We start from the raw sequence: 144,179 nt of genomic DNA, 5'->3' as shown, positions 1-144,179 counted from the left end.
AATTTCTGCCATCACCTTCGTGATCACGCGTGATGCCGTGGAGAGGCCAAAGGGCAAGGCCCGAAACTGGAAGTGAGTATCCTGCAGTGCAAACCTGAGGTAAGCCTGATGAGGTGGCCTTATTGGGATGTGAAGGTACGCATCCTTGATATCCAGGGATACCAGGAATTCCCCCTCCTCCAGGCCTGAAATCACCGCTCTCAGTGATTCCATTTTGAATTTGAACACCTGTAAGTATGGGTTCAGAGATGTGAGGTACAATCCGTCCGGTTTCGGTCCCACAAACAGGCTGGAACAAAAGCCCTTGTTTCTGAGTAGAGGGGGAACTAGAACAATAACTTGTGTTTGCTGTAGTCGCTGGATGGCCTCCAGCAAGGTAACTCTTGACACAGGTGAAGCTGGTAAGCCTGACTTGAACAATCTGTGAGGAGGGAGCTGTTGAAACTCTAACCGGTATCCTTGGTAGATTAGGTCTCTGCGCAAGCAAAAAGAAAAAGGCGATCTGTTAGTGGTGCACTGGGTTTTAAAATGTAACTTTTATTTGCTGTCCTAAAATTGATCTATCATACTAGATCGAAAACACTATGCGAAATATTAGAAACATATATGTGAAAAGATTATGACACTGTGAGACGATACAAAGAAGAATAAATATGAAAAAGAATTAAAACAGCCTGGGTGTCTTTACTGTGTCAGTGTATTATATATTTATTGTATCCTTTTATTGGTAATTTGTTGAATAATAATACTGAATGTGTTACTAAGTATGTTCAAAGAGATTTTTGAAACTAATGTTTCTTATCTAGGCTCAGCTCTAGTTCTTGGCAGTCAGCCAGATCACATTATGAAACAATGTTTGCTACAGCCGAATGATGCTTTTACTGATAGCATCTAAGTTAGAAAGGGAGCATGCATTGATTATGTTGCGCACTGTGTCTTTCAGTGTGCAACTTCTCTGATTTAATATAAGTGCTATTAACATGCAGCAATCATGGAATGTAATTCAATACTGATAGCTTGCTTGTATCGGCCGTGGTGTCTGCGGTTAGACAGCCTTCATTTTCACTGATTCTCTCCAGTGGCCTGTAAAGTGTCAGTTTATATTATTGCCTTATAGCATACCTGGGGATATTAGCGCTTTTAATCCCTTGTCTGCTACTATGATGTGTGTGCACGTTATATATATATATATATATATATATATATATATATATATATAATCAGGTAGACGTTGAGGATCTTTCTATATGCCATTAATACAATAATATTAATCAGAGGTACTTTATTGTAAGTCCGTGTTGAAATAAATCAATTTATACGGCTACCAATGGTGTTTCAATACACTGTAATTATAATGCATTAATTGCCCCCGTGTCGATCTAGCTTACTAATAATTCCGTCAGGAGTGCACAACTGGTTAATATATCCAAAAGTTTTTCACTTTATTATTACCCAGATCTTATGAATATATATTATCTGGTGATGTAATACTATATGCAGCACCACTATATACGGGTTCTATATAAACAGGTAGTTTCACTTCTTAATATGACTTCCACTGAGCAGTAATATACATTCTAGTTTGATTATACTGAATTGAACCATGTGATCTATTGTTCCAATGCCGTGCTTTCTGCCTATAGTGTACACTAATTCTGGCTGAGCATTACTGGTACCAAATTTAGAAGTAACACATTCAATTTAAATAAAGCACAGTAGGACACCAGGCTGGAGTCCTACGTACGTTTCGCATACAGGCTTTGACGAGGTTATTATTCAACAAATTACCAATAAAAGGATACAATAAAATAAGAATTTACTTACCAATAATTCTATTTCTCATAGTCCGTAGTGGATGCTGGGAACTCCGTAAGGACCATGGGGAATAGCGGCTCCGCAGGAGACTGGGCACAAAAGTAAAAGCTTTAGGACTACCTGGTGTGCACTGGCTCCTCCCCCTATGACCCTCCTCCAAGCCTCAGTTAGGATACTGTGCCCGGACGAGCGTACACAATAAGGAAGGATTTATGAATCCCGGGTAAGACTCATACCAGCCACACCAATCACACCATACAACCTGTGATCTGAACCCAGTTAACAGCATGATAACAGAGGAGCCTCTGGAAAGATGGCTCACAACCACAATAACCCGATTTTTGTAACAATAACTATGTACAAGTATTGCAGGCAATCCGCACTTGGGATGGGCGCCCAGCATCCACTACGGACTATGAGAAATAGAATTATCGGTAAGTAAATTCTTATTTTCTCTGACGTCCTAGTGGATGCTGGGAACTCCGTAAGGACCATGGGGATTATACCAAAGCTCCCAAACGGGCGGGAAAGTGCGGATGACTCTGCAGCACCGAATGAGAGACTCCAGGTCCTCCTCAGCCAGGGTATCAAATTTGTAGAATTTAGCAAACGTGTTTGCCCCTGACCAAGTAGCTGCTCGGCAAAGTTGTAAAGCCGAGACCCCTCGGGCAGCCGCCCAAGATGAGCCCACTTTCCGTGTGGAATGGGCTTTTACAGATTTTGGCTGTGGCAGGCCTGCCACAGAATGTGCAAGCTGAATTGTGCTACAAATCCAACGAGCAATAGTCTGCTTAGAAGCAGGAGCACCCAGCTTGTTGGGTGCATACAGGATAAACAGCGAGTCAGATTTTCTGACTCCAGCCGTCCTGGAAACATATACTTTCAGGGCCCTGACTACGTCCAGCAACTTGGAGTCCTCCAAGTCCCTAGTAGCCGCAGGTACCACACTAGGCTGGTTCAAGTTAACGCTGAAACCACCTTAGGGAGAAATTGAGGATGAGTCCTCAATTCCGCCCTGTCTGAATGGAAGATCAGATAAGGGTCTTTACAGGATAAAGCCCGCCAATTCTGACACGCGCCTGGCCGAGGCGAGGGCCAACAACATGACCACTTTCCATGTGAGATATTTTAACTCCACAGATTCAAGTGGTTCAAACCAATGTGACTTTAGGAACCCCAAAACTACATTGAGATCCCAAGGTGCCACTGGAGGCACAAAAGGAGGCTGTATATGCAGTACCCCTTTTACAAACGTCTTAACTTCAGGAACTGAAGCTGGTTCTTTCTGGAAGAAAATTGACAGGGCCGAAATTTGAACCTTAATGGACCCCAATTTTAGGCACATAGACACTCCTGTTTACAGGAAATGCAGGAATCGACCTAGTTGAAAATTCCTCCATCGGGGCCTTACTGGCCTCACACCCCGCAACATATTTTCGCCAAATGCGGTGATAAAGCTAAATATTTATCGTATATAAAACACTTTAAGAGGTCTAAGAACACTGTACGCTATCTACGTAAGAAGTACCGTAAGGGTACGCAAGTTGCGTAACGATCGCTCAACCGTAGTCGAGACGCTCAAGCGTCACGTTCGCTTACGGCCCAGAGATCACAGGCAGGCACGCTATTGGCTGCCGACTAACGTAATGATTCGCTATAGCGTAGCGGACGCTCGGGACCACGAGGAGATCACCAGCGGTGCAGACGCTTACAACGTTAAACCTTTATATCTATACCTTTAACAACGAAATATACAGTAAACCTTAGTGTGGTGATAACGTGTAAATGCAACCTGGTGTAACCTGATTAACTCACAAGCTGTTTGAGCGTCACCGACGCTCTGAGATTACTTAACACTATAAGGAATACACAGATACCTGGGCTTAGGGTCCAAAACCTATTATATGTATTATAACTATTATACTTGCAAAAGGAATCACAGTACAAATGATACACTACAATATAACATAGACTACCTAACCAGATAACTACACGGGAAATACAATACAATACAATTACGTTTAAGGGAAAATAAGAGAGGAAAAGGAGAAGAGAGAGAGAGAAAGAAATGGCTTACAATAACAAGAAGATCAATATGATTGCAGAGAAAGCTTACACATGTGAGGAACAATCGCTGCGCAGTCAGTCAATGCTGAGAATCTTTGTTTAGAAAGTACTTGAGCTTACCCATGCTGCCTGTCCCTATATACACAACACCCAGCAACACAATTGTCCCTACAATGCCGCATGGGGCAGAAGCTAGACTCCATTTTGGGAAAACTCCACTTGATTCCAAAGACTACACCACATGGCTGAAAGGGGGAGGGGAAAATACCCGGCAGCAGCCATTTTAGATTTGCAGGCCCAAACACATGGCACTCTCTACTACACCACAATCACATAGCAGAAAACACAAGACTCCATTTATTCCAAAATGTCCAAGCCTCAAAACAATGCATATGTTCTGATTTTACAATTCCAAACAATCTAAATCACCTTTCACAATTTCAATCCAACTTCCTAGAACCATCTTATTAAATCTCCATAGGCAAACAAATACCACAAATGCTATGCTACAGGTTGTCTAATGTTCCACTTCATCACAGACTTCACAGGGCACAAACAAGTTACATTCACACAGCTGCGCAAGCCTCACCATCCCCAAGCCATTTGTTTCTCCAAACCAACCACTCTATGCTTACCCATCATTCCACAACTACCCCACCACAAAACACACATTTAAAACTACTCTATGCCAATAAGCCATGAGATATTGAGATTATGATACTTAGCCTTTTATGCCTGGCGATGATCCAGCCATGCTTCTGAGACCTCTGTTCTGAGTGCACCCACATCACATCTGCTCTCTGTGGCAACCAGCAACACTGACCCCAACCCCCCCCAGACAGGAACTATCCTCCTGTGTGTCTGTTCCTAGGGGAGGGGTCTCTCTCTCTCCTTTGTATATGCTAATCAGGTTCAGCCCTGAAAATCTTAGTAAAGGATTTGCTTGATCATCCATTGTTCCCAACAAAGTGATTTTAGCTTTTATACATTCAATCATATCTATCCGCTACAATGTCCCACAACTTAATAACAAGTATCAAATTAATCTACGCATTGAGCTGGTTGTTTTAATACCAAACATGATGTCTGGTGCTTGATATTATTATAATTATGTACTGTATGAAATAAGTGTCGAATCCATCTCCGTGCCATGTCCGAGCAAATGCGTGTGTTTCCATATATTGCTGTCCTCGCTGCGCATATTTGCAAGTATAGCGACTTAAATGTGTGTGGTTTGTATGCTCTCTCTATGTAATATTTTTTTGACTTTGACAGTCCACCCTTTGGCAGTCACCAATAACTGCCACTTCCTAAAACATTTCAAAAAGAGAAAAATATATGTCATATGTAAATACATTTCTATGATTGGGTAAGGGAGGAGAGAAGAAGGTGGGAAAAAGGCATGACCTAGTGAGATAGCAGAAGTATGTATGTATGAATCCATGTTTGGGGGGTCATGTATCATCGTGCCGTACGTGTTTTAAATCAAGCTTCGAGGTATTGCGAAGTATACATTTGAATTCCTTCTTATCCCGTATTAAGGGGAAAAAAAAAGCTCGTTTCGGCTTTTGGTTGCAACAAAATGGGGGAGCACATTTTAGTTGATGATACATGAATGGGGGAGGTATGTGGTTGCTGATATCTGTGCCTGTGTTCCCTATCGACTATGTGTGTCATTACCTGAGGGTTGTAGAGATGAAGATAAAGAACACTTATGGAAAATGCAGTGGTATTCTATGTCAGGTTAATGTACATCTGTCGGTTGAAGTTTTGTTCGGTATCAGTTGAAAGTCGTCTTCTTTGCGCTGTTTTGCCCATTAGGTGCGAGCAAAAAGCTTTGTCAATGCCAATAGATTTACAAAAAATGTTGGGCTAGCGTAAGTTTAAGAATTCTAGGGAAACTGGGGATCCATGGCAAAGTTCATCAAATGTCCGTATCTAAAGTGGTCAAAACTTCTTCTTTGGTCAATCCGTTGTCTGTATATCGTCTCGTCAAATTCCTCGTCCAAGTGGGTCTTGTTACCTTGGAGCAAACGGAAAAACAGGTGAAAGAAACGGACCGTATAATCGCATTTTCATTACATCATTGTTTCTATCGTTGGGTCATAGATCAAATCCAGGTTAATTACAGTTTCCTCACTCCTCAAACTCATCACTCTTGTACTTTGTTTGCACTTCATTAAAGCCTGACCGCATCTAAATATCAAGCCAATTGATATGACAACACCTAAGATACATAGGAGAAACTTCCCAACATCCATTATGACTCCTTGAGCCCAGTCTCCTAAACCGGAGAACCAATTTCGCGGGTTCAACCATGACACCCAACCAGTCAGCTCATTACCTACAGCAGCAAGAGTGAGATTGTGTTTTCGGCGAAATTCCCACTTCAATTGGAGAATATCGTCCATCTTTTGGTCTATGACCTCGACCGGATCCTCGGTGCTATTCGTAATATATGTGCAACATTTCACGCCGTATTGTGTTGCCAGTGTGACACAATATCCGCCTGTCACTGCTGTGAGGTAATTGAGAACCATTCTATGCTGTACCAGTTCTGTTTTGTAAGCCTGAAGTTCTCTTCCAGTATACCTAAACGTATCATCATACATTTCAGTGATATTATCTAACAAATTTGCGAGCGCCGATATGTATTTATAATTCAGCACTCCTCTAGCGGTGCGGGTGAAATCTAACGCGATTAAGAATTGAATCCCGGTGGATTCACTTATCAGATCAGAGGCCGGATGCTCTGTCTTCTCTATCAGGTGCCTTTTAACAACGTGCTCGTAATGGGTGTGAGTATAAGGAGCTTGGGCACCACGGTGTATGTCTTTCATTTTGTCATGTGATACAGTCATTACTTCAGGCAGTACTTTTCCAATATAACACAATCCTTCAGAGTTTGGGGCAAGCCACTTGTACGCCTTTCTCCCGCATATGAAATATGCATCATCGGGGAGAACATATGGGACGGAGTAGGACATAACCATATTACACACCTTCCATGTGAAATCTCCTAACCCTAATTCTTCCATCTGCTTAGTACACGTATCAGGTTGTACGATATGTGCACAGTATCCTGGTGATACCTCTCCAACTCTAGTAATCCTATTTCCTAAGGTATACCTATACCGGAAAGATTTTCCTCTACCGGCTATGTGGCGTACAAGCTCTGTATCTGTAGGCATTCTATCTGCTCTATGCGAAAAGGTCATGGTTTGGTTACTCCATGACACTTCCCAATTTCCCGGCTTTCGGGGATTGGAGATGTTGAAACATAATAGGGACCTATCCACATGGTATTGGTGGAGCTTCAAACTAGGAGGGCTGGAGATATTAAACCTCCGGTCCACCGGTCTCCCACCATTTAACTCAAGTACCTCCCCTAACGTTAAAGGAAATGGTACTAGCCCTGATTTTCTGTGACCTTGAGGTACTTGAGAGCATACCCAACAATCTGTTTTATTAAGCACACTACCCACTAAAGAGTGATAGTCACTCAAGGGATGCCGGTCCATATGGATATTAAAACTGGATTGGCATTTCTTAATACACCCATCCTCAATGACATTATCACAGAGCCTACAGATACAGTTTTCTTCAGCTAATAATCCTTAAAAGAAAAATGTTTACAAATAACATGGCTGCTAGATCGTTTCCGGTACTCGCCTTTGCTTGGTGATTGGGTTGCTATTGGAAATTTACACCTCCATCTTTATCATCAGGACCTTTCTGGATCCTTTCACGACCTCACTGATACTCTCACCGGAACAGACTGCTCTGGTCAACATCATGGTCAACAGGAAAATCCAGATCACAGTCTCTTGGGGCAAGTCCATCTTACAGGAGGAGAAAAGAAGAAATTTGTAATGGGGGTACAGAAAATCAGTTTGAGGGGGAGAGAAACTTGTTACGATAATTAGTTCTCTCGTCTTGTTGTTCTTCTTGTTCTGCTGTCTTCTCAAAGGTGCTGTCTCTCAGTCTTCCAAACGAACATTCTGGTGATGCAATATTCCCTCCAAACCAGCGATCTTTCTGTAAGGAGCAAAAATCTTGCATTACCATTTGTCTAACTGATGGGTGACATACCATCTTTAAAACATGAAAGCATGAGTGAGAAGAGAGAGAAAACAACAACAGCAAAAAAAACAAAGAGAGAGAACAATTTATGTGCATGTGTATATTACTTAAATCAACAATAGCCATCAATAGGAAAAGAGAAAAAAAAAAAAACCATTTTTCAAACATTTCAAAACACTGTCAGATCATCAGGCTGTCATATCTACATGTCCAATGGTTTCCTTGCGCAGTCCCTCCCCCCAGCACTTCCATATTCCATTGTCTGTATCTGGCCAGAATACATTGGTGCGGATAGGTCATGCTGGGGTTTGGTAGACTTCTGCAAAGACCAAGTATGTATGCAATGTTTGAATCCTACCAATAATCGTCAGAGATGGGGAGAGAGAAAACGAAACATTTCACAGATACATTTACAACGTTTCACCCGGTCATTCCTGTGTTTTCAGGGAATGACCTCCCAATTTATTAACTATAACCTCAGGCTTACCATCAGTCCTAATGATCACCTTTCCTGACTGCACATTATGGGTGTGGGCCAAAATTTTTCCTATATGATCCCTGATTATAATTTTGTGTGTTATAACTTTGCTCATTTCTTGGTCTAGGGGGTCTGACTTTATGTGGGTTATTACAGTTGCTGGCATAATGCCCTTCTCTTCTACAATTATAACAAATCCTTGGTTTCCTCCAAGTGTCAATGACCTGAGGTCTTGGTTGATTTGATGCCTCCTCAAACGCTCGGATGCTCATCGCCATCAACCGTTCTCCCTGCGCTTCCCTGGTTCTTTGGATATTGCGGTCATGCTCGATAGCGGACTCTCTTAATGCAGCCACCGAGATGCCTCTCCAGTGAGGTATGGAGGTTTGTACCCTGATTTTTAGTGTGTCTTTTAAGCTGTCCATTAATACAGACACAGCTACCTCTCTGTGGTGTACGTTAGTGTCAATGTCATCTATACCCGTGTACCTAGCCATATCCTGCAGAGCCCGGTGAAAATACTCTGATGCGGATTCACCTTCTTTTTGTTTTATTGTAAAGATTTTATTCCATTTTACTACTGTGGGAAAATATTCTTTCAACTGTAGATTGATTCTTTTTACATTATCTTGGTTATACTCGTTTGTTAGTGGCACTTCCTCATCTAGCTTACAATCAGCGATAAATTTCAATGAATCAACATCGGGGGGTAAACATGCCCTCAAAACTGTCCTCCAATCTTTGTTATTTGGCTCTGCAGTATGTCCTAGCACTCTAATGTATCTTTGACAAGCAACTAAGTCTTTCCTGGGATCAGGAAATTCAGACAGAATTGTTCTTAATTCTGTTCGGGAAAAGGGGCAGTACATGGCGATGTTCCTGACGGGGGTGACTCCTGAAGAGTCAGTTTTCCCATTTGGTACTGCAATTACCCTGACAGGATTAAGTCCAGTAACGTCATTCTGAATTGATTCTACAATATGAGGTACATTTGTTTGTGCGTAATGTATAATACCATACGTACCTGTGGACACGACCTCACCTGACCCTCCATTAGGGGTTTGATTACAGTCTTTACCGATTGGGTCGCGTCCACCTGGATGTCTTGTGTGATGGCTTCTGGAAGAGGTGCCGACATCGTTCTGGGCTCACTTTCTTGTTGGTGTTCCTGAGGAAAGTTTGACATGGGGTGCGACTTGCATGGGTTAATAGTTGTACATTCAACAGTATTACAATTATCTTTGTTACATTTATTACACTTATTCTTATCATCTATACTACAGTTGCTAAGAGCGTTTTTATTGTTCACCCTTGTGCTTTTCTCCGCAAACATAATCCCCTCCATTGCCATGTCTCTCCTCTCAAGATGAAAGTTAGGTATGTAAGTTACATTTCTCTGCATGTCACTTTCCTGTAGCCATATCTGCAAACAATCATCATTTTTAACTCGTTGTTTCCAGGATTTTATGAGACCGATCCTCCGCCTTAAATTATGCAACACCTCTAAGTCAAAACTACCTATCCCGGGAAATGGTGCCTTATCCCCCGCAGTCATTCGTGTCCATTCATCACAAAAGGTCTCAGTGTGGGGACCATACCTCCTCCACATTACTAACCGAGCAGACCCTCGGGGTCTGCAAGCCTCTGGAGTCTGAATCCTGACCTCCGACCGTTTCTGTATTGTGCACTTGGCTGCCATTGTGGACCTTTCTAACACAGAAAAACTTCCTAAAATGCACCAAACACAGAACTTCGTTGGAAATCCTTAAAGCTCTTCCACTGAACTTCTTCTGCTCCGGGTATCTCCGGTCCGCCTTCTAGCAGACACGTGTAGCCGTTGCAGGCCCTATCTTTAGAGATTTTCCTGAGAAAATTCCCTTCCTTTTTCTTTACACAAATCACGCTTGCATGTGCTCCCTACAACACGTATGAGGGCAAGATTTACGCATGGATATACGACCTCATATCACGTTGCGTTATTGGTCACACATACAACCGTGCGGTCCAATCGTACCACTTATAGACACTTGTTGCCCATAAATGGTAGGATCATTGGTCAGAGCGTAATACAACGAAAACTTTATCACACTCTGTTGCACGTTTTCACTTCAGGCCGTGCTCATAGATCACACAGATCACAAAGTCCACAAAGCGGGATTCAATACCGTTTTATCACATAGATCACAAAGTCCACAAAGCGGGATTCAATACACTCATACCGTTTTCAACCCACTATCATTCTTATAGTTTTCTGATCAGAAAAAAATCATTTCCCGTAGTCTGATAGCTCTCCCCAGAGGTGTTGCAGTAAAGTAAGGTATTTAAACTAAGTTTTGGAAAGCTGAAATCAATTTGTGCTATTTATCGCTTTGCGTTATTTACCGCGTTGCGCTACTTATCGCCTGTTGTTTGAGTTACGTGGGCGTACCCAGACGCTCCGTTGCGTAATATACGCTGCGTGCGTCGGCCTTTGGATTGCGTACGCAAGTCTTTGTTAGAGACACGTGTACGCAAAGCAAAGATCCACCGTAACACAATTTATACTTTTATCAATGTAGATGATCCTTGATCATCTACCACACACCACACTGACTTCGCCTTATCTCCCAGGCAAAAACTGTGTGTTTGTCTACACTTTAACTATATTACCTTTACTCAAACTATTGAAATAGCGGCAAATCTCTCTCAGCACGTTTATCAACTATAAACTGGCAAACAGGAGAGTGACATACGAAAATACACAAATGAAAAGGAAATGCAGATATATATGTGTGCGTGCAAGACAGAAAAATAAACAGTTTTAAAAGACACTAGCGTTTTGCTCTTACCTCCGGTTCCCGGATTCCTTCAGCACCCTTTACCTAAGCGAAGCAGACGCTTATCCCGTCAGCACTACGAGGGATACAACCTCCCGCCCTTTGCTGATGGATAATGTCTGCTGATATTACCTAGTGCAGATATGTGAAGGACTGGACGGCCCCCAATTGATAAAGCTAAATATTTATCGTATATAAAACACTTTAAGAGGTCTAAGAACACTGTACGCTATCTACGTAAGAAGTACCGTAAGGGTACGCAAGTTGCGTAACGATCGCTCAACCGTAGTCGAGACGCTCAAGCGTCACGTTCGCTTACGGCCCAGAGATCACAGGCAGGCACGCTATTGGCTGCCGACTAACGTAATGATTCGCTATAGCGTAGCGGACGCTCGGGACCACGAGGAGATCATCAGCGGTGCAGACGCTTACAACGTTAAACCTTTATATCTATACCTTTAACAACGAAATATACAGTAAACCTTAGTGTGGTGATAACGTGTAAATGCAACCTGGTGTAACCTGATTAACTCACAAGCTGTTTGAGCGTCACCGACGCTCTGAGATTACTTAACACTATAAGGAATACACAGATACCTGGGCTTAGGGTCCAAAACCTATTATATGTATTATAACTATTATACTTGCAAAAGGAATCACAGTACAAATGATACACTACAATATAACATAGACTACCTAACCAGATAACTACACGGGAAATACAATACAATTACGTTTAAGGGAAAATAAGAGAGGAAAAGGAGAAGAGAGAGAGAGAAAGAAATGGCTTACAATAACAAGAAGATCAATATGATTGCAGAGAAAGCTTACACATGTGAGGAACAATCGCTGCGCAGTCAGTCAATGCTGAGAATCTTTGTTTAGAAAGTACTTGAGCTTACCCATGCTGCCTGTCCCTATATACACAACACCCAGCAACACAATTGTCCCTACAATGCCGCATGGGGCAGAAGCTAGACTCCATTTTGGGAAAACTCCACTTGATTCCAAAGACTACACCACATGGCTGAAAGGGGGAGGGGAAAATACCCGGCAGCAGCCATTTTAGATTTGCAGGCCCAAACACATGGCACTCTCTACTACACCACAATCACATAGCAGAAAACACAAGACTCCATTTATTCCAAAATGTCCAAGCCTCAAAACAATGCATATGTTCTGATTTTACAATTCCAAACAATCTAAATCACCTTTCACAATTTCAATCCAACTTCCTAGAACCATCTTATTAAATCTCCATAGGCAAACAAATACCACAAATGCTATGCTACAGGTTGTCTAATGTTCCACTTCATCACAGACTTCACAGGGCACAAACAAGTTACATTCACACAGCTGCGCAAGCCTCACCATCCCCAAGCCATTTGTTTCTCCAAACCAACCACTCTATGCTTACCCATCATTCCACAACTACCCCACCACAAAACACACATTTAAAACTACTCTATGCCAATAAGCCATGAGATATTGAGATTATGATACTTAGCCTTTTATGCCTGGCGATGATCCAGCCATGCTTCTGAGACCTCTGTTCTGAGTGCACCCACATCACATCTGCTCTCTGTGGCAACCAGCAACACTGACCCCAACCCCCCCCAGACAGGAACTATCCTCCTGTGTGTCTGTTCCTAGGGGAGGGGTCTCTCTCTCTCCTTTGTATATGCTAATCAGGTTCAGCCCTGAAAATCTTAGTAAAGGATTTGCTTGATCATCCATTGTTCCCAACAAAGTGATTTTAGCTTTTATACATTCAATCATATCTATCCGCTACAATGTCCCACAACTTAATAACAAGTATCAAATTAATCTACGCATTGAGCTGGTTGTTTTAATACCAAACATGATGTCTGGTGCTTGATATTATTATAATTATGTACTGTATGAAATAAGTGTCGAATCCATCTCCGTGCCATGTCCGAGCAAATGCGTGTGTTTCCATATATTGCTGTCCTCGCTGCGCATATTTGCAAGTATAGCGACTTAAATGTGTGTGGTTTGTATGCTCTCTCTATGTAATATTTTTTTGACTTTGACAGCGGTGATAATGCTTTGCGGTTACATCCTTCCTGGCTTGATCAGGGTAGGGATGACTTCATCTGGAATGCCTTTTTCCTTCAGGATCCGGCGTTCAACCGCCCTGCCGTTAAACGCAGCCACGGTAAGTCTTGGAATAGACAGGGTCCTTGCTGGAGCAGGTCCCTTCTTAGAGGTAGAGGCCACGGGTCCTCCGTGAGCATCTCTTGAAGTTCCGGGTACCAAGTCCTTCTTGGCCAATCCGGAGCCACGAGTATAGTTCTTACTCCCCTCCGTCTTATAATTCTCAGTACTTTTGGTATGAGAGGAAGAGGAGGGAACACATACACTGACTGGTACACCCACGGTGTTACCAGAGCGTCCACAGCTATTGCCTGAGGGTCCCTTGACCTGGCACAATACCTGTCCAATTTTTTTGTTTAGGCGGGACGCCAACATGTCCACCTTTGGTTTTTCCCAATGGTTTACAAGCATGTGGAAGACTTCTGGGTGAAGTCCCCACTCTCCCGGGTGGAGGCCGTGCCTGCTGAGGAAGTCTGCTTCCCAGTTGTCCACTCCCGGAATGAATACTGCTGACAGTGCTATCACATGATTTTCCGCCCAGCGAAGAATCCTTGCAGCTTCTGCCATTGACTGCTTCTTGTGCCACCCTGTCTGTTTACGTGGGTGACTGCCGTGATGTTGTCCGACTGGATCAACACCGGCTGACCTTGAAGCAGAGGTCTTGCTAAGCTGAGAGCATTGTAAATGGCCCTTAGCTCCAGAATATTTATGTGAAATGATGTCTCCAGGCTTGACCATAAGCCCTGGAAATTTCTTCCCTGTGTGACTGCTCGGCAGGCTGGCATCCGTGGTCACCAGGACCCAGTCCTGAATGCCGAATCTGCGGCCCTCTAGAAGATGAGCACTCTGCAACCACCACAGGAGGGACACCCTTGTCCTTGGTGACCGGGTTATCCGCTGATGCATCTTAAGATGCGACCCGGACCATTTGTCCAGCAGGTCCCACTGGAAAGTTCTTGCGTGGAATCTGCCGAATGGCTTTGCTTCGTAGGAAGCTACCATTTTTCCCAGAACCCTTGTGCATTGATGCACTGAGACTTGGCTCAGTTTTAGGAGGTTCCTGACTAGCTCGGATAACTCCCTGGCTCTCTCCTCCGGGAGAAACACCTTTTTCTGAACTGTGTCCAGAATCATCCCTAGGAACAGAAGACGAGTCGTCGGAACCAGCTGCGATTTTGGAATATTGAGAATCTAACCGTGCTGTCGCAACACTACCTGAGATAGTGCTACACCGACCTCCAACTGTTCCCAGGATCTTACCCTTATCAGGAGATCGTCCAAGTAAGGGATAACTAAAACTCCCTTCCATCGAAGGAGTTTCATCATTTCGGCCATTACCTTGGTAAAGACCCGGGGTGCCGTGGACCATCCAAACGGCAGCGTCTGAAACTGATAGTGACAGTTCTGTACCACAAACCTGAGGTACCCTTGGTGAGAAGGGTAAATTTGGACATGAAGGTAAGCATCCTTGATGTCCAGAGACACCATGTAGTCCCCTTCTCTTGAATTTGAACCTCTGTATGTAAGTGTTCAAAGATTTTAGATTTAAAATCGGTCTCACCGAGCCGTCCGGCTTCGGTACCACAACAGTGTGGAGTAATACCCCTTTCCCTGTTGCAGGAGGGGTACCTTGATTATCACCTGCTGGGAATACAGCTTGTGAATGGCTTCCAAAACTGCCTCCCTGTCTGCTTGTAAAGCCCCAGCGTCATGCTGAGGGCTTGGCAGAGGCGGGAGAGGGCTTCTGTTCCTGGCTGATTTCTGCAGCCGTTTCCCTCTCCCTCTGTCACGGGGCAAAAATGAGGAACCTTTTGCCCACGTGCCCTTATGGGAACGAAAGGACTGCGCCTGATAATACGGCGTCTTCTTATGTTGAGAGGCGACCTGGGGTAAAAACGTGGATTTCCCAGCTGTTGCCGTGGCCACCAGGTCTGAAAGACCGACCCCAAATAACTCCTCCCCTTTATAAGGCAATACTTCCATATGCCATTTGGAATCCGCATCACCTGACCACTGTCGTGTCCATAACCCTCTTCTGGCAGAAATGGACAGCGCACTTACTCTTGATGCCAGTCGGCAAATATCCCGCTGTGCATCACACATATATAGAAATGCATCTTTTAAATGCTCTACAGGCAATAATATACTGTCCCTATCTAGGGTATCAATATTTTCAGACAGGGAATCCGACCACGCCAACCCAGCACTGCACATCCAGGCTGAGGCGATTGCTGGTCGCAGTATAACACCAGTATGTGTGTAAATACATTTTAGGATACCCTCCTGCTTTCTATCAGCAGGATCCTTAAGGGCGGCCATCTCAGGAGAGGGTAGAGCCCTTGTTTTGACAAGCGTGTGAGCGCTTTATCCACCCTAGGGGGTGTTTCCCAACGCACCCTAACCTCTGGCGGGAAAGGATATAATGCCAATAACTTTTTAGAAATTATCAGTTTTTTATCGGGGGAAACCCACGCTTCATCACACACCTCATTTAATTTCTCAGATTCAGGAAAACTACAGGTAGTTTTTCCTCACCGAACATAATACCCCTATTGGTGGTACTCGTATTATCAGAAATGTGTAAAACATTTTTCATTGCCTCAATCATGTAACGTGTGGCCCTACTGGAAGTCATATTTGTCTCTTCACCGTCGACACTGGAGTCAGTATCCGTGTCGGCGTCTGTATTTGCCATCTGAGGTAACGGGCGCTTTAGAGCCCCTGACGGCCTATGAGACGTCTGGACAGGCACAAGCTGAGTAGCCGGCTGTCTCATGTCAATCACTGACACTCACATGTCAAAGAGCTGACACGGTCATGTAATTCCTTCCAGCAGTTCATCCACTCAGGTGTCGACCCCCTAGGGGGTGACATCCCTATTACAGGCAATTTGCTCCGCCTCCACATCATTTTCCTCCTCATACATGTCGACACAAACGTACCGACACACAGCACACACACAGGGAATGCTCTGATAGAGGACAGGACCCCACTAGCCCTTTGGGGAGACAGAGGGAGAGTTTGCCAGCACACACCAGAGCGCTATATATATATATATATATACAGGGATAACCTTATATAAGTGTTTTTCCCCTTATAGCTGCTGTATTGTTTATACTGCGCCTAATTAGTGCCCCCCTCTCTTTTTTAACCCTTTCTGTAGTGTAGTGACTGCAGGGGAGAGCCAGGGAGCTTCCCTCCAACGGAGCTGTGAGGGAAAATGGCGCCAGTGTGCTGAGGAGATAGGCTCCGCCCCTTTCTCTGCGGCCTTTTCTCCCGTTTTTCAGTGTAATCTGGCAGGGGTTAAAATTCATCCATATAGCCCTGGGGGCTATATGTGATGTATTTTCGCCAGCCAAGGTGTTTTTATTGCTGCTCAGGGCGCCCCCCCCTAGCGCCCTGCACCCTCAGTGACCGAAGTGTGAAGTGTGCTGAGGAGCAATGGCGCACAGCTGCAGTGCTGTGCGCTACCTTGGTGAAGACAGGATGTCTTCTGCCGCCGATTTTCCGGACCTCTTCTTGCTTCTGGCTCTGTAAGGGGGCCGGCGGCGCGGCTCTGGGACCGGACTCCACGGCTGGGCCTGTGTTCGATCCCTCTGGAGCTAATGGTGTCCAGTAGCCTAAGAAGCCCAATCCACTCTGCACGAAGGTGAGTTCGCTTCTTCTCCCCTTAGTCCCTCGATGCAGTGAGCCTGTTGCCAGCAGGTCTCACTGAAAATAAAAAACCTAAAACTAAACTTTTCACTAAGCAGCTCAGGAGAGCCCCTAGTGTGCACCCTTCTCGTTCGGGCACAAAAATCTAACTGAGGCTTGGAGGAGGGTCATAGGGGGAGGAGCCAGTGCACACCAGGTAGTCCTAAAGCTTTTACTTTTGTGCCCAGTCTCCTGCGGAGCCGCTATTCCCCATGGTCCTTACGGAGTTCCCAGCATCCACTAGGACGTCAGAGAAATATATAATACACTGACACAGTAAAGACACCCAGGCTGTTTTAATTCTTTTTCATATTTATTCTTCTTTGTATCGTCTCACAGTGTCAATCTTTTCACATATATGTTTCTAATATTTCGCATAGTGTTTTCGATCTAGTATGATAGATCAATTTTAGGACAGCAAATAAAAGTTAAATTTTAAAACCCAGTGCACCACTAACAGATCGCCTTTTTCTTTTTGCTTGCGCTTGTACCATATACGATCTGTGGTCGCACCCCCACTTGAGATTTAGAAAATTATATTTCCATTAAAAAAAAGGTATCACTTTTCCAGTGCAACAGAAAATTCCCTTCCCCTTTACCCCCTTTCTTGAATACTAGATTAGGTCTCTCACACAAGGATCCCGGCAGGATCCTGCCCAAATATGTCTGAAATACTTGAGGCGAGCACCCACCTGAAATTCACCTTGAAGCCGGGGCCAACCATCATGCGGAGGGATTGACAGAGGCAGAACCTGAACTCTGTTCCAGGGAACCAGCGGCAGCTGGTCTGCGTGGTTCACCTCGATTCCCATGAAAAAGACACGTGTAGCCGTGACCAAACGCGTCAGGACTCCTCCACTATCTTTGGAAGAGCGTTAGATTGTGGACACTGCATTAACGGACGACGAGCCCCATACATCCCTGTTACAAGCATTTGTATAGGAAACGGGAAGCCAATCCCTCTCCAGCTCGTTTCCGACCGGAACACACAGTCAGTTACATCCATTTACTGCATAGACTTCAAGGCCTCCCCATACTAGGAATCCCTGCTGTCATCGTGCTGCTTGATTGGTGGCCCCGCTGTCAGTGTTCGTGGCGGTTTCACTGATGGCGGCGGGTATCTGGTCATTGTGTGGACCCGGTGCCCTGGGACTCCCCGCTTTCGCCGTGGTGCCGGCGCTGGTGGCATCACTTCCATCTGCAGTTCTACATCCATCTATCACCTGGACTCGGAAAGCATCGTTGCCGTCACTCATTCATTCTAGCCATTCCACCCACTGGGTGTAGTACGGGTGACCGTCGGTCTCCTGACCGCCGGTCACCTTACCGACGCCGGGATCCCGGCAGCATACCGACGCCGGGATCCCGGCGGGGAGGGGCGAGTGCAGCAAGCCCCTTGCGGGCTCGGTGGCGACCTGCGGTCGCCACGGGTTCTATTCCCACTCTATGGGTGTCGTGGACACCCACGAGTGGAAATAGTCCCTGTTGGTCGGCATGCCGACCATCGGGATAGTGAGCCGTCGGGCTCACGGAGGAGGTCATGTGACTGTTGGTCAGCCGACCGGCGGTCACATGACTACCACCCCCACCCACTCAACTATGCTCCAACCCACAGCAGCTACAAACGGCTTTTAAGTAACTGAAGCCAGGGACGCCCGGACTTTCAATCAGTATTAAACGTTATTCATTCACATTGCCTTACAGCAATTTTTCCTGGCTGCTGCATTCATTCACTTATAAATCAACGAATTGTTACATTCAGACATTTCTGTCCTCGATACCAATATTCATTGCTACAGAATGTTACAGAGTATTTCAACCTGGTCTGTGTAACAACGGAATAGTATCCAATGGGACTACTCATACCCAATGTCACAAACTAATATAATGTTTTTCGTATGTACTATCGTCATTTAATGTTATACAAAACCTTTCAGAATTTATTTTTAATGTATGTGTATTGTTTTTATATTAAATTGCATTTGCATTATATTTTATTTTATTTATCTGACACCTTGGCTGACCATTCTTTATTGGTTCCGTGAGCGCTTCTATATTTTACTCTTTTTTTACATTTTAATAATGGAGGAATATATACGTTATGGTAAGAACTTACCGTTGATAACGGTATTTCTCCTATGTCCACAGGTTTCCACAGGATAACATTGGGATATGATGGAGCGACAGCGGATTGGCACCAAACGATCACAAGCTTTCAGTCTTCCCAGGATGAAACGGGCTCGACCATAGCATTTAGGCAGGAGCATTATGTAGAGCCCTATTCAGGTGAGAAGAACACACAAACGGGATCCGGTCTGAAGATCGACAGTGTCTAGGTCGACAATGTTTAGGTCGACCACTATAGGTCGACATGGTTGGAAGGTCGACAGGGTTTCTAGGTCGACAGGGTTTCTAGGTCGACATGAGTTTTTCACATTTTTTCTTCTTCATACTTAACGATCCACGTGGACTACGATTGGAACGGTAAAGTGTGCCGAGCGAAGCGGTAGCGGAGCGAAGGCACCATGCGAGGGGACGCGGTGCACTAATTTGGGATCCCGGTCACTTTACGAAGAAAACGACACAACCCCCCCCCCAACACCTCATGTCGACCTTTAGACCTGTCGACCTAGCACATGTCGACCTAGAAACCCTGTCGACCTTCCATCTATGTCGACCTAGTGACTGTCGACCTATAGTGGTCAACCTAAACATTGTCGACCTAGATACTGTCGATAAAACGAACCACACCCCACACAAACATACCCTTCCATGCAAGAGGGAAGAGGTTAGCGAGTATAAAGATTCTCAAATCAGGTGCGTCAGGGTGGGATTCCTGTGGAAACAAGAGAAATACCGTTATCAACGGTAAGTTCTTACCATAACGTATATTTCTCCGGCAGGGTCCACATGTTATCCACAGGATAACATTGGGACTTCCCAAAGCAATTTTTAGTGGTGGAGACGCTCCTGATTAATAGGAGAACCTTACGCCCGAATTGAGCATCATGAGAGGCAAAGATATCCCAGGCATAATGTCTGACTGAATGTGTTTATTGGAAGCCATGTGGCTGCCTTACATATCTGCTCTGCTCAAGCACAAAATTGTGCTAACCATGAAAGACCTTCCTTACATGTGGAGTGAGCAGAGACATTAGCCAGGACAGGGAGATCAGTTTAAGAATATGCTTCTGAAACCGTAATTCGAAGCTATCTTGGTAGCGTCTGTTTAGTAGCAGTCTTGTGAAAACCGTAGAGGATGAAAAGAGAATTTGTCTTTCTATTGGCACTGGTACGAACCATTTAAAATCCACTTCTCTTAGTGGTTTTAACAGAGCAACTTGACGGGCTTTGAGGTCTAGATTTAGCTTCCCTGACCCTGTAGTAGGAAAAAGGGAAGGTTGAATGCGCAGCTTTCCCTGGGAAAAAGTGCGCACATCCTGCAATTTGGCATTTTTCTTTCGGAACCATACAGTCATTGCTGACACTTGTATTTCCAAGGAAGCCACCGCTAAACCTTTATCTATTCCTGTTTAAAGGAATGCTAAAACCCTGGAAACTATGCAAGATTTCGGGTCCATACCTCTTACATTGCACCAATGAATATAGGCTTGCCATATTTGGTGATAAATACGAGTCAAGGAAGTTTTTCCTTGCGCTGAGCATTTGTGAAAATCCTCTGGACCTCAGTATATAGATTTCAAAAGCCACGCCATCAAAACAGTTGATCCAGATATCTGTGATAATCAAGGACCCTGTCTTAGTCTGGGCGTAGAGGAATCAGAAAAGGTATTCAACATTTTCTGCGGATCCGTGTACCAACGCCTTATGGGCCAAGCCGGGGCTTTTTAGAATCCTGGCATCTTTGTTGTATTTTCCTCACTATCCTGAGTAGCAGGATGATTTGAGAAACACATAAGAGAAATAAAAATAAGATTTTACACTTACCGGTAAATCTATTTCTCGTAGTCCGTAGAGGATGCTGGGACTCCGTAAGGACCATGGGGAATAGACAGGCTCCGCAGGAGACATGGGCACTTTAAGAAAGACTTTAGACTCTGGGTGTGCACTGGCTCCTCCCTCTATGCCCCTCCTCCAGAGCTCAGTTAGAGAAACTGTGCCCAGAGGAGATGGACAGTACGAGGAAAGGATTTTTGTTAATCCAAGGGCAAGATTCATACCAGCCACACCAATCACACCGTCTAACTTGTGATAAACTACCCAGTTAACAGTATGAACAAACAACATAGTCCCGGTCCAAACCGATGAACTATAAGAAAACCCTTATGTAAGCAATAACTATATACAAGTCTTGCAGAAGAATTCCGCACTTGGGACGAGCGCCCAGCATCCTCTACGGACTACGAGAAATAGATTTACCAGTAAGTGTAAAATCTTATTTTCTCTAACGTCCTAGAGGATGCTGGGACTCCGTAAGGACTATGGGGATTATACCAAAGCTCCCAAACAGGCGGGAGAGTGCGGATGACTCTGCAGCACCGATTGAGCAAACCGGAGGTCCTCCTCCGCTAGGGTATCAAACTTATAGAACTGTGCAAAGGTGTTTGATCCCGACCAAGTAGCTGCTCGGCACAACTGTAATGCCGAGACCCCTCGGGCAGCCGCCCAAGAAGAGCCCACCTTCTTAGTGGAATGGGCCTTAACCGATTTTCGCAATGGCAATCCTGCCGAAGAATGTGCTTGCTGAATCGTGTTACAGATCCAGCGAGCAATAGTCTGCTTTGAAGCCGGTGCGCCAACCTTATTGGCTGCATACAGGATAAACAGCGCCTCGGTCTTCCTGACCCTAGCTGTTCTGGCCACATAAATCTTCAAAGCCCTGACCACATCAAGTGACTCGGAATCCTCCAAATCACGCGTAGCCACAGGCACGACAATAGGTTGGTTCATATGAAAAGATGAGACCACTTTAGGCAGGAATTGAGGACGAGTCCTCAATTCTGCCCTATCCACGTGAAAAACCAGATAGGGACTTTTATATGACAAAGCCGCTAATTCCGAAACACGCCTTGCAGAAGCTAAGGCCAACAACATGACCACCTTCCAAGTGAGATATTTCAACTCCACTGTTTTGAGTGGTTCAAACCAAAGGTGACTTGAGGAAACTTAATACCACGTTAAGATCCCAAGGCGCCACCGGAGGTACAAAAGGAGGCTGAATATGCAGCACTCCCTTCACAAATGTCTGTACTTCAGGAAGAGAAGCCAATTCTTTTTGAAAGAAAATGGACAAGGCCGAAATTTGAACCTTTATGGATCCTAATTTTAGGCCCAAATTCACTCCTGTTTGAAGGAAGTGAAGTAGACGGCCCAAATGGAACTTCTCCGTAGGAGCAGTCCTGGCCTCACACCAAGAAACATATTTTCGCCATATGCGGTGATAATGTTTTGCTGTCACTTCCTTCCTAGCCTTAATCAGGGTAGGAATGACCTCCTCCGGAATACCTTTTTCCGCTAGGATCTGGCGTTCAACCGCCATGCCGTCAAACGCAGCCGCGGTAAGTCTTGGAACAGACAGGGCCCCTGTTGCAGCAGGTCCTGCCTTAGAGGAAGAGGCCACGGATCGTCTGTGAGCAACTCTTGCAGATCTGGATACCAAGTCCTTCGTGGCCAATCTGGAACAATGAGGATTGTTCTCACTCTTCTTTGTCTTATTATTCTCAACACCTTGGGTATGAGAGGCAAAGGAGGGAACACACAGACCGATCTGAACACCCATGGTGTCACCAGAGCGTCTACAGCTACCGCCTGTGGATCTCTTGATCTGGCGCAATATCGCTTCAGCTTTTTGTTGAGACGGGACTCCATCATGTCTATCTGAGGCAGTCCCCACCGACCCGCGATCTGTGCGAAGACTTCCTGTTGAAGTCCCCACTCTTCCGGATGCAGGTCGTGTCTGCTGAGGAAGTCGCTTCCCAGTTGTCCACCCCCGGGATAAACACTGCCGACAGTGCGCTTACATGATTCTCCGCCCAGCGAAGAATCCTGGTGGCTTCTGCCATGGCCTCTCTGCTCCTTGTGCCGCCTTGGCGGTTTACATGAGCCACTGCTGTGACCTTGTTCGACTGAATCAGAACCGGTTTGCCCCGAAGTAATGCCTCCGCTTGACGTAGGCCGTTGTACATGGCCCTCAACTCCAGTACGTTGATGTGGAGACAAGTCTCTAGACTTGACCAGAGACCTTGGAAATTTCTTCCCAGTGTGACTGCTCCCCAACCTCGGAGGCTTGCGTCCGTGGTCACCAGGATCCAGTCCTGAATGCCGAACCTGCGGCCTTCTAGGAGGTGAGCACTGTGCAGCCACCACAGGAGAGATATCCTGGCTCTGGGAGACAGGGTGATCCTTCGATGCATTTGTAAATGAGACCCGGACCATTTGTCCAGCAGGTCCCATTGAAAGGTCCTCGCATGGAACCTGCTGAAGGGGATGGCCTCGTACGATGCCACAATCTACCCCAGGACACGTGTGCAGTGAAGCACTGAAACCTTTTTTGGCTTTAATAGGTTCCTGACCAGAGCGATGAGCTCCTGAGCCTTTTCCATCGGAAGAAAAACCTTTTTCTGGTCTGTGTCCAGAATCAGGCCCAAAAAGGTCAGACGCATTGTAGGAACCAGCTGGGACTTCGGAATATTGAGAATCCAGCCGTGCTGTTGCAACGTCCTCACAGCCAGTGACGCGCTGTCCAGTAACTTCTCTCGAGATCTCGCCTTTCTGAGGAGATCGTCCAAGTATGGGATAATTGTGACACCCTGCCTGCGCAGGAGCACCATCATTTCTGCCGTCACCTTGGTGAAAATTCTCGGGGCCATGGAAAGCCCAAACGGCAACGTCTGAAATTGGTAATGACAGTCCTGTACCGCAAATCTCAGGAACGCCTGGTGAGGAAGAAAAATCGGAACATGAAGGTAAGCATCCTTTATGTCCAGGGAAACCATCCAATCCCCCCCCCTCCAGGCTAGCGATGACCACCCTGAGCGATTCCATCTTGAACTTTTTCAAGTACAGGTTCAGGGATTTCAGATTCAAAATGGGTCTGACCGAACCGTCCGGTTTCGGGACCACAAACAGGGTTGAGTAATACCTCTTCCCTTGATGGAGAAGAGGAACCTTGACTATCACCTGTTGCAGATACAATTTTTGAATTGCAGGTAACACTAACTCCCTTTCTGAGGGAGAAGGTGGGAGAGCCGATTTGAAAAACCGGCGAGGAGGCATCTCTTCGAATTCCAGCCTGTATCCCTGAGGAACACTCTCTATTGCCCAGGGATCCACCTGAGTGAACCCAGACGTGGCTGAAAAATCGAAGACGTGCCCCCACTTGAGCTGACCCCCCCCCAGGGAATCCCCAGCGTCATGCGGTGGATTTTGCAGATGTAGGGGAGGACTTCTGCTCATGGGAACTAGCTGTGTGCAGCTTTTTTCCCTTGCCTTTACCTCTGGCAAGAAAGGACAATCCCCATACCTTTTTGCTTTTATTTGAACGAAAGGACTGCATTTGGTAATGAGGTGCCTTCTTAGTATGTTGCGGGGGAACATAAGGTAAAAAAATAAGATTTTACTTACCGATAAATCTATTTCTCGTAGTCCGTAGTGGATGCTGGGACTCCGTAAGGACCATGGGGAATAGCGGCTCCGCAGGAGACAGGGCACAAGAATAAAAGCTTTAGGATCAGGTGGTGTGCACTGGCTCCTCCCCCTATGACCCTCCTCCAAGCCTCAGTTAGGATACTGTGCCCGGACGAGCGTACATAATCAGGAAGGATATTGAATCCCGGGTAAGACTCATACCAGCCACACCAATCACACCGTACAACTTGTGATCTGAACCCAGTTAACAGTATGATAACAACGAAGGAGCCTCTGAAAAGATGGCTCACAACAACAATAACCCGATTTAGTTAACAATAACTATGTACAAGTATTGCAGACAATCCGCACTTGGGATGGGCGCCCAGCATCCACTACGGACTACGAGAAATAGATTTATCGGTAAGTAAAATCTTATTTTCTCTGACGTCCTAGTGGATGCTGGGACTCCGTAAGGACCATGGGGATTATACCAAAGCTCCCAAACGGGCGGGAGAGTGCGGATGACTCTGCAGCACCGAATGAGAGAACTCCAGGTCCTCCTCAGCCAGGGTATCAAATTTGTAGAATTTAGCAAACGTGTTTGCCCCTGACCAAGTAGCTGCTCGGCAAAGTTGTAAAGCCGAGACCCCTCGGGCAGCCGCCCAAGATGAGCCCACTTTCCTTGTGGAATGGGCTTTTACAGATTTTGGCTGTGGCAGGCCTGCCACAGAATGTGCAAGCTGAATTGTACTACAAATCCAACGAGCAATAGTCTGCTTAGAAGCAGGAGCACCCAGCTTGTTGGGTGCATACAGGATAAACAGCGAGTCAGACTTTCTGACTCCAGCCGTCCTGGAAACATATATTTTCAGGGCCCTGACAACGTCAAGTAACTTGGAGTCCTCCAAGTCCCTAGTAGCCGCAGGCACCACAATAGGTTGGTTCATGTGAAAAGCAGAAACCACCTTAGGGAGAAATTGAGGACGAGTCCTCAATTCTGCCCTGTCAGAATGAAAAATTAGGTAAGGGCTTTTATATGATAAAGCCGCCAATTCTGACACACGCCTGGCTGAAGCCAGGGCTAACAGCATCGTCACCTTCCATGTGAGATATTTTAAGTCCACAATGGTGAGTGGTTCAAACCAATGTGACTTAAGGAACCTCAAAACAACATTGAGATCCCAAGGTGCCACTGGAGGCACAAAAGGAGGTTGTATATGCAGTACCCCTTTTACAAATGTCTGAACTTCAGGTACTGAAGCCAGTTCTTTCTGGAAGAAAATCGACAGGGCCGAAATTTGAACCTTAATGGACCCTAATTTTAGGCCCATAGACAGTCCTGTTTGCAGGAAATGGAGGAAACGACCCAGTTGAAATTCCTCTGTAGGGGCCTTCTTGGCCTCACACCACGCAACATATTTTCGCCAAATGCGGTGATAATGTTTTGCGGTTACATCCTTCCTGGCTTTGACCAGGGTAGGGATGACTTCATCTGGAATGCCTTTTTCCTTCAGGATCCGGCGTTCAACCGCCATGCCGTCAAACGCAGCCGCGGTAAGTCTTGGAACAGACAAGGCCCCTGCTGGAGCAGGTCCTTTCTTAGAGGTAGAGGCCACGGGTCTTCCGTGAGCATCTCTTGAAGTTCCGGGTACCAAGTCCTTCTTGGTCAATCCGGAACCACGAGTATCGTTCTTACTCCTCTCCTTCTTATGATTCTCAGTACTTTTGGTATGAGAGGCAGAGGAGGGAACACATACACTGACTGGTACACCCACGGTGTCACCAGAGCGTCCACCGCTATTGCCTGAGGGTCCCTTGACCTGGCGCAATATCTGTCTAGTTTTTTGTTTAGACGTGACGCCATCATGTCCACCTTTGGTTTTTCCCAACGGTTTACAATCAGGTGGAAGACTTCTGGGTGAAGTCCCCACTCTCCCGGGTGAAGGTCGTGTCTGCTGAGGAAGTCTGCTTCCCAGTTGTCCACTCCCGGAATGAACACTGCTGACAGAGCTATCACATGATTTTCCGCCCAGCGAAGAATCCTTGCAGCTTCTGCCATTGCCCTCCTGCTTCTCGTGCCGCCCTGTCTGTTTACGTGGGCGACTGACGTGATGTTGTCCGATTGGATCAATACCGCCTGACCCTGAAGCAGGGGTTTCGCTTGACTTAGGGCATTGTAAATGGCCCTTAGTTCCAGAATGTTTATATGAAGAGATGTTTCCATGCTTGACCACAAGCCCTGGAAATTTTTTCCCTGTGTGACTGCCCCCCAGCCTCTCAGGCTGGCGTCCGTGGTCACCAGGACCCAATCCTGAATGCCAAATCTGCGGCCCTCTAGTAGATGAGCACTCTGCAGCCACCACAGAAGAGACACCCTTGTCCTTGTCGACAGGGTTATCCGCTGATGCATCTGAAGATGCGATCCGGACCATTTGTCCAGTAGATCCCACTGAAACGTTCTTGCATGGAATCTTCCGAATGGAATTGCTTCGTAAGAAGCCACTATTTTTCCCAGGACCCTCGTGCACTGATGCACTGACACCTGGCCTGGTTTTAGGAGGTTCCTGACTAGCTCGGATAACTCCCTGGCCTTCTCCTCCGGGAGAAACACCTTTTTCTGGACTGTGTCCAGAATCATTCCTAGGAACAGTAGACGTGTCGTTGGAATCAGCTGCGATTTTGGAATATTTAGGATCCACCCGTGCTGACGTAACACTACCTGAGATAGTGCTACTCCGACTTCTAACTGTTCCCTGGACCTTGCCCTTATCAGGAGATCGTCCAAGTAAGGGATAATTAAGATGCCTTTTCTTCGAAGAAGAATCATCATTTCGGCCATTACCTTGGTAAAGACCCGAGGTGCCGTGGACAACCCAAACGGCAGCGTCTGAAACTGATAATGACAGTTTTGTACTACAAACCTGAGGTACCCTTGGTGAGACGGGTAGATTGGGACGTGGAGATAAGCATCCTTGATGTCCAGAGACACCATATAGTCCCCTTCTTCCAGGTTTGCTATCACCGCTCTGAGTGATTCCATCTTGAATTTGAACCTCTTTATGTAAGCGTTCAGGGATTTCAGAGTTAAAATTGGTCTCACCGAGCCGTCCGGCTTCGGTACCACAAACAGCGTGGAATAATACCCCTTTCCCTGTTGTAAGAGGGGTACCTTGATTATCACCTGCTGGGAATACAGCTTGTGAATGGCTTCCAAAACTGCCTCCCTGTCGGAGGGAGACTTTGGTAGAGCAGACTTCAGGAACCGGCGAGGGGGAAACGCCTCGAATTCCAGTTTGTACCCCTGCGATACCACCTGTAGAATCCAGGGGTCCACTTGCGAGTGAGCCCACTGCGCGTTGAAATTCTTGAGACGGGCCCCCACCATGTCTGAGTCTGCTTGTAAAGCCCCAGCGTCATGCTGAAGACTTGGCAGAAGCAGGGGAGGGCTTCTGCTCCTGGGAAGCGGTTGCATGGTGCAGTCTTTTTCCCCTTCCTCTGCCCCGGGGCAGGAAGGAATGGCCTTTAGCTCGCTTGTACTTATGGGAACGAAAGGACTGAGTTTGAAAAGACGGTGTCTTTTTCTGCTGATGTGAAGTGACCTGGGGTAAAAAGGTGGATTTTCCAGCCGTTGCCGTGGCCACCAGGTCCGATAGACCAGCCCCAAATAACTCCTCCCCTTTATACGGCAATACTTCCATATGTCGTTTGGAATCCGCATCTCCTGACCACTGTCGCGTCCATAACGCTCTTCTGGCAGAAATGGACATAGCACTTACTCTTGATGCCAGGGTGCAAATATCCCTCTGTGCATCACGCATATATAGTAATGCATCCTTCAAATGCTCTATAGTTAACAGTATATTGTCCCTATCCAGGGTATCAATATTTTCAGTCAGGGAATCCGACCACGCGACGCCAGCACTGCACATCCAGGCTGAAGCGATTGCTGGTCGCAGTATAACACCAGTATGTGTGTATATACTTTTAAGAATATTTTCCAGCCTTCTATCTGCTGGTTCTTTGAGGGTGGCCGTATCAGGAGACGGTAACGCTACTTGTTTTGATAAACGTGTGAGCGCCTTATCTACCCTAGGGGGTGTTTCCCAACGTGTCCTAACCTCTAACGGGAAAGGATATAGTGCCAATAATTTTTTAGAAATTAGCAGTTTTTTGTCGGGGGAAACCCACGCTTTATCACACACCTCATTTAACTCATCTGACTCAGGGAAAACTATTGGTAGTTTTTGCACACCCCACATAATACCCTTCTTTGTGGTACTTGTAGTGTCAGAAATGTTCAATGCTTCCTTCATTGCCGTGATCATGTAACGTGTGGCCCTACTGGACATTACGTTTGTCTCCTCACCGTCGACACTAGACTCAGTATCTGTGTCTGGGTCTGTGTCGACCCACTGAGGTAACGGGCGTTTTAGGGCCCCTGACGGTGTCTGAGACGACTGGACAGGCACTAATTGATTTGCCGGCTGTCTCATGTCATCAACCGTTCTTTGCAAAGTGCTGACATTATCACTTAATTCTTTAAATACGATCATCCAGTCAGGTGTCGACTCCCTAGGAGGTGACATCACTAACCCAGGCAATTGCTCCGCCTCCACATAATTTTCCTCCTCATACATGTCGACACACACGTACCGACACACAGCACACACCGGGAATGCTCTGATAGAGGACAGGACCCCACAAGCCCTTTGGAGAGACAGAGGGAGAGTCTGCCAGCACACACCAAGCGCTATATATATATACAGGGATAACCTTATATAAGTGTTATTCCCTTATAGCTGCTGTATAGTTTTTAGCTGCCAATAGTGCCCCCCCCCTTCTCTTTTTTACCCTGATTCAGTAGCAAGTCTGCAGGGGAGAGTCAGGGAGCCGTCCTTCCAGCGGAGCTGTGAGGGAAAATGGCGCTTGTGTGCTGAGGAGATAGGCTCCGCCCCTTCACGACGTCCTTATCTCCCGCTTTTTCTGTAAAAAATGGCAGGGGTTAAAATACATCCATATAGCCCAAGAGCTATATGTGATGTATTCTTTAGCCAATCTAAGGTATTATCTGTTATATTGCGTCTCAGGGCGCTCCCCCCCAGCGCCCTGCACCCTCAGTGACCGGAGTGTGAAGTGTGCCGAGAGCAATGGCGCACAGCTGCGGTGCTGTGCGCTACCTTAGTCTGAAGACAGGATCGTCTTCTGCCGCCGATTTCACCGGACCTCTTCGCTCTTCTGGCTCTGTAAGGGGGCCGGCGGCGCGGCTCCGGGACCCATCCAGGCTGAACCTGTGATCGTCCCTCTGGAGCTAATGTCCAGTAGCCTAAGAAACCCGATCCACTCTGCACGCAGGTGAGTCCGTTTCTTCTCCCCTTAGTCCCACGATGCAGTGAGCCTGTTGCCAGCAGGACTCACTGAAAATAAAAAAACCTAAAATATACTTTTATTCTAAGCAGCTCAGGAGAGCCACCTAGCCTGCACCCTTCTCGTTCGGGCACAAAAATCTAACTAAGGCTTGGAGGAGGGTCATAGGGGGAGGAGCCAGTGCACACCACCTGATCCTAAAGCTTTTATTCTTGTGCCCTGTCTCCTGCGGAGCCGCTATTCCCCATGGTCCTTACGGAGTCCCAGCATCCACTAGGACGTCAGAGAAATTAGATTTACCAGCCGTAGCAGTAGAGACGAGGTCCGAGAGGCCTTCTCCAAACAACTCCTCCCCCTTGTAAGGCAACGACTCCATATGCTGTTTTGAGTCGGCATCCCCCGTCCACTGTCGGGTCCACAAGAGTAGCCTAGCAGAAACAGACATAGCATTCATTCTGGAGCTTAGTAAACAAATGTCTCTTTGAGCATCCCTCATATAGAACGCTGCATCCTTGATATGCTCTAGGGTCATTAGAATGGTATCCTTATCCAGGGTCTCAATCTCCGTAGATAAGGAATCTGTCCATGCTGCGACAGCACTACAAACCCAGGCCGATGCCATAGCCGGCCTAACAATAGTACCAGAATGTGTGTAAATGTACTTCATGGTAACTTCTTGCTTACGATCCGCATGATCCTTGAGGGTAGCAGTATCCTGGGAAGGCAGTGCCACCTTCTTGGATAAGCGTGTCAACGCCTTGTCTACTTTAGGCGAAGATTCCCATCGTATCCTGTCCTTTTGTGGGAAGGGATACGCCATAAGAATCCTTTTGGGAACTTGTAGTCTCCTGTCTGGAGATTCCCAAGCCTTTTCGCACAATTCGCTTAGCTCAAATGAGGACGGAAAGGTGATCTCAGGCTTTTTCTCTTTATACATGTGTACCCTCGTGTCAGGGACAGTGGGTTCCTCAGTAATATGCAAAACCTCTTTAATAGCAATGATCATGTAACGAATACCTTTAGCCACTTTTGGCTGTAATTTTGCATCCTCATAGTCGACACTGGAATCTGAATCCATGTCGGTATCTGTGTCAGTGATCTGGGATAATGTGCGTTTCTGAGACCCAGAAGGTTCCTGTGCCACTGGGACAGGCATGGTCTAACTACCTGACTGATCCCTAGCCTCAGTCTTGTCCAATCTCTTATGCAATAAATTTACATTAGCATTCAAGACATTCCACATATCCATCCAGTCCGGTGTCGGCGTTGCCGACCTGACATTCATGCCCTCCCTCCTCCTTAGGCGAGCCTTCATCGTCAAACATGTCAACACACGCGTACCGACACACTTCACACACACAGGGAAACTCTCTCTGTCTCTCCAAAGGGCCTAAGGGGGGACCTGTCTTCAGAAAAGAGAGTATGCCAGCACACACCCCAGTGCTATATGACCCAGGAGAAAAACACAGAATGTTTACCCAGTAGCGCTGCTGTAATGTATAATCGCCAATTATGTGCCCCCCCTCTACTTTAAAACCCTCTTTCACCGTGTGTCAAGCAGGGGAGAGTCCGTGGAGCTTCCTCTCAGCGGTGCTGTGGAGAGAAAATGGCGCTGGTGAGTGCTGAGGGAGAAGCCCCGCCCACTCGGCGGCGGGCTTCTGTCCCGCTCAAACTTTGTAAAACATGGCGGGGGCTCTTTTATATACATGTACAGTGCCCACCTGTACATGTATATAGGTCATTTTGCCATAGGAGAGGTTTATTGCTGCCCAGGGTACCCCCCCCTGCGCCCTGCACCCTTACAGTGACCGGAGTGTGTGAGGTGTATGGGAGCAATGGCGTACAGCTGCCGTGCTGTGCGTTACCTCAGTGAAGCACCCGAAAGGCTTCTGCCGCCTCAGAATCTTCTTTCTTCGTTTCTTCCGGCTTTGTGAGAACGGCGGCGCGGCTCTGGGATGAACGCCCAGGACGAACCTGTGTTCCACTCCCTCTGGAGCTAATGGTGTCCAGTAGCCGAGAAGCAGAGCCTATCATTTAAGTAGGTCTGCTCCTCTCTCCTCAGTCCCTCGATGCAGGGAGTCTGTTGCCAGCAGTGCTCCCTGAAAATAAGAAAAAAACCTAACAAATATGCTTTCTTAGCAGGAAACTCAGGAGAGTTCCCTGCAGTGCACCCATCTCTTCTGGGCACAGTCTAAAACTGAGGTCTGGAGGAGGGGCATAGAGGGAGGAGCCAGTGCACACCCAGAGTCTAAAGCCTTTCTTAAAGTGCCCATGTCTCCTGCGGAGCCCGTCTATTCCCCATGGTCCTTACGGAGTCCCAGCATCCTCTAGGACGTTAGAGAAATTCCCATTAAAAATACATCCTTCCTTTGTTCCTGACCCGATTATGGCTTTTGTTGTTCAGATGGGCGCACCATGAGAATTATCTCTGGCCAAGCCCATTTGTCTACCAGAGTCTGAAAACGACTTTTAGGGTGCAAAGCCCATTCATTTACCTGAATGGCGTGTCGACTGAGAAATCAGCTCTTCAGTTTAGGACTTCTGGAACAAACCCTGCGGACGAGGCTGGAAGATGGAGTTCTGCACACTTTAGTATGCGATTTACCTCCTTTCTTGTGTGTTCCTCTCTGAAAGTTGAGGTACACTACTGCCATTTCCTTATCCTTGCGTATCTGGACCGATCTTCCTTTAGGAATGTCCCTTGCCTGAATCAGGACCCAGTATATGTCCCGAAATGCTAACATATTTATTAGCAGGCACCTTTCTTCTGTGGTCCATAATCCCCGGAATCATAATTTTCCGGACAATGGCCCCCACAGCCCTGAAGACTGGCATTTGTTCTCAGGATTTCACCACCTGATATCCAAAAGAAAAAGGTATCCTCTGATCTAGATGGAATGTCTGTAGCCCCCAGGCTACTCGCTTTCTTGCCAGTACCACGTACTTGTTTGTGTACTGTCCATCTGGCCCACCTATACCACCTGCTATTCACAGATGGTCTTGCTCTCAGAGAATTTAACCCTGTACAACACTGCTTAAACTTCCAACATCATTGAGATTGGACATATCCAGTGTGATGCTGCCATAGATGGAGGAGATGCTGGGAAAGTCTTGAGTGGAATTATGCCCACTCCGCCATGTGTATTGTTAACACCATCAAACCAATTCACGCAGCAATGCGAATAATGGATTTTGATATTGTAACCACTCTCCTAGCTTTGCCTTGGATATCTTGTTCTGAGGTAACTACTTTCTGCAAACTTGAATTCAGTATAGCCCTACCGTGAGTTATGTTACGGAACCAGAGATGATCCCATTTACGAACCACCCGTGCCTCTGCAGACAAGTTATTTGTATGTTGTAGATGACACAGAACCTTTCCTGTATTTGTGTCAGGATAAGAAGGTGGTCAAGGTATGGCAATTTTGTTAACCTCTACTAACGGAGATAAATTGCCATAATCATTTTGGTAATCACTCTGGGGCTGTGGCTAACCCAAAGGGTAAGGCCTAACTGAATTTTTGCTGAAGGATGGTAAACCTTGAGATAAACACTGATGGATAGTGTTATAGGAGCCTGAAGGTAAAATTTCCTGCCTTATCCAGGGATACCATGTATTGTATTGGCTCCTCACCCAACTATGGAGTTGCCTCCACGTGAACAGTGTTACCCAAATTTCTCTGTTTTAAAAATTGATAATGTGGCGAGGAATTGTTTTTGACCCAGGTGGGAATAAACCCCCCATTGTGCATGGGTTACTGGAATGACTATTCCTGACAAAGCATTTTCTGAATTGCATCATGCAAATCCCTCGCCTACGTCTCTACCCGAGACGGGCTGAAACTGTATACCTTTTAGGAGAATGGTTCCAGAAGGGAAAGTATAACCTTAGAGATACCGCTTCTTGCACCCAGGCATCTATTTGTAGACTGCTATCAAATCTGTGCAAACTGAAGAAGTCGGCCACTTGTCCTTCTGGAATCCGCTAGAAGGAGACCCGCACCATCATACTGATGGTCTCTGGTTTGGAAGCTGGCCTCTGGTTGCCTCTGCTTCTTTGCCTTACCAAACTTATTGTATTAAGGCTGTTCCGTTTCTTTATGACCAACAAGGCCGGACCGGACCCCTAGATTTGGGGTTATATGTGGAAGGAAACATGACCTTCTTGGAGTCTGTTTCTGACTCCGGAATAACTGTTAACTCCTTCCCAAACAGAAACCTCCAGCCAAGGCAAAATTTCCAGAACCTTCTTAGATTCTGAATCAACTTCCCATATAAACCAAGCTGTTCTCGAACAACTATTGTTATGCTGATGTCATAGAACATTAGTGTCCATATGAGCTATATGGGCTTCTTATTCCCTTGCAGGCACTGAAAACTTGTCTTCCAGTACCTCCGCCCAATGTACCTACAGCACCTGTTATTTCAAGGTGGTCTCCACACCAAGAACTAACCAGGCCCAACACTGCCTAGCTTCCAAAATCTAGTGAGATTGGGCCTATGCAGTGTGGTGTAGCTGTAGATTGCAAGGTTAAGTCATGGCTGCCTTATGCTTGCCCCAGACAAAGACAATATGGTCTTATTCTTTTGACGACAGAGGCCCTATAGATTTTTGCATTATCAGTGACATGCATATCTATTTTGGGAGGCACTTCCTATTTTAAACAGTCCCTAGCTGGAAAAAGATATTGGAATCCCATTTACCGGGCATTCTATTTTATTGGGTGTAACCCAAACCTTTTTCCTGAATTCTGCCCTCGTGAAGAGGCCCTTTTGGACGTTTAAACCCAAGTGCCTTATTTTTTACCCCAGGCTCTGCTGCCTCTATTGACAGACTAGCCTTTTTTGCTCTTATTTATTCAGCTTATTTATTTAGTTGATATCTTTTACCTGTTCTTCTTATGCTGAAGTAGAATATATAGAGCTTTCATCGTCTGATGATCATCATGTGTAGCCTGTGGAATCGATGATTTATTTACATTCAGTTCATCAGCTTGTCTTATTGGAGACGCTGTTGGGGATATACCACAAGTAGTGAGCTGCATGTGTTAATATTGTAAGAATTAACATTTCGGCTAAACTGTACAAGGTCTGTGCAAACATCGCCTCAATGGGTCTAACTATAGATGTAGATCAGGAATGTATTATGCTAAACAGCAAATCATTTTTACACATTACCATCCTGTACCAGATCATAGAGCAGGCTTTTTCAACCAGTGTGCCTAGGCACACTAGTGTGCCGCGACCAGTTGCAAGGTGTGCCGCGGAGCCGGAGCAGCTTCCTGCACATTCAGAGTGAACTGTTGGCCCGGGCTCTTCTTAGAGGATCAGTCGTGCTCTGGCCATGACCTATGCCTTGAAAATGGTGTGATATCATAGGTCATGGCCGCCGCGTCTCACCACCCAGCCAGCCCACTCGCCTGTATACACATCTTCCAGTTCCCGCCTGCATACACAGCTTTCCTTGCCCACCCACATCCCCACCTACCCGACCGCCCACTGCTTAATATTTGCAGAACTCCACTATGAACAACCCCCACCACTGAGGGACAGGGAGGACAGCTGATCATAATATTTGTTATTTTATTTTTCCTGTGGGGAACAATAGGATTTCAATAGGATTTTTGTGGGGAGAATAAGAATTTATGGATTTATGGGGGGAACAATGTGAATAATTCATGTGGAGAGCAATAGGATTTATGTGGGGAGAAATGTGATTGATTTATGTGTGGAGCAATAGGATGTATGTAGGGAGCAACATGATTTATGTGGGGAGCAATGTGATTGTTTTTTCTGTGTAGGCCAATGTATGTATAGATTTCTTTTTTACTGTGAGGGCCAATGTGTGTGTTTTGTTTTTATCTGTGGGGAACTGATGGTGTACCTTGGCAATTTTAAAATATTGTTTGGTGTGCCGCGAGTAAAAAAAGGTTTGTAAATCACTGTCATAGAGGATAATACAGTTTTTTCCAAACAGCAACATATGAGTGTTTCTGTCAGTGTATGCCGCTCTTAGACATGATAAATCTCAGCACTTTCACAGTGTACTACACAATTTGTGACTCTAACCACTTTTTCCTAAAGTGATGTGTGTGACTCTTCTGCATTGAGGATCAGAAGATCAACCGACAATCATTTATATTAATTCAGCATCACACTAGCAGTCAGTCACATGTTATACATATATATTTATATATCATATGAGCATATTATCAACTACAAACACATCTCAAGCATGTAGGAGTACATATTACTGAATTCTGTTCTATAGATTTTTTACGTATTCCGACGCATTGCAAAGAAAACCAAAGTAATGTACACAGACTCATATGCAATAGGCACTAAACTTAACTATTCATACTAACAAGAGTAGATAGAATTTTAGTGCTGTATAACCTGTACTCAGTAGAGTGGGATACAGGGAGACTCACCTCACTTACAAGATCGATCAATACGTTAGCGAACGCTGAGTGGATCCAGACGCTACTAGTGTACACTGCTACTCCGGTATTTTTAGTGGACACAGACGCTCGGTGAACGTTAGTGCATGCAGATGCTCATTTCTGCGACCCAGTCTCTTAGCGGTAAATCTTAGTGTATACAGACGCAGCGGCCTATGCTGCGACCGAGTCCCCTCGTGGTAGCGTCTGAGACGGAAGTGAGGCAATCCGTTCATGGCGGGAGATGCACGGTAACTGGTCATAAACTGGGGGGAGGGGCGACCAGGAGAGCGTCTGACTCCCCATTGATGACATCAACCCTAGGGATCGCAACCTCAAACTAATCCTGGCGCCTTATGATCCCTAAGGCATAGCGCTGGAGCACCCGTGGTGGCGGCGCGCCAGCTACTGTTTGGTAGTCTCCTCCCAAAACAGTGCGGCTGTGTCCATATTCCCCTTCTAAGCGGAACCCATGCCCTACCTTCTCCCCGTGCACCGGCCACAGCCTGGTAACGTCTGCTGGACCTGCTAGTAACATCCGACACAGACGCCCGTCAAGACAGCACTTGTACCGTGGGTAAGTGTTGTTGCGACCCGGCTGAGAGTCGTTGGAGCGACTCTTTCCAAGGAAAGATCACTCAGAAAACATAGTAAGACTATAAAAATAAATCAAATAAAGCTTAGGGCTGCCAAACACAGCAGCCCTGTGACCATGGTCCGGCTCCTGCCGCACCAAACAAAAAACTGATTTGCCTGAGTCAGTAGGCGGGGATATATGGACGAGCCTGTTGCATCCTGGGAGGACTGAAAGCTTGTGATCGTTTGTTGCCAATCCGCTGTCGCTCTATCATTTCCCAATGTTATCCTGTGGATAACCTGTGGATCCTGCCGGAGAAATAACACAATTCCTTTTTAGAGGCGAACGCGGGCCTGACATTGCACCTCATAATTTTGAAAAATACAGCATTTGTACCTATTATTGTTAGACATAGGCGCTTCAATGGTTAGTCTGTTTCTCGATTCCCTTGAGCTGCATTAGAAGTACCTCTGGCTCTGCCACTAAATCTGGCCACAAAAAAGGACTGGAGAGAGGAGCCGGGATAAGCACGTCTAGCCGGAGGAGCCGCGGACGGCAGATATGTGGACTTACCGGCAGTTACTTGAGAAATACACTTGTCTAGTTCCTCACCAAACAAGGCCTCCCCCGTAAAGGAAAGGTTCTCAACACTCTTTTTGGAATCAGCGTCCGCCGTCCACTGTCGCAGCCAGAGCCCTGCGCGCCAACACAGCCATAGCCGTAGAGTGCAAGTTGATTATGCCAATCTCCTTAATTGCCTCACTCATGAAGTTAGCAGAATCCTGAATATGTTGCAGGAGTGTTAGAAGCTCATCCCGAGGCATGGTTTCAAAACACTCTATTACATTACCGGTCCATTTAACAACGGTCCTTGTGATCCAACCACAAGCAATTGTGGGCCGCTGAGCGACACCCACTGCAGTGTAAATGGATTTGAACGTAGTTTTGATCCACAGGATCTTTTAAGGAGATAGCTCCAGGTACAGGCATTACAATTTTACGTGACAGACTGGACACTGAAGTATCCACCGCAGGAGGAGTCTACCACACATTCCTGTCCTCAGGGAGAAATGGGATGGAAGTCAACCACCTTTTTGGGGTTTGAAACTTTTTGTCAGGATTAACCCACAATTCTTTAAAAAGCGTGTTTAATTCTTTGAAGACAGGAAAGGTAGCATGAGATTTAGGTTTTACAAAGAAAAACAATTCCTCATCAGGTTTCTGCCTCCTTATCAGGGATATTCAGGACCTCTCTAATAGAATAGATAAGATCTTCCACTCCTTGAGACAGTGCACTGGAGCAGTGTGCATTTCTGTGGAACCAGCAGAGGGGTTTGGGTAGCAGGTCTGTGGTCTACAGTGTGAACTAGAAAATAATCCATAGAATTTTTTTAAACTCCTGCCTTTCTTGCTTGGCAGTAGCTAGTTCAGAAGTTATATCAATAATCATCCCCTTAATGGAGTGCAGCCATGCTGGCTCCTAAGAGCAGTTACCCTGAGAAGGCTGCACTGAGTACACAATAGAGACCCCCCTGGAGTAGGGGAAAACTTTGTGTTAAAGGACTAACATATAACCTTTTTGCAAGACATACTGTACAGCAGAACAATCACACAGGAACGGGATAAATAACACAGAAACCCAGACAGTCCTGCAAGGATGGAGACAGAGGTAGAAGCCAGCAGAACTTGCCTCTAAGCTAAAGCAGTGTTTTGCCGGGCCGTAGCTATAACTTTAGATAAGGTAAATAACTGTATTACATTTATAATTCCACCCCCCCACCCCCCTTCTACAAACTCCCTTGGTATCAATTGCAGGTGCAGTGGAGGGTCCTTGGGAAAAGTAGCACTTTCCGCATGCAGCCAGTAGCGTGATACAGCAGGAAATGGCAACGAGGACTGCTAGTTTCACTCTCCAGGAAGCCCAGCCCCCTCAATGGCGCACGGTATTCCTCTAGATTTTTATACTACAAACATAGTATCTAAGGTTGAAAAAAAGACAATTGTCCGTCGGGTTCAACCTATTTGTGGTCTCCTATGCACGATTTGTTTGTATAAAATTTTGACTGAAGTTACTGACTGCCTTTCCGATTAACCCCTCTCTTTTTTTATAATAACCATAGTGCGTGACTATGTCCCGTAACCCTGGATATCCTTATCCATTAGGAATTTATCTAACCCATTCTTAAAGGTGTTGACTGAGTTGGCCATTACAACTCCCTCAGACAGGGAATTCCAAACAGGTATCGTCCTTACCGTAAAAAAGCCTTTACGCCGTATTGTGTGGAATCTCCTCTCCTCTAACCTGAGCGAGTGTCCACGAGTTCTGTGTTGATCTAAACAAAAACAGGTCTTGCGCAAGATCTGTATATTGTCCCCTTATATATTTGTAAATGTTGATCATGTCCCCTCTTAATCTCCTCTTTTCCAGTGTAAACATGCCTAGTCTTGCAAGCCTTTCCTCGTATTCCAGCGTCTCCATAATGATAGAGCGTCATGCCAAGCGTCTCCAAATGATAGAAAATGGGGTTAAAACCCCTTTTCAATGCAAGCGCCAGTGTGGGTGTATACCGCAGGCAGCGCAGACCCAGCAGTGCCCTTGTGCAGTCATTTGGACCGGGGACCCGCTAACCGGGACCCCGGTTTAGTACTCACCACTCTAGCGTCTTCAGCTCTGTTAGGGGTGGCGGCATGCTGTCGGAGTGCGCGCACACCCTGGGGCGAGCAAAACACCACCTCAGGAGCTTGTTTCCTGTCAGCGGGGATCGGCTCACTAACCCTTTAAGAGGTTGGTACCGGTCCCCCCTAAGTCTCACGACGCAGGCAGACTGGTTGCCAACTAGTGCTGCCTGAAACTTATAAACTAAAATAAAGTTTGAAGAAAAACTCTCTTGAGCTCCAGAGAATGCACCCGGCTCCTTTTTTATTTTTTTTAAGTGCTATGGCTCCAATCTATATTCCATGGTACTAAGGTCATCCCAGGATTCCCTTGGACGTTAGAGAAAAAGCATGACACAAACACAAGGCAAGAGTAACATCTAAGAGACAATCCCCTTATAAAGATAATAAATTAGCAGGAACCTTTGATGGACGTATTAGAGATGTACTGGATTCACAACTTGAGATCTTATGACCCTATACATGCACACATAAAACACCTCTTATTGCTCATAAATACACTCTGAGGTTTTAAGGAAAATAATAAAACGCCATGTTTGCAAGAACAAAAAGGCACTTATATCCTTGAATAATACTGTAACTCTGGTCCGGTAAACACGAGGAGCTGCATTTCAGGCCTATTTAGTAACACATTAATACAAGCAAGCGCTGGATGTTTCATAACACAGTGAAAATAGTGGATAGCACCAGTTCAACCAAATGAGATATTAGATAGCACACTTATATTTTCATGAAATATAGGAATCCTAGTTTCCTACTGGGATTATCACATAGTCCACTTCATGTGGGACATGCCCTCTCCCCTCATGTGCTTTTCCTTCACTGACCCACTTATACCATCATATCCTCCCCACTGCCTACTACGGCACCAAACCCTTCTGCCACACTGCTGCTTATTAGGGTATTATACTGCAATGTGTATAAACCACATGTCCTAGAACAGGGGTGGCCAGACTTTTGGAGACGGTGATCTACTTTGAAAGCTGAAAAGCTTTTGTGATCTACTCATGTGGGATAATTTTGCGCGCCGCAGGTGCGCTCCACCAAAAGGGGTGTGGTATAACAAAAAGGGGTGTGGTATAAAAGGGGCGTATCCTTGCTGCACTGGGTGTTATGACTGTCTCGCACAAAATCACTCATTGGCCCCCCCACAGGTAAAAACCTCAAACACATATGCCCCCACAGTGCCAGATATGCCCCCACCTTGCCAGATACACATATGCCCCCACGATGCCAGATATGCCCCCACCATGCCAGATACACATGTGCCCCCACCGTGCCACATATGTGCCCCCACCGTGCCACATATGTGTCCCCACCGTGCCACATATGTGTCCCCACCGTGCCACATGTGTCCCCACAGTGCCACATGTGTCCCCACAGTGTTAGATATACCCCCACAGTACCACATATGACCCCACAGTGCCATGTGCCCACAGTGCCACATATGCCCCCCCCAGTGCCGTGTGCCCACAGTGCCACATATGCCCCCACAGTGCCAGATATACTTACTTTAGCTGGCTGTCTCCCCGCTGGCTGGATCCTGCTCCCGCTTCTTGCCGCTGCTGCTGTCCTGCTGCCACTGGCGCTGACTGGATCAACCCAGATCCAGCAGGCGCACAGGCTCCTCACATTGCGTTCCCAATTGCGCGGGTGTGCGGCTAACGTCATGACGTCACCTGCGCAATGCATCATTGGGACCGCTCCGGGCAGAGGCAGCAGGTTACACTTGGAACGTAATCTACCGGTGAGAGCTCCGCGATCTACCGGTAGATCGCAATCTACGTTTTGACCGCCTCTGTCCTAGAACAATCTGTAGTTTAAGACTTTCTGCTGCAGACCTTTGTGGTGCCATATAAAGTATAATAATAATAATATACAGTCATTTATTTAAATTGGACGTGCTCAGTGTCTGCCACACAAGTGGTTCACTCAGCGCTGATGACGCGCGTTTCCAGGGTGTTGCTCCAGGTACTGTGCAAGGAGCAGTGCTGAGGCACCAGGTAAGATCTGTGACCATGTGCCATTAATTGTCAAAACGCTAGAGGAATTTCCAACATAGCTGGAACCAGTTTCTACAGCGGTTTCCTAATACATCCTGTCTTGCTTATTGCCAGTAGAGTATATTTCCTAACTTACCTACGTACCTCTGCTCCAGCATTGTCTTTTCCTTCCAATAGTTGCCCACAAGTAATAAGTGTAAAATTTTATTAATAGAAAGGACATATTTACAACTGGTGTTGCACACCATACATCATCTCTGGGTGCACAGCGTAATAAAAGATGGACCGAGATGCAGTTTTTGACTCGCTAGTTACGGGGACGTTGTTCAGGTCATCAATAGTAGAAAGGATGGGAGCAGGCATAGACTCGCACTCCATGTTCTTCTTCTGAGGATGATGATGATCAGGAGTACGTGTGTGGCATCTTTCGCCACAGTCCGCCACATAGACAGGTTTTGATCCACCTCTGCTCCCACTGTTTCACAGCAGTTGCCTTATTAGGGGACTTCAGCATTGTTACACAGCCACACCTGGGGACCAGAAACAAGAGATTGGTTTCCAACAGTAAGTGTCCAATTATAAGAATACTAGATAAGTAACTGCACAACTCCCGAAAGAAGAAACCAGCACCATACTCATAAAGGGAAATACTGCATCTAAAAAGGTAACTTCTCTCCTTTCCCTGGTTCCTCCTTAACATATTATAGTTTTTGTAGCTTCAGGTATTAAAACGTTGACCGTTTCTTGCATATGATTTGCTGCCATAGATTTGGATGGATTTTGCCCAGATCCTGGGCACTCCCTGCACAATGGTGAATAATACAGTTTACAGCTTTGCTATCAGAGGTTGAAAAGTACTACAAACATTTCCAGGCCCCTGAAACCACGCGAGCAGATAATACTACTTCATCTGTGCTTTGATTACATTATACAGTACTAATTCTAGCTTCTTAACATATAACTCAGACAACCGGGATTTGGTATATCCTGGTAAGCTTTTGTTTGAGCAGTGATTTGTGGGACCTCCGGCAGGGGGTGATAGTGTGGAAGTTGATATCTGCAGGATTAAAGGGTGCAAATTCTGTTTTACTGTCAATAGTATCTGTTTCCTGCCCTACTAGGCACTAAAATCGGATATATTAATCATCCCTGGCAAATTGTAGTGTACACCACCATTCCACAATGGGAATGAAAGAATTACGGACAATTGCCTGAGAGAGGTCAGAAACACTGACCATCTGAATTAGATTTATAGAATGAGCATAATGCCTTATTGTCAACACTTGAGCTTTTATTATGCGAAATGTCAGAGCCATTCACTACCTCTACATATTATCAGAGTCTATATCTGTATAGTAGCACTACACCCAGCTCTAATGTGCATAATTTATTATTACAGTTTTCGTTATATTTTCTGTTGGATAACATTTTTAAAACAGACATAAATCTTATTGCTATCGAGATTATAAAAAAAATGTTGCATGAGGCAAGATACCCAAATGATGTATACATATCAAAAGTCTGATCTACAAATGTAGTGTGTCCAAAAGCACTACGCTATATAAACAGGGATCAGTCTGCTACTCACCGTGTGCAGGACTTGCAGGGCTCAGTGGGAAAGGTGCTCAAATGGAGTCTTCTAAGATGATCAATTTTTGGCTGTGTAGGTGACCTGGGTGAACGGAGACGGATAATGTCAGACATAAAAAAGCAAATTATACTTACCGATAATTTCATTTCTCCGAGGTACTTCATGGCAGCCCTTACTCTTGGGATTGTATCCCATTCCTAGACTTAGACAGGGAATCCTCTCAACACTTTAGGACCACCCACCTTGGGTATATAGCCCTGCTCCTCCCCTTCCTCCATTAGTCTTTTGAGTGTCTCCTGTGACCAGACTATATTTAAACTTCACTAAGGGAGGGTATATTGTAGGCTGCCATGAAGTACCTCGGAGAAATGAAATTATCGGTAAGTATAATTTGCTTTTTTCTCCTACACTACTTCATGGCAGCCCTTACTCTTGGGATATACCAACACTCAATATAGGGAGGGCAATAAAAAATACCACAGACATCTTGTCAATGCTGAAACTATAATTTGTTTAATTCAATGCTGCATCAAAGACACGTTTCCCAAAGTGTGCCTCCATAACATCCACCGCATAATGACTGGAGAATGTATGAATAGAAGACCATGTGGCTGCTGCACATATATCCTTCGCCGAAAGCCTTGCCTTCTTAGCCCAGGAAGCTGCCATGGCCCTGGTAGAGTGTGCCTTTAGCTGCTCCGGAACCTCTTGACCATTCTGTTTGTAAATAAACGCCAGGAGTTCTGTGATCCATCTGGAGATGGTCTGTTTCGTAGGTTTCTCACCCTTCCTTGCACCTGAATATAACACAAACAGGTGTTTCGTCTTACGGAACTCTTTCACTCTATTCAGATACACTGAAATTGCTCTGATTAGATCCAAACTATGCATTCTCTTTTCCTCCTCATTCTGCGGCTGTGGGTAGAATGATGGCAACACGATGTCTTGATTCAAATGGAAATCTGACACCACCTTAGGCAAAAATTCTGGATTAGTCCTTAAAACAAGTCTATCCGGAAGGAAATTAAGGTAGGGCTCCTCTGACCACAGGGCCTGTAGCTCTCCAACTCTTCTGGCTGACGTAATGGCTACCAGGAACACTACTTTCCAAGTTAGAAATTTAACTGAGACGTCCTGCAATGGCTCAAACGGAGACAACATTAATGAATTTAAAACTAAATTCAGATCCCACGGAGCGACCACCGACCTGAAGCGAGGTCTTATCCTTTTAATTGCCTGACAGAACTTCCTCACTAAGCTTTCATCAGATAATCTTCTCTCCAATAGAACACTCAGTGCTGCTATCTGGACCTTGATGGTAGATACCGCCAGCCCCTTCTCAAATCCATCAAACAAGAATTGAAGGACCTGCGATGTCTCTGCTTCCTGCGGGTTAAATCTTGAGCCCGACCAGGAAATGAAAGTTTTCCAGACTCTATAGTAGATCTTAGAGGATACCTTCTTTCTCGACTGAATCAACAAATTAACAACTTGCTCAGACAACCCTTTATCTCTCAATAATTGCCGTTCAATTTCCATGCCGTCAAATGCAGTTGTCGCAAATTCGGGTGCAGCAATGGACCCTGATGCAATAGATCCGTTATTAGCGGCAACGTCAAAGGTTCCCCTGCTGCCATCCTCAGTACTGAAGGAAACCACGCTCTCTTTGGCCAATATGGAAGAACTATTATGACCTGCGCCCTCTCTTCTCTGATCTTCCTTAGAATACGTGCAATCATTGGAAACGGAGGAAAAACATATGCTAGTCTGAACCCCCATGGGAGAGAGAAGACATCCACCCCGCTTGATCCTGGGAGATGATATCGGGAGAAGAACAGAGGAACTTTCGTATTGACGTGTGTGGCCATCAGATCCACCTGTGGCTGGCCGAACCTTTGTACAATCTGATTGAACACTGCGTCGTTCAATTCCCACTCTCCCGGTAACACCTCTCGTCTGCTGAGGAAATCTGCCACATAATTGTCTACTCCGGGAACATGTAGTGCCGATAGGGATTCTAGATGACGTTCCGCCCAATGAAGTATGTTTGACACCTCTTCCATTAATACATGACTTCTGGTGCCTCCTTGCCGATTGAGATAGGCTACCACTGCCATATTGTCTGAAAATATCCTGAGATGTTTCCCCTGTAACTGCTTCTGGAAATATTCCATCGCATTCCACACAGCTCTCATTTTCCTGTGGTTTGAGGATAATCTTCTCTCCTGGTGGTTCCACCTTCCTTGGCAGTTCTGTTGCAACAAGTGCGCCCCCCAACCGACTGCACTCGCATCTGTTGTTAGAATGAGGAAGTGACGATCCGACAGAGTCGTCTTCCTGTCGACCAGTTCTGTTTCCATCCACCAGTCTAGAGAACGTTTTGCCCCTTGACTTAACCCTATGCGATGATTCAGGGAATAACGTCTCCGACAATAGCCTAGTATCTCTAGCTGAAGGCCCCTCATCCGCCATCTCGCCCACGGGACCACGTCTATGGAGGAGGCCATCATACCCAAAAGACTCATCCCCTGACGCAGAGTCACACTGTTGCATTCCCTTAGTAAGGAAGCCAGACTCCGAATCTTCGAGCATCTTTCTTCTGACAGACCTATTGTATAATTGGCAGTATCCACCTGTACTCCGAGAAACTGAATTTCTTGTCTTGGTTCTAGTTGACTTTTCTTCCAATTTATTAACCAGCCATGTTCTTGTAGGATCTGCAGCGTCACTTCTAACGCCATCTTTACTTCCTGTTTTGACTCTCCGCACACTAGTAGATCGTCTAGATATGCCCAAATTGCAATTCTTTGACCTCTTATTACAGTTACCAGTGCTGACAGCACCTTGGTAAATATCCTTGGAGACGACTTCAGACCGAAAGGGAGGCATGTAAACTGAAAATGCTTGCCCATGACCGAAAACCTCAGGTATCTTCTGTGCCGTGTGTGTACCGGCACATGAAAGTAAGCATCCTCTAGGTCTATGGACGCTAGGAAATCCTCCTTCCTTACCCCTGACAGAATGGATTTCATCGTCTCCATACGAAATTTTATCGTCTTCACATAATCGTTGAGTTGTCTGAGATCTAGTATGGTTCTGAAATCTCCCGACGCCTTTCTTATCAGAAAAATTCTGGAATAAAATCCCCTCTTTCTTTCTGAAGGCGGAACAGGCTCTACCGCATTCACCTGGATCAATTTTTCCAAACTGTCTTCCAGAGCCTTTAGTTCCAGACTCGCAGCTGGGCTTCTTGAACTCACAAATTTGTCCCTCTTTGGAACTTCGGAAAACTCTATCCGGTACCCCTGAGATATCACATCCAGTACCCAAGTGTCCTGAATTGAATACTGCCAGAGACTGGCAAACTTCTGGAGCCTGGCTCCCACCGGAAAGGATACCAGAACTCCGCGACAGTCATGGTCTCCGTCCACCTCTCCTATAGGCCTGGCGAAAGGACTGCCTATTCGTCCCTGAGGAATACCTTCCCATATAAGCTCGCCCCGGCCTATAACTTCTCGCTTCCTTAAATTGTTGTTTAGAAGAAGGAAACGGAAATTTATTCCTCTTGTCCTGAGGCAGCCTCGCTGACTTACCCCCTGACATCTTTTGTATAATAGCCTCAAGCTTATTTCCAAATACTAGGGAACCCTCATACGGTAATGACACCAACCGGTTCTTGGAATGCATATCCGCCGACCATGATCTAAGCCACAAAGCTCTTCTAGCCATAACGCCTGCCGCCATGGATTTCGCTGCGAAATCTAACACATCCAAAGAAGCTTCGCACAGATACTCTATGCCCTTGAGCATAATACCCAGGCTTCTCTGCAAATATTGCCTTGAGATTTACTCTTCAATATCTGTGGACAACACTGATCCCCAAACTCTCAAAGCTCTGGAAACAGATGCCACAGCCACACCGGACCTTAAGGATACTGCCGAGGACATATGTAATTTCTTTAGCGCACTCTCCATACGCTTATCCATGCCATCCTTAAGGACAGCTCCGTCCTCTAACAGAATCATAGTTTTAGACACCATTTCTGCTACTGCCGCATCTATCTTAGGCACCGTGCACCAGCCCAGAAATTGCTCATCTTCTACTGGAAACATCCGATCCACTCGTTTAATACTTCCAAGTCTCTTATCTATGTTTTGCCACTCCTTAGACACTACATCCTTCAATGCTCTGTGAACCGGAAAGTATCTGCTCCTTTTGGACTTATCTCCAAACAAGACATCCTTATCTTCATCTCCTTTATCCTTTTGCCTATAGTTCATGGTCTTAAATATATTCTTTAAGAGACTGTCAACGAGATCCAAATTAAACTCTCTGACTTCCTCCTTCTCTTCCGACCCAGAACTAGAGGAAACTTGATAATCAGCATACAAAGAGGCTGACTCGTCCTGAGAGTCAATACTAGCAAGGGATCTAGACCTCTTATTTCCCTGCAAATCAGCCAGCTGTTCTCTCGTAACAAAAGACCTCTTCATCCAGTCCTTCAATTGCTGAATCTGACTGGTTTGACTGGCCTGCTGAATGTCACTCTGTATACAGTCCTCACAGAACTTCACGTTCTCAGTAGAAGAAAAGATCTTATCACATGCTGCACACTGTATATCCATATGCCTCTTCTTGCATAGCCTCTTCTTAGGAGGAGACACACTAAAAAATGAACAGCAGTAGTACTACATTAAAAACCTAACCACGCAGAAAATCAAAAAACCATATCCTCTATGAGGACTTACCTCTTCCGGGCACTCATCGGCTTATGGGGAGAAGGCTCTCTATCCATCCTGCTGGTAAGCATACACCTGCCCAGCTCATAGGAGACTCTCACTCCTAGTGTGCAGCGCCATATTTAAGCTCCAAAAGATCATAGAGAGCGGCGCTGAGCAGACCGTCCCAGCTACAGGACGGCCGCCCCAGCACTTCCGCCCGCCAACCGCCGCACGCTGTCTCTCACAGCGCTTCCGCCCGCCAGCCGCACTTCCCCTTCGCCTCGCTGCCCTTCCGGCCACCCGCACTTCCGGTCTCGCTGGAGATACAGGCGCTGCGGCTAGCGGAGCAAAGCACCCGGGGAGACGGCTTCAGACAGCGGCACTAGGGAGAGGGACCAGCAGCAAAACAGCGGGCGGACACCTTAAGCTGAACAGCGGGGACTTACAATCGCCCCAAGCACACTCTGCCTTCTCCAGGGAGCCACCCTCTTCCAGTACGGCTACACAGAGGCGTATTACTGGGAATAGAGGTAAACAGTTCTCAAAAATCAAACACATAATCCCCTGTCAAGCTAGGAGACAGGAAAAAGACTAATGGAGGAAGGGGAGGAGCAGGGCTATATACCCAAGGTGGGTGGTCCTAAAGTGTTGAGAGGATTCCCTGTCTAAGTCTAGGAATGGGATACAATCCCAAGAGTAAGGGCTGCCATGAAGTAGTGTAGGAGAAAAATAAGGATTTTAATTACCTACTGGGAAATCCTTTTCTAGTAGTCCGTAGAGGATGCTGGGGTCCACATTAGTACTATGGGGTATAGACGGGTCCACTAGGAGCCATGCGCACTTTAAGAGTTTAATAGTGTGGGCTGGCTCCTCCCTCTATGCCCCTCTTACCAGATTCAGTCTAGAAACTGTGCCCTAGGAGACCGACAACTTTGAGAAGGAATTTACACAGATAGTGGCAAGATTCACACCAGCTCACACATGCAAGGCAAACCAAGCTATCCAGCTTGACAACTCAGCAACTGCTGAATAAAAATATACTAATACCATTACTTAACCAAGTAAAAACAGTACTAAACCAGGAACAAAGCAGTACTGATTTAACCACAGCATGATAACAAAGCGCTGGGTGGGCGCCCAGCATCCTCTACGGACTACGAGAAAAGGATTTACCGGTAGGTAATTAAAATCCTATTTTCGCTTACGTCCTAGAGGATGCTGGGGTCCACATTAGTACCATGGGGATGTACCAAAGCTCCCAGTACCCGGAGGGAGAGCGCGGAAGCTCCTGCAGAACTGATTGGCCTCTGAGGACCTAAAGTTTGGTCAAAGTATCAAACTTGTAGAACTTAGCAAACGTGTTCAACCCTGACCAAGTAGCCGCTCGGCAAAGTTGTAAAGCCAAGACACCCCGGGCAGCCGCCCACCTTACGAGTAGAGAGTGCCTTAACAGATTTTGGACACGGCAAGCCTGCTGTAGAATAAGCATGCTGGATAGTGAACCTGATCCAGCGAGAAATAGTCTACTTAGAAGCAGGACACCCAATCTTGTTGGGATCATAAAAGAGAAACAAGAGAGTTCGACCTTCTGTAACGTGAAGTCCTTTTCACATAAATCTTCAAAGCCCTCACAACATCCAAGGACTTTGAGGAGTCAGTAGCCACTAGCACCACAATAGGTTGGTTGATGTGAAAAGCAGACACAACCTTTGGAAGAAATTGCTGGCGCCTCCTGAGCTCAGCTCTAAGTTCATGGAAAATTAAAGTAGGGGCTCTTGCAGGACAATGCCCCCAATTCAGACACACGCCTAGCTGAAGCTAACGCCAACAAGTGAGAAACTTAACCTCAACCTCCTGTAGAGGCTCGAACCAATCTGATTGCAGGAACTGCAACACCACGTTAAGATCCCAAGGTGCCGTGGGAGGCACAAAGGGTGGCTGGATGTGCAACACCCCTTTCAATAAAGTCAGGGAGGGAACCTCAGGGAGGGAAGCCAATTGTTTCTGGAAGAAAATGGACAAGGCCGAAATCTGGACCTTTATGGAGCCCAAACGTAGGCCCACATCCACACCTGCTTGCAGGAAGAGGAGAAACTGCCCAAGTTGAAACTCCAACGTAGGAAACTTCTTGGACTCACACCAAGACACATACCTTTTCCAAATGCGATGGTAGTGCTTAGACGTTAATCCTCTAGCCTGTATCAGGGTAGGAATAACCTTGTTCGGAATGCCCTTCCGAGCTAAGATCTGGCGTTCAACCTCCATGCCGTCAAACGTAGCCGTGGTAAGTCTTGATAAGCGAACTGCCCCTGTTGAAGAAGGTCCCCTCGAAGAGGACTCGGATCTTCCAGTAGTAAATCCAGAAGAACCGCGTATCAAGCCCTTCTTGGCCAGTCTGGAGCAATGAGGATCGCCTGAACTCTTGTTCTCTTAATCAATTTGAGAATCCTTGGAATGAGCGGAAGTGGAGGGAACACATACACTGACTGGAACACCCACGGAGTTACCAGGGCATCCACCGCCACTGCCTGGGGGTCCCTCGAACTGGAACAATACCTCTGAAGCTTCTTGTTGAGGCCATCATGTCTATTTGAGGTACGCCCCAAAGACTTGTCACCTCTGCAAACAGCTCTGGGTGGAGGCTCCACTCTCCAGGATGGAGATCATGTCTGCTGAGGAAGTCCGCTTCCCAGCTGTCTACTCCCAGAATGAAGATTGCAGACGAAGCCACTGCATGCTTTTTAGCCCAGAGGATGATTCTTGTTACCTCTGACATTGCAGCTCTGTTTTTTCGTTTCGCATTGTCTGTTTATGTAGGCCAATGTCGTTACATTGTCCGACTGAACTTGCATAGTCCGATCTTTTAGCAGATGAGCCGTCTGTAGAAGACCGTTGTATACGGCTCTTACTTCCAGAATATTTATTGGAAAGCTGGATTCCAGGCCTGACCACCTTACTTGGAAGGTTACCCCCAGGGTGACCGCTCCCCAACCCCTGAGACTAGCATCCGTGGTTAGAAGGATACAATTCTGAATCCCGAACCTGCGGCCCTCCAGGGGGTGAGAAGTTTGCAGCCACCAGAGGAGCGAAATTCGGGCTTTCGTGACAGACGTATCCTCTGGTGCATGTGAAGATGAGATCCTGACCATTTTTCCAGGAGATCCAGCTGGAAAGACCGTGCATGAAATCTTCTGTACTGTAGAGCCTCATAGGAGGCAACCATCTTCCCCAGAAGGCGAATGCACTGATGAACAGATACTCGGGCTGGCTTCAGGACATCCCGTACCATTGATTGGATCACCAATGCTTTCTCCACCGGCAGAAACACCTTCTGCACTTCCGTGTCGAGAATCATTCCCAGGAAGGACAGTCTTCTCGTCGGCTCCAGATGTGACTTTGGAAGATTCAGGATCCAACCATGATCCCGGAGCAATGGAGTTGTGAGAGCAATGGACTGCAACAACTTCTCCCTGGACGATGCTTTTATCAACAGATCGTCCAGATATGGGATTATGATCACACCCTGTTTTCGTAGCAGAAGCATCATCTCCACCATTACCTTGGTGAACACCCTCAGAGCCGTGGATAAGCCAAATGGCAACGCCTGGAACGGATAGTGACAGTCCAACAATGCAAACCTGAGGTAAGCCTGGTGTGGCGGCCAAATAGCAATGTGAAGGTAAGCATCCTTGATGTCCAAGTATACCAGGAATTCCCCCTCCTCTAGACCTGAGATTACCACTCTCAGAGATTCCATCTTGAACTTGAATTCCCTCAAATATGGATTTAATGATTTGAGGTTCAGTATTGGCCTGACCGAACCGTCCGGCTTCGGTACCACAAAAAGGTTTGAATAGTAACCATTTTTTCCAGCTGAGATGGAACTGGAACAATGACATTTGCCCTTTCCAATTATTGAATGGCATCTTGTAAGATAGCCCTTTCTGTCAGCAAAGCTGGTAAGCCTGATTTGAAAAATCTGTGAGGTGGGGGAGCTCTTGAAACCCCAGTATGTACCCCTGAGATACAATATCCAGTACCCAAGGGTCCAGGCCTGAGGACGCCCAGACCTGACTGAAATTTCGCAGACGTGCTCCCACCTGCCCGACCTCCAGGCTGGGAGGTCCACCGTCATGCTGAGGATTTTGAGGAAACAGTGCTTGGCTTCTGTTCCTAGGAACCTGTCGGTGCAGGTTTTCTGGATTGTCCCCGACCACCTCTGAAGTAGGTGGTCGGGGATTTGGACTTCTTAACCTTTGCAGTCCGAAAGGACTGCATGGTAGACTCAGAAAAGGATTTCTTTGGCGTCGGAGTGGCTGAGGGAAGAAAGGTCGACTTACGCGCGGTTGCCGTGGAGATCCACACATCCAAAGCCTCCCCAAATAGAGCCTGACCTGTGTAGGGTAGGTTCCCCACACTCTTCTTGGATTCTGCATCCACAGACCATTGGGGTAGCCAGAGTCCTCTAGGTGCAGACACAGCCATGGAAGACGTCCGTGCAGTCAGATTACCAAGGTCCTTTCATGGCCTCCACCATGAAACCCACAGAATCCTGTATGCGATGTAAAAACAATTCAATGTCCCTTCTACCCATAATATCTAAATACTCTAGTAACGTGCCTGACCACTTTACTATGGCTTTAGAGATCCATGCACAAGCAATAGTGGGCCTAAGCGCCACGCCTGAAGCAGTGTACATGGATTTGAGCGTAGTCTCAATTTTGCGGTCTGCCGGTTCTTTCAAAGCGGTAGACCCAGGGACAGGTAAAACCACCTTTTCAGACACTCTAGAAACAGAAGCATCTACTATAGGAGGGTTTTCACACTTTTTCCTATCCTCTTCAGGGAAAGAAAAAGCAACCAGAATTCTCTTTGGGATCTGGAATTTTTTCTCTGGGTTTCCCAGGATTTTTCAAATAAGATTTTAAACCTACCGGTAAATCTTTTTCTCCTAGTCCGTAGAGGATGCTGGGGACTCCGTAAGGACCATGGGGAATAGATGGGCTCCGCAGGAGACATGGGCACTAAAAAAGAACTTTAGGTATGGGTGTGCACTGGCTCCTCCCTCGATGCCCCTCCTCCAGACCTCAGTTAGAGAAACTGTGCCCAGAGGAGACGTACAGTACGAGGAAAGGATTTTGGAAATCCAAGGGCAAGATTCATACCAGCCACACCGTATAACATGGAACATACGAACCAGTCAACAGTATGAAACAAAACAGTATCAGTCCGAGACTGATCCAAACTGAAACATAACTCTTATGTAAGCAACAACTATATACAAGTCTTGCAGAATGTTGTCCGCACTGGGACGGGCGCCCAGCATCCTCTACGGACTTGGAGAAAAAGATTTACCGGTAGGTTTAAAATCTTATTTTCTCTTACGTCCTAGAGGATGCTGGGGACTCCGTAAGGACCATGGGGATTATACCAAAGCTCCAAAACGGGCGGGAGAGTGCGGATGACTCTGCAGCACCGAATGAGCAAACATGAGGTCCTCCTCAGCCAGGGTATCAAACTTGTAGAATTTTGCAAAAGTGTTTGAACCCGACCAAGTCGCTGCTCAGCAAAGCTGTAATACAGAGACGCCTCGGGCAGCCGCCCAAGAAGAGCCCACCTTCCTAGTGGAATGGGCCTTTACCGAATTTGGTAACGGTAATCCAGCCGTAGAATGAGCCTGCTGAATCGTGTTACCGATCGAGCGAGCAATAGCCTGCTTAGAAGCATGAGCGCCAACCTTGTTGGCTGCATACAGGATAAACAGGGCCTCTGTTTTCCTAACCCGAGCCGTTCTGGCCACAAATTTTCAATGCCCTGACCACATGTCTGGGACTCTGAATCCTCCACGTCCCTCATAGCCACAGGCACCACAATAGGTTGGTTCATATGAAAGGAAGAAACCACGAGTCCGCAACTCAGCTCTATCCACATGGAAAGTCAGATAAGGGCTTTTGTGAGACAAAGCCGCCAACTCAGACACTCGCCGCGCCAAAGCCAAGGCCAATAACATGACCACTTTCCAAGTGAGATACTTCAATGCAACTGTTTGAAGAGGTTCAAACCAGTGAGACTTAAGAAACCGTAACACCACGTTAAGGTCCCCCAGTACCTTCAGAGAGACGCAGAGTTATGGAGCCATCCCACACAGCGCCCCAATAGACCGATATATAATAAATGCCTGGCGCTGACTGTGTAACTTTAATAAACTAAACTACACAGTAATGTGAATAACACTCTCCCCCTCTTCTATAACCCCCTGGTACTGCACAGTTATGGAGGAGGGTCAGCGCTCCCGGTCAGCGTCTCTGTAGTGTGATCTGCAGGGAGAAAATGGCGCTGGTGAGTGCTGGATCCGCTCTGAGGAGAAGATCCGCCCCATAAAATAGCGCGTATTCCAGCACTTGCAGAGATTATACTGGAATTAGGTAAATGATGCTAGCAGAAGCCCAGAGTGCCTGATAGCTGCTGTGACCAGTTTTAAGGGTGCCTGCGCCGGCCCAGGGCGCCCTCCACATCGCTGCACTTTCTACCTCTGAGCCTTCTGGAGCGCAGCGCTGCGCTCCCACCCTGATGCTGCCATTCTCACCGGATCCCCGCTTGTCAGGTCACCGGCGTTCATCCCACCACCAACGTTTTCCGTCTCTGTTAGGGGGTGGCGGCAGTGCTGCGGGAGCTAGTGTCCTGCCAGCGGAGCTAGTGGCCATTAACCTCTGAGGGTTGGACACTACTCCGCCCCCCCCCCCCCCCCCCCTAAGTCCCACGAAACCGGGAGGCTGTCGCCAGCAGCCTCCCTGTGCATAACTAAGAAAAAAAAATAAGATTTTAAACCTACCGGTAAATCTATTTCTCCTAGTCCGTAGAGGATGCTGGGGACTCCGTATGGACCATGGGGTATAGATGGGCTCCGCAGGAGATAGGGCACCTAAAAATAACTGACTATGGGTGTGCACTGGCTCCTCCCTCTATGCCCCTCCTCCAGACCTCAGTTGGAGAACTGTGCCCAGAGGAGATGGACAATACAAGGCAGGATTTAGCAATCCAAGGGCAAGATTCATACCAGCCCACACCAATCATAACATGTAACCTGGAACATACATAACCAGTTAACAGTATGAACAAACTACAGTAACAGTCCAAGACCGATGTCAACTGTAACATAACCCTTATGTAAGCAACAACTATATACAAGTCTTGCAGAGTTTCCGCACTGGGACGGGCGCCCAGCATCCTCTACGGACTAGGAGAAATAGATTCGCAGATAGGTTTAAAATCTTATTTTCTCTTACGTCCTATAGGATGCTGGGGACTCCGTAAGGACCATGGGGTTTATACCACAGCATCCAATCGGGCGGGAGAGTGCGTATGACTCTGCAGCACCGACTGAGCAAACGCTAGGTCCTCATCAGCCAGGGTATCAAACTTGTAGAATTTAGCAAAAGTGTTTCACCCCGACCAAGTCACCGCTTAGCAAAGTTGTACAGCCGAGACGCCTCGGGCAGCCACCCAAGAAGAGCCCACCTTCCTAGTGGAATGGGCCTTAACCGAATTTGATACCGGCAATCCAGCCGTAGAGTGAGCCTGCTGAATCGTATTACAGATCCAGCGGGCAATAGTCTGCTTCGAAGCAGGAGCGCCAATCTTATTGGCCGCATACAGGATAAACAGAGCCTCTGTTTTCCTAATTCTAGCCGTCCTGGTTACATAAATTTTTAAGGCCCTGACTACGTCCAGGGATCTGGAATCCTCCAGGTCACTTGTAGCCACAGGCACCACAATAGGTTGTTTCATATGAAACGAAGAAACCACTTTAGGCAAAAATTGCGGACGTGTCCTCAATTCAGCTCGATCCACATGATAAATCAAGTAGGGGCTCTTGTGTGACAACGCCGCCAATTCTGACACTCACCTTGCTGATGCTAAGGCCAACAACATGACCACCTTCCAGGTAAGAAATTTCAACTCAACCTTGTTAAGCGGTTCAAACCAGTGTGATTTTAGGAACTGCAACACCACATTAGGGACCCATGGTGCCACTGGAGGCACAAAAGGGGGCTGGATGTGCAGCACTCCCTTTACAAACGTCTGGACTTCTGGAAGAGAGGCCAATTCCTTCTGAAAGAAAATCGAGAGGGCCGAAATCTGTACCTTAACAGAGCCTAATTTCAGGCCCATATCTACTCCTGTCTGTAGGAAGTGGAGAAGACGACCCAGATGAAAATCTTCCGTAGGTGCATTCTTGGTCTCACACCAAGACACATACTTTCGCCAGATACGGTGATAATGTTTTATCGTCACCTCCTTCCTAGCCTTTATTAACGTAGGGATGACCTCTTCCGGAATCCCCTTTTCGCTAGGATTCGGCGTTCAACCGCCATGCAATCAAACGTAACCGCGGTAAGTCTTGAAATACACAGGGCCCTTGCTGCAACAGGTCTTCCCTCAGAGGAAGAGGCCAGTGATCTCCTGTGAGCATCTCTTGTAGATCAGAGTACCAGGCCCTTCGAGGCCAATCTGGGACAACGAGTATCGTTCGTACTCTTCTTCGTCTTATGATTCTCAACACTTTTGTGATGAGAGAAAGAGGAGGAAACACGTAGACCGATTTGAACACCCACGGTGTTACCAGAGCGCCCACTGCTATTGCCTAAGGGTCCCGAGACCTGGTGCAGTACCTCTGAAGTTTTTTGTTCAGGCGTGAAGCCATCATGTCTATTTGAGGAGTTCCCAAAAGACGTGTTACTTCTGTAAAGACTTCTTGATGAAGTCCCCACTCTCCTGGATGAAGATCGTGTCTGCTGAGGAAGTCTGCTTCCCCGTTGTCAACTCCCGGAATGAAGACAGCTGACAGAGCGCTTACATGATTTTCCGCCATCACGACTCTGCGTTTTGTCCCGCCTTGGCGGTTCACATTAGCCACTGCTGTGACATTGTCTGATTGAATCAGAACCAGTAGGTTTAGAAGAAAACTCTCCGCTTGTCGAAGGGCGTTGTAAATGGCCCTGAGTTCCAACACATTGATGTGTAGACAGGACTCCTGGTCTGACCAAAGACCCTGAAAATGTTTTCCCTGTGTGACCGCTCCCCATCCTCAGATGCTCGCGTCCGTGGTAACCAGGATCCAATCCTGAATTCCAAACCTGCGACCCTCCAGGAGGTGAGCACTTTGCAACCACCACAGGAGGGACACTGAGTTATTTTCAGATGGGACCCGGACCACTTGTCCAAAAGGTCCCACTGAAAAGTCCTTGCATGGAACCTGCCGAAGGGAATGGCCTCGTAGGCCGCCACCATTTTACCCAGAACTCGAGTGCATTGGTGAACTGACACCCTTTTCGGTTTTAGCAGGTCTCTGACCATGTTCTGTATGTCTTGGGCTCTCTCTATTGGGAGGAAGACCTTCATTTGTTCCGTATCCAGTATCATACCTAGGAACGGTAGTCGAGTTGTCGGAATCAACTGTGACTTTGGTAGATTTAGAATCCAACAGTGTTGCTGGAGCACTCTCAGAGAGAGCGCCACACTGCTCAGCAATTTCTCCCTTGATCTCGTTTTTATCAGGAGATCGTCCAAGTATGGGATAATTGTGACTCCATGTTTGCGCAGGACAACCATAATTTCCGCCATGATCTTGGTGAAAATCCTCGGGGCCGTGGAGAGTCCAAATGGCAACGTCTGAAATTGGTAATGATAATCCTGTACAGCGAATCTCAGGTATTCCTGATGGGGGGCATATACCATAAACTCCCCCTCCTCCATGTTGGCTATTATCGCTCTGAGAGATTCCATTTTGAATTTGAATCTTCTTATGTACAGGTTTAGGGATTTCAGATTCAAAATAGGTCTGACCGAACAGTCCGGTTTCGGGACCACAAATAGGGTTGAATAGTAACCTCTTCCCTGCTGGTGCAGGGGGACCTTAATTATCACTTGCTGTATACACAGCGTTTGAATTGCAGCTAACACTACATCCCTTTCCGATGTGGAAGCTGGTAGGGCCGATTTGAAAAATCGGCGCGGGGGCACCTCCTCGAATTCCAATTTGTAACCCTGGGAAACTATTTCCAACACCCAGGGATTCAGGTCCGAACTGACCCAGGCCTGACTGAAAAGTCGAAGACGTGCCCCCACCAGTGCGGACTCCCTCAGGGGAGCCCCAGCGTCATGCTGTGGGTTTTGGAGCAGCCGGGAGGACTTTTGTTCCTGGGCACGTGCCGAAGCAGGTGCTCTCTTGCCTCTGCCCTTACCTCTGGTGAGGAAAGAGGATTCCCGACCTCTTTTGGGCTTGTGCGACCGAAAGGACTGCTTCTGATAGGGTGTTACTTTCTTTTGCTGTTGGGGAATATATGGTAAAACATTTGATTAACCTGCTGTAGCTGTGGAAACCAGGTCCGTCAGCCCATCCCCAAACAATACATCACCCTTATAGGGAAGTACTTCCATATGTTTCTTGGAATCCGCATCACCCGTCCACTGGCGAGTCCATAAGGATCTTCTCGCCGAGACAGACATGGCATTGGCCCTAGAAGCTAGCAATCCAATGTCCCTTTGAGCATCCCTCATAAATAAGACTGCGTCTTTAATATGGGCTAGAGTTAGAAATATAGTATCCTTATCCATATTTTCAAATTGATCTGTCAGCTCATCTGTCCAAGCTGCAATTGCGCTACACACCCATGCCGACGCAATTGTTGGTCTTAGCACAGCACCCGTATGAGAATAAATACACTTTAAGGTAGTTTCTTGCCTGCGATCTGCAGGGTCCTTAAGGGCTGCTGTGTCAGGAGACGGTAGGCTGCTGTGTCAGGAGACGGTAGCGCCACTTTCTTAGACAAGCGCAGCAGGGCCTTGTCCACAGTGGGGGGTGATTCCCAAATCTCCCTGTCCTGCTTAGGGAAAGGGTATGCCACAAATTCTTTTGGGGATCTGCGGTCTCTTATCCGGAGTCTACCAAGCTTTTCCAAAGAATTCATTTAATTCATGAGTTGTGGGAAAGTTAATAATCCGTTTCTTTTCCTTAAACATGTGTTACCCTTGTGTCGGGGACCGAGGGTTCATCCACAATATGCAACACATCCCTTATTGCCACAATCATACACTGAATGGTTTTAGTCACCCTAGGGTGCAATTTTGCTTCGTTATAGTCGACACTGGAATCAGAATCTGTGTCGGTAGTAGCGTCTTGTGTTAAGGGACGCTTTTGAGACCCCGATGGGCCCTGTGAGTCGGTCCAATCTGAGGATTGACCCCCTGATGTCCCCCCCTAAATCAGCCTTATCAAGCCTTTTATGTAAAGATGCCACACTTGCATTCAACATATGCCACATGTCCATCCAATCTGGAGTCGGCACAACCGACGGGGACACACCACTCATTTGCTCCACCTCCTCCTTGGAGAAGCCTTCCGCCCCAGACATGTCGACACACATGTACCGACACCCCACACACAGGGATTAACCTATAAGGGGACAAAACCCCACCCAGGCCCTTAGGAGAGACAGAGAGAGTATGCCAGTACACACCCAGCGCTTAATTACACTGGAAAAATATGACCAGATATTTTATATATATATATATATATATATACATACATATACACACACATACATATATACATATATATATATATATATATATATATATATATATATATATATATATACACACACATACACACACACACACACACACACACACACACACACACACACACACACACACACCAGATTCCCACTCACTGCGCTCAAAATGCCCCCCTCCTCTTTTTCCAGCCTGAATGTTCAGCAGGGGAGAGACCAGGGAGCCAGCGTTTTCCTCATGCAGCTTCTGTGGAGAAAATGGCGCTGGTTAGTGCTGGGGATCAAGCTCCACCCACCCGACGGCGGGCTTCGGTCCCGGTGATTTTTTTTTTATAGAAAATGGCGGGGGATCTTAGAATTACTGCCCAGCAGCCTAATCTACCTTGTTAGTGCCCAAATGTGAGGTTACTTGCTGCCCAGGGCGCCCCCCCTGCGCCCTGCACCCTTCAGTGCTGCTCTGTGTGTAAATGGGAGCAATGGCGCGCTCATGAAGATCTGATGTCTTCTGCCGCCTATGATGTCTTCTGCCTTCTCACCCGGTTTCTATCTTCGGCATCTGTGAGGAGGACGGAGGCGTGGCTCCGGGACGAACCCCAGGTGAGACCTGTGTTCCGACTCCCTCTAGAGCTAATGGTGTCCAGTAGCCTTAGAAACAGAGCCCAACTTGATAAGCCAGCTCTGCTTCTCTCTCCTCGGTCCCACGATGCAGGGAGCCTGTTGCCAACAGGACTCCCTGAAAATAAAAAACCTAACAAAATTCTTTCCACAGAAAACTCTGGAGAGCTTTCCGCAGTGCACCCATTCTCCTCCGGGCACAAAATCTAGCTGAGGTCTGGAGGAGGGGCATAGAGGGAGGAGCCAGTGCACACCCATAGTCATAGTTCTTTTTAGGTGCCCTTCCTCCTGCGGAGCCCGTCTATACCGCATGGTCCTTACGGAGTCCCCAGCATCCTCTAGGACATAAGAGAAAAACAAGAAAATAGGAAAACTCCTATGGAGCTCCCCTAGCTGTGTCAGGCTCCCCTGGGCACATTTTCTAAACGGAGTCTGGTAGGTGGGGCATAGAGGGAGGAGCCAGCCCACACTATTAAACTCTTAAAGTGCCCATGGCTCCTAGTGGACCAGTCTATACCCCATGGTACTAATGTGGACCCCAGCATCCACTAGGACGTAAGAGAAAAGAGGATTTTGGTACTTACCGATAAATCCATTTCTCTGAATCCTCTAGGGGACACTGGAGTTCCACTTAGACATTAGGGGTGTGAAGTCTGCAACCGGAGGTGTGACACAATCTTAAAAATTTGCATTGTCTGCACAGCCGGCTCCTCCCCCTTCACGCCCCTCATGCCTCCGTTTTGAAAATTTGACTGAGAGACGAGGACACGTATGAGGGCCTATGGAGAGGAACCGAACCGTGCAACATGCTAAACAGCATCCAAGAACATCTTTAAACGAAAAGCAACGCAGTTTGTACGAACTGTATGAACCAGAACTATAAACACAGCAGTATTGACAGCACCGAGGCGGGCGTCCAGTGTCCCCTAGAGGATTCAGAGAAATGGATTTATCGGTAAGTACCAAAATCCTCTTTTCTCTTTCATCCACTAGGGGACACTGGAGTTCCACTTAGACATTAGGGGACGTCCCAAAGTTATCCCCCAGGGAGGGAGTGCTGTCCGTTGCCTGCAAAACCAAACGTCCGAAGTTAGAATCTTCAGACGCAAAGGTATTGAACTTATAAAATTTTGCGAACGTGTGGGCTGAGGACCATGTCGCCGCTCTGCAAAGTTGAGTAGTGGAAACCCCTCTGGCAGCCCTACAGGAGGCACCCACTGGATCTAGTGGTATGTGCACTGGTCCGCAATGGAACCTGTTTACCACTGGAAATATACGCTTGTCTAATGGTAAATCTAATCCATCTAGACAGGTACTGCTTCGAAGCCGGCCAACCCTTCTTTGGCCCATCATAAAGTACGAACAAATGATCTGACTTCCGAAAGGACGATGTAACTTGTACTTACACCCTTAAAGCTCGTACCACATCCAATGACATATCCCCATCTGCTAGACTCTGGAAAGATGGGACCACAATTGGTTGGGTTACATGAAAACCCGAAACAACCTTAGGAAGGAAATCTGCTCTTGTACGGAGCTCCGCCCGGTCCTCATGAAAAATCAAAAGGACTTTTACACGACAAGGCTGCCAACTCAGAGACCCGTCTAGCCGACGCTAAGGCTAGCAACAACGTTACCTTCCAAGAAAGATATTTTAGTTCTGTCCGTAGTAACTGTTCAAACAAAAGGTGATTTAAAAAAATCTAACACCAAATTCAGGTCCCAAGGTGCCGTGGGGGTACAAAAAGGGGGTTGTATCCTTAACACACCTTGCAAAAAAGTTTGAACCTCTGGCAAGGATGCCAACCGTTGTTGAAAAAGAATGGAAAGAGCCAACACCTGAACCTTCAGAGATCCCAATCGCAAGCCTAATGTCAGGCCTGCTTGAAGGAACAGTAAAAGTCTGGATAAGTGGAAGGATTTCGAGTCCCATCCATGTTCCTGACACCAGTCTATATATTTCTTCCAAATTCTGTAGTAATGTCCCGCTGTAACCGGCTTTCTAGCAGCAATCATAGTAGGAATAGCCAATCTTGGTATTCCTCTGTTTCTCAAGATACGGGTTTCAACAGCCACGCCGTCAAATGCAGTCTGTTCAGATCTGAGTGAAGAAACGGTCCTTGAGATAGTAGGTCCTCTCTTTGAGGTAACCTCCACGGGTCTTCTGACAGTAATCCCTGCAGGTCAGAGTACCAACTCCTGCATGGCCAATCTGGTGCGATTAGAATCGCCCACACTCGTTTTAACAGTTTCAGTATCTTTGGTATGAGAGGGAAGGGTGGAAAGATGAATACCCTTTCGTAATCCCAAGGAAGTGTCAACGCATCTACTCCTTCTGCTGCAGTATCCCTTGTCCTGGATACATATCTGGACAGCTGGTGGTTCTGCCTCGATGCCATGAGGTCGATTTGAGGGAGACCCCATCTCCTTGCTACCATCTTGAAAATCCGCGGATGAAGACACCACTCTTCCGGATGCATGTCTTGTCGACTGAGATAATCTGCCTCCCAGTTTTCTACTCCTGGAATGAATATTGCCGAGTGTATGATGTTTCGCCTTTCCGCCCACAACAGGATCTTTGTTGATTCTTTCAACGCCATCTTGCTCTTCGTTCCCCCTTGACGGTTTATGTAAGCAGTCGTCGTGACATTGTCCGACTGTATCCGTACATACTGACCTATGACCAGGTCTTCTGCCAATAGAAGTGTGTTGTAAACAGCTCTTAGTTCCAGAACGTTTATGGGTAATCTGCTCTCTTGAGGCGTCCACCTTCCCTGGAATTGATGGTCTTCCAGGACGGCACCCCAACCTCTGAGACTGGCGTCCGTTGTCAGAATCCTCCAGTCCCAAATGCCGAATCTCTTTCCTGCTGCGAGATTCTTGTGCATCAACCACCATGTGAGGGAGATACGTACCTGTGGTTGAAGTATGATTCTCCGATGAAGTAGCCAATGCGAACCTGCTCCTTGAGCAATGAGATTCATCTGAAAGGGTCGGGAATGAAGTCTTCCGTACTGGAGAGCTTCGAACGACGCTACCATCTTTCCTAAAAGTTGTACACAGAGATGGAGAGACACCGCCGGTGTCCCTAGTACCCGAGTCACCAACTTCCGTATGTCCTGAATCTTGGACTCTGGCAGAAAAATTCTCAATTTCACCGTGTCCAATATAAGACCTAGGAACTGAATCCTTTGCGTTGAAATGAGGTTGGATTTCTTCAAGTTCACTATCCATCCGTGTTGAATCAGAAATTGGTGAGATGTGTGAGCATCCTTTATCAGCATCTCCTGAGAAGAGGCTTTGATGAGGAGATAGTCTAGGTAAGGTATTATAGGGACTCCCTTTAATCTCAATTCTGCCACCATTACCGCCATGATCTTTGTGAAGATCCGTGGAGCTGAAGATAGACCGAACAGTAGAGCTCTGAATTGATAATGATCTTTCACCAATACAAACCGTAGGTAAGGTTGGTGTGGGGACCAAATTGGGATATGCACGTACGCATCTTTTATGTCCATGGATATCATGAACTCCTTGTGTTCTAGACCTGCAATGACCGACTATTGATTCCATCTTGAATCTGTAAATTCTTAGAAATTGGTTTAAAACTTTTAAATTTAGAATCGGTCTGACTGTTCCGTCTGGCTTTGGCACGACAAAAAGACTGGAATAAAATCCTGTTCCTCTCTGAGGGGTAGACTCTGGAACAATGACCTCTGACTGTAACAATTTTTGAATTGCTGAAAGTAAAGCTTTTGCTTTGATAGGGCACCGAGGTAACCCTGTTGTAAAACATTGACTGAGGTTTCTCTTGAAACTCCATCTTGTACCCTTGAGAGATTATATTGTTTATCCAATTCTCTGGAGAGGTGTTGGCCCATGTGTCCTGAAACCTCTCCAGTCGTGCGCCCACCAGTGGAGACCCTAGGTGAGCTGGGAGACCGTCATGCCACGGTTTTTTCAGCAGGTTTATCCTGCTTTCTGGTCGTTGCCTGTGAGCGGCCTCTACCTCTGCCCCCACGTGCCGGTCCACCAAATCCTCTTCCTCGGCCTCGAAAGGACCGAGATCTGAAAGAATTAAACGTTGGTCACGAATAACATCTCTTAACCTGTGGAGTGGTTCTTGTATAAGGAGTAGGCAGGAATGTGGACTTCCCAGCTGTAGCTTGGGAAATCCACTTGTCCAATTCTGGACCAAAAAGCGTGTCACCCATAAAGGGAATAGCTTCTACTGCCTTTTTAGTGTCAGAATCTCCTTGCCATTCTCTAAGCCATAAAATTCTCCTTGCTGATATGGCCGCTGCGGAGATGCGCAATGCAATTCTACGGGCATCCTTAGATGCCTGACATAAGTATGAAGCTGATTCTCTAATGTGTTCCGCCAGATAAGTAATCTCTTCCAAGCTATTTTGCTCTTCAATAGCTTGTATAATACGGCTGGCCCATGCTCCCATGGCCTTGTTCACCCAAGCACAGATGAGTGTAGGTCTCTGCGCTGCACCTGCTGCTACAAAAATCGACTTTAAAGCTGTGTCAACCTTACGATCTGAAACATCCTTTAAAGTCGTTTCATTAGGTATTGGTAAAATAGTATTTTTTTTTTTACAACCTACCTAGGGAAGCATCCACTACCGGTGGATTTTCCCATTTATCCATTACCCCCTTAGGTAAAGGATACGTCACCTGAAACCTTTTTGGGAATTGGAAGCATTTATCAGGTTGTTTCCAGGCCTCCTCCATTTGATTTTGGAGGGACTTAGGAATGGGAAACACTGCTGAACGTGGTTTCTGGGATTCGAATAAGTCGAATTCCTCAGGCTCTTTAACCCTCAATTAAAGAATCAATACCTGAGATCGCTGAATCCTCTTCTGTGGAATCAGCATCCAGGTTAGGTTCAATTAACTCACCTTCCTCCGTATCCATAAGGAGACCCTCCTCTTCCTCCGTTACCTGAACAACAGGAAAGGGTCTTTTAACTGCCTTGCGCACAATTGTGTCTGCTTGTGCGGGTGGCGTTAATCTGATGAGAAATTCCTCCATTGTTTTTGAGAATCCCGCAGCCCACTCTGATTGTTGTTTGCGTGATTCCGCCATCTCTTTGGATATTCTGTCTGTAAGAACATCCTCCCATGACCGTGATGGAGCACTGCTCCCTGGCTGTGCGCCCTTGTCTACGCAGGAGTCGTACACCCCCGAACTGCCAATCCTTGTGCTTTTCTTATTACATTTCGTACACACGTAATAGGCTTTTGATGTCTTGGTTGCTACCTTAGACATGATTAGCCCTTTAGTTGACAATTAAACAATGCTTTCACCCTTTATTCAGGACAGAAAGCTTGTAATATATATGACGGGAGTGAAGTGTTTTGAACCGGCTGTAATAAAAAATGTCTGTTTAAGATATGCAAAAAAATAAAAATAAAATAATAATAATTATTATTATTATCAAAATCTAAAGCACCAGCCGGTTAGCAGCCCTCACAAGCCCAGCTGTCAATCAGCTACGATGATAGGGTTGTCCACGTACTCCCAGAATTTTCCTCAGGATCTTTGATTAGAAGTCCCTTGAAAATATAAGTAATAATGGAGTTATTATTTTTCAGGAGATCCTCAAATCATGTTACTTAAAATTTTTCCCCAGCAGGGGGAGCCTAACTAAACTCCTTAGATAAGGCCTAAGAGGGGCAGGGCTGTTCCCTGTCCCTCAGATATGGCGCCAGTGCTCTATTTTAAAATGTAATAAATATATATATATATATATATATATATATATATATATATATACACACATATACACACATATACATACACACACATACAATGACTGCGCCCTTAAAGCTATGTGTTGACCCCCTTCTATCTAAAAATTAGCGCTGAAACCACTGTGATCTCTCCGGCTCCCTGTCTACCAGCGCCGTAGTGTTTACTCCCGCGCTGTGTGAAGCGGGACTCGGCCGCGCTGTAAAAGCCAGGTCTCTCAGCAGCGCGACCCGACTTCTCCCTCAGCGGCTCGTCTCTTTTTTCACCGCCTGAATGCCCGTAGCGCAAGCGGGACCCGGGCGCGCTGTAACATCTAACCGCGTGACTTGGCTCTCCACGCCGCATGGGCATCAAGCGGCTCAGCTATCCCCCTTGTATAACTGCACGCGGGACCCGGGCGCGCCAAATAAGAGACCCACTATAAACAGCGCGATGTGGGTACTCTCTGTCAGCGGCGCTATATAAGCTGCATTCCACTGGTGCTTCTAATTTAAAACAGCCATCCAGTGTGAAAATAAGCTTTCTGGGGGGTTACTGCTATTACTGGCCCTTTTACAACCAGTACTCACTGTTAGTAGTTAGAAGAGGATCTCCTGAAGAGAGATGCAGATCCCTTCAGTAGGGATCTTTGTCTCTCAGCTAAACATAAGCTTTGTCCCCCTTTTCTTAGGTTGACGCAGCCTGTTGTATAAAGTTTTTCCTCAGGATTGAATTCTAGTCAGGAGCTCTCTGCTCCTATGTGCTTCACCTCTAGCACAATTTTCAAAACTGAGGCATAAGGGGCGTGAAGGGGGAGGAGCCGGCTGTGCAGATAATGCAAATTTTTAAGATTGTGCCACACCTCCGGTTGCAGACTTCACACCCCTAATGTCTAAGTGGAACTCCAGTGTCCCCTAGTGGATGAAAGAGAAAACATGTTTGTGTGCATCTTGGTATTATGTAAACACAGGGATTTGTAACTATTTGTCAAAGTTTGAAATCACCTTGTATAAGCCTCATACTGCACAGAGGCATGGCTGGGTGCACCAGGAGGTCTGTTGAACTGTAGACGCAGAGGCAGCTTGCTCTGCAGACGACTAATCAGCCCGTTGCCAAGTGGCAGACAGTCCATGTTAGGGATGAGAAGCCGACTAGGTAGCAGGCAACAACTCGTCTATTAATGTCTCATCTGGTTCACAGGGAATATTTTTCATCACGGCCTGTGCAGCAAGTACATTATATACAAGGTGTAAGAGCTTAAAGTCATTCCACGAAAAATCAAAACGCTATACAGTTTTACTACTGTTAAATTGGTCCTTCTATTCCAAACAATGCATAGTAAAGTTATGAAAAATTAGATCCGTGATTCCTAAACTTTCTTGAGTATCAGCATTCTGGCCACAGCACCCCTTGCTAGGTTATTGAGAAAAATTAAGTAAATCGTGCTCAACAGTCATCCTTCGGTACAGTTATGTGGTGTGGACAGGTTTACACTTCTGTTTGTATAGCTGTTTTATGCTTGGCAGTGGTTAAGCTACTTTTAAAAGAGTGCTACATATGAGAAAATAACAAATACTTAGAGGTTATAAACGGTAAAATGATTAAGAGATTCAACAAACTAAAAGCAGCGTAATTATCCTTACAGCACATCCAAAGGCGGGTGAGTAGACGGAAAAGTAGGGACATGCTGTCCTGTTTATCGGAAGTGGCTGTGTACACTGGAAGACAGCTGGGTTTCAAAAGACCCCAAATTCGGATCATTACCATCATTTCACGCAGGGTCCCCAGTGAGACCCCATCACGTAAAAAACTGTGCCCTGGTCGAAATGAGGAGCCCTGTTGAAAAGATAGTGAGTACTGTGTAGAAGGGTCACACTGGACAATCAAAGGATTGACTCAAGTGTACAAATCCAATATGAAAGGAAACATTTAACAGCAGACTGTGCTGGGGCCTCTTGATGATAGTAGGTTACCTGATTGGGAAGACTTGCCAGCAGATACAGTACAAAGTCACCGATCCACTGAATAAGCTGCTGCAATGACTGAAGGGTTGGCATGTCTAGCACAAACTCCTCTGTCTTCAAGTTAATCAGAACCTTGTCTATATCTAAACAAAGAGAGAGTCGTTTACAGCCAACCCAAAAACACAGTGCACCAACACTTTAACCTCAGATTCTCAGAGAGGCCCTTACCAGCATCAGGGAATTTATTGCAGATCTCCGTAAGCCGGTCTCCTGGACTTTTGTCGGGGGTGTTAAGAATGTGGGGGCGAAGTAGGGACTTTAGGGTGCAGCTAATAGAGATGAGGAATAGTTTGGCATGGTAGTCACAGACCCGAGTAACTGTGCTAGGGGACAATTTACAAAGTGATGACTTCATGGCTAGGATCCGCGTGGAAAGGACCTGGAAAGAATAGTAATGATGTCAATTATTTTGCTTACATGTCCCCGCTTAAGCGCAAGTTCCACATACACTACACACCTATGAACTAGATGGTGTGCAACAAAACTATGTTACTATGCCTCACCTGTTGTAATGCTGCATTCTGTTTTGTGTACTCCTCGTGCAGCTTTTCTACTAAATTGTGTACCATATTTGGCTGTACATGAAGCAGGATATCCCACCAATCATACCCTGTCACCATACAATACTCCAGCAAGAAGAGAAGATGACGAAGTGAAGTGGTCATATCAAGGGCATGTCCCATTGATGGGGAGACTCGAAGCATGCTGAGCTGTTAAGGCAGAGATTAAAGTCCTGAATCCATCTTTTTTTTTGTGTGCAAAAAAACACATTTATTGTATCTTTAGCTCATTAGAGAGGAAAGATGACAGATTGGTACCAATCTCATGACCCAGGTAGGTTAGGCAATGTAAAATGAGGATATTTTTAGGGCATCCCAAGTTAGTCTTGTGAAGCATAAGTCTTAACTTTGGGCCAGGCCCAATCAGGCCTGATGGTTCCCCTACACCCCGTGGGGGATTAAGTGCCTGAACACAGAGTTTAATACAAGAACTTTGCTGAATATACACATTAATATACACATGTGCACAAGCTAATGCAGTTTTCAGCCAATAAGATCTAGTCACAGACTATCATTTTGAAAAGCATTTCCCTCAGGAGAGAAAATATATATAGGCCCTTATTTAATTCTCAGGAATGAGTGGTCACCATCATCAGCTGCATCCAACCCCAAGGATTATGGATAGCAATACTGTAGAATTTTTTTATACGAGTAGGTCAGAGAGCATGTTGCCAAGCAATATCCACTGTACTAATGGCAATACTGCTATCCAAAGCTGTAATACAGTAGTACAAATAATTGAATGGCCAGGAAAGATGAACAATCTGATGCATTCTGCACAAGGCTGCAGTCACTGCAATGTAACAGGATTATTTGCACAACAAGCTAGTTTAGTATCCAAAGAAACATTTCAAACAATCTGAACACCGATTGCTGCAAGTTTTACCTCAATGCACTGTGGGCACAAAAAAATAAGAATTTACTTACCGATAATTCTATTTCTCGTAGTCCGTAGTGGATGCTGGGGACTCCGTCAGGACCATGGGGAATAGCGGCTCCGCAGGAGACAGGGCACAAAAGTAAAAGCTTTAGGATCAGGTGGTGTGCACTGGCTCCTCCCCCTATGACCCTCCTCCAAGCCTCAGTTAGGATACTGTGCCCGGACGAGCGTACACAATAAGGAAGGATTTTGAATCCCGGGTAAGACTCATACCAGCCACACCAATCACACTGTACAACCTGTGATCTGAACCCAGTTAACAGCATGATAACAGCGGAGCCTCTGAAAAGATGGCTCACAACAATAATAACCCGATTTTTGTAACAATAACTATGTACAAGTATTGCAGACAATCCGCACTTGGGATGGGCGCCCAGCATCCACTACGGACTACGAGAAATAGAATTATCGGTAAGTAAATTCTTATTTTCTCTGACGTCCTAAGTGGATGCTGGGGACTCCGTCAGGACCATGGGGATTATACCAAAGCTCCCAAACGGGCGGGAGAGTGCGGATGACTCTGCAGCACCGAGTGAGAGAACTCCAGGTCCTCCTCAGCCAGGGTGTGCCCCTGACCAAGTAGCAGCTCGGCAAAGTTGTAAAGCCGAGACCCCTCGGGCAGCCGCCCAAGATGAGCCCACCTTCCTTGTGGAATGGGCATTTACATATTTTGGCTGTGGCAGGCCTGCCACAGAATGTGCAAGCTGAATTGTACTACACATCCAACTAGCAATCGTCTGCTTAGAAGCAAGAGCACCCAGTTTGTTGGGTGCATACAGGATAACAGCAAGTCAGTTTTCCTGACTCCAGCCGTCCTGGAAACCTATATTTTCAGAGCCCTGACAACATCTAGCAACTTGGAGTCCTCCAAGTCCCTAGTAGCCGCAGGTACCACAATAAGCTGGTTCAGGTGAAACGCTGACACCACCTTAGGGAGAAACTGGGGACGAGTCCGCAGCTCTGCCCTGTCCGAATGGACAATCAGATATGGGCTTTTGTGAGACAAAGCCGCCAATTCTGACACTCGCCTGGCCGAGGCCAGGGCCAACATCATGGTCACTTTCCATGTGAGATATTTCAAATCCACAGATTTGAGCGGTTTAAACCAATGTGATTTGAGGAATCCCAGAACTACGTTGAGATCCCACAGTGCCACTGGAGGCACAAAAAGGGGGTTGTATATGCAGTACTCCCTTGACAAACTTCTGGACTTCAGGAACTGAAGCCAATTCTTTCTGGAAGAAAATCGACAGGGCCGAAATTTTGAACCTTAATGGACCCCAATTTGAGGCCCATAGACACTCCTGTTTGCAGGAAATGCAGGAATCGACCGAGTTGAAATTACTTCGTGGGGCCTTCCTGGCCTCACACCACGCAACATATTTTCGCCACATGTGGTGATAATGTTGTGCGGTCACCTCCTTCCTGGCTTTGACCAGGGTAGGAATGACCTCTTCCGGAATGCCTTTTTCCCTTAGGATCCGGTGTTCAACCGCCATGCCGTCAAACGCAGCCGCGGTAAGTCTTGGAACAGACATGGTACTTGCTGAAGCAAGTCCCTTCTTAGCGGCAGAGGCCATGAGTCCTCTGTGAGCATCTCTTGAAGTTCCGGGTACCAAGTCCTTCTTGGCCAATCCGGAGCCACGAGTATAGTTCTTACTCCTCTACGTCTTATAATTCTCAGTACCTTAGGTATGAGAAGCAGAGGAGGGAACACATACACCGACTGGTACACCCACGGTGTTACCAGAACGTCCACAGCTATTGCCTGAGGGTCTCTTGACCTGGCGCAATACCTGTCCAGTTTTTTGTTCAGGCGTGACGCCATCATGTCCACCTTTGGTCTTTCCCAACGGTTCACAATCATGTGGAAGACTTCCCGATGAAGTCCCCACTCTCGCGGGGGGAGGTCGTGCTGAGGAAGTCTGCTTCCCAGTTGTCCACTCCCGGAATGAACACTGCTGACAGTGTTATCACATGATTTTCCGCCCAGCGAAGAATCCTTGCAGTTTCTGCCATTGCCCTCCTGCTTCTTGTGCCGCCCTGTCTGTTTACGTGGGCGACTGCCGTGATGTTGTCCCACTGGATCAATACCGGCTGACCTTGAAGCAGAGGTCTTGCTAAGCTTAGAGCATTGTAAATTGCTCTTAGCTCCAGTATATTTATGTGGAGAGAAGTCTCCAGACTTGATCACACTCCCTGGAAATTTTTTCCTTGTGTGACTGCTCCCCAGCCTTTCAGGCTGGCATCCGTGGTCACCAGGACCCAGTCCTGAATGCCGAATCTGTGGCCCTTTAGTAGATGAGCACTCTGCAGCCACCACAGAAGAGACACCCTAGTCCTTGGAGACAGGGTTATCCGCTGATGCATCTGAAGATGCGATCCGGACCATTTTTCCAGCAGATCCCACTGAAAAGTTCTTGCGTGAAATCTGCCGAATGGAATCGCTTCGTAAGAAGCCACCATTTTTCCCAGGACCCTTGTGCAATGATGCACTGACACTTTTCCTGGTTTTAGGAGGTTCCTGACTAGCTCGGATAACTCCCCGGCTTTCTCCTCCGGGAGAAACACCTTTTTCTGGACTGTGTCCAGAAACATCCCTAGGAACAGCAGACGTGTCGTCGGAGACAGCTGCGATTTTAGAATATTTAGAATCCACCCGTGCTGTCGTAGAACTACTTGAGATAGTGCTACTCCGACCTCCAACTGTTCTCTGGACCTTGCCCTTATCAGGAGATCGTCCAAGTAAGGGATAATTAAGACGCCTTTTCTTTGAAGAAGAATCATCATTTCGGCCATTACCTTTGTAAAGACCCGGGGTGCCGTGGACAATCCAAACGGCAGCGTCTGAAACTGATAGTGACAGTTTTGTACCACGAACCTGAGGTACCCTTGGTGAGAAGGGCAAATTGGGACATGGAGGTAAGCATCCTTGATGTCCAGGGACACCATATAGTCCCCTTCTTCCTGGTTCGCTATCACTGCTCTGAGTGACTCCATCTTGATTTGAACCTTTGTATGTAAGTGTTCAAATATTTCAGATTTAGAATAGGTCTCACCGAGCCGTCTGGCTTCAGTACCACAATATAGTGTGGAATAATACCCCTTTCCTTGTTGTAGGAGGGGTACTTTGATTATCACCTGCTGGGAATACAGCTTGTGAATTGTTTCCAATACTGCCTCCCTGTCGGAGGGAGACGTTGGTAAAGCAGACTTCAGGAACCTGCGAGGGGGAGACGTCTCGAAATTCCAATCTGTACCCCTGGGATACTACTTGTAGGATCCAGGGGTCCACTTGCGAGTGAGCCCACTGCGCGCTGAAACTCTTGAGACGACCCCCCACCGCACCTGAGTCCGCTTGTACGGCCCCAGCGTCATGCTGAGGACTTGGCAAAAGCGGTGGAGGGCTTCTGTTCCTGGGAATGGGCTGCCTGCTGCAGTCTTCTTCCCTTTCCTCTATCCCTGGGCAGATATGACTGGCCTTTTGCCTGCTTGCCCTTATGGGGACGAAAGGACTGAGGCTGAAAAGACGGTGTCTTTTTCTGCTGAGATGTGACTTGGGGTAAAAAAGGTGGATTTTCCAGCTGTTGCCGTGGCCACCAGGTCCGATGGACCGACCCCAAATAACTCCTCCCCTTTATACGGCAATACTTCCATGTGCCGTTTGGAATCTGCATCACCTGACCACTGTCGTGTCCATAAACATCTTCTGGCAGATATATACATCGCACTTACTCTTGATGCCAGAGTGCAAATATCCCTCTGTGCATCTCGCATATATAGAAATGCATCCTTTAAATGCTCTATAGTCAATAAAATACTGTCCCTGTCAAGGGTATCAATATTTTCAGTCAGGGAATCCGACCAAGCCACCCCAGCGCTGCACATCCAGGCTGAGGCGATCGCTGGTCGCAGTATAACACCAGTATGTGTGTATATACTTTTTAGGATATTTTCCAGCCTCCTATCAGCTGGCTCCTTGAGGGCGGCCGTATCTGGAGACGGTAACGCCACTTGTTTTGATAAGCGTGTGAGCGCCTTATCCACCCTAAGGGGTGTTTCCCAACGCGCCCTAACTTCTGGCGGGAAAGGGTATAACGCCAATAATTTTCTATCGGGGGAAACCCACGCATCATCACACACTTCATTTAATTTATCTGATTCAGGAAAAACTACAGGTAGTTTTTTCACACCCCACATAATACCCTCTTTTGTGGTACTTGTAGTATCAGAAATATGTAACACCTCCTTCATTGCCCTTAACATGTAACGTGTGGCCCAAATGGAAAATACGTTTGTTTCTTCACCGTCGACACTGGAGTCAGTGTCCGTGTCTGTGTCGACCGACTGAGGTAAATGGGCGTTTTAAAGCCCCTGCCGGTGTTTGAGACGCCTGGACAGGTACTAATTGGTTTGCCGGCCGTCTCATGTCGTCAACCGACCTTGCAGCGTGTTGACATTATCACGTAATTCCCTAAATAAGCCATCCATTCCGGTGTCGACTCCCTAGAGAGTGACATCACCATTACAGGCAATTGCTCCGCCTCCTCACCAACATCGTCCTCATACATGTCGACACACACGTACCGACACACAGCACACACACAGGGAATGCTCTGATAGAGGACAGGACCCCACTAGCCCTTTGGGGAGACAGAGGGAGAGTTTGCCAGCACACACCAAAACGCTATATTATACAGGGACAACCTTATATAAGTGTTTTCCCTTATAGCATCTTAATATATAATAATATCGCCAAATAAGTGCCCCCCCTCTCTGTTTTAACCCTGTTTCTGTAGTGCAGTGCAGGGGAGAGCCTGGGAGCCTTCCTAGCAGCGGAGCTGTGTAGGAAAATGGCGCTGTGTGCTGAGGAGAATAGGCCCCGCCCCCTTTTCGGCGGGCTTCTTCTCCCGTTTTTCTGACAACCTGGCAGGGGTTAAATACATCCATATAGCCCCAGGGGCTATATGTGATGTATTTTTAGCCAGCATAGGTACTTTCATTGCTGCCCAGGGCGCCCCCCCAAGCGCCCTGCACCCTCAGTGACCGTTGGTGTGAAGTGTGCTGAGAGCAATGGCGCACAGCTGCAGTGCTGTGCGCTACCTCATGAAGACTGAGAAGTCTTCAGCCGCCGATTTCTGGACCTCTTCTCTCTTCAGCATCTGCAAGGGGGTCGGCGGCGCGGCTCCGGTGACCCATCCAGGCTGTACCTGTGATCGTCCCTCTGGAGCTAGTGTCCAGTAGCCTAAGAAGCCAATCCATCCTGCACGCAGGTGAGTTCACTTCTTCTCCCCTAAGTCCCTCGTTGCAGTGAGCCTGTTGCCAGCAGGACTCACTGAAAATAAAAAACCTAACAAAACTTTTACTCTAAGCAGCTCTTTAGGAGAGCCACCTAGATTGCACCCTTCTCGGCCGGGCACAAAAACCTAACTGAGGCTTGGAGGAGGGTCATAGGGGGAGGAGCCAGTGCACACCACCTGATCCTAAAGCTTTTACTTTTGTGCCCTGTCTCCTGCGGAGCCGCTATTCCCCATGGTCCTGACGGAGTCCCCAGCATCCACTTAGGACGTCAGAGAAATAAGAATTTACTTACCGATAATTCTATATCTCGTAGTCCGTAGTGGATGCTGGGAACTCCGTAAGGACCATGGGGAATAGCGGCTCCGCAGGAGACTGGGCACAAAAGAAAAGCTTTAGGACTACCTGGTGTGCACTGGCTCCTCCCCCTATGACCCTCCTCCAAGCCTCAGTTAGGATACTGTGCCCGGACGAGCGTACACAATAAGGAAGGATTTATGAATCCCGGGTAAGACTCATACCAGCCACACCAATCACACCGTACAACTTGTGATCTGAACCCAGTTAACAGCATGATAACAGAGGAGCCTCTGGATAGATGGCTCACAACAACAATAACCAGATTTGTTAACAATAACTATGTACAAGTATTGCAGATAATCCGCACTTGGGATGGGCGCCCAGCATCCACTACGGACTACGAGAAATAGAATTATCGGTAAGTAAATTCTTATTTTCTCTGACGTCCTAGTGGATGCTGGGAACTCCGTAAGGACCATGGGGATTATACCAAAGCTCCCAAACGGGCGGGAGAGTGCGGATGACTCTGCAGCACCGAGTGAGAAAACTCCAGGTCCTCCTCAGCCAGAGTGTCAAATTTGTAAAATTTCACAAAAGTATTTGACCCTGACCAAGTAGCAGCTCGGCAAAGTTGTAAAGCCGAGACCCCTCGGGCAGCCGCCCAAGATGAGCCCACCTTCCTTGTGGAGTGGGCTTTTACAGATTTTGGCTGTGGCAGGCCTGCCACAGAATGTGCAAGCTGAATTGTACTACAAATCCAGCGAGCAATAGTCTGCTTAGAAGCAGGAGCACCCAGCTTGTTGGGTGCGTACAGGATAAATAGCGAGTCAGATTTTCTGACTCCAGCCGTCCTGGAAACATATATTTTCAGGGCCCTGACAACGTCCAGCAACTTGGAGTCCTCCAAGTCCCTAGTAGCCGCAGGCACCACAATAGGCTGGTTCAGGTGAAACGCTGAAACCACCTTAGGGAGAAATTGAGGACGAGTCCTCAATTCTACCCTGTCCGTATGAAAAATCAGGTAAGGGCTTTTACAGGATAAAGCCGCCAATTCTGACACACGCCTGGCTGAAGCCAGGGCCAACAGCATGACCACTTTCCATGTGAGATATTTTAAGTCCACAGTGTTGAGTGGTTCAACCAATGTGATTTTAGGAAAGCCAAAACAACATTCAGATCCCAGGGTGCCACTGGAGGCACAAAAGGAGGCTGTATATGTAGCACTCCCTTAACAAACGTCTGGACTTCAGGCACTGAAGCCAGTTCTCTCTGAAAGAAAATCGACAGGGCCGAAATCTGGACCTTAATGGATCCTAATTTTAGGCCCATAGACACTCCTGTTTGCAGGAAATGCAGGAATCGACCCAGTTGAAATTCCTCCGTCGGGGCCTTTTTGGCCTCGCACCACGCAACATTTTCGCCAGATGCGGTGATAATGCTTTGCGGTTACATCCTTTCTAGCTTTTATCAAGGTAGGGATGACTTCGTCTGGCATGCCTTTTTCCTTTAGGATCCGGCGTTCAACCGCCATGCCGTCAAACGCAGCCGCGGTAAGTCTTGGAACCGACAGGGTCCCTGTTGGAGCAGGTCCCTTCTCAGAGGTAGAGGCCACGGGTCCTCTGTGAGCATTTCTTGAAGTTCCGGGTGTCAAGTCCTTCTTGGCCAATCCGGAGCCACGAGAATAGTTCTTACTCCTCCCCGCCGTATAATTCTCAGTACCTTGGGTATGAGAGGCAGAGGAGGGAACACATATACTGACTGGTACACCCACGGTGTTACCAGAGCGTCCACAGCTATTGCTTGAGGGTCCCTTGACCTGGCGCAATACCTGTCCAGTTTTTTTTTGAGGCGGGACGCCATCATGTCCACCTTTGGTTTTTCCCAATGGTTTACAATCATGTGGAAGACTTCTGGGTGAAGTCCCCACTCTCCCGGGTGGAGGTCGTGCCTGCTGACAGTGCTATCACATGATTTTCCGCCCAGCGAAGAATCCTTGCAGCTTCTGCCATTGCCCTCCTGCTTCTTGTGCCGCCCTGTCTGTTTACGTGGGCGACTGCCGTGATGTTGTCCGACTGGATCAGCACCGGCTGACCTTGAAGCAGAGGTCTTGCTTGGCTTAGAGCATTGTAAATGGCCATTAACTCCAGGATATTTATGTGAAGTGATGTCTCCAGGCTTGACCACAAGCCCTGGAAATTTCTTCCCTGTGTGACTGCTCCCCAGCCTCGCAGGCTGGCATCTGTGGTCACCAGGACCCAGTCCTGAATGCCGAATCTGCGGCCCTCTAGAAGATGAGCACTCTGCAACCACCACAGGAGAGACACCCTTGTCCTTGGGGACAGGGTTATCCGCTGATGCATCTGAAGATGCGATCTGGACCATTTGTCCAGCAGGTCCCACTGGAATATTCTTGCGTGGAATCTGCCGAATGGGATTGCTTCGTAGGAAGCCACCATTTTTCCCAGGACCCTTGTGCATTGATGCACTGATACTTGGCCTGGTTTTAGGAGGTTTCGGACTAGCTCGGATAACTCCCTGGCTTTCTCTTCCGGGAGAAACACCTTTTTCTGGACTGTGTCCAGGATCATCCCTAGGAATAGAAGACGTGTCGTCGGGATCAGCTGCGATTTTGGGATATTGAGAATCCAACCGTGCTGCCGCAGCACTACTTGAGATAGTGCTACTCCGACTACCAACTGTTCCCTGGATCTTGCCCTTATCAGGAGATCGTCCAAGTAAGGGATAATTAAAACTCCTTTCCTTCGAAGGAGTATCATCATTTCGGCCATTACTTTGGTAAAGACCCGGGGTGCCGTGGACAATCCAAACGGCAGCGTCTGAAACTGATAGTGGCAGTTCTGTACCACAAACCTGAGATACCCTTGGTGAGAAGGGTAAATTGGGACATGGAGGTAAGCATCCTTGATGTCCAGAGACACCATATAATCCCCTTCTTCCAGGTTCGCGATTACTGCTCTGAGTGACTCCATCTTGAATTTGAACCTCTGTATGTAAGTGTTCAAAGATTTTAGATTTAAAATAGGTCTCACCGAGCCATCCGGCTTCGGTACCACAAACAGCGTGGAATAATACCCCTTTCCCTGTTGCAGGAGGGGTACCTTGATTATCACCTGCTGAGAATACAGCTCGTGAATGGCTTCCAATACCGCCTCCCTGTCGGAGGGAGACGTCGGTAAGGCAGACTTTAGAAAACGGCGAGGGGGAGACGCCTCGAATTCCAATTTGTACCCCTGAGATACCACCTGAAGGATCCAGGGGTCCACTTGTGAGTGAGCCCACTGCGCGCTGAAATTCTTGAGACGGGCCCCCACCGTGCCTGAGTCCGCTTGTAGAGCCCCAGCGTCATGCTGAGGACTTGGCAGAAGCGGGAGAGGGCTTCTATTCCTGGGAACTGGCTGTTTGCTGCAGCCTCTTTCCTCTCCCTCTGCCACGGGGCAGAAATGAGGAGCCTTTTGCCCGCTTGCCCTTATGGGGCCGAAAGGACTGCGCCTGATAATACGGCGTCTTCTTATGTTGAGAGGCTACCTGGGGTAAAAATGTGGATTTCCCAGCAGTTGCCGTGGACACCAGGTCTGATAGACCTACCCCAAATAACTCCTCCCCTTTATAAGGCAATACTTCCATATGCCTTTTGGAATCAGCATCACCTGACCACTGCCGCGTCCATAACCCTCTTCTGGCAGATATGGACAGCGCACTTACTCTTGATGCCAGTCGGCAAATATCCCTCTGTGCATCACACATATATAAAAATGCATCTTTTAAAATAAGAATTTACTTACCGATAATTCTATTTCTCGTAGTCCGTAGTGGATGCTGGGGACTCCGTCAGGACCATGGGGATAGCGGGCTCCGCAGGAGACAGGGCACATCTAAAAAAGCTTTTAGGTCACATGGTGTGTACTGGCTCCTCCCCCTATGACCCTCCTCCAAGCCTCAGTTAGGTACTGTGCCCGGACGAGCGTACACAATAAGGAAGGATCTTGAATCCCGGGTAAGACTCATACCAGCCACACCAATCACACCGTACCACTTGTGATCTGAACCCAGTTAACAGTATGATAACAAAACGAAGTAGCCTCTGAAAAGATGGCTCACAACAAGAATAACCCGATTTTTGTAACAATAACTATGTACAAGCATTGCAGACAAACCGCACTTGGGATGGGCGCCCAGCATCCACTACGGACTACGAGAAATAGAATTATCGGTAAGTAAATTCTTATTTTCTCTAACGTCCTAGTGGATGCTGGGGACTCCGTCAGGACCATGGGGATTATACCAAAGCTCCCAAACGGGCGGGAGAGTGCGGATGACTCTGCAGCACCGAATGAGAGAACTCCAGGTCCTCCTTAGCCAGAGTATCAAATTTGTAAAATTTTACAAACGTGTTCTCCCCTGACCACGTAGCTGCTCGGCAAAGTTGTAATGCCGAGACCCCTTGGGCAGCCGCCCAAGATGCGCCCACTTTCCTAGTGGAGTGGGCCTTTACAGATTTAGGCTGTGGCACGCCTGCCACAGAATGTGCAAGTTGGATTGTGCTACAGATCCAACGTGCAATCGTCTGTTTAGCCGCAGGAGCACCCATCTTGTTGGGTGCCATACAATATAAACAGCAAGCAGACTTTCTGACTCCAGCCGTCCTAAACTATATATATATATATATATATATATATATTTTTAGGGTCCTGACAACATCTAGTAACTTGGAGTCCTCCAAGTCCCTAGAAGCCGCAGGCACCATAATAGGTTGTTTCAGGTGAAAAACCTGACACCCCCTTAGGAAGAAAACTGGAGACGAGTCCCAGTTCTGCCCTGTCCGAATGGAAAATTAAATATGGGCTTTTGCAAGACAAAGCCGCCCATTCTGACAAACGCCTGGCCGAGGCCAGGACCAACAGCATGGTCACTGTCCATGTGAGATACTGGTCAACAGCATGTTCACTTTCTATGTGGTATATTTCAAATCCACAGATTTGAGCGGTTCAAACCAATATGATTTTAAGGAATCCCAACACTATGTTGAGATCCCACGGTGCCACTAGAGGCACAAAAAGGGGTGTATATGCAATACTCCCTTGACAATCTGGACTTCAGGAACTGAAGTCAATTCTTTTCGGAAGAAATTCTACAGGGCCGAAACTTAAAACCTTAAAGAACCCCAATTTTAGGCTCAAAACACTCCTGTTTTCAGGAAGTGTAGAAATCGACCTAGTTGAATTTTCTTCGTGGGGCCTTCCTGGCCTCACCCACGCAACATATTTTCACCACATGTGGTGATGACGTTGTGCGATCACCTCCTTCCTGGCTTTGACCAGGGTAGGTATGACCTCTTATGGAATGCCTTTTTCCTTCAGGATCCGGCATTCAACCGCCATGCCGTCAAACGCAGCCGCGGTAAGTCTTGGAATAGACATGGTACCTGCTGAAGCAAGTCCCTTCTTAGCTCCCCAGGCCCTTAGTCCTCTGTGAGCATCTCTTGAAGTTCCGGGTACCAAGTCCCTCTTGGCCAATCCGGAGTCACGAGTATAGTTCATACTCCTCTATGTCTTATAATTCTCAATACCTTGGTTATGAGAAGCAGAGGAGGGAACACATACACCGACTGTTACACCCACGGTGTTACCAGGACATCCACAGCTATCGCCTGAAGGTCTCATGACCTGGCGCAATACCTGTCCCGTTTTTTGTTCGGGCGGGACGCCATCATTTCCACCTTTGGTCTTTGCCAATGGCTCACAATCATGCGGAAAAACTTCCCTATGAAGTTCCCACTCTCCCAGGTGGAGGTCATGCCTGCTGAGGAAGTCTGCTTCCCAGTCGTCCACTCCCGGAGAGAACACTGCTGACAGTGCTATCACATGATTTTCCGCCTAGCGAAAAATCCTTGCAGTGTTTTCACTGCCCTCCAGCTTCTTGTGTCGCCCTTTCTGTTTACGTGGGCGACTGCCGTGATGTTATCCCACTGGATCAATACCGGCTGACCTTGAAGCAGAGGTCTTGCTAAGTTTAGAGCCTTATAATTTCGCTCTTAGCTCCCTCTATGTGGAGAGAATTCTCCAGACTTGATCACACTTTCCTGGAAATTTTTTCCCTGTGTGACTGCTCCCCAGCCTCTCAGGCTGGCCTCCGTGGTTACCAGCATCCAATCCTGAATGCTGAATCTGTGGCCCTCTAGAAGATGAGCACTCTGTAATCACCACAGGAGAGACACCCTTGTCCTTGGATATAGGGTTATCCGCTGATGCATCTGAAGATGCGATCCGGACCATTTGTCCAGCAGATCCCACTGAAGAGTACTTGCGTGAAATCTGCCGAATGGAATTGCTTCGTAATAAGCCACCATTTTTACCAGGACTCTTGTGCAATGATGCACTGACACTTTTCCTGGTTTTAGGAGGATCCCGATTAGCTCGGATAACTCCCTGGCTTTCTCCTCTGGGAGAAACACCTTTTTCTGGACTGTGTCCAGAATCATCCCTAGGAACAGTAGACGTGTCCTCGGAAAAGCTACGATTTTGGAATATTTAGAATCCACTCGTGCTGTCGTAGAACTATTAAAGATAGTGCTACTCCGACCTCCAACTGTTCTCTGGACCTTGCCCTTATCAGGAAAGCGTCCAAGTTTCTTTTAAGAAGAATCATCATTTCGGCCATTACCTTGGTAAAGACCCGGGGCGCCGTGGACAATCCAAACGGCAGCGTCTGAACTGATAGTGACAGTTCTGTACCACGAACCTGAAGTACCCTTGGTGAGAAGGGCAAATTTGGACATGTAGGTAAATGTCCCTGATATCCAGTGACACCATCTCGTCCCCTTCTTCCTGGTTCGCTATCACTGCTCTGAGTGACTCCATCTTGATTTGAACGCTTGTATGTAAGTGTTCAAATATTCCAGATCTCACCGAGCCGTTTGGCTTCAGTACCACAATATAGTGTGGAATAATACCCCCTCCCTTGTTGTAGGAGGGGTACTTTGATTATCACCTGCTGGGAATATAGCCTGTGAATTGTTTCCAATACTGCCTCCCTGTCGGAGGTAGACGTTGGTAAAACAGACTTCCGGAACTTGTGAGGAGGAGACGTCTCGAATTTCCAATGTACACCTGGGATACTACATGTAGGATCCAGGAGTCCCCTTGCGAGTGAGCCCACTGCGTGCTGAAACTCTTGAGATGACCCCCTACCGCACCTGAGTCCACTTGTACTGCCCCAGCGTCATGCTGCGGACTTGGCAGAAGCTGTGAAGGGCTTCTGTTCCTGGGAATGGGCTGCTTGCTGCAGTCTTCTTCCCTTTCCTCTACCCCTGGGCAGATATGACTGGCCTTTGCCCGCCTGCCCGTATGGGGACGAAAGGACTGAGACTGAAAAGACTGTGTCCTTTTCTGCTGAGATGTGACTCGGGGAACAAAAGGTGGATTTTTCAGCTGTCGCCATGGCCACCAGGTCCGATGGACCGCCCCTTTATACGGCAATACTTCCATGTGCCGTCTGGAATCTGCCTCACCTGACCACTGTCGTGTCTTCGTCTGGCAGATATGGACATCACATTTACTCTTGATGCCAGAATGCAAATATCCCTCTGCGCATCACGCATATATAGAAATGCATCCTTAAAATGCTCTATAGACAATAAAATCTTGTCCCTGTCAAGGGTATCAAAATTTTCAGTCAGGAAATCCGACCAAGCCCCCTCAGCGCTGCACATCCAGTCTGAGGCGATTGCTGGTCGTAGTATAACACCAGTATGTGTGTATATACTTCTTAGGCTATTTTTCAGCTTCCTATCAGCTGGCTCCTTGAGGGCGGCCGTATCTGGAGACGGTAACGCCACTTGTTTTTATAAGCGTGTGAGCGCCTTATCCACCCTAAGGTGTGTTTCCCAACTCGCCCTTACTTCTGGCGGGAAAGGGTATACCGCCCATAACTTTCTATCTGAGGAACCCCACGTATCATCACACACTTCATTTAATTTATCTGATTCAGGCAAAACTACAAGTAGTTTATTCACACCCTACAAAATACCCTTATTTGTGGTACTTGTAGTATCAGAAATATGTAACACCTCCTTCATGCCCTTAACATGTAACGTGTGGCCCTAAAGGAAAATACGTTTGTTTCTTCACCGTCGACACTGGAGTCAGTGTCCCTGAGGTAAATGGGCGTTTTCACCCGCCCCTGGCGGTGTCTGAGACGCCTGGACAGGTACTAATTTGTTTGCCGGTCGTCTCATGTCGTCAACCGGCTCGCAGCGTGTTGACATGATCACGTACTTCCACAAGTAAGCCATCCATTCCGGTGTCGACTCCCTAGAGAGTGACATCACCATTACAGGCAATTTGCTCCGCCTCCTCACCAACATTTTCCTCATACATGTCGACACACACGTACCGACATACAGCACACACACAGGGAATGCTCTGATAGAGGACAGGACCCACTAGCCCTTTGGGGAGACAGAGGGAGAGTTTGCCAGCACACACCAAAATGCCATAATTATACAGGGACAACCTTTATAAAAGTGTTCCTCCCTTATAGCATTTAATATATATTTATATCGCCAAATCAGTGCCCCCCCTCTCTGTTTTAACCCTGTTTCTGTAGTGCAGTGCAGGGGAGAGCATGGGAGCCTTCCCCTCAGCCTTTCTGTGAGGGAAAATGGCGCTGTGTGCTGAGGAGAATAAGCTCCGCCCCTTTTTCGGCGGGTTTTTTCTCCCGGTTTTTAAGAACTGGCCTGGGTTAAAATACATACATATAGCCTTAATGGCTATATGTGATGTATTTATTTTGCCAATAAGGTACTTATATTGCTGCCCAGGGCGCCCCCAGCAGCGCCCTGCACCCTCCGTGACTAGGTCAGTGAGCCGTGTGACAACAATGGCGCACAGCTGCAGTGCTGTGCGCTACCTTCATGAAGACTGTGAAGTCTTCTGCCGCCTGTTTCCGGACCTCCGTTCTGCCGTCTTCTTCAGCGTCTGTAAGGGGGATCGGCGGCGCGGCTCCGGGACGAACCCCAGGCTGACCTGTGTTCCGACTCCCTCTGGAGCTCAGTGTCCAGTAGCCTAAGATCCCAATCCATCCTGCACGCAGGTGAGTTGGAGATCTCTCCCCTAAGTCCCTCGTTGCAGTGATCCTGTTGCCAGCAGGAATCACTGAATGAAACCTAAAAAAAAACTTTTCTAAACAGCTCTTTAAGAGAGCCACCTAGATTGCACCCTTCTCGGACGGGCACAAAAACCTAACTGAGGCTTGGAGGAGGGTCATAGGGGGAGGAGCCAGTACACACCATGTGACCTAAAAGCTTTTTTAGATGTGCCCTGTCTCCTGCGGAGCCCGCTATCCCCATGGTCCTGACGGAGTCCCCAGCATCCACTAGGACGTTAGAGAAATGCTCTATAGTCAGTAATATACTGTCCCTATCCAGGGTATCAATATTTTCAGTCAGGGAATCTGACCAAGCCACCCCAGCACTGCACATCCAGGCTGAGGCGATTGCTGGTCGCAGTATAACACCCGTGTGAGTGTATATACATTTTAGGATATTCTCCTGCTTTCTGTCAGCAGGTTCCTTAAGGGCGGCCGTATCAGGAGACGGCAGTGCAACCTGTTTAGACAAGCGTGTGAGCGCTTTATCCACCCTAGGGGGTGTTTCCCAACGTGCCCTATCCTCTGGCGGGAAGGGGTATGATAATAACCTTTTAGGAATTCGTTTTTTATCGGGAGAAACCCACGCTTCATCACACACTCCATTTAATTCCTCAGATGCAGGAAAAACTACAGGTAGTTTTTTCTCACCAAACATAATACCCTTTTTAGTGGTACTTGTACTATCAGAAATGTGTAAAACATTTTTCATTGCCTCAATCATGTAACGTGTGGCCCTACTGGAAGTCACATTCGTCTCTTCATCGTCGACACTGGAGTCGGTATCCGTGTCGGCGTCAGTATCTGCCATCTGAGGTAGCGGGCGTTTTAGAGCCCCTGATGGTCTTTGAGACGCCTGGACAGGCACAAGCCGAGTAGCCGGCTGTCTCATGTCATCAACCGTCTTTTGTAAAGAGCTGACACTTTCTCGTAATTCCTTCCATAAGCCCATCCACTCAGGTGTCGACTCCCTAGGGGGTAACATCTCCATTACAGGCAATTGCTCCGCCTCCACATCATTTTCCTCCTCATACATGTCGACACAGTCGTACCGACACACAGCACACACACAGGGAATGCTCTGATAGAGGACAGGACCCCACTAGCCCTTTGGGGAGACAGCGCTATATATATATATTGGGATAACACTATACAGAGTGTTTTTCCCCTTATAGCTGCTGTTTTTATTATTATACTGCGCCTAATTAGTGCCCCCCCCCCCCCCCCCCCCTCTCTTGTTTTACCCTTTTCTGTAGTGCAGGACTGCAGGGGAGAGTCAGGGAGACGTCCTTCCAGCGGAGCTGTGAGGGAAAATGGCGCCAGTGTGCTGAGGAGATAGACTCCGCCCCCTTCTCAGTGGACTTTTCTCCCGCTTTTTTCTGGAATCTGGCAGGGGTTAATATACATCCATATAGCCCTGGGGGTTATATGTGATGTATTTTAGCCAGCCAAGGTGTTTATATTGCTGCTCAGGGCGCCCCCCCCCCCCAGCGCCCTGCACCCATCAGTGACCGGAGCGTGTGGTGTGCATGAGGAGCAATGGCGCACAGCTGCAGTGCTGTGCGCTACCTTGGTGAAGACTGATGTCTTCTGCCGCCGATTTTCCGGACCTCTTCTTGCTTCTGGCTCTGTAAGGGGGCCGGCGGCGCGGCTCTGGGACAGGACTCCGAGGCTGGGCCTGTGTTCGGTCCCTCTGGAGCGAATGGTGTCCAGTAGCCTAAGAAGCCCAAGCTGGCTGCAAGCAGGCAGGTTCGCTTCTTCTCCCCTTAGTCCCTCGATGCAGTGAGCCTGTTGCCAGCAGGTCTCACTGAAAATAAAAACCCTAAAACTAACTTTTCCTAAGAAGCTCAGGAGAGCCCCCTAGATTGCACCCAGCTCGGTCGGGCACAAAAATCTAACTGAGGCTTGGAGGAGGGTCATAGGGGGAGGAGCCAGTGCACACCAGGTAGTCCTAAAGCTTTTCTTTTGTGCCCAGTCTCCTGCGGAGCCGCTATTCCCCATGGTCCTTACGGAGTTCCCAGCATCCACTAGGACGTCAGAGAAAGGTATTTTTAGACCAACAACAGAGTCAGCACTAGTGAAGTGTGTGTTAACCGAGTATCTCCCTCAGTGTCCAGGACCTTTTACTCAGCAGCAGATAACACCAAGGTATAGTTAGCTATGTGGTAAAATGCCCAGCCAATCACTTTGTAACGCATTTTCTATCTTACACTACATTTTCAATATATACCTTTTTATTGCTGCATCTGCTATCATGCACCTTGCATCATGCATTTGCATCACCTGGACAACCCAGTTTCAAGTATTTAAGAGAAACGAGAAAACATCTTGCTCCTCATCATGCACCAATACTGGAGTGGACAGTTCGAGTTCAAAGGGGGCTGAAGAGACTTTGGTACTTGTAACTTAATATTTTCTGAATACCCAATCAGCATCACAATGGTTTTCGAAATACTGCATTGCTTAGAGCACTGAGACTGGAGCTACATCTGTGTTGCTATTCCTCTACATTATATTATTCTCTACTTCCAGAACAACTGAGCGGGAGATTATTACAGTTACCAGTCAGGGAAGCCCAAGACTGTGCAGGGGGGTATCCGGTCTCTGGGTCGACCACACTTAGGTCGAAAATGCCCAAGTCGACCACTATTGGTTGACAGTAACTAGGTCGACAGGTCAAAAGGTCGACATGAGATTTTCACAATTTTTGTCTTTTTAAAAAATATATGTTTTTCATACTTAACGATCCATGCGGACTACAATTGGGAATAGGAACCCCTTGCCCGAAGTATGGCGAGCGAAGCGAGCCATGAGAGGGGACACGGTGCACTAATTGGAGTTCCCGGTCACTACACGGAGAAAACGACACCAATTTTTTTTTTTTTTGTAACTCCTGTCAACCTTTTGACCTGTTGAACTAGACCATATCGACCTAGAAACCCTGTCGACCAATAGTGGTCAACCTAGACACTGTCGAACTAAGTGCGGTCGACACTCCATACCACACCCGTGCAGAACTTGACTCAGTCAGTATAAAACACCAATGTATCCCTTTCACATGACTGGGCAGTCCAAACATGTAGTGTTACAATGAGAACTTCTTCCTTTTATTTCCCACTCACTTTGCCCTGAGTATCCAATCCAACTAATGCCAGCGAAGTCCAGGACATCTGCAAAGCCTTGAAGTGAACACATGGGGTAGGTGACCGTTGACGTTTCAAACTGGGCTCTTCAGAAGGCCGCATGGAGGAGCCAAATAACACAGCCATTGTCTGCAGAGATAATCTGTGTACAATGTGCACATTACCATCATGGAATGCCAGAGCAAGACCTAGAAAATGAGACCAAGGTCTGATAATTACAGAACATACGTCTGAATGATACACCACCACTTCGGACAAATCAATCCTACTCGTCTTAATACTATACTAAATACATTTTGTAATATATGAACAACATACAAATTAGCACACCACAATGCAGCTAAATGACAATCTTTTGTGACACTTTAAATACATTTTGAATTATAAATAATATTTGATCGTGAATACTGCTCAGCGCTGTATCTCACACTATTCTAAACTATTTTGTAGAGGCTCATAAAGAAATACACAGTATAGGAGAGTTTTCCAAACACCACAATTACAGTTCAGTTTCTAAGCAGGTAGCGGCTATACAGCTACCATCAGTAACAATACATTTCTGAGCGCTGAATAGCACATTTCATTCTGGTTCTTTCAGTATTTTACAAGAGTGCAATTTATTCAAACCTATTGTGTTCTACTATAAATCAATATTGTACTACACATGTTTTTTTTTTTATCTGTCCATGTTGGCATATACAGACGTACGTTAATGAACTGAAGACTACATGATCTGCTCTACCCCAAAGTGATTTTAAAGCACTACCACTTTCAGGCCAAAGGTGGAGCGTCAACCCTGCTTTTTCCCCAGGTTATTAAATATGGGTTTGACCCAAGACTTAGCGTCTATACCCTTTTACACACTGCATCTTGGTCACGGGTTATTCTCAGGTTGACCTCTTTCACACTGAACCCGTGTCTACATAGCATGTCACTGTAGACACTCCTTTGAGGCGGGCCTCCAGATTCACAGACATTTAGCAACTTTGAAAGGTTACCCCGGGAGAATAACCCGGGTTGGACCCATCACACTGCAGGTCCTAGATATAATCCTGGTAGCAACCAGGACTGTGGTCCCAGCAATCTGAACTAGGGTAAACGCTGTCACACAGAAGAGAAGACCAGGGTTGCCCTGGCAATATCCCTGGGCTTTCGCTCAGTGTGAAAGGGGTGCAGAGTATAAAATCCCACTGTTTTCTGACCAAGTGACGTCTATTTGCTCAAGAGAAGAATTTCTTCTACACCATCCCTTTTATTAAAGTCACTAGGGTGTATAAATGTATAGCATTTACTTACTATGCATTTCTCTATGCATTTTTTATGAGTCTCTGTAAAATTGTTGGCAACAGTGTGACACAAAGCGCTGATTGGTATTCACAGTCAAATATTCTAAATACTGTACATTTTATACTAGCCATTGAAGCAGGGGTGTATCTACCTATTGGCCAGGATGGCACTCGCCAGGGGCGCCAGGCAAGGAGGGGGCGCCGCCTGGCTGTGCCACCCGTGGCCAAAGGATAGAAAAGCAGTACTGTCAGACTGTACCTGGTGAGAGTCTGTTACTGCTGGAGCGGCGCTGGTGTCCGGCAGCACCGCACTTGTAATCAGACTCAAAATAAACTACAGCTCCCAGCAGCCCTTGTTGCTGGAAGCTCCTGGCAGCAAGGGCTGCTGGGAACTGTAGTTTATTGTGAGTCTGAATACAAATGCGGTGCTGCCGAACACTAGTCTGATCACTAGTGCAGTGCGGTGCTGCCGGACACTAGTCTGATCACTAGTGCAGTGCGGTGCTGACGGACACCGGCGCCGCACCAGCAATAACAGACTCTCACCAGGTACACAGCAATTGTTATATAGCACAGTGCTATAGATCTGTTTGTTGTTGAAGATAATAAAAAAGTGTCAGTGTTTGGGAGAAGGGACTGTAGAATCTGGAAATCTACATGATTTTCATGCATGTTAGATATAAGTAAGTAGTAAGTGAAAACTTTAACTTGTTGAGTGTAATAAAGAAAATATATATCTTACCTATTTCAAGGCCATGTTCAAGGAAACGTATATCAGTTAATTGTATAATTGATCATTTTATCTTGGAAGTGATGGCACCCTGATGTTTCTTCTAACAGGAAGCACTTCTACCATCCAACTAATGGTGTTTGGTTAATGGCTGGGTCCATTTGAGGCTCATCTCACTGCAGCTCATTAGCATTTCATTCAGGATGCAGTCAAGATGCCGGCGTTTGGCATCCCGGCGATCGGAAAGCTGACGCCAGCATCCCGAAACTTCTCGGAATGCTGATGCTGGCATCCCAACATAGATATCGATGCAGAATGGCAAAATCCGGATTGAGTTGGTGCCAAAATCTGTACTGGCAAGCCACGTTGGAGGGTTAGGGTTGGGCTGCGAGGGCGGGAGAGCTATGGTTAGGCTGCAGGCAGGGAGATTAGGAAGGGTGGGTTAGGGTTAGGAACCACTAAAGAAGCTTTTGGGGGAGGGGAGCAGGTTAAGGTCAGGCTTTGGGAAAGGTGGGTTAGGGGGGAGGGATGGTGTAACGTGAATACGAGACACTACTGTGCAGTGTAATGTGAATAAGGGATACTACTGTGTGGCATAATTTTAATTGGAAGTACTATTGTGTCCACGCCCTTAACCCACAAGAATAGTGACGTGCACCGGACATTTTTCGGGTTTTGTGTTTTGGTTTTGCATTTGGTTCCGCGGCCGTGTTTTGGATTCGGACGCGTTTTGGCAAAACCTCACCGAATTTTTTTTTGTCGGATTCGGGTGTGTTTTGGATTTGGGTGTTTTTTTTTTTTACAAAAAACCCTAAAAAATAGCTTAAATCATAGAATTTGGGGGTCATTTTGATCCCATAGTATTATTAACCTCAATAACCATAATTTCCACTCATTTCCAGTCTATTCTGAACACCTCACACCTCACAATATTATTTTTAGTCCTAAAATTTGCACCGAGGTCGCTGGATGGCCAAGCTAAGCGACACAAGTGGCCGATACAAACACCTGGCCCATCTAGGAGTGGCACTGCAGTGTCAGGCAGGATGGCACTTCAAAAAAATTGTCCCCAAACAGCACATGATGCAAAGAAAAAAGAGGCGCACCAAGGTCGCTGTGTGACTAAGCAAAGCGACACAAGTGGCCGACACAAACACCTGGCCGATCTAGGAGTGGCACTGCAGTGTCAGGCAGGATGGCACTTCAAAAAAATTGTCCCCAAACAGCACATGATGCAAAGAAAAAAGAGGCGCACCAAGGTCGCTGTGTGACTAAGCAAAGCGACACAAGTGGCCGACACAAACACCTGGCCGATCTAGGAGTGGCACTGCAGTGTCAGGCAGGATGGCACTTCAAAAAAATTGTCCCCAAACAGCACATGATGCAAAGAAAAATTAAAGAAAAAAGAGGTGCAAGATGGAATTGTCCTTGGGCCCTCCCACCCACCCTTATGTTGTATAAACAGGACATGCACACTTTAACGAACCCATCATTTCAGCAACAGGGTCTGCCACACAACTGTGACTAAAATGACTGGTTGGTTTGGGCCCCAACCAAAAAAAGAAGCAATCAATCTCTTCTTGCACAAACTGGCTCTACAGAGGCAAGATGTCCACCTCATCATCATCCTCCGATTCCTCACCCCTTTCACTGTGTACATCCTCCTCCTCACAGATTAATAATTCGTCCCCACTGGAATCCACCATCTCAGGTCCCTGTGTACTTTGTGGAGGCAATTGCTGCTGGTGAATGTCTTTACGGAGGAATTGATTATAATTCATTTTGATGAACATCATCTTCTCCACATTTACTGGAAGAAACCTCGTACGCCGATTGCTGACAAGGTGAGTGGCTGCACTAAACACTCTTTCGGAGTACACACTGGAGGGAGGGCAATTTAGGTAGAATAAAGCCAGTTTCTGCAAGGGCCTCCAAATTGCCTCTTTTTCCTGCCAGTATACGTACGGACTGTCTGACGTGCCTACTTGGATGCGGTCACTCATATAATCCTCCACCATTCTTTCAATGGTGACAGAATCATATGCAGTGACAGTAGACGACATGTCAGTGATCGTTGGCAGGTCCTTTAGTCCGGACCAGATGCCAGCACTCGCTCCAGACTGCCCTGCATCACCGCCAGCGGGTGTGCTCGGAATTTTTAGCCTTTTCCTCGCACCCCCAGTTGCGGGAGAATGTGAAGGAGGAGATGTTGACGGGTCACGTTCCGCTTGACTTGACAATTTTCTCACTAGCAGGTCTTTGAACCTCTGCATACTTGTGTCTGCCAGAAAGAGATACAACGTAGGTTTTAAATCTAGGATCGAGCACGGTGGCCAAAATGTAGTGCTCTGATTTTAACAGATTGACCACACGCGAATCCTGGTTAAGCGAATTAAGGGCTCCATCCACAAGTCCCACATGCCTAGCGGAATCGCTCTGTTTTAGCTCCTCCTTCAATGTCTCCAGCTTCTTCTGCAAAAGCCTGATGAGGGGAATGACCTGACTCAGGCTGGCAGTGTCTGAACTGACTTCACGTGTGGCAAGTTCAAAGGGTTGCAGAACCTTGCACAACGTTGAAATCATTCTCCACTGCGCTTGAGTCAGGTGCATTCCCCCTCCTTTGCCTATATCGTGGGCAGATGTATAGGCTTGAATGGCCTTTTGCTGCTCCTCCATCCTCTGAAGCATATAGAGGGTTGAATTCCACCTCGTTACCACCTCTTGCTTCAGATGATGGCAGGGCAGGTTCAGGACTGTTTGGTGGTGCTCCAGTCTTCTGTACGCAGTGGCTGAATGCCAAAAGTGGCCCGCAATTCTTCGGGCCACCGACAGCATCTCTTGCACGCCCCTGTAGTTTTTTAAATAATTCTGCACCACCAAATTCAATGTATGTGCAAAACATGGGACGTGCTGGAATTTGCCCAGATTTAATGCACGCACAATATTGGTGGCGTTGTCCGATGTCACAAATCCCCAGGAGAGTCTAATTGGGGTAAGCCATTCTGCGATGATCTTCCTCAGTTTCCGTAAGAGGTTGTCAGCTGTGTGCCTCTTCTGGAAAGTGGTGACACAAAGCATAGCCTGCCTTGGAACGAGTTGGCGTTTGCGAGATGCTGCTACTGGTGCCGCCGCTGCTGTTCTTGCTGCGGGAGGCAATACATCTACCCAGTGGGCTGTCACAGTCATATAGTCCTGAGTCTGCCCTGCTCCACTTGTCCACATGTCCGTGGTTAAGTGGCCACTGGGTACAACTGCATTTTTTAGGACACTGGTGAGTCTTTTTCTGAGGTCTGTGTACATTTTCGGTATCGCCAACCTAGACAAATGGAACCTAGATGGTATTTGGTACCGGGGACACAGTACCTCAATCCAGTCTCTAGTTGCCTCTGAATTAACGGTGGATACCGGAACCACGTTTCTCACCGCCCAGGCTGCCAAGGCCTGAGTTATCTGCTTTGCAGCAGGATGACTGCTGTGATATTTCATCTTCCTCGCAAAGGACTGTTGGACAGTCAATTGCTTACTGGAAGTAGTACAAGTGGTCTTCCGACTTCCCCTCTGGGATGACGATCGACTCCCAGCAGCTACAACAGCAGCGCCAGCAGCAGTAGGCGTTACACTCAAGGATTCATCAGAGGAATCCCAGGCAGGAGAGGACTCGTCAGACTTGCCAGTGACATGGCCTGCAGGACTATTGGCTTTCCTGAGTAAGGAGGAAATTGACACTGAGGGAGTTGGTGGTGTGATTTGCAGGAGCTTGGTTACAAGAGGAAGGGATTTAGTGGTCAGTGGACTGCTTCCGCTGTCATTCAAAGTTTTTGAACTTTTTCACTGACTTATGATGATTGCGCTGCAGGTGACGTATAAGGGAGGATGTTCCGAGGTGGTTAACGTCCTTACCCCTACTTATTACAGCTTGACAAAGGCAACACACGGCTTGACACCTGTTGTCCACATTTGTGTTGAAATAATTCCACACCGAAGTGCTGATTTTTTTTGTATTTTGACCAGGCATGTCAATGGCCATATTCGTCCCACGGACAACAGGTGTCTCCCTGGGTGCCTGACTTAAACAAACCACCTCACCATCAGAATCCTCCTTGTCAATTTCCTCCCCAGCGCCAGCAACACCCATATTCTCATCCTGGTATACTTCAACAGTGACATCTTCAATTTGACTATCAGGAACTGGTCTGCGGGTGCTCCTTCCAGCACTTGCAGGGGGCGTGCAAATGGTGGAAGGCGCAAGCTCTTCCCGTCCAGTGTTGGGAAGGTCAGGCATCGCAACCGGCACAATTGGACTCTCCTTGGGGATTTGTGATTTAGAAGAATGCACACTTCTTTGCTGTGCTTTTGCCAGCTTAAGTCTTTTCATTTTTCCAGCGAGAGGATGAGTGCTTCCATCCTCATGTGAAGCTGAACCACTAGCCATGAACATAGGCCAGGGCCTCCGCCGTTCCTTGCCACTCCATGTCGTAAATGACATATTGGCAAGTTTATGCTTTTCCTCAGACGCTTTCAATTTTGATTTTTGGGTCATTTTACTGAACTTTTGTTTTTTGGATTTTACATGCTCTCTACTATGACATTGGGCATCAGTCTTGGCAGACGACGTTGATGCCATTTCATCGTCTCGGCCATGACTAGTGGCAGCAGCTTCAGCACGAGGTGGAAGTGGATCTTGATCTTTCCCTATTTTAACCTCCACATTTTTGTTCTCCATTTTTTAATGTGTGGAATTATATGGCAGTAACTATCAATAGCAATGGCCTACTACTATATATACTACGCACAACTGAAATGCACCACAGGTATGGATGGATAGTATACTTGACGACACAGAGGTAGGTAGAGCAGTGGCCTTCCGTACCGTACTGCTATATATAGTATACTGGTGGTCACTGTGTCAGCAAACAGCAAAACTAAAATGCACCACAGGTATAGAATGTAGCTGGATAGTATACTTAATGACGACACAGAGGTAGGTACAGCAGTGGCCTTCCGTACCGTACTGCTATATATAGTATACTGGTGGTCACTGTGTCAGCAAACTGCACAACTGAAATGCACCACAGGTATAGAATCTATATGGATAGTATACTTAATGATGACACAGAGGTAGGTAGAGCAGTGGCCTACTGTACCGTAATGCTATATATTATATAATGGTGGTCACTGGTCAGCAAAACTCTGGACTGTACTACTCCTATATAATATTATACTGGTGGTCCTCAGTCCCCACAATAAAGCAGCACACTGAGCACAGATATGGAGTGTTTTTCAGGCAGACAACGTATACTGGTGGTCACTGTCAGCAAAACTCTGCACTGTACTCCTGCTATATAATACAGCTGCTCCCCAGTCCCCACAATTAAGCAGTGTGTGCACAGATATATGCAGCACACTGAGCACAGATATGGAGCGTTTTTTTCAGGCAGAGAACGGATAACTGGTGGTCACTGATCAGCAAAACTCTGCACTGTACTCCTCCTATATTATACAGCTGCTCCCCAGCCCTCCCCACAATTAAGCAATAGTGCACAATCAAGTTCAACAATAACGGAGAGGACGCCAGCCACGTCCTCTCCCTAACATTCCCAATGCACGAGTGAAAAAGTGCGGCAAATCTGAATTTTGCGAGAATCCGACAGCGGGATGATGACGTTCGGGCGCGCTCGGGTTACCCGAGCCATACAGGAGAATCCGAGTATGGCTCGGACCCGTGTAAAAAGGGTGAAGTTCCGGGGGGTTCGGTTTCCGAGAAACCGAACCCGCTCGTCACTACACAAGACCATGCCTCATTTCCAATACTCACACCTTATTCCAAATGCGCCAGCCCCTTACTTTGCCAGGGGCGCTCGGACCCCTAGATACACCCCTGCATTGAAGCATGACAAAAATGATCAAGAAGTAACATACCTAGACCAGGACAGAACTTTGTATCATTTGCAACTTTGATGTCCGTGTTGGTGAGTGAAATTGGTAGTTTGGGCAGTGCCACGGCAGACACTCGCTCCAATTCATTGGTAGCCGACAAAATTCGCCACTTCAGTATCATAGGCTGCTTATCACTTACTGTAATAGAGAAGTAAGCAGAGCGAGGTTCAGCGACAGAAAACAAATGAATAGTTTAGGCAGGAGAAAAGTATACAATTTGCCATTACACTAGAGAAGGTAAATGGTGCAAGTACTTACCTCCCGGGGATAGCTGCTGGAAGATGTTATTAAGGGGAAGCCCCTCCTTCCGCAGAGACCAACATTCTGCCACACTTGAACACTGATTAGAGGCACAGAGGAGAACCTAACCAAAGCAGAACACTTTAACCATTGTGCTCTCTGTTAAATTACTGTAAAAGGTCACAAAAAACATTTAGAGAATAGAAAAGGTTATAAAATAAAATAAAAATGGATACAGAAATTCTAGATTTTTTTATTTATTCAAGTGCAACTGTCTGATACATGCAACCAAGACAACCATTTTGTGGGTACATCTTATATTCATCACTTTGGTACAAACGCTGTATTGTATTCCTATAAATAATCCACAAAATGGCTGCCTTCATGATGTACTGGTGGGACACTACCGACTAGCTCTCCCTCTTTTCATGCAGCGTCACATGAAGGTCAGGATTATTCTGATTCTTAAAGTTAGATAAAATAAGAATTTACTTACCGATAATTCTATTTTTCGTAGTCCGTAGTGGATGCTGGGAACTCCGTAAGGACCATGGGGAATAGCGGCTCCGCAGGAGACTGGGCACAAAAGTAAAGCTTTAGGACTACCTGGTGTGCACTGGCTCCTCCCACTATGACCCTCCTCCAAGCCTCAGTTAGGATACTGTGCCCGGACGAGCGTACACAATAAGGAAGGATTTTGAATCCCGGGTAAGACTCATACCAGCCACACCAATCACACCGTACAACTTGTGATCTGAACCCAGTTAACAGCATGACAACAGAAGGAGCCTCTGGATAGATGGCTCACAACAACAATAACCCGATTTGTTAACAATAACTATGTACAAGTATTGCAGATAATCCGCACTAGGGATGGGCGCCCAGCATCCACTACGGACTACGAGAAATAGAATTATCGGTAAGTAAATTCTTATTTTCTCTGACGTCCTAGTGGATGCTGGGAACTCCGTAAGGACCATGGGGATTATACCAAAGCTCCCAAACGGGCGGGAGAGTGCGGATGACTCTGCAGCACCGAATGAGGGAACTCCAGGTCCTCCTCAGCCAGAGTGTCAAATTTGTAAAATTTTACAAAAGTATTTGACCCTGACCAAGTAGCAGCTCGGCAAAGTTGTAGAGCCGAGACCCCTCGGGCAGCCGCCCAAGATGAGCCCACCTTCCTTGTGGAATGGGCTTTTTACAGATTTTGGCTGTGGCAGGCCTGCCACAGAATGTGCAAGCTGAATTGTACTACAAATCCAGCGAGCAGTAGACTGCTTAGAAGCAGGAGCACCCAGCTTGTTGGGTGTGTACAGGATAAATAGCGAGTCAGATTTTCTGACTCCAGCCGTCCTGGAAACCTATATTTTCAGGGCCCTGACAACGTCCAGCAACTTGGAGTCCTCCAAGTCTTTAGTAGCCGCAGGTACCACAATAGGCTGGTTCAGGTGAAAAGCTGAAACCACCTTAGGGAGAAACTGAGGACGAGTCCTCAATTCTGCCCTGTCCATATGAAAAATCAGATAAGGGCTTTTACAGGATAAAGCCGCCAATTCTGACACCCGCCTGGCCGAAGCCAGGACCAACAGCATGACCACTTTCCACGTGAGATATTTTAAATCCACCTATTTAAGTGGTTCAAACCAATGTGAATTTTGGAAATTCAAAACAACATTTTGATCCCAAGGTGCCACTGGAGGCACAAAAGGAGGCTGTATATGTAGCACTCCCTTAACAAACGTCTGGACTTCAGGCACTGAAGCCAGTTCTTTTTGAACGAAAATAGACAGGGCCGAAATCTGAACCTTAATGGATCCCAATTTGAGGCCCATAGACACTCCTGCTTGCAGGAAATGCAGGAATCGACCCAGTTGAAATTCCTCCGTTGGGGCCTTTTTGGCCTCGCACCACACAACATATTTCCGCCAGATGCGGTGATACTGCTTTGCAGTTACATCCTTTCTGGCTTTTATCAAAGTAGGGATGACTTAGTCTTGAATGCCTTTTTCCTTTAGGATCCGGCGTTCAACCGCCATGCCGTCAAACGCAGCCGCGGTAAGTCTTGGAACAAACAGGGTCCCTGCTGGAGCAGGTCCCTTCTCAGAGGTAGAGGCCACGGGTCCTCTGTGAGCATTTCTTGAAGTTCCGGGTACCAAGTCCTTCTTGGCCAATCCGGAGCTACGAGAATAGTTCTTACTCCTCTCTGCCGTATAATTCTCAGCACCTTGGGTATGAGAGGCAGAGGGGGGGAACACATACACCGACTGGTACACCCATGGTGTCACCAGAGCGTCCCCAGCTATTGCTTGAGGGTCCCTTGACCTGGCGCAATATCTGTCTAGTTTTTTGTTGAGGCGGGACGCCATCATGTCCACCTTTGGTTTTTCCCAACGGTCTACAATCATGTGGAAGACTTCTGGGTGAAGTCCCCACTCTCCCGGGTGGAGGTCGTCCACTCCCGGAATGAACACTGCTGACAGTGTTATCACATGATTTTCCGCCCATCGGGGAATCCTTGCAGCTCTGCCATCGCCCTCCTGCTTTTTGTGCCGCCCTGCCTGTTTAGGTGGGCGACTGCTGTGATGTTGTCCGACTGGATCAGCACTGGTTGACCTTGAAGCAGAGGTCTTGCTTGGCTTAGGGCATTGTAAATGGCCCTTAGCTCCAGGATATTTATGTGAAGTGAAGTCTCCAGGCTTGACTACAAGCCCTGGAAATTCCTTCCCTGTGTGACTGCTCCCCAGCCTCGCAGGCTGGCATCCGTGGTCACCAGGACCCAGTCCTGAATGCCGAATCTGCGGCCCTCTAGAAGATGAGCACCCTGCACCCACCACAGGAGAGACACCCTTGTCTTTGGTGACAGGGTTATCCGCCGATGCATCTGAAGATGCGATCCGGACCATTTGTCCAGCAGGTCCCACTGGAAAGTTCTTGCATGGAATCTGCCGAATGGAATTGCTTCGTAAGAAGCCACCATTTTTCCCAGAACCCTTGTGCATTGATGCACTGACACTTGGCCTGGTTTTAGGAGGTTTCTGACTAACTCGGATAACTCCCTGGCTTTCTCCTCCGGGAGAAATACCTTCTTCTGAACTGTGTCCAGAATCATCCCCAGGAATAGAAGACGTGTCGTCGGGATCAGCTGCGATTTTGGAATATTGTGAATCCAACCATGCTGCTGCAACACTACTTGAGATAGTGCCACCCCGACCACCAACTGTTCCCTGGATCTTGCCCTTATCAGGAGATCGTCCAAGTAAGGGATAATTAAAACTCCCTTTCTTCGAAGGAGTATCATCATTTCGGCCATTACTTTGGTAAAGACCCGGGGTGCCGTGGACAATCCAAACGGCAGCGTTTGAAACTGATAGTGGCAGTTCTGTACCACAAACCTGAGATACCCTTGGTGAGAAGGGTAAATTGGGACATGGAGGTAAGCATCCTTGATGTCCAGAGACACCATTGTAAGTGTTCAATGACTTTAGATTTAAAATGGGTCTCACCGAGCCGTCCGGCTTCGGTACCACAAAATAGCGTGGAATAATACCCCTTTCCTTGTTGCAGGAGGGGTACCTTGATTATCACCTGCTGGGAATACAGCTTGTGAATAGCTTCTAATACCGCCTCCCTGTCGGAGGGAGTCGTCGGTAAGGCAGACTTTAGGAAACGGCGAGGGGGAGACGTCTCGAATTCCAATTTGTACCCCTGAGATACTACCTGAAGGATCCAGGAGTCCACCTGTGAGCGAGCCCACTGTGCGCTAAAATTTTTGAGACGGGCCCCCACCGTACCGGAGTCCGCTTGTAGAGCCCCAGCGTCATGCTGAGGACTTGGCGGAAGCGGGGGAGGACTTCTGTTCCTGGGAACTGGCTGTTTGTTGCAGCCTTTTTCCTCTCCCTCTGCCACGGGGCAGAAATGAGGAGCCTTTTGTCCGCTTGCCCTTATGGGGCCAAAATGGACTGCGCCTGATAATATGGCGTCTTCCTATGCTGAGAGGCTACCTGGGGTAAAAACGTGGATTTCCCAGCAGTTGCTGTGGACACTAGGTCTGATAGACCTACCCCAAATAACTCCTCCCCTTTATAAGGCAATACTTCCATATGCCTTTTAGAATCGGCATCACCTGACCACTGCCGCGTCCATAAACCTCTTCTGGCGGATATGGACAGCGCACTTACTCTTGATGCCAGTCGGCAAATATCCCTCTGTGCATCACACATGTATATAAATGCATCTTTTAAATGTTCTACAGTCAGTAATGTACTGTCCCTATCAAGGGTATCGATATTTTCAGTCAGGGAGTCAGACCAAGCCACCCCAGCACTGCACATCCAGGCTGAGGCGATCGCTGGTCGCAGTATAACACCAGTATGTGTGTATATACATTTTAGGATAGTCTCCTGCTTTCTGTCAGCAGGATCCTTAAGGGCGGCCGTATCTGGGTACGGTAGCGCCACTTGTTTGGATAAGCGTGTGAGCGCTTTTTCCACCTTAGGGGGTGTTTCGCAACGTGCCCTATCCACTGGCGGGAAAGGGTACGTTGCCAATAAACTTTTAGGAATTATCAGTTTTTTATCGGGAGAAACCCACGCTTCATCACACACTTCATTTAATTCCTCAGATGCAGGAAAAAACTACAGGTAGTTTTTTCTCACCAAACATAGTACCCTTTTTACCGGTACCTGTTGTACTATCAGAAATATGTAAAACATTTTTCATTGCCTCAATCATGTAACGTGTGGCCCTACTGGAAGTTACATTCGTCTCCTCGTCGTCGACACTGGAGTCAGTATCCGTGTCGACTTCTGTATCTGCCATCTGAGGTAGCGGGCGTTTTAGAGCCCCTGATGGCCTTTGAGACGCCTGGACAGGCACAAGCTGAGTAGCCGGCTGTCCCATGTCATCAAACTTCTTATGTAAAGAGTTAACACTTTCACGTAATTCCTTCCATAAGCCCATCCACTCAGGTGTCGACCCCCTAGGGGGTGACATCTCCACTACAGGCAATTGCTCCGCCTCCACATCATTTTCCTCTTCATACATGTCGACACAGCCATACCGACACACAGCACACACACAGGGAATGCTCTGATAGAGGACAGGACCCCACTAGCCCTTTGGGGAGACAGAGGGAGAGTATGCCAGCACACACCAGAGCGCTATCTATATGTAGGGATAACACTATATAGAGTGTTTTTCTCCTTATAGCTGCTGTATATAGTTATACTGCGCCTAATTAGTGCCCCCCCCTCTCTTTTTAACCCTTTTCTGTAGTGCAGGACTGCAGGGGAGAGTCAGGGAGACGTCCTTCCAGCGGGGCTGTGAGGGAAAATGGCGCCCGTGTGCTGAGGAGATAGGCTCCGCCCCCTTCTCGGCTGACTTTTCTCCCGCTTTTATCTGTTATCTGGCAGGGGTTAATATACATCCATATAGCCCTGGAGCTATATGTGATGTAGTTTTTGCCAGCCAAGGTGTTTTTATTGCTTCTCAGGGCGCCCCCCCCCAGCGCCCTGCACCCTCAGTGACCGGAGTGTGAAGTGTGTATGAGTAGCAATGGCGCACAGCTGCAGTGCTGTGCGCTACCTTGGTGAAGACTGATGTCTTCTGCCGCCGATTTTCCGGACCTCTTCTTGCTTCTGGCTCTGTAAGGGGGCCGGCGGCGCGGCTCTGGGACCGGACTCCGAGGCTGGGCCTGTGTTCGGTCCCTCTGGAGCGAATGGTGTCCAGTAGCCTAAGAAGCCCAAGCTGGCTGCAAGCAGGCAGGTTCGCTTCTTCTCCCCTTAGTCCCTCGATGCAGTGAGCCTGTTGCCAGCAGGTCTCACTGAAAATAAAAAACCTAAAACTAAACTTTTCCTAAGAAGCTCAGGAGAGCCTCCTAGATTGCACCCTGCTCGGTCGGGCACAAAAATCTAACTGAGGCTTGGAGGAGGGTCATAGGGGGAGGAGCCAGTGCACACCAGGTAGTCCTAAAGCTTTACTTTTGTGCCCAGTCTCCTGCGGAGCCGCTATTCCCCATGGTCCTTACGGAGTTCCCAGCATCCACTAGGACGTCAGAGAAAAATCTACTACTAAATAGTCGATGTAGCAAAACAGAAACATAACCAGCATTGGTTGCTATGGGCAACACCTTCACCTGTCATGTATAGAAAGTTTGAGCAGTTTCTGGAGGTTTAAGTGTCTTTCAACATGCAACACTAGCTATTGCTAACAGTTTCAATAAAGCTAAATTTATAATTCAATGTAACTCCCACTACTTCTGTATAGTACATACCCTGCCTTTCCCATTACCTGCTCAGACATATCTCGGGCGAGGAATTTGAGGTGTGTAACAGCGGGAAATTTGTCCTTGCGGGCAGGGTCTGTGGTGCAGCGCATGAAGAGTGAAGGTAAGATCTCCGTGTCAATTTTGCATTTTTCATTCACAACAGACACACAAACTTTATAGAACTGCACAGGGGACGTGCTGCTACCGTCACAGGTGGCCACCACAATGTTCCCACCGCCTGTAAAAGCAATGTCAGCCAACGCCACCCGGCAACGTAGCCGACAGACTCTCCGTAGCTGTCAGCACTTGCCCATTGGGCTTCAACAAGGACACAGTCACCAGTCCGCTGACAGTTACAGCAATCCAACCTTCCATAGGCTTTCCCCCAAATAAGGTGAGGGAAGGAGAGAACTTTACACGAGAGAACTTTTCCCCAAAACTGGAAACACCAGACTGCAGGACAATAGAAATAACAAAAGTATGTTTGACAGCAGATGACAGAATAATGACCAGACAAGAAAATAAAACCGAGAAGAAGGGTTATAAAGATGATTTAATCCCAGTGAAGAAAAAGCCATAATAAGCAAGTTTGCTGCTCACCTTCTCCACGTGGAGTGCTAGTTTCACACCATTGTGAAGCCATGAGAGAGCAACAATGGGATCACCATCCACTTCACTGCCCACTAGGCTTTGCCAGCTATTTGCTAGATGGTCAGTCATGCCCCAACATTTGATGCAGCCATCTGCATCAGCTGAGAGCAGACGGGAGCCTAGGACACGGAATTAAAAAACAAAACATATTACAGTACTTTGATATTTAAACACATGATTATGAATATTTAAATGTTTACGCATAACTTGGTTTATTTAGGGGTATATTCAATTGAAGTCTGATCCATTCTGACATTCATTTGTCGGAATGGATCTGACCTGGGCTATTCAAAGCAATCTCAATACGACTTTAAAAAAAAAAAGTCGAATTGAGATGCGGGCAGAGGGGGAGAGCAGCGCCGGAGGAGACGGCGGGGGCACAGGGGGAGAGCAGCGCCGGAGGAGACGGCGGGGGTACAGGGGGAGAGCAGTGCCGGAGGAGACGGGGGAGCTGCGGGCACAGGGTGAGAGCAGAGACGGGTGAGAGCCGGGAGCGCAGCGCTACAGCAGCTGGCAGCGTAGCTGGAGGATATCACAGCCGCCGCTTACTGCAGCGTCCACCCGGCTCCAGCAAGCGGGACCTCGAATTTGGCCCCGTTTCCCTCAAAAGTACGTGATTCGGCAGCTATACCTCCGATTCACGTACTATTCTACAAGTCAAATTCCCTGACTTGTTGAATAAAAATGCTGGGGATTGAATAGGTCGAATCACGATTCGACCTTAAAAAAGTCGAAAACTGCCATCTTTTCGACAGACGGCAGCTTTTGACATTAATTGAATATACCTATGGCTACTACACAATCTTTGTAACCCTACAAACTACACAGATCCAGGACCAGATCCATAGGGAAAGGTGCAATCAGTGTGATCACCCCCTCCCGTAACACGTCTTACTACAGCACCCAGCTTGCTACACTTACCAGACTGGTCCCACTCCAAGCTAGTGATGACTTCTTGGTGACCAGAATTGATGGAATAGACATCCCAAGGATGTTCAGTGTCCAGGATGTGAATCATGTGGGTAAGATCTTAAAAACAAACATAGCGGAAATGTTACATATCAATTTAAAAACACACACACGCATTGCACACAATGCAGCATATCTAAAACGTAGGCTTTGTTCACAGAAAAGCTACCAAAATTCGAACACCTAATCTCAGTTCCTGAAGTTTTATTTTGACAAAGCTACCCTTACAAAGAGGGCCACAACATTTAACATGGCTGATTTCCCATGCAGATCTATTATTACTGCGGAATGTTCACTTGGCACACAGTAACATACAATTACAGACTACTCCCCACAAAATGTATATGGTTAAGGTGCACTTCAAAGCAAAGAAGACAGTATGAATTAAAGGAGACGGTATAACTTAATTCATGGTAATAAACCAGCTGCATATCTGATCAGCAATATCTAACACTATTGTTACATTCCAGTGTCGAGATTGTGACTGTAGCATATACAGATGATCCATGGCCATGAGAGGGTCTGGTCTTTTGCTCATGTTATACAATGAATAAGGGCTATCTTAAAGCTGCCCTATCATGCTAGAAAATGGGTATACAGTGGCTAAAAAAAAGTAAATCTCCTTTGTAATTTTTAGTCACTTAGAACATGAAATCAAAATGGATTGTAAAATATTTAGAAATGAACAACAAATATTGTACTATAAAATGAAAAAAGTCAATGGAATTTTCTTACTACAAATGAAAAACACACACACACACACTATGATTACATACTGTATGTATCCACTTTGTCTGCTAATATACACCTAAACAGACACCCAGGTGCAAAAAGTCACACAATTAGCAGAAGTCAACATGTGAATAACGAGATGTATGGTAAGTACTTACCGTTGTTAAATCTCTTTCTGCGAGGTACACTGGGCTCCACAAGGATTAACATCGGGGTGTAGAGTAGAATCTTGATCCGAGGCACCAACCGGCTCAAAGCTTTGACTGTTCCCAAGATGCACAGCGCCGCCTCCTCTATAACCCCGCCTCCATGCACATGAGCTCAGTTTCGTTAACCAGCCCAATGCAGTAAGCAGGTACCAGACGACAATCGCTCGTACCCAATTACACCACACACTCACCATAGAAGAGGGTATCAGTGGCTATGCCATACCAACCCAAAGAAGCTAAGTGCGTCAGGGTGGGCGCCCAGTGTACCTCGCAGAAAGAGATTTAACAACGGTAAGTTCTTACCATAAATCTCGTTTTCTGCTGCGGGGTACACTGGGCACCACAAGGATTAACATCGGGGATGTCCTAAAGCAGTTCCTTATGGGAGGGGACGCACTGTAGCGGGCACAAGAACCCGGCGTCCAAAGGAAGCATCCTGGGAGGCGGAAGTATCGAAGGCATAGAACCTAATGAACGTGTTCCCTGAGGACCACGTAGCCGCCTTGCACAATTGTTCAAGGGTCGCACCATGGTGGGCTGCCCGAGAAGGTCCAACCGACCAAGTAGACTGGGCTTTGATGGTAGCAGCAATCGGACGACCAGCTTGTACATAAGCATGTGCAATCACCATTCTAAGCCATCTGGCCAAAGTCTGCTTGGAAGCAGGCCAGCCACGTTTGTAAAAACCAAAAACAGTACAAAAAAAAAGAGAATCAGATTTCCAAATGGAGGAAGTTCTCTTCACATAGATATGGAGAGCCTGTACCACATCCAAAGACCGCTCTTTGATAAACATCTGAGGAGAATTGAAAGCCAGAACCACATTCTCCTGGTTAAGGTGGAAGGAAGACACCACCTTGGGTAGATAACCTGGCCGCGTTCTAAGAACCGCCCGGTCATGGTGAAAAATCAAATAGGGAGACTTACAGGATAAGGCACCCAAGTTCGAGAGCCTTCTAGCTGAAGCAATAGCCAGAAAGAATAGCACCTTAAAAAGGGAAAGCCACTTAAGGTCAGCAGAGGCAAGAGGCTCAAAAAGGAGACTCTTGTAAGGCATCCAAAACCACCAACAGGTCCCAAGGGGCCACAGGTGGCACATAAGGAGGTTGAATCCGCAACACACCCTGAGTGAATGTATGTACATCAGGTAGGGTAGCAATTTTTCTCTGAAACCAAACCGACAAGGCAGAGATGTGAACCTTGAGGGAGGCCAGACGCAGGCCTAAGTCCAGGCCGTGCTGTAGAAAGGCCAATAGTTTGGCTGTACTAAACTTGAAAACGTCATGATTGTGAGACACACAGTAAAGTAAGCATTCCAGACCCTATGGTAGATCCGAGCAGAAGCCGGTTTACAGACCGCCTCAGAAAAACTCTTGGCCCTCAGGACGGAAGCTTCAAGAGCCATGCCTTCAAAGCCAGACGGGCCAAAACCTGGCAAACACAAGGGCCCTGAAAGAGGAGGTCTGGTCGTTGTGGAAGTAGAAGGGAACGATCCCACGAGAGACCCAGTAGATCGGAGAACCAGTGCCGTCTGGGTCACGCTGGAGCGGCCAGAAGCAGGTTTCCTCCTTCTTGCTTGAACTTCCATATTACTCTGGGCAGGAGTGACACCGGAGGGAACACATATGGTAGCTGAAAGTTCCACGGAATTGCCAGAGCGTCCAGGAACGCAGCTTGAGGATCCCTTGTCCTTGCTCCGAAGACCGGAACCTTGTGATTGTGTTGAGAAGCCATCAGATCCACATCTGGAAGACACCACGTGTCCACGAGAAGTTGAAACACCTCCGGATGGAGGCTCCACTCTCCGGCGTGTACGTCCTGACGACTGAGATAGTCCGCTTCCCAGTTCAGAACGCCTGGAATGAACACTGCGGATATGGCCGGCAGATGGCGCTCTGCCTACTGAAGAATCCGTGATACTTCCCTCATTGCTATGCGGCTTTGAGTGCCGCCTTGATGATTGATGTATGCCACCATGGTGGCGTTGTCCAATTGTACTTGAACTGTATCAGATGCTGGGCCATCATTGTCACTGCATTGAACACTGCCCGCAGTTCCAGAATATTTATCGTGAGTAGACTCCTCCTTGCTCCACCGACCCTGAAGAGTGTTGTTCCAACACCGCGCCCCAACCTCTCAGACTGGCATCCGTTGGCAGAAGGACCCAGTTTGATATCCAGAAGAGACAGCCCCTGCTCAATCGTTGGTCCAGAAGCCACCAGCTCATTGACAGGCGACCCTCCGGAGACAAAGAGATCATGTGAGATCTGATCCGGTGGAGCAGGCCGTCCCACTTGGTCAGAATTAACTTCTGCAGAGGGCGAGAATGGAATTGAGCATACTCCACCATGTCGAAAGCCAACACCATGAGACCTAGTACTTGCATTGCCGAATGTATTGACACTTGCGGACGAGATAGGAAGCATCGAATCCTGTCCTGAAGCTTCAGGACTTTATCCTGGAGACAAGAACAACCATTGGTTGCGAGTGTGCAATAACGCTCCCAGATAGAACATGCTCCGAGCAGGAACCAGGGAGGACTTCTTCCAATTGATCAGCCACCCGTGGGCTTTCATGCACTGGACAGTCAGATCGAGATGACACAGAAGTTCTGGGGAATTTGCCAGGATCAACAAATTGTCCAAGTACGGTAGGATCCTGACCCCTTGACGGCGGAGTGTAGCCGCCATGACTGCCATAACTTTGGTGAAAACTCGGGGAGCCGTTGTCAAACCAAAGGGCAACGCCCGAAATTGGTAATGAAGGTTGCCCACCGGAAACCTCAGGTACTGCCGATGAGATACAGCAATAAGAATATGTAGGTAGCCATCCTGTATGTCCAGGGAGACCATATAGTCCCCAGGCTTCAAGGCCATACGAAACTTGGAGACCCGCACATGCTTGTTCAAGGACTTCAGATTGAGAATGGGCCGTGAGGACTCGTTCGGTTTCGGGACTAGGAACAGCGGTGAATAGTACCCCCTGTCTCTCTGAGCCAGAGGCACCTGTACTACCACTCTTGTGGTCAGGAGGGAATGTACCACAGAGTGCAAAGTGTTTGCTTATGCCGGATCCAGAGACACATCTGTCAGGCAAAATCGATGAGGGGGGCTCGAGCAACGACTTCCCTCGCCCAGGTATCTGAAGTGCTTTTCAACCATTCCTGGGCAAAACCTAGAAGTCGGCTCCCTACCCTGGGATCCCCCAGATGGAGGCCCCCCCGTCATGCGGCAGGCTTGTCTGTTTTGGAAGCTGGCCGACGGGTGACCCAGGCACGCTTCGGTCAGGGTTTGACAGCTCTGGAAGCAGGAGCTTGCTTTGGGTACGCCTGACATTTTGCTTTTCATGGAGGACGAAAGGGCAGAGGGAAAGTACTTTTAGCCTTCTGAGCGGAAGGAGCCGTACTAGGTAGGCAAGCTGTTTTAGCAGTAGCCAGATCAGCCACAATCTTATTGATGTCTTCTCCAAAGAGAATGTCGCCCTTGAAAGGGAGCACCTCCAGGGTTTTCTTGGAATCCATATCCACCGACCAGGATCTCAACAAAAGAATACGTCTGGCCAAGACGGACGTAGTAGCAGCCTTGGCCGCAAGCACCCCGGCATCGGAGGCCGCCTCCTTAAAGTACAGAGAAGCCGTGGTAATATATGAGACACATTGTCAAGCATGCTCAGATGCGTTGGAAGGCAGTTCCGCCTCAAGCTCCTGTGCCCACGCCTAAACAGCTTCAGCAGCCCAAGTTGCTGCAATGGTTGGCCTATGCACAGCCCCCGTTAGTGTATAAATCGCTTTTAAACCCTCCACACGTCTATCCGTCGGTTCCTTCAGAGAGGTGACGGTAGTTACTGGTAGAGCAGAGGAAACAACCATACGCGCCACATGAGAATCAACGGGCGGAGGAGTTTCCCAATTCTTACATATCTCCGCAGAGAGAGGATAGCGAGCCAACAGTCTCTTATTCGGTGTGAATTTTGTCCCTGGATTTTCTCAAGATTCTTGCAGCAAGTCAACCAGGTGTTCAGAGTGAGGTAAAATAAGATTTTACTCACCGGTAAATCTATTTCTCGTAGTCCGTAGTGGATGCTGGGAACTCCGGTAAGGACCATGGGGAATAGCGGCTCCGCAGGAGACTGGGCACAACTAAAGAAAGCTTTAGGTCTACCTGGTGTGCACTGGCTCCTCCCACTATGACCCTCCTCCAGACCTCAGTTAGGATACTGTGCCCGGAAGAGCTGACACAATAGGGAAGGATTTTGAATCCCGGGTAAGACTCATACCAGCCACACCAATCACACCGTATAACTCGTGATACTATACCCAGTTAACAGTATGAAATATAACATAGCCTCTCAACAGATGGCTCATAACAATAACCCTTTAGTTAGGCAATAACTATATACAAGTATTGCAGACAATCCGCACTTGGAATGGGCGCCCAGCATCCACTGCAGACTACGAGAAATAGATTTACCGGTGAGTAAAATCTTATTTTCTCCGACGTCCTAGTGGATGCTGGGAACTCCGTAAGGACCATGGGGATTATACCAAAGCTCCCAAACGGGCGGGAGAGTGCGGATGACTCTGCAGCACCGAATGAGAGAACTCCAGGTCCTCCTCAGCCAGGGTATCAAATTTGTAGAATTTTGCAAACGTGTTTGACCCTGACCAAGTAGCCGCTCGGCAAAGTTGTAAAGCCGAGACCCCTCGGGCAGCCGCCCAAGTAGAGCCCACCTTCCTCGTGGAATGGGCTTTTACAGATTTAGGATGCGGCAGTCCAGCCGCAGAATGCGCAAGCTGAATTGTGCTACAAATCCAGCGAGCAATAGTCTGCTTAGAAGCAGGAGCACCCAGCTTGTTGGGTGCATACAGGATAAATAGCGAGTCAGTTTTCCTGACTCCAGCCGTCCTGGAAACATACATTTTCAAGGCCCTGACTACGTCAAGTAACTTGGAATTCTCCAAGTCCCTAGTAGCCGCAGGCACCACAATAGGTTGGTTCAAGTGAAAAGCTGATACCACCTTAGGGTGAAACTGGGGACGAGTCCTCAATTCTGCCCTATCCATATGGAAAATCAGATAAGGGCTTTTACAATGCCGCCAATTCTGACACACGCCTGGCCGAAGCCAAGGCCAATAGCATGACCACCTTCCACGTGAGATATTTTAAATCCACGGTTTTAAGTGGTTCAAACCAATGTGATTTTAGAAAATCCAACACCACGTTGAGATCCCAAGGTGCCACTGGAGGCACAAAAGGGGGCTGAATATGCAGCACTCCCTTTACAAATGTCTGAACTTCAGGCAGTGAAGCCAGTTCTTTCTGGAAGAAAATGTACAGAGCCGAAATCTGGACCTTAATGGAACCCAATAGTCACTCCTGACTGTAGGATGTGCAGACATCGACCTAGCTGAAATTCCTCTGTTGGGGCCTTCCTGGCCTCACCACGCAACATATTTTCGCCAAATGCGGTGATAATGGTTTGCGGTTACTTCTTTCCTAGCTTTAATCAGCGTAGGAATGACTTCCTCCGGAATGCCCTTTTCCTTCAGGATCCGGCGTTCAATCGCCATGCCGTCAAACGCAGCCGCGGTAAGTCTTGGAACAGACAGGGGCCCTGCTGCAGCAGGTCCTGTCTGAGCGGTAGAGGCCATGGGTCCTCTGAGATCATTTCTTGAAGTTCCGGGTACCAAGTTCTTCTTGGCCAATCCGGAACAATGAGTATAGTTCTTACTCCTCTTTTCCTTATTATCCTCAGTACCTTGGGTATGAGAGGAAGAGGAGGGAACACAAACCGACTGATACACCCACGGTGTCACTAGAGCGTCCACAGCTATTGCCTGAGGGTCTCTCGACCTGGCGCAATATCTTTCTAGCTTTTTGTTTAGGCGGGACGCCATCATGTCCACCTGTGGCCTTTCCCAACGGTTTACAATCCGTTGGAAGACTTCTGGATGAAGTCCCCACTCTCCCGGGTGTAGGTCGTGTCTGCTGAGGAAGTCTGCTTCCCAGTTGTCCACTCCCGGAATGAACACTGCTGACAGTGCTAACACGTGATTTTCCGCCCATCGGAGAATCCTTGTGGCTTCTGCCATCGCCATCCTGCTTCTTGTGCCGCCCTGTCGGTTTACATGGGCGACTGTCGTGATGTTGTCTGATTGGAACAGTACCGGCTAGTTTTGAAGCAGGGGTCTTGCCTGACTTAGGGCATTGTAAATGGCCCTCAGTTCCAGAATATTTATGTGTAGGGAAGTCTCCTGACTTGACCAAAGTCCTTGGAAGTTTCTTCCCTGTGTGACTGCCCCCCAGCCTCGAAGGCTGGCATCCGTGGTCACCAGGACCCAGTCCTGTATGCCGGCAACGTCTGGAATTGGTAATGACAATCCTGTACCACAAATCTGAGGTACTCCTGGTGAGGATGGTAAATGGGGACATGCAGGTAAGCATCCTTGATATCTAGAGATACCATGTAATCCCCCTCGTCCAGGCTTGCAATAACCGCCCTGAGCGATTCCATCTTGAACTTGAATTTTTTTATATAGGTGTTCAAGGATTTCAAATTTAAAATGGGTCTCACCGAACCGTCCGGTTTCGGTACCACAAACATTGTGGAATAGTAACCCCTTCCTTGTTGAAGGAGGGGCACCTTGACTATCACCTGCTGGAGGAAACGGGAGAGGACTTTTGTTCCTGGGAACTGGCTGTATGCTGCAGCTTTTTCCCCCTACCTCTGCCTCTGGGCAAAAAGGACGCTCATTTTCCCCGCTTGCTCTTCTGGGGCCGAAAGGACTGCACCTGATAATACGGTGCTTTCTTTGGCTGTGAAGGAATATGGGGTAAAAATGCTGACTTCCCAGCTGTTGCTGTGGAAACTAGGTCCGAGAGACCGTCCCCAAATAACTCATCACCCTTGTAAGGCAAAACTTCCATGTGCCTTTTAGAATCTGCATCCCCTGTCCACTGCCGAGTCCATAACCCTCTCCTGGCAGAAATGGACATTGCACTTATTTTAGATGCCAGCCGGCAAATATCCCTCTGTGCATCTCTCATGTATAAGACTGCGTCTTTTATATGCTCTACGGTTAGCAATATGGTGTCCCTGTCAAGGGTGTCAATATTTTCCGATAGGGAATCGGACCACGCAGCTGCAGCACTGCACATCCATGCTGAAGCAATAGCTGGTCTCAGTATAATACCTGAGTGTGTATACACAGACTTCAGGATAGCCTCCTGCTTTCTATCAGCAGGCTCCTTTAGGGCGGCCGTATCCGGAGACGGTAGTGCCACCTTCTTTGACAAGCGTGTGAGCGCTTTATCCACCCTAGGGGGTGTTTCCCAACGTGACCTATCCTCTGGCGGGAAAGGGTACGCCATTAGTAATCTTCTAGAAATTACCAGTTTCTTATCAGGGAAAGCCCACGCTTCTTCACACACTTCATTTAATTCATCAGAAGGGGGAAAAACCACTGGTAGCTTTTTCTCCCCAAACATAATACCCTTTTTAGTGGTACCTGGGGTAAGATCAGAAATGTGCAACACATTTTCATTGCCTCAATCATGTAACGAGTGGCCCTATTGGACATTACATTAGTCTCATCGTCGTCGACACTGGTATCAGTATCCGTGTCGACATCTGTGTCTGCCATCTGAGGTAGCAGGCGTTTTAGAGCCCCTGATGGCCTTTGAGACGCCTGGGCAGGCACGAGCTGAGATGCCGGCTGTCCCGCATTTGGCATGTCGTCCAATTTTTTATGTAAGGAGTTGACACTTTCACGTAATTCCTTCCACAAATCCATCCACTCAGGTGTCTGCCCCGCAGGGGGTGACATCACATTTATCGGCATCTGCTCCGCCTCCACATAAGCATCCTCGTCAAACATGTCGACAGCCGTACCGACACACCGCACACACACAGGGAATGCTCTGACTGAGGACATGACCCCACAAAGCCCTTTGGGGAGACAGAGAGAGAGTATGCCACCACACACCAGAGCGCTATATAATACAGGGACTAACTGAATTATATCCCCTTATAGCTGCTATATAGTTATACTGCGCCTAAATTTAGTGCCCCCCCCCCCTCTCTTTTTACCCTTATGTAGTTGTAACTGCAGGGGAGAGCCTGGGAGCGATCCTTCCAGCGGAGCTGTGAGGGAGAAATGGCGCCAGTGTGCTGAGGGAGATAGCCCCGCCCCTTTTTCGACGGACTTCTCCTGCTTTTTCTGTAACCCTGGCAGGGGTATTTTTACACCTATATAGCCTCTGGGACTATATATGGTGTAGATTTGCCAGTCAAGGTGTCTAATATTGCCCTCAGGGCGCCCCCCCCCAGCGCCCTGCACCCATCAGTGACCGGAGTGTGAGGTGTGCACGAGGAGCAATGGCGCACAGCTGCAGTGCTGTGCGCTACCTTGAAGAAGACAGAAGTCTTCTGCCGCCAATTTTCCGGCTCTTCTTGCTTCTGGCTCTGTAAGGGGGACGGCGGCGTGGCCCCGGGACCGAACGATCGAGGTTGGGTCCTGTGTTCGATCCCTCTGGAGCTAATGGTGTCCAGTAGCCTAAGAAGCCCAAGCTATCTCCAGTCAGGAAGGTTTGCTTCTTCTCCCCTTAGTCCCTCGCTGCAGTGAGTCTGTTGCCAGCAGATCTCACTGTAAAATAAAAACCCTAAAATATACTTTCTTTCTAGGAGCTCAGGAGAGCCCCTAGTGTGCATCCAGCTCAGCCGGGCACAAGATTCTAACTGAGGTCTGGAGGAGGGTCATAGTGGGAGGAGCCAGTGCACACCAGGTAGACCTATAGCTTTCTTTAGTTGTGCCCAGTCTCCTGCGGAGCCGCTATTACCCATGGTCCTTACGGAGTTCCCAGCATCCACTAGGACGTCAGAGAAAACTTGTTAAACCACCTTCTTACGTTTAAACCTATCCAGTTTCTTAGAGATCATCAGACACCTGAAGATTGAGCCTAATTGCTTCAATCAAATCCGGGACATCCAACAGGGACTTCCCTTCTCCATCAGAAATATCTGTGTCAGTGTCTGTGGGATCAGTATATGCACCATCCTCCTTAGGGGACGTGTCTGGGATAGCAGTGGATTGGGAGGAGGTAATGGCCCGTTTAGAAGACGACTTCGTCTTAAGCGGGCGACAGTGACACTTAGATTTAGTTAGTGACCGGTTCAAATGCTGTAACTGAGTGGAGATTTGATCTGCCCATGGCGGATTAATAGCAGGGACCATAAACTGCTGCATTGGCAGAGCTGGTCCCACAGGGGGCGCCAATTTAGTTACAAGCATGTTTAACAGCGTGGAAAACGTAGCCCAAGGTGGGTCCTGTGATGCCTCAGGTGCTACAGACCCACTGGGGGGTAAGAAACCCACTGAACCTGAACTCTCAGCTGCCATATTCTCCTCCATCACGTAATGTGGGAGAAGCCCCAGCGTCGTTGCCACGTGTAGCAGACATAAGAATGTGCACAATATCGGGCAACCTGGTACAAGGTGTAGCAGCAATATACCCAGCAAGAACACTCGGTGAAGTGTGACTATGACAGCACAAATCGGGAGTTCAAGAGATATAAATCTATATGGTGACTATAAATCACAAGTAAAAATACACAGCAAGTATATCTTGTGATACAATCCTATATTATACAGAAAGAAACCTGATACACTTAGCCCCCTCAGGTATATCAATATAGGAGTAGCCCACTGAGTGAAATACCCTGTAATAAAGCAACCAAGCAGCAGCTACACACACACACACACACACACACACACACATATATGCACTCACAAGCGTACCATGCAGAAAATACGATTTTAAACCTACCGGCAAATCTTTTTCTCCTAGTCCGTAGAGGATGCTGGGGACTCCGTAAGGACCATGGTGTATAGACGGGCTCCGCAGGAGACATGGGCACTCTAAAGACTTTAGATGGGTGTGCACTGGCTCCTCCCTCTATGCCCTTCTCCTCCAGACCTCAGTTAAAGAACTGTGCCCATTGGAGACGGACAGTACGGGGAAAGGATTTTTGTTAATCTAATGGCAAGATACATACCAGCCCACACCATCCACACCGTACAACATGGAATATACGCAACCAGTCAACAGTATGAAACAAAACAGCATCAGCCAGAGAATGATCAAAACTGTAATATGACCCTTATGCAATCAACTATATACAAGCCTTGCAGAATTTAGTCCGCACTGGGACGGGCGCCCAGCATCCTCTGCTGACCAGGAGAAAAATATTTACCGGTAGGTTTAAAATCTTATTTTCTTTTACGTCCTAGAGGATGCTGGGGACTCCGTAAGGACCATGGGGATTATACCAAAGCTCCAGACCGGGCGGGAGAGTGCGGATGACTCTACAGCACCAATTGAGCAAACATGAGGTCCTCATCAGCCAAGGTATCAAACTTATAGAATTTAGCAAAAGTGTTTGAACCCGGCCAAGTAGCCGCTCGGCAAAGTTGTAATGCCGAGACACCTCGGGCAGCCGCCCAAGAAGGACCCACCTTCCTAGTGGAATGGGCCTTTACCGAATTTGGTAACGGTAATCCAGCTGTAGAATGAGCCTGCTGAATCGTGTTACAGATCCAGCGGGCAATAGTCTGCTTAGAAGTAGGAGCGCCAACCTTGTTGGCTGCATACAGGACAAACAGTGCCTCTGTTTTCCTAACCCGAGCCGTCCTGGCTACGTAAACTTTCAAGGCCCTGACTACATGAAGAGACTTGGAATCCTCCAAGTCACCCGTAGCCACAGGCACCACAATAGGTTGGTTCATATGAAACCACCTTGGGCAGAAATTGAGGACGAGTCCTCAACTCTGCTCTATCCACATGGAAAATCAGATAGGGGCTTTTGTGAGACAAAGCCGCCAATTCGGACACCCGCCTCGCCGATGCCAAGGCCAACATGACCATTTTCCAAGTGAGAAATTTTAACGCAACTGTTTGAAGAGTTTCAAACCAGTGTGACTTAAGGAACTGTAACACCACGTTAAGGTCCCATGGCACCACTGGGGGCACAAAAGGAGGCTGGATGTGCAGCACTCCCGTTACAAAAGTCTGGACTTCTGGGAGAGAAGCCAATTCCTTTTGAAAGAATATTGACAGGGCCTAAATCTGCACCTTAATGGAGCCTAACTTTAGGCCCATATCCACTCCTGTCTGCAGAAAGTGGAGAAAATGGCCCAGGTGGAAATCTTCTGTAGGAGCATTCCAGGCTTCACACCAAGATACATATTTCCTCCAGATATGGTGATAATATTTCGCCGTCACCTCCTTCCTAGCTTTTATCAGAGTAGGGATGACTTCCCCCGGAATACCTTTCCTAGCTAGGATTTCAACCGCCATGCCGTCAAACGTAACCGCGGTAAGTCTTGGAACACGCAGGGCCCCTGCTGCAACAGGTCCTCCCTGGGAGGAAGAGGCCACCGATCTTCTGTGAGCATTTCCTGAAGATCTGAATACCAGGCCCTTCGAGGCCAATCCGCAACAATGGGGGTAATTCTGAGTTGATCGCTGCAGGATTTTTGTTAGCAGTTGGGCAAAACCATGTGCACTGCAGGGGAGACAGATATAACATGTGCAGAGAGAGTTCAATTTGGGTGTGGTGTGTTCAATCTGCAATCTAATTGCAGTGTAAAAATAAAGCAGCCAGTATTTACCCTGCACAGAAACAATATAACCCACCCAAATCTAACTCTCTTTGCAAATGTTATATATGCTCCCCCTGCAGTGCACATGGTTTTACCCAACTGCTAACAAAAATCCTGCTGCGATCAACTCAGAATTACCCCCAATGAGTATTGTCTGGACTCTTATTAGTCTTATGATTCTCAGTATTTTTGAGATGAGTGGAAGAGGAGGGAAGACAGAGACCGACGGAAACACCCACGATGCCACCAGAGCGTCTACCGTTACCGCCTGAGGGTCCCTTGACCTGGGACAATACCTCCGAAGTTTCTTGTTGAGGCGTGACGCCATCATGTCTATTTGAGGAAGCCCCCAACGACTTGTTATCTCTGCAAAAACTTCTTGATGAAGACCCCACTCTCCTGGATGGAGATAGTGTCTGCTGAGGAAGTCTGCTTCCCAGTTGTCCACTCCCGGAATGAAGACTGCTGACAGAGTGCTTACGTGATTTTCCGCCCAGCGAAGAATCCTGGTGGTTTCCGCCATTGCCACTCTGCTCCTTGTCCTGCCTTGGCGGTCTACATGAGCCACTGCTGTGACGTTGTCCGATTGAATCAGCACAGGTAGGTCGCGAAGAAGAGTCTCCGCTTGTCGTAGGCCGTTGTGTATGGCCCTTATTTCCAGCACGTTGATGTGTAGACAAGCCTCCTGGCTTGACAACAGTCCCTGAAAATGTCTTCCTTGTGTGACTGCTCCCCATCCTCGGAGGCTCACGTCTGTGGTTACCAGAACCCAGTTTTGAATGCCAAACCTGCGACCCTCTAGAAGGTGAGCACTCTGCAGCCACCACAGGAGAGACACCCTGGCCCTGGGGAACAGGCTTATTTTCGGATGTATTTGTAGATGGGACCCCGACCACTTGTCCAGAAGGTCCCACTGAAATGTCCTTGCATGGAACCTGCCGAAGGGGATGGCCTCGTAAGCCGCCACCATCTTTCCCAGTACTCGAGTGCATTGATGAAATTACACTCTTTTTGGCTTTAACAGGTCTCTGACCATGCTCTGGAGTTCCTGGTCTTTTTCCGTTGGGAGAAAAACCCTCTTCTTTTCAGTGTCCAGAATCATGCCTAAAAATGTAAGCAGAGTCGTTGGAATCAACTGCGACTTTGGCAGATTTAGGATCCAGCCGTGTTGCTGCAGCACTCTCAGGGAGAGTGACACGCTTTTCAGCAACTGATCTCTCGATCTCACTTTTATCAGGAGATCGTCCAAGTATGGGATAATTGCGACTCCTTGCCTGCGTCGGAGCACCATCATTTCCGCCATTACCTTGGTGAAAATCCTCGAGGCCGTGGACAGCCCAAACGGCAACGTCTGAAACTGGTAATGACAGTCCTGTACTGCGAATCTCAGGTATGCCTGATGAGGAGGATAAATGGGGACATGAAGGTATGAATCCTTTATGTCTAGTGATACCATAAAATCCCCCCCTTCCAGGCTGGAGATCACTGCCCGGAGAAATTCCATCGTGAATTTGAACCTTTTTAGATACAGGTTTAGGGATTTTAGATTCAAAATGGGTCTGACCGAGCCATCCGGTTTCGGGACCACAAATAGGGTTGAATAGTACCCTTTTCCCTGTTGTATTAGGGAAACCTTGATAATCACCTGCTGTCAACACAGCTTTTATATTGCAGCTAAAACTATTTCCCTCTCTGGGGGAGAAGCTGGCAAAGCAGACTTGAAAAATCATCGAGGAGGCACTTCTTCGAATTCCAGTTTATAGCCTTGAGATTGAAATTGTATCGCCCAAGGATCCAAATCTGACAGAACCCAGACCTGGCTGAAGAGTCGAAGACGTGCCCCCACCGGCACGGACTTCCGCAGTGGATTTTGTAGAAGCCGGGGTGGACTTCTGTTCCTTGGAACTAGCCGTAGCAGGCAATCTTTTCCCTCTACCCTTTCCTCTGAAAAGGAAGGAAGAGCCCTGACCTCTTCTGGACTTAAGCGACCGAAAGGACTGCATCTGATATTGAGGGGTTTTCTTTTGCTGTGGGGGAACATAAGGCAAAAAAATATTTACTCGCGGTAGCTGTGGCCCTCCCCAAATAAAACCTCACCCTTGTAAGGCAAAGTTTCCATATGTCTCTTTGAATCGGCATCACCCGTCCACTGGCTGGTCCACAGGGCTCGTCTAGCAGAAATTGCCATGGCATTGGCTCTTGAACCCAACGTCTCTCGCAGCGTCTCTCATATATAACGCTGCGTCTTTAATATGACCCAAGGTCAATAAAATGCTATCCTTATCTAGGGTGTCAATGTCAGATGACAAGTTATCTGCCCATGCTGCTATTGTGCTACATACCCATGCCGACGCTACTGCCGGTCTGAGCAAGGCACCTGTATGTGTATAAATTAATTTTAAAGTAGTCTCCTGTCTGTGATCAGCAGGATCCTTGAGGTCTGCCGTGTCTGGATACGGTAGCGCCACCTTTTTGGACAAGCATGTCAAAGCCTTGTCCACCCTGGGCGAGGATTCCCACCGTAACCTGTCCTGTGCGGGGAAAGGATATGCCTAAGAAATCGCTTGGGAATCTGCAGTTTCTTGTCCGGAGTTTCCCAAGCTTTTTCAAATAAAGCGTTCAGCTCATGAGATGGGGGAAAGGTTACCTCAGGTTTCTTCTCCTTAAACATGCATACCCTCGTGTCAGGCACCGAGGGGTCCTCTGATGTGCAAACATATTTTATTGCAATAATCATATAATGAATACTTTTAGCCACCCTTGGGTGTAACCTCGCATCATAGTAGTCGACAATGGAGTCAGAATCCGAGTCGGTATCAGAGTCTGCTACCTGGGACAGGGGACATTTATGAGAGCCCGAAGGGCCTTGTGACACAGTCAAAGCCATGGATTGACTCCCTGCTTTTTCTCTGGACTCTGCTTTGTCCAATCTTTTATGTAATACAGACACATCTGCATTTAAAACATTACACATATCCAACCACTCAGGTGTCGGCGTCGCCGACACCACAATCATCCGCTCTACCCCCTCCTTAGACGATCCTTCCGCTTCAGACATGTTGACACCCCCCCCACACACTGGGATATACAATTATGGGGAAAGCCCCCCAATAAGGCGAGAGAGAGAGAGAGAGAGAGAGAGAGAGAGAGAGAGAGAATGCCAGCACACACCCAGCGCCACTGGAATAAAATCCCAGACTGTACAGCGCTCTTTTATAGAATAAATAATACACTCACTGCGCCAATTAAATGTGCCCCCCACACCCCATCATCTTTTTTGCCCTCTGTACTTGCTCAGCAGGGGAGAGTCCGTGGAGCAGCTTCGGAGAAAAATGGCGCTGATTAGTGCTGGAGGATCAATCGGTCCCGCTCAAATTCTTTATACTGGCGGGGGGGTTTCAATATACTGCATCCACAGTATCTAATATCTTTGCCAGTGTCCCTTGAGGTTAATATTGCTGCCCAGGGAGCCCCCCCTGCGCTCTGCACCCGTACAGTGCCTTCTGTGTGTATGTGTGGGAGCAATGGCGCTGCGCAGTACCTCGGTGAAGATCTAAAGTCTTCTGCCGCCTGTGAAGTCTTCTTTCTTCTTATACTCAGCCGGCTTCTATCTTCCGGCTCTGTGAGGAGGACGGCGACGCAGCTCCGGGACAAACAGCGAGGACGACACCTGTGTTCCGACCCTCTGGAGCTAATGGTGTCCAGTGACCTAAGAAGCAGAGCCTTTCAGTTAAGTAGGTCTGCTTCTCTCCCCTCAGTCCCACGATGCAGGGAGCCTGTTGCCAGCAGTGCTACCTGAAAATAATAAACCTAACAAAAAGTATTTTCAGAGAAACTCAGTAAAGCTCCCCTGCAGTGCATCCAGTCTCCTCTGGGCACAGGATCTAACTGGGGTCTGGAGAAGGGGCATAGAGGGAGGAGCCAGTACACACCCACCTAAAGTCTTTAGAGTGCCCATGTCTCCTGCGGCGCCCGTCTATACCCCATGGTCCTTATGGAGTCCCCAGCAACCTCCAGGACGTAAGAGAAATTATGCACCATAAAACTGCACTGGACTAGCAATACAAAGTAATACTCAGTATGGCTATATGTGTTTACAATAGATTTAACAAAGCACAGTAGATACTGGTTGTATATCACAGGGTGTTTGTACCACACAAACCTGAATGTATGCACTCTTTCTTAACAATACTGTCCCAGTGACAGGTAGAATACGTAAGTGACCTGTATGAAGCACAGCACTGGCAATCAGGCAGTTCTACAGAGGAGGATTTGCCCCAGCAGTCTCAAGAACAGCTCAGCTCCGTCTGTGATGGCTGCTGGCCGGGAGTGAAGGAGAGAAATGCAGCTCCAGGGAGAAAACATTTGCAGAAATGGCGCCCTGGGGCCACAGGTCAGACCTGCTCCCCCAACTGGCACCCCCACCGGGCGCTGCGGGCAGTGAAAAACAGGGTTATATATTTTTTTTTTTTTTAAACCAGACCTGTGCCCTGTAGTTGTCCCTGGTGGCTAGTGGAGCGGCTGCCCAATAACAGTGTCCACGCCAGCACACGCGCGGCCTGCCTCCTGCGGCCACACTAGATCGCAGTAAAGTGCGGCCAAAGAGACCCCTTACCTCCCCCGTACCTGCGGCCCCACAATCCGGGAGGACAGCGGCGTGGACACTGTGCCTGCTGCAACCCTGTAGTCTGTCAGAAGAATCTTCAGTATTTTCTTTCAAGTAAAGCTATCAATAGGCTGACTAAGGCAGCCCTCCTGTTAAGTGCCTGCTTACTGCATGGCACCAACTTACAAACTGAGCTCACTGGCATGGAGGCGGGGTTATAGAGGAGGCGGCGCTGTGCATCTTGGGATCAGTCAAAGCTTTGAGCCTGTTGGTGCCTCGGATCAAGATCCTACTCTACACCCCGATGTTAATCCTTGTGGAGCCCAGTGTAACCCGCAGCAGAAATTTCATTTTTACTAAGCCAGCCACCCCTAATTTTGACTATGCCATTTCCCTTGAACTCCCTCCCCCAGAGCCCAGATAGTACAGATTTTGACTCTGTGCTTGAGATTTTCTCTATGTACTATTTTGACTTCAGTGCCAATTTTGACTTTACTTTGTACTAGATAGTCAAGATTGACTTGCCTGTACATTCTATCTAGCCTTACGATACGGACCCCACGGGAGTGCGCATCGGGATCGAATCTGTATCCCAAGCTGCCTAAGGGTGTGTACACACGGTGAGATAAAATTTAAAGAAATTGACTATACAGTCAAAATTGCAAAAGAGGACTTGCACCATTACACCTGAAAGTTTTGGCTAACGCCGATGCACGGCGCATACAGGCATTCTGTCAGCAGCAATATTAACGGTACTGGACGGCATACTCCTCTCTGCACGTGAGTGGGTACATTAAAGGATTTTACCAGCCCCCGGGAGATCCCAGGAAAAAGCCGTTTTATATACAGATACCTCTTATTATATGGGAACAGCCCCCCATCAGAGCAATTTGCTCAAATCTATCCTCCTTATCAATTCACAGAAATGGCTATAGTGGATTATACCGGGGACGCCCGGCATTAACAGTCCAGGAGAGGTAATTATATCATCTTCTTCAACTAAATCACCTGCTGCCGGGACTTTTCTGAATCTTAAAGTACATGCTGCCTCTGTACTTTTAGATAGTGTGCAGTCTGTTTCACCATTCTTGTGAATGATATTATTTCAGTGAGTAGCCATATGAATGTTACATATGTTATATATTTTTTTTTAACGCTATTACTAATGATCAATCTATTGTGTGAACATTGTTACTTGCTGTTCGATACATAGAGTCAGCTTATATGCATATGATACGTAGGGTCAGTACACTTATATGCATAATTTTTTTTAAAAACATTGTGTTTATAATTCCATTGGTATACTAACATTTTAATAAAAACTTTTAATCATTATTATTACCTTTGTCAGCTCTCCATTAACAAAGTCTGTTTAACTACATTATAAGCGCAGCCAATCTTTTCTCATCGTTTTTTGGCAATTTTTAAAGCATATACACAGTGCTTTTTTGGCAGCGCTTGTGATGTCGTTTTAATAGACTATTTGATTAGGCGCTTATAGCAGATCTTGTGTAGCTTTGGATTCTTTTTTTTTTTTTTTAAAGACCTGACCGGGAAATTGGATTAAAAGCTTTACTAATTAATTATCTGAATTATTTGTTGAAGAGTTTCCAGTTGTAAAGCACAACGGAATTTGCTGCGCTATAAAAGAAACTGTTAATAATAATAATAAAGTTTTTTTCAAAATGCATATTAGAATGGTATCTAACTTCTTTAATCAACTGTATAGGATACAGCTTGTCAAGAAATTTCATTTCCAAGGTTTCTGCATGAAGTTCAAATTCATCATCATCTTTAGTACAATTACATCTTATGCTTCCCATCTGACTTCTGCAGATTATTTCTACATGGTCTATGGTGTCTACTTCAATAGTGTAAATAGGGACTAAAATTACAGATTTTGTATATTTTGTTAAAGTTGACTCATCACTCAAAGAGATGGTTACATGTACATAATTAATAGCAAATCTGCTAAATTGTGAGGTGAAAATAAGAATTTACTTACCGATAATTCTATTTCTCATAGTCCGTAGTGGATGCTGGGGACTCCGAAAGGACCATGGGGAATAGCGGCTCCGCAGGAGACTGGGCACAAAATAAAAGCTTTAGGACTAGCTGGTGTGCACTGGCTCCTCCCCCTATGACCCTCCTCCAAGCCTCAGTTAGGATACTGTGCCCGGACGAGCGTACACAATAAGGAAGGATTTTGAATCCCGGGTAAGACTCATACCAGCCACACCAATCACACCGTACAACTTGTGATCTGAACCCAGTTAACAGCATGATAACAGAAGGAGCCTCTGAAAAGATGGCTCACAACAACAATAACCCGATTTTTGTAACAATAACTATGTACAAGTAATGCAGACAATCCGCACTTGGGATGGGCGCCCAGCATCCACTACGGACTATGAGAAATAGAATTATCGGTAAGTAAATTCTTATTTTCTCTAACGTCCTAGTGGATGCTGGGGACTCCGAAAGGACCATGGGGATTATACCAAAGCTCCCAAACGGGCGGGAGAGTGCGGATGACTCTGCAGCACCGAATGAGAGAACTCCAGGTCCTCCTCAGCCAGGGTATCAAATTTGTAGAATTTAGCAAACGTGTTTGCCCCTGACCAAGTAGCTGCTCGGCAAAGTTGTAAAGCCGAGACCCCTCGGGCAGCCGCCCAAGATGAGCCCACTTTCCATGTGGAATGGGCTTTTACAGATTTTGGCTGTGGCAGGCCTGCCACAGAATGTGCAAGCTGAATTGTACTACAAATCCAACGAGCAATCGTCTGCTTAGAAGCAGGAGCACCCAGCTTGTTGGGTGCATACAGGATAAACAGCGAGTCAGATTTTCTGACTCCAGCCGTCCTGGAAACATATTTTCAGGGCCCTGACTACGTCCAGCAACTTGGAATCCTCCAAGTCCCTAGTAGCCGCAGGCACCACAATAGGTTGGTTTAAGTGAAATGCTGAAACCACCTTAGGGAGAAATTGAGGACGAGTCCTCAATTCTGCCCTGTCCGTATGAAAAATTAGGTAAGGGCTTTTATAGGATAAAGCCGCCAATTCTGATACACGCCCGGCTGAAGCCAGGGCTAACAGCATTACCACTTTCCATGTGAGATATTTTAAGTCCACAGTGATGAGTGGTTCAAACCAATGTGATTTTAGGAATCCCAACACTACATTGAGATCCCAAGGTGCCACTGGAGGCACAAAAGGAGGCTGTATATGCAGTACTCCCTTGACAAACGTCTGAACTTCAGGAACAGAAGCTAGTTCTTTTTGGAAGAATATCGACAGGGCCGAAATTTGAACCTTAATGGACCCTAATTTGAGGCCCATAGACAGTCCTGTTTGCAGGAATTGCAGGAATCGACCCAGTTGAAATTCCTCCGTAGGGGCCTTCCTGGCCTCGCACCACGCAACATATTTACGCCAAATACGGTGATAATGTTGTACGGTTACATCCTTCCTGGCTTTGATCAGGGTAGGGATGACTTCATCCGGAATGCCTTTTTCCTTCAGGATCCGGCGTTCAACCGCCATGCCGTCAAACGCAGCCGCGGTAAGTCTTGGAACAGACATGGTCCCTGCTGGAGCAGGTCCTGTCTTAGAGGCAGAGGCCACGGGTCTTCCGTGAGCATCTCTTGAATTTCCGGGTACCAAGTCCTTCTTGGCCAATCCGGAGCCACGAGTATAGTCTTTACTCCTCTCCTTCTTATGATTCTCAGTACTTTTGGTATGAGAGGAAGAGGAGGGAACACATACACTGACCGGTACACCCACGGTGTTACCAGAGCGTCCACAGCTATTGCCTGAGGGTCCCTTGACCTGGAGCAATATCTGTCCAGTTTTTTGTTGAGGCGAGACGCCATCATGTCCACCTTTGGTTTTTCCCAACGGTTTACAATCATGTGGAAGACTTCTGGGTGAAGTCCCCACTCCCCCGGGTGAAGATCGTGTCTGCTGAGGAAGTCTGCTTCCCAGTTGTCCACTCCCGGAATGAACACTGCTGACAGTGCTATCACATGATTTTCCGCCCAGCGAAGAATCCTTGCCACTTCCGTCATTGCCCTCCTGCTTCTTGTGCCGCCCTGTCTGTTTACGTGGGCGACTGCCGTGATGTTGTCCGACTGGCTGACCCTGAAGCAGAGGCCTTGCCTGACTTAGGGCATTGTAAATGGCCCTTAATTCCAGGATATTTATGTGAAGTGACGTTTCCATGCTTGACCACAAGCCCTGGAAATTTTTTCCCTGTGTGACTGCTCCCCAGCCTCTCAGGCTGGCATCCGTGGTCACCAGGACCCAATCCTGAATGCCGAATCTGCGGCCCTCTAGGAGATGAGCACTCTGTAACCACCACAGGAGAGACACCCTTGTCCTTGGAGACAGGGTTATCCGCTGATGCATTTGAAGATGCGATCCGGACCATTTGTCTAGCAGATCCAACTGAAAAGTTCTTGCGTGGAATCTGCCGAATGGAATCGCTTCGTAAGAAGCCACCATCTTTCCCAGGACCCTTGTGCACTGATGCACTGACACCTGGCCTGGTCTTAGGAGTTTCCTGACTAGGTCGGATAACTCCCTGGCTCTCTCTTCCGGGAGAAACACCTTTTTCTGTACTGTGTCCAGAATCATCCCTAGGAACAGCAGACGTGTCGTCGGAATCAGCTGCGATTTTGGAATATTTAGAATCCATCCGTGCTGTCGTAGTACTATTTGAGATAGTGCTACTCCGACCTCTAACTGTTCTCTGGACCGTGCCCTTATCAGGAGATCGTCCAAGTAAGGGATAATTAAGACGCCTTTTCTTCGAAGAAGAATCATCATTTCGGCCATTACCTTGGTAAAGACCCGGGGTGCCGTGGACAATCCAAACGGCAGCGTCTGAAACTGATAGTGACAGTTCTGTACCACAAACCTGAGGTACCCTTGGTGAGAAGGGCAAATTGGGACATAGAGGTAAGCATCCTTGATGTCCAGAGACACCATGTAGTCCCCTTCTTCCAGGTTCGCTATCACTGCTCTGAGTGACTCCATCTTGAACTTGAACCTTTTTATGTAAGTGTTCAAGGCTTTCAGATTTAAAATGGGTCTCACCGAGCCGTCCGGCTTCGGTACCACAAACAGCGTGGAGTAATACCCCTTTCCCTGTTGTAGGAGGGGTACCTTGATTATCACTTGCTGGGAATACAGCTTGTGAATGGCTTCCAATACCGCCTCCCTGTCGGGGGTAGACGTTGGTAAAGCAGACTTCAGGAACCGGCGAGGGGGAGACGTCTCGAATTCCAATTTGTACCCCTGAGATACTACCTGCAGGATCCAGGGGTCCACTTGCGAGTGAGCCCACTGCGCGCTGAAATTCTTGAGACGGGCCCCCACCGTGCCTGAGTCCGCTTGTAAGGCCCCAGCGTCATGCTGAGGACTTGGCAGAAGCGGGGGAGGGCTTCTGTTCGTGGGAAGAAGCTGTCTGTTGCAGTCTTTTTCCCCTTCCTCTGCCCCGGGGCAGATATGAGTGGCCTTTTGCCCGCTTGCCCTTATAGGGACGAAAGGACTGAGCCTGAAAAGACGGTATCTTTTTCTGCTGCGAGGTGACTTGGGGTAAAAAGGTGGATTTCCCAGCCGTTGCCGTGGCCACCAGGTCCGATAGACCGCCCCCAAATAACTCCTCCCCTTTATACGGCAATACTTCCATATGCCGTTTGGAATCCACATCCCCTGACCACTGTCGCGTCCATAATCCTCTTCTGGCAGAAATGGACATCGCACTTACTCTTGATGCCAGAGTGCAAATGTCTCTCTGTGCATCTCGCATATATAGGAATGCATCCTTTAAATGCTCTATAGTCAATAATATATTGTCCCTGTCCAGGGTATCAATATTTTCAGTCAGGGAATCCGACCAAGCCACCCCAGCACTGCACATCCAGGCTGAGGCGATTGCTGGTCGCAGTATAACACCAGTATGTGTGTATATACTTTTAAGGATATTTTCCAGCCTCCTATCTGCTGGCTCCTTAAGGGCGGCCGTTTCTGGAGACGGTAACGCCACTTGTTTTGATAAGCGTGTGAGCGCCTTATCCACCCTAGGGGGTGTTTCCCAACGAGCCCTAACCTCTGGTGGGAAGGGATATAGTGCCAATAATTTTTTAGAAATTAGCAGTTTTTTGTCGGGGGTAACCCACGCTTCATCACACACTTCATTCAATTCATCTGATTCAGGAAAAACTACGGGTAGTTTTTTCACACCCCACATAATACCCCTTTTTGTGGTACTTGCAGTATCAGAGATGTGCAAAACCTCCTTCATTGCCGTGATCATGTAACGTGTGGCCCTACTGGAAAATACGTTTGTTTCTTCACCGTCGACACTGGAGTCAGTGTCTGTGTCCGTGTCGACCCACTGAGGTAACGGGCGTTTAATAGCCCCTGACGGTGTTTGAGACGCCTGAACAGGCACTAACTGAGCTGCCGGCTGTCTCATGTCGTCAACAGTTTTCTGTAACGTGCCGACACTGTCACGTAATTCCTTAATTACGGCCATCCATTCAGGTGTCGACTCCCTAGGGGGTGACATCACCATTATAGGCAATTGCTCCGCCTCCACATCATTTTCCTCCTCATACATGTCGACACACACGTACCGACACCCAGCACACACACAGGGAATGCTCTGATAGAGGACAGGACCCACTTAGCCCCTTGGGGAGACAGAGGGAGAGTTTGCCAGCACACACCAGAGCGCTATATGTGTATAGGGACAACCTTACAATAAGTGTCTATCCCTTATAGCTGCTTATATCTGTTATTTTGCCAAATAAGTGCCCCCCTCTCTTTTTTACCCTGTTTCTGTAGTTGCAGGATGCAGGGGAGATTCTGGGAGCCTTCCTACCAGCGGAGCTGTGTGGGAAAAATGGCGCTGTGTGCTGAGGAGATAGGCCCCGCCCCCTTCACGGCGGGCTCTTCTCCCGCTTTTTTCTGGAAAACTGGCAGGGGTTAAATACATCCATATAGCCCAGGAGCTATATGTGATGTATTTTTTTGCCAAATAAGGTAAATTCATTGCTTCCCAGGGCGCCCCCCCCCCAGCGCCCTGCACCCTCAGTGACCGAAGTGTGCTGAGAGCAATGGCGCACAGCTGCAGTGCTGTGCGCTACCTTATGAAGACAGGAAAGTCTTCTGCCGCCGATTTATGGACCTCTTCTTGCTTCAGCATCTGTAAGGGGGCCGGCGGCGCGGCTCCGGGACCCATCCATGGCTGGGCCTGTGATCGTCCCTCTGGAGCTAATGTCCAGTAGCCTAAGAAGCCCAATCCACTCTGCACGCAGGTGAGTTCGCTTCTTCTCCCCTTAGTCCCTCGATGCAGTGAGCCTGTTGCCAGCAGGTCTCACTGAAAATAAAAAACCTATTTAAACTTTTACTCTAAGCAGCTCAGGAGAGCCACCTAGATTGCACCCTTCTCGTTCGGGCACAAAATCTTAACTGAGGCTTGGAGGAGGGTCATAGGGGGAGGAGCCAGTGCACACCAGCTAGTCCTAAAGCTTTTACTTTGTGCCCAGTCTCCTGCGGAGCCGCTATTCCCCATGGTCCTTTCGGAGTCCCCAGCATCCACTAGGACGTTAGAGAAAGAAAGATTCATACTACTTGTATTTAAATAGTGAATAAGAAGCAGAAGAGCTATCCCCTACCTAATGTCATGAAGTGGTCGCTTACCGATGCGGGTCCCCGGATCCGTCCGCTACCGGTGCGGCTTCTGGGGATCCTGTGCGCTCGCGGGGGGGGACACGGTGCGATCATCGGCGGGGATGACGCAGCTATAGGGAGCCAGGAGTGTGGGGATCCAGTGGCCTGCAGCGCTATTGTGCGTCTGCGGCCATGTTGGAGACCGTATGCACCAATGAGCGTCTATGGGTGAGTGTCAGCTAATCCTGTGTTCTTGTGGCCTATAAATAGGCTGGAAATATTGCATTCTGTGCCAGTGCTTTGTTGTAGATGCTCTGTGCTCCTACAGATTATATCTGTGCTTCTCCAGTGTTTGGTCCTATCTCCACTCTCAGTGATTGCTCGCCGTCTCCCGCTGCAAGGATCTCGCTGGGTCTCCAGAGCACAGCACGGTCACCCGCTCTCCTACCAGGTGCCTTCGGATACCGTAGGATTCCCGCGGTGGTTCTCTCGCTTCAGCCTGTGCTCTTCATCCACGTCTTCGCATCATCCAGCAACCAGTCCTCACAGTCCTCCTTCCACGTCTTCGCATCATCCAGTAACTAATCTTCAAAGATCTTCAATCACGTCCTCGCACCGTCCAGCAACCAGTCTTCACAAGTTCCACATCCACGTCTTAATATTATCCGGCACACAATCTTCTCAGTTCTTCAGCTTCACCTTCGTATAACTCAGAAACTCAACACCACGATTCTTCGGCCACGTCTTGTACCAACTAAGGATATTCATCATTCTTCTTCAGTCTCGACCTCGCATCATTCAGTGACTTCCTTTCCGGCAGTTTACCAACCCAGAACTCTTTAGTCTCCGTATTCCTAAAAGTATCATGCTTATCCATTATCTCACCGGTTCTCAAACTCGGTCCTCAGGACACAGTGCATGTTTTCCAGGTCTCCTCACAGAATCACAAGAGAGATAATTATTTCCACCTGTGGACCTTTTAAAATGTGTCAGTGAGTAATGAGTACACCTGTGCACCTGCTGGGTTACCTGCAAAACATGCACTGTGTGGTGTCCTGAGGACCGAGTTTGAGAACCACGGCATTATCTTAATAAATATACGAGAAGGAATTATCTTCGTCCTCCTTGCTTCCAGCACTCTGGGGCATCTGCTCCTTCGGTTGGCTAAAGTCCAACGGATCCACATAAACACCCCGTTGTGACACCTAAATAATGATATAGGGGGGTCTATGTTCTAAGCCTGGGAGAAAGATAAAGTAAGTGAATGAATACAAAGCACCAACCAATCAGCTCTTAACTGCCATGTTATAGGCTGTGCTTGAAAAATGACAGTTAGGAGCTGGGTGGCTGGTAGTTTCTCTCTCTCCAAGGCTTAGTACAAAGACCCCTATGTTCTCAATGTAATGGCCATAGAACTCCAGATTTGCCCCAAATGGGCTATTCTATATAGAGTTATATATATATATATATAGAGTTTATATATATATATATATATATATATATATAAATACATACATACACACACACCTGCACTGCTACAGAGCAGTGTGACAGGGGTGGGGGTGAAGTAACTTCATTCACCATGTCACTGCCCCCCCACCCCACCCCACCCCACCAGGTCATAGAAACATAGAATTTGTCGGCAGATAAGAACCACTTGGCCCATCTAGTCTGCCCCCCTTTTTTTTCTTACATTATTTTTATCTCTAACCTTATTTGATCCTTATTTCTTTGTAAGGATATCCTTCTGTCTATCCCATGCATGTCTCCCGTATCCGCCGTCAGGCAGCTCGCCGGCGGATCGGCCAATGTGTAGGGCCCATAAGTCCCACAGATATCATCAATAGATGATGCAGAAGGCACTAGTGTCACAATCAGGCTGCGGCCAACTCCCACTTCTCAGGTACAGACGGGTTCCATGTTATTCCTCTCTCACACACTCACTGTGCCTGCCAGCCTGCTTGCAGCAGACAGGAAGGTTAAGGGGGCTGGAGGAACACAGAGAGTTCAGCTGCTGCAGTAGGGACACAGGACGCTTAAGCTGGCCACACATAGGGGTATATTCAATATGTCCCGAAGAGACATCGGGCGTAAATACCCCCCACTGTTTCTTCGGGTGCTGCGGTCGGGCTATTTGATTAGCTCGCCGAGTAACAAGTGCATTTACACCCGTAAACACACAGGTTCAGTGATTCCAGCAACCAAAACACAAACACCAGAATCCTGACACCCTTTAGAATCATGACGTCTGAACTCTGAAAGGGCCAGGATACCGACGCCAGCACCTCGACTGTAAGTATAACCACCAGTTAGGTTTAAGGATAGGGAGGGTAGGTTAGGGTTTGGCAACCCCCAGGGAAGGGGTTAGGGTCAGGTTTCAGCACCTCATGCGGGTGGTTAGGGTCAGACTGCAGGAACAGAGAGTTAGGGAGTGGGGACAACACCCCACACTCAACCTTGTCGGTCTTTCCAACATTGGGATCCCGGCGTCGGTATTATGACTGACTGCCATGATCCCGAGCACCCTCATTTATACTGGGCCCCTGAATTTACAGCAGTTACTGTACAGTATATATCCCACCCATAATGAGCATACAGGACACACTGGTCACTGCCTAATTTGCAATCAGACTTGTTGCCCCTCACTCCCAATGCATTTCCGTATGACATCAGTGCTGCAACTTGACATAATCAGTGATAATGTGCGTGACTGTGATAGGAGGCTGGGACGGGATCCGGTCTGAAGATCGACAGTGCCTAGGTCGACAATGTTTAGGTCGACAGGGTTTCTAGGTCGACAGGTCTAAAGGTCGACATGAGTTTTTTTACATTTTTTTTTTCTTTTAATTTTTTCATACTTAACGATCCATGTGGACTACGATTGGAACGGTAATGTGTGCCGAGCGAAGCGGTAGCGGAGCGAAGGCACCATGCCCAAAGCATGGCGAGCGAAGCGAGCCATGCGAGGGGACGCGGTGCGCTAATTTGGGATCCCGGTCACTTTACGAAGAAAACAACACACACACAAAAAAAACTCATGTCGACCTTTAGACCTGTCGACCTAGCACATGTCGACCTAGAAACCCTGTCAACCTTCCATCCATGTCGACCTAGTGACCGTCGACCTATAGTGGTCGACCTAAACACTGTCGATAAAACGAACCACACCCGGCTGGGACAGGGGCGGGAATGGCTGCTGTGTTGTTACGTTTCTCCTCCTCATTGCGCTGGTCTGTGGTGAAGGCGATCAGGTTGCGGCATGACCAGGCACACACCAGCGGGATGGAGGGGCAGTGGCTGGTCCGGGGTCTCCTGTCCCACTCACAAATGTACGCCAGGTCCATGGCTGCGGCCGCCGCAGCACAGCTGAAAGACAGAGAGTGGGAGAGCGATTACCGGGGCAGTCTGGGGGAGCACAGACAAGTGAGCCGGGGTACGCATACAGGCGGAGTAATACAGGATCTGGGCCAGGAGATGAGACAGAGCAATAGCAGCCATGCATGCAAGGGGGATACGCGTGACGTAACAATGCCTGCCACATATAACACACATACACACCGGTGCTTCCCTCACTGCCGCTGTCCAGTGTCTCAGAGGCTCATTTTGCGAAGTCGCATTGTCTCCTTCCGATGATGTCAAAGAAATTTGCGTAGTCCGTCCTTCCCGGCATCCCTTGCGGTGGGTTATTTGTCTATAGGAGAAACTGAAAAAAAAATTGTAAAGTTCTGATCAAGCATCTGCGTTAAACACATTGTGTGATACATCTGTGCAGGTGGAGAATGGGTTTAGGCCATAACAATTTATATGATCGCTATTAGTGTATTTATATGGTCGCTATAAGTGTAAATGATCTGAATGTAGGCAGTATAAATATCGTTGGTGCCACAGTTTGGTTTGTGCTCGCTTCGGCAGCACATATACTAAAATTGGAACGTAACAGAGAAGTTTAGCATAGCCCCTGCGCAGCATGGCCACTGCGCAAGGATGACATGCAAATTCTTGAAGCGTTCCATATTTTTGTCCTATGGGGCCTACACTCTGTCCATTTTCTGCATAAAAAATAAACATTAAAGACATTTATCTATAGCAGGGGTGTCAAACACAAGGCCCGCGGGCCAAATCCGGCCCGCCAGACCTCGTCTGATGGCCCGCGGTGCCGCCGCCAGCCTTGCAGCCTCCCCTTTTTTTTTTCAATGAATTTACTCCGTGCCTGCACGGAGTAAATTCATTTTAAAAATGGCTCAAGTTAAAAAAAAAAGAAAAAAATTTAATTACCTTCCGGGACCTGGCCCGACTTCTTCCTGCCCCGCACTGCTCCCTGGGTGTCGGACGTGACGTCATCACGTGACGTCCGCCCGACATCTCCAGGGATCAGAGGAGCGCGCGGACGCCGCGGAGAGGAGCAAGAAGAAAGAAGTAAAAGAAAGAAAGAAGTAAAAGGTAAGTAAAGTAAATGGAGGGGGCAGATGGCTGGGCACTATAAAAGGGGGCAGATGGCTGGGCACTATAAAAGGGGGCAGATGGCTGGGCACTATAAAAGGGGGCACATGGCTGGGCACTATAAAAGGGGGCAGATGGCTGGGCACTATAAAAGGGGGCAGATGGCTGGGCACTATAAAAGGGGGCAGATGGCTGGGCACTATAAAAGGGGGCAGATGGCTGGGCACTATAAAAGGGGGCACATTTGAATATCTACTTGTCATTATTCTGACTATGTTTCTGCTTTCAGAGCTAGTTATTACTTATATTATTACAAAAAACAGTAATAATTGAATGCAGTGACATTAATTTATGATAATAAAGAGTGGACACATAGACCTACAGATACAACCGGCCCTTTGATGGGGACCAAACTGCTGATGCGGCCCCCGATGAATTTGAGTTTGACACCCCTGATCTATAGCATTATCGTTTATTTTTAACTTGTAATCAGTCAGTGTGTATGGGGGTCAAATGATGCGTGCTCCTGGAGGTCCATCAATATTGAGCTGACATGCAGCTGCTCAGCCCATGTTGGGCTGAACTGCATGTCCAGGAATGGCGGTTATGACGTCACGGAACGCTATTGTGGAACAATAACGTTCAGTGTGTATGCACTATATTGTTCAACGATACAGTCGTCCTTCGTCGCTGTCATTAATACGGGGGTGGGGACCCCTCACATTTCCAAGTAGTCACAGACCATCAGTGGTTGCAAAACCATTAGTTGCCATCCTTAGATTGAATAGGGGTGTGCCTGCACACGGTGGGGTATGTTTCTGGTGCAGGGCAGGACCACAGCAAGGGGTGAGAGAGCGGGGCTATTGCACAGGGCACAGAGCCTCCGCTGGGAGCCCGACCGCCGGCATACCGACAGCGTGGCGAGTGCAATGGAGCGGGCAACACTATTTTATTCTCCCTCCAGGGGGGTCGTGGACCCCCACGAGGGAGAATAGTTGTTGGTATGCCGGGTGTCGGGATTCCGGCGCCGGTATACTGTGCGCCGGGATCCCGACATCCGGCATAGAGAAGACCACCCCGTCTGGCATCTGCATGTGGCTTTCATGGTGCCGCGTAGAGCCGGCACTACCCGCTCAGCAAGGGTATGCAAAGCAGGGAGGCGCCAAGCTGAAGAGGCGCTTTCTCCTCCTTTCTACGCTGCTGCCGGCTGCGCCTGTCAAACTGGATGACAGGTAGCGGCACTGACAGCTTGTAGCGCGGCTCTCCCCCCCTCCTCCTCCCAGAGAGACTGCACTGCACACAGTGTGCAGCCACAGCCCACACACAGCGCCGCTGCCGCCGACATCCCATGCTGCCGACAGGTTTTGGGGGCATGCCCTAATCGTGGGAGGTGTGGCCATGCCCAGTTATGAAAAAAGTGGAGAAAATAAATCTTTGCAGTGCCAAGGGGGGTGGGTGCAGTGCCTGATACCTGATCCCTGAGCCAGGGTCAATTCGAGGGGGGGCATGATCACTGTGATCATTCAACCCCCCCCCCATACAGGAACAGGCAGAGACTCAGCAGTAGCAGCAGCCTCTCTGCCTCACTGCAGCACAGCCACTGCAGCATGTGCTATGCTGCCAAGATCAGAGCTTATGCTCCTGCCCAGTAAGGAGGGAGGGGAGTGGGAGGGTGGTGGACCAGGGCCCCCGCCGGGCCCCTCCATAAGTACCAGGCCCGAGCAGGGGCGTCAGAACGTTTTTAGGTTGTTGGCAAGATATAATCTCATTTCGGCCCCCCTAAATTGCTGAATCGCTTATGAAATGCATTGAAAAGGCTGAATCCACATTGAATTCCCACACCCAGAAAAATAAGAATTTACTTACCGATAATTCTATTTCTCGGAGTCCGTAGTGGATGCTGGGGTTCCTGAAAGGACCATGGGGAATAGCGGCTCCGCAGGAGACAGGGCACAAAAGTAAAGCTTTCCGATCAGGTGGTGTGCACTGGCTCCTCCCCCTATGACCCTCCTCCAAGCCAGTTAGGTACTGTGCCCGGACGAGCGTACACAATAAGGGAGGAATTTTGAATCCCGGGTAAGACTCATACCAGCCACACCAATCACACCGTACAACTTGTGATCTAAACCCAGTTAACAGTATGATAACAGCGGAGCCTCTGAAAAGATGGCTCACAACAATAATAACCCGATTTTTGTAACTATGTACAAGTATTGCAGATAATCCGCACTTGGGATGGGCGCCCAGCATCCACTACGGACTCCGAGAAATAGAATTATCGGTAAGTAAATTCTTATTTTCTCTATCGTCCTAGTGGATGCTGGGGTTCCTGAAAGGACCATGGGGATTATACCAAAGCTCCCAAACGGGCGGGAGAGTGCGGATGACTCTGCAGCACCGAATGAAAGAACTCCAGGTCCTCCTTAGCCAGGGTATCAAATTTGTAGAATTTAGCAAACGTGTTTGCCCCTGACCAAGTAGCTGCTCGGCAAAGTTGTAAAGCCGAGACCCCTCGGGCAGCCGCCCAAGATGAGCCCACCTTCCTTGTGGAATGGGCATTTACATATTTTGGCTGTGGCAGGCCTGCCACAGAATGTGCAAGCTGAATTGTATTACACATCCAACTAGCAATAGTCTGCTTAGAAGCAAGAGCACCCAGTTTGTTGGGTGCATACAGGATAACAGCAAGTCAGTTTTCCTGACTCCAGCCGTCCTGGAACATATTTTCAGGGCCCTGACAACATCTAGCAACTTGGAGTCCTCCAAGTCCCTAGTAGGTGCAAGGCACCACAATAAGCTGGTTCAGGTGAAACACTGACACCACCTTAGGGAGAGAACTGGGGACGAGTCCGCAGCTCTGCCCTGTCCGAATGGACAAACAGATATGGGCTTTTTTTGAGAAAAAAAAACACCAATTTGACACTCGCCTGGTCCAGGCCAGGGCCAAGAGCATGGTCACTTTTCATGTGAGATGCTTCAAATCCACAGATTTGACTGGTTTTAAACCAATGTGATTTGAGGAATCCCAGAACTACGTTGAGATCCCACAGTGCCACTGGAGGCACAAAAGGGGGTTGTATATGCAATACTCCCTTGACAAACTTCTGGACTTCAGGAACTGAAGCCAATTCTTTCTGGAAGAAAATCGACAGGGCCGAAATTTGAACCTTAATGGACCCCAATTTGAGGCCCATAGACACTCCTGTTTGCAGGAAATGCAGGAAACGACCGAGTTGAAATTTCTTTGTGGGGCCTTCCTGGCCTCACACCACGCAACATATTTTCGCCACATGTGGTGATAATGTTGTGCGGTCACCTCCTTTCTGGCTTTGACCAGGGTAGGAATGACCTCTTCCGGAATGCCTTTTTCCCTTAGGATCCGGCTTTCCACCGCCATGCCGACAAACGCAGCTGCGGTAAGTCTTGGAACAGACATGGTACTTGCTGAAGCAAGTCCCTTCTTAGCGGCAGAGGCCATAAGACCTCTGTAAGCATCTCTTGAAGTTCTGGGTACCAAGTCCTTCTTGGCCAATCCGGAGCCATGAGTATAGTTCTTACTCCTCTACGTCTTATAATTCTCAGCACCTTAGGTATGAGAAGCAGAGGAGGGAACACATACACCGACTGGTACACCCACGGTGTTACCAGAACGTCCACAGCTATTGCCTGAGGGTCTCTTGACCTGGCGCAATACCTGTCCCATTTTTTTGTTCAGACGGGACGCCATCATGTCCACCTTTGGTATTTCCCAACGGTTTACAATCATGTGGAAAAAACTTCCCGATGAAGTTTCCACTCTCCCGGGTGGAGGTCGTGCCTGCTGAGGAAGTCTGCTTCCCAGTTTCCATTCCCGGGATGAAACACTGCTGACAGTGCAATCACATGATTTTCCGCCCAGCGAAAAGTCCTTGCAGTTTTTGCCATTGCCCTCCTGCTTCTTGTGTCGCCCTGTCTGTTTACGTGGGCGACTGCCGTGATGTTTTTCCCACTGGATCAATACCGGCTGACCTTGAAGCAGAGGTCTTGCTAAGCTTAGAGCATTATAAATTTACCCTTAGCTCCAGTATATTTATGTGGAGAAAAGTCTCCAGACTTGATCACACTCCCTGGAAATTTTTTCCTTGTGTGACTGCTCCCCAGCCTCTCGGGCTGGGCTCCGTGGTCACCAGCATCCAATCCTGAATGCCGAATCTGCGGCCCTCTAGAAGATGAGCACTCTATAACCACCACAGGAGAGACACCCTTGTCCTTGGATATAGGGTTATCCGCTGATGCATCTGAAGATGCGATCCGGACCATTTGTCCAGCAGATCCCACTGAAAAGTTCTTGCGTGAAATCTGCCGAATGGAATTGCTTCGTAGGAAGCCACCATTTTTACCAGGACCCTTGTGCAATGATGCACTGTTTTTAGGAGGTTCCTGACTAGCTCGGATAACTCCCTGGCTTTCTCTTCCGGGAGAAACACCTTTTTCTGGACTGTGTCCAGAATCATCCCTAGGTACAGCAGACGTGTCGTCGGGATCAGCTGCGATTTTGGAATATTTAGAATCCACCCGTGCTGTTGTAGCAGTATCCGAGATAGTGCTACTCCGACCTCCAACTGTTCCCTGGACTATGCCCTTATCAGGAGATCGTCCAAGTAAGGGATAATTAAGACGCCTTTTCTTCGAAGAAGAATCATCATTTCGGCCATTACGTTGGTAAAGACCCGGGGTGCCGTGGACAATCCAAACGGCAGCGTCTGAAACTGATAGTGACAGTTCTGCACCACGAACCTGAGGTACCCTTAGTGAGAAGGGCAAATTTGGGACATAGAGGTAAGCATCCCTGATGTCCCGGGACACTATATAGTCCCCTTCTTCCTGGTTCGTTATCACTGCTCTGAGTGACTCCATCTTGATTTGAACCTTTGTAAGTGTTCAAAAAAATTTTTTTAGAATAAGTCTCACCTAGCCTTCTGGCTTCAGTACCACAATATAGTGTGGAATAATACCCCTTTTCTTGTAGTAGGAGGGGTAATTTAATTATCACCTGCTGGGAATACAGCTTGTGAATTTTTTCCCATACTGCCTCCTTGTCGGAGGGAGACCTTGGTAAAGCAGACTTCAGGAGCCTGCGAAGGGGAAACGTCTCGACATTCCAATCTGTACCCCTGGGATACTACTTGTAGGATCCAGGGGTCCTGTACGGTCTCAGCGCCATGCTGAGAACTTGTCAGAAGCGGTGGAACGCTTCTGTTCCTGGGAATGGGCTGCCTGCTGCAGTCTTCTTCCCTTTCCTCTATCCCTGGGCAGATATGATCTTATAGGGACGAAAGGACTGAGGCTGAAAAGACGGTGTCTTTTTCTGCAGAGATGTGACTTAGGGTAAAAACGGCGGATTTTCCAGCAGTTGCCGTGGCCACCAGGTCCGATGGACCGACCCCAAATAACTCCTCTTCCTTTATACGGCAATACACCTTTGTGCCGTTTGGAATCTGCATCACCTGACCACTGTCGTGTCCATAACATCTTCTGGCAGATATGGACATCGCATTTACTCTTGATGCCAGAGTGCAAATATCCCTCTGTGCATCTCGCATATATAGAAATGCATCCTTTAAATGCTCTATAGTCAATAAAATACTGTCCCTGTCAAGGGTATCAATATTTTTAGTCAGGGAATCCGACCAAGCCACCCCAGCTCTGCACATCCAGGCTGAGGCGATCGCCGGTCGCAGTATAACACCAGTATGTGTGTATATACTTTTTATGATATTTTCCAGCCTCCTGTCAGCTGGTCCTTGAGGACGGCCCTATCTATAGACGGTACCGCCACTTGTTTTGATAAGCGTGTGAGCGCCTTATCCACCCTAAGGGGTGTTTCCCAACGCGCCCTAACTTTTGGCGGGAAAGGGTATACCGCCCATAATTTTCTATCGGGGGGAACCCACGCATCATCACACACTTTATTTAATTTATCTGATTCAGGAAAAACTACGGTAGTTTTTTCACATCCCACATAATACCCTCTTTTGTGGTACTTGTAGTATCAGAAATATGTAACACCTCCTTCATTGCCTTTAACGTGTGGCCCTAATAAGGAATACGTTTGTTTATTCACCGTCGACACTGGATTCAGTGTCCCTGTCTGTGTCTGTGTCGACCGACTAAAGTAAACGGGCGTTTTAAAACCCCTGACGGTGTTTTTGAGATGTCTGGACCGGTACTAATTGTTTGTCGGCCGTCTCATGTCGTCAACCGACCTTGCAGCGTGTTGACATTATCACGTAATTCCCTAAATAAGCCATCCATTCCGGTGTCGACTCCCTAGAGAGTGACATCACCATTACAGGCAATTGCTCCGCCTCCTCACCAACATCGTCCTCATACTTGTCGACACACACGTACCGACACACAGCACACACACAGGGAATGCTCTGATAGAGGACAGGACCCACTAGCCCTTTGGAGAGACAGAGGGAGAGTTTACCAGCACACACCAAAAACGCTATAATTATATAGGGACAACCTTATATAAGTGTTTTCCCTTATAGCATCTTTTTTATATATTTCTAACGCCAAATTAGTGCCCCCCCTCTCTGTTTTAACCCTGTTTCTGTAGTGCAGTGCAGGGGAGAGCCTGGGAGCCTTCCCTCCAGCCTTTCTGTGAGGGAAAATGGCGCCGTGTGCTGAGGAGATAGGCCCCGCCCCTTTTTCGGCGGCCTCGTCTCCCGCTCTTAACGGATTCTGGCAGGGGTTAAATATCTCCATATAGCCTCCGGAGGCTATATGTGAGGTATTTTTAGCCAAAATAGGTATTCATTTGCCTCCCAGGGCGCCCCCCTCCCAGCGCCCTGCACCCTCAGTGACTGCCGTGTGAAGTGTGCTGAGAGGAAAATGGCGCACAGCTGCAGTGCTGTGCGCTACCTTTAGAAGACTGAGGAGTCTTCTGCCGCCGATTCTGGACCTCTTCTTACTTCAGCATCTGCAAGGGGGCCGGCGGCAAGGCTCCGGTGACCATCCAGGCTGTACCTGTGATCGTCCCTCTGGAGCTGATGTCCAGTAGCCAAGAAGCCAATCCATCCTGCACGCAGGTGAGTTCACTTCTTCTCCCCTAAGTCCCTCGTTGCAGTGATCCTGTTGCCAGCAGGACTCACTGTAAAATAAAAAACCTAAGCTAAACTTTTCTAAGCAGCTCTTTAGGAGAGCCACCTAGATTGCACCCTTCTCGGCCGGGCACAAAAATCTAACTGGCTTGGAGGAGGGTCATAGGGGGAGGAGCCAGTGCACACCACCTGATCGGAAAGCTTTACTTTTGTGCCCTGTCTCCTGCGGAGCCGCTATTCCCCATGGTCCTTTCAGGAACCCCAGCATCCACTAGGACGATAGAGAAAGACGGATACAGGGCCTCATTCAGACCTGATAGCTGTGCTGCAAATTACACTGTCCTGCAATCAGATTGTCTCCGCCCAAGGGGAGTGAAAATTTATCCCGTGCAAGTGTGCGATTGCATGTGTATGCTGTGCGAAAATTCCCCTCAGGCAGCGGACAGCTGCAAATCCGTTCACATCACACTCACCATCTAATATTTTTCCCATTCTGTGCAGTGTGTGCGTAGCTCAATACTCCTCCAGTGCGAAGGAATCAGGGCGATCGGGTCTGGAGTGTTTTCCCTGACATTCCCAGAAAACGGTCAGTTACCACCCACAAATGCCCTCTTCCTGTCAATCAGCTTGCGAACGCTCGTGCAATTAAAATTTTCGCACCATCCTGTCGCTGTATGGTGACGCGCATGCGCATTGTGGTACATATGCATGCATAGTAGTTTGAAAATCGCCCACTGTGCGAAAACACAGCAGCGATCAGATCTGAATCTGGCCCACAGTACTTTTTTTTTGGGGGGGGGGGGGCTCATGTACAAATTTAGCCACGCTCATCAGCATGACATGGATGTCGTGGCTAGTATGCCTGTATCTATGGGGTGCACATCATAGACTTAGGTGGTGCAATCGCTAGCTGAATGTCTCTTTGTTTGATGTCAATCTAGTTTCCCAACATGTGCCCCACGTAGCAGGGAAACACTTGAATTGGCTACCGGTCACCTTAGATGGGGGCTAATTATCTCAAACTGCCACATGAGGTAGGGTCAGCTAGAACTAGTGTCACCACCTGCTTCTGCTGGTATGACTGGTGCAGTAGCGGATCTTGCCACAGGCAAGCAGTACTTTTGCCCGGGGCGCCGCCTTCCGGAGGGCGCCGCACCATGGCAAGATCGCCACTGTGCACTCCGCAGTGCCCCCCGCTGTGCCCGCCACTGGTTCCCCGCTTTGAAGGGAACCAGACGCTAAGCGTCTTGTTTCCCTTCATGGCGAGAACTGTGCTGTGCGGTGCGCGATGATGTCATCGCGCACCGCACAGCATAGTGGCACAGACACTAGGGGTCGTAATTGACCTCTAGTGTCTATGCTGTGCTATGGGAGATATGTAATGACGTCTCTCCCATAGATCCGAGGACAGACACAACCATCTGAGGACAGGAGCAGAGCGGCTCCGGCGGAGGATGAGGTCTGGAATCAGGAGCGGGGATTGTAAGTATACTTTTATTTTATTTTTTTATTTTTTCCAGCTGCGCTACAGGGGGCACAAATGGGGGCGTAACTGACCATGCCCCCATATGAAGACACACCCCTATTTTTGCCCGGGGCGCCACAAGGGCAAGATCCGGCCCTGGACTGGTGGGGAAAACGAGCGCCACTGAACAACTAAGTTGCAGTACTTTTTTCCTTTCCTGCAGGTGCCATCACAGCATATACATAAACATATATATATTACACTACATTTTTTTTAAAGAACCTTGGCACTCATTACCCTACACATGTAGCCAAGCTCATTGTTGCCATGATGCGTGGTGCGACTAGTGTGCCCACGTCTATGGCGCATCTAGCGTACGCACGCACATGCCATTGACTACTATGGTGTCATCGCTGACTGCACTTAGTCATAGTGCAGTGCATATGCGCACTGCCGCGATGCATACACCGTGCGTACGCAGTGCGGCAACAATGAGAGTGGCTACATATGTATATCCTTATGGGATGGTAATGATCTCCCAGCGGACAGGATGCCGGCTGTCAATATACTGACAGCAGCATCCCGGCTGCCAGAATACCGGCAGCGGGGTGAGCGCAAAGAGTCCCCTTGCGGGCTTACGATTCTCATCATGCGCCAGGTTTTATTCACACTCTATGGGTGTTGAGGACACCCACAAGTGGGAATAGCCTTGGCGAGTGCTGTCAGCATTCCTGGCTGTCGAAATCCTGAACGCCGGGATCCCGACAGCCGGGATATTAACTAGATGAAGATTAAATACTTATTTTGATTGTAGCGAGGGAGGTAATGAGGGGGTTAATATATTCAATTAACAGATTAGGGAGGGCTAATGGTTAACCCCCTCATTACCTCCCTCACTACAATCAAAATAAGTATTTAATCTTCTTTAACTCCAATTAAAGCAACAGCTCTTGATCTTAACCCTTTCACCCCCCCATAATGACTACCCCTCCATCATAATAATAATAACAACCCCCATATATTTATTAACCTTATATTTATTAATTTTTATTATAAGTCCTTTACACACCATTTCAACACACCTGTTTTAACTTGTGGCAGAATGGGACAAAATATCTTCTTTCTGTGGTGCTCCTGCTGCATCCAGATCACCCCGGGAAATCAGTGCCACTGCCTTGTGAGAAGACCTCAGACCTGGGGGCGGAGCCACGAGGAAGGGGAGACGTAGAAGGATGCCCTGTGAAAAGATCCCGTGACTTCCAGGGATGGAGGCGCTGCTGTGGCCAGAGGAGGAGCTTGGGACCTGTCACGTTGATGAGGCTGCCGATGGCCGCCGGCCGGGACCACCATGGGCTAAACTGACATGGGGTGGATTGGGATGGAAAAGCAGCCCGGGAAATCACTGGTAGCAGCCCTAAAGGGGGCGGGTTCTGTTGAAGAGGTGAGATCTGTCGATGGGGCGGGATCCCTACTCATATGGTCTGATTCTGAGTTGGATGCAGTTGAAGCCTTCCTTGCATCTTTTGCTGTAGTTGCGCCTGTGACTTTATGCTAGTGACACTACAATGCCCTTCCCTGCATCCATGTCCATCCATCAAAATATGCAAGGACAGAGATATCCACTTTCGGTATCTACAAATGATGCAATTGTGCGTTGTGAATTTTTAGATGCCACCTTTGGTCGCACCATCGTAACTTTCACCAACACTATGCTAGGGGCAGATCACCCCTATGAGTATGGCCTCCAATGTGGTCCAAATCAGCATCTCTATAAGCAACACTCCCATACTATGTTACATCTGCATCTGATTGGCCACCCCCCCTGTAACCGCCTAGTAACGCCCAACACATCTCTAATACAATTTGGAACAGAGGTTTTAGTAGAATAATAAGGGCGCTCCTGATGAATGGAAAAACCTGCTACCTCCCCCTTACACCACTGGATTAATCCCAAAAATAATCCAAAAAGAGACAAGAACTAGAAAGGGTGTGCGGGTGTAGGGAGTTGGCGCTGGAATGGAGGTGGGGGAGTGAAGCTGATGATTCAGCTGGGAAGTTATGGTTTTAAAGTGAAAAATGGGTACTTATCTGAATGATTTTTGATCAATTCCTGGTTCCTAAAGGGAAGATGTTTTTCCTCCAGAAACAAAGGGGATCGTACAACGTGGTGGTATGAAAAACACAAATTAGAGTTTTTTTGAGTTGGGAATCCTCAAATGAATAAGCGTTTTGTAATAATAAATGTATAGATAGATTTCAGGTAAGGTGGTCATACCTCACTTACAAAAAGTGAGCGAGGTTTGAAGCATATAAAGGTTTCTTTTACATGCAAATGCTGGAATTATCAGCGTACCTAACTTACAATGGAAGATAGAAGTAAAAACACATCAGGGTATCTTTGTGAGGTAAGCTGCGTACCGGTACTCACCTGCGCATCAAGGTATCTTTATCCATACAGCATACTTATTAAGCCACCCATATAGGTAAAAAAGGGATTTATTGGATAAAAACAAATACAAGGTTTAAACACAGGGGGAGTGTTGGCCACGAGGAAGGGGAGCTGCCAGGCAGAGGAACCTGCAAGACCATCCAAAACCCAGTCCACACGGTCCGGTACCAATGGGGCTTAAAGATGAATCAAGAAAGTCGTACCTTTCCCCTGCCGCGCAGGCAGCAGTCCAAGTGGGCAAGAATCTTCCTCCCAGGCAACGCGTTTCGAGATAACTCTCTTTGTCAAGGCTGGTAATCCATTCAACATGATGCATTTTTATAGTGAATACACAAGTGTCCTCCAAAAACGTCACTTCTGGTCCCGGAACTGACCGGAA

General features: G+C 47.6%; 1 protein-coding gene and 1 pseudogene across 1 annotated transcript; one reads left to right on the top strand and one right to left on the bottom strand.

The window, feature by feature from the left end:
- Positions 1 to 41,911: 41,911 nt before the first annotated feature.
- LOC134902336 (mediator of RNA polymerase II transcription subunit 16-like) lies at positions 41,912 to 132,005 on the bottom strand. Its single transcript, XM_063914380.1, is given in 17 exon segments — positions 41,912 to 42,250; positions 43,309 to 43,392; positions 66,969 to 67,132; positions 67,134 to 67,175; positions 67,600 to 67,800; positions 67,938 to 68,071; positions 68,157 to 68,367; positions 68,492 to 68,698; positions 87,374 to 87,582; positions 95,330 to 95,485; positions 95,606 to 95,711; positions 101,876 to 102,137; positions 102,139 to 102,305; positions 102,453 to 102,622; positions 103,425 to 103,532; positions 131,567 to 131,724; positions 131,917 to 132,005. Coding segments are annotated over 16 exon segments (2,484 nt in total). The 5' UTR covers positions 131,703 to 131,724; positions 131,917 to 132,005; the 3' UTR covers positions 41,912 to 42,123.
- Positions 132,006 to 132,254: 249 nt separating this feature from the next.
- Positions 132,255 to 132,377, top strand: LOC134932541 (U6 spliceosomal RNA; annotated as a pseudogene).
- Positions 132,378 to 144,179: the final 11,802 nt, after the last annotated feature.

Source organism: Pseudophryne corroboree, chromosome 1 (genome assembly GCF_028390025.1).
Source record: "Pseudophryne corroboree isolate aPseCor3 chromosome 1, aPseCor3.hap2, whole genome shotgun sequence".
NCBI lineage: Eukaryota > Metazoa > Chordata > Amphibia > Anura > Myobatrachidae > Pseudophryne > Pseudophryne corroboree.
Note: the sequence above shows the minus strand (reverse complement) of the source record. Positions and strands in the feature narration are given on the sequence as shown.